The sequence below is a fragment of the Macaca nemestrina genome, chromosome 2 (genome assembly GCF_043159975.1).
Source record: "Macaca nemestrina isolate mMacNem1 chromosome 2, mMacNem.hap1, whole genome shotgun sequence".
In the NCBI taxonomy this organism is placed as follows: Eukaryota; Metazoa; Chordata; class Mammalia; order Primates; family Cercopithecidae; genus Macaca; species Macaca nemestrina.
In genome coordinates this window covers 102,919,232-103,063,410 of record NC_092126.1, presented here as the reverse complement: position 1 = coordinate 103,063,410, position 144,179 = coordinate 102,919,232, and the positions used below count along the sequence as shown (strand labels likewise).

Below are 144,179 nucleotides of genomic sequence, written 5' to 3'. Positions count from 1 at the left end.
GAGAACACCACAAAGATACTCCTCAAGAAGGGCAACCCCAAGACACAAAATTGTCAGATTCACCAAGGTTGAAATGAAGGAAAAAATGTTAAGGGCAGCCAGAGAGAAAAGCAGGGTTACCCACAAAGGGAAGCCCATCAGATTAGCTGCAGATTTCTCGGCAGAAACCCTACAAGCCAGCAGAGAGTGGAGAATTTCATATCCAGCCAAACTAAGCTTCATAAGTGAAGGAGAAATAAAATCCTTTACAGACAAGCAAATGCTGAGAGAGTTTGTCACCACCAGGCCTGCATGACCAGAGCTCCTGAAGGAAGCACTAAACATGGAAAGGAACAACCGGAACCAGCCACTGCAAAAACATGCCAAATTGTAAAGACCATTGAGGCTATGAAGAAACTGCATCAATTAACAGGCAAAATAACCAGCTAACATCATAATGATGGCATCAGATTCATACATAACAACATTAACCTTAAATGTAAATGGGCTAAATGCCCCAGTTAAAAGACACAGACTGGCAAATTGTGTAAAGAGTCAAGACCCATCAGGAGACCCATCTCACATGCAGAGACACACATAGACTCAAAATAAACGGATGGAGGAAGATCTACCAAGCAAATAGAAAGCAAAAAAAATAGCAAGGGTTGCAAACCTAGTCTCTGATAAAACAGATTTTAAACCAACAAAGATCAAAAGATACAAAGAGGGACATTACATAATGGTAAAAGGTTCAATTCAACAAGAAGAGCTAAGTATCCTAAATATATATGCACCCAATACAGGGGCACCCAGATTCATAAAACAAGACCTTAGAGACCTGCAAAGAGACTTAGACTCCCATACAATAATAATGGGAGACTTTAACACCCCACTGTCAATATTAGATCAACGAGACAGAAAATTAACAAGGATATCCAGGACTTGAACTCAGCTCTGCACCAAGCGGACCTAATAGACATCTACAGAACTCTCCACCCCAAATCAACAGAATATGCATTTTTCTCAGCACCACATCACACTTATTCTAAAATTGACCACATAATTGGAAGTAAAGCACTTCTCAGCAAATGTAAAAGAACAAAAATCACAACAAACTGTCTCTCAGACCACAGTGCAATCAAACTAGAACTGAGGATTAAGAAACTCACTCAAAACCGCACAACTACATGGAAACCGAACAACCAGCTCCTGAATGACTACTGGGTACATAATGAAATGAAGGCAGAAATAAAGATGTTCTTTGAAACCAATGAGAACAAAGACACAACATACCAGAATCTCTGGGACACATTTAAAGCAGTGTATAGAGGGAAATTTATAGCATTTAATGCCCACAAGAGAAAGCAGGAAAGATCTAAAATGGACACCCTAACATCACAATTAAAAGGACTAGAGAAGCAAGAGTAAACAAATTCAAAAGCTAGCAGGAGGCAAGAAATAACTAAGAGCAGAGCAGAACTGAAGGACATAGAGACACAAAAAAATCCTTCAAAAAATCAGTGAATCCAGGAGTTGGATTTTTTAAAAGAACAACCAAATTGATAGACTGCTACCAAGACTAATAAAGAAGAAAAGAGAGAAGAATCAAACAGATGCAATAAAAAAGATAAAGGGGATATCACCACTGATCCTACAGAAATACAAACTACCATCAGAGAATACTATAAACACCTCTACACAAATAAACTCAAAAAACATAGAATACATAGATAAATTCCTGGACACATACACCCTCCCAAGACTTAACCAGGAAGAAGTTGAATTGCTGAAGAGATCAATAACAGGCTCTGAAATTGAGGCAATAATTATTAGCCTACCAACCAAAAAAAGTCCAGACCAGATGGATTCACAGCCAAATTCTACCAGAGGCACAAAGAGGAGCTGGTACCGTTCCTTCTGAAACTATTCCAGTCAACAGAAAAAGAGGGAATCCTCCCTAACTCATTTTATGAGGCCAGCATCATCCTGATACCATAACCTGGCAGAGACACAACAAAAAAAGAGAATTTTAGACCAATATCCCTGATGAACATCAATGCAAAAATCCTCAATAAAATACTGGCAAACTGAATCCAGCAGCACATCAAAAAGCTTATCCACCACAATCAAGTTAGCTTCATCCCTGGGATGCAAGGCTGGTTCAGTATACACAAATCAATAAACGTAATCCATCACATAAACAGAACCAAAGACAAAAACTACATGATTATCTCAATAGATGCAGAAAAGGCCTTTGACAAAATTCAACAGCCCTTCATGCTAGAAACTCTCAAAAAACTAGGTATTGATGGAACGTATCTCAAAATAATAAGAGCTATTTATGACAAACCCACAACCAATATCATATTGAATGGGCAGAAACTGGAAGCATTCCCTTTGAAAACTGGCACAGAACAAGGATGCCCTCTCTCACCACTCCTATTCAACATAGTGTTGGAAGTTCTGGCCAGGGCAATCAGGCAAGAGAAAGAAATAAAGGGTATTCAATTAGGAAAAGAGGAAGTCAAATGATCTCTGTTTGCAGATGACATGACTGTATATTTAGAAAACCCCATCATCTCTGCTCAAAATCTCCTTAAGCTGATAAGAAACTTCAGCAAAGTCTCAGGATACAAAATCAATGTGCAAAAATCACAAGCATTCCTATACACCAACAACAGACAAACAGAGAGCCAAATCATGAGTGAACTCCATTCGTAATTGCTACAAAGAGGATAAAATACCTAGGAATCCAACTTACAAGGGATGTGAAGGACCTCTTCAAGGAGAACTACAAACCACTGCTCCACGAAATAAAAGAGGACACAAATGAAAGAACATTCCATGCTCACGGATAGGAAGAATTAATATTGTGAAAATGGCCATACTGTTCCGGGTAATTTATAGATTCAATGCCGACTTTCTTCACAGAATTGGAAAAAACTACTTTAAATTTCATATGGAACCAAAAAAGAGCCTGCATAGCCAAGACAATCCTAAGCAAAAAGAACAAAGCTGGAGGCATCATACTACCTGACTTCAAACTATGCTACAAGGCTACAGTAACCAAAACAGCATGGTACTGGTACCAAAACAGATATATAGACCAATGGAACAGAACAGAGGTCTGCGAAATAACACCACACATCTACAACCATCTGATTTTTGACAAACCTGACAAAATCAAGAAATGAGGAAAGGATTCCCTATTTAATAAATGGTACTGGGAAAACTGACTAGCCATATGTAGAAAGCTGAAAGTGGATCCCTTCCTTACACCTTACACAAAAATTAATTCAAGATGGATTAAAGACTTAAATGTTAGACCTAATACCATAAAAACCCTAGAAGAAAACCTAGGCAATACCATTCATGACATAGGCCTGGGCAAAGACTTCATGACTAAAACACCAGAAGCAATATCAACAAAAGCCGGAATAGACAAATGGGATCTAATTAAACTAAAGACGACCTGCACTGCAAAAGAAACTACCATCAGAATGAACAGGCAACCTACAGAATGGGAGAAAATTTTTGCAATCTACCCATCTGGCAAATGTCTAATATCCAGAATCCACAAAGAACTTAAACAAATTTACAAGAAAAAAACAACCTCATCAAAAAGTGGGCAAGGTATATGAACAGACACTTCTCAAAACAAGATATTTATGCAGCCAACAGACACATGAGAAAATGCTCGTCATCACTGGTCATCAGAGAAATGCAAATCAAAACCACAATGAGATACCATCTCACACGAGTTAGAATGGCAATCACTAAAAAGTCAGGAAACAACAGATGCTGGAGAGGATGTGGTGAAATAAGGGTGCTTTTTCACTGTTGGTGGGAGTGTAAATTAGTTCAACCATTGTGGAAGACAGTGTGGCGATTCCTCAAGGATCTAGAACTAGAAATACCATTTGACCCAGCGATCCCATTACTGGTTATATATCCAAAGGATTATAAATCATGTTACTATAAAGATACATGCACACGTGTGTTTATTGCGGCACTATTCACAATAGCAAAGACTTGGAACCAACTGAAATGTTCGCTAATGATAGACTGGATTAAGAAAATGTGGCACATATATACAACGGAATACTATGCAGCCATAAAAAAGGATGAGTTCATGTCCTTTGCAGGGACATGGATGAAGGTGGAAACCATCATTCTCAGCAAACTATCACAAGGACAGAAAACCTAGCACTGCATGTTCTCAGTCATAGGTGGGAATTGAACAATGAGAACACTTGGACACAGGGTGGGGTACAGCACACACTGGAGCATGTTGTGGGGTGGGGGCCTGGGGGAGGGATAGCATTAGGAGAAATACCTAATGTAAATGATGAGTTGATGAGTGCAGCAAACCAACATGTCATATGTATACCTATGTAACAAACCTGCACGTTGTGCATATGTACCCTAAAACTTAAAGTATAATTTAAAAAGAAAAGAAAAGAATAATGGCCTCCAGCTCCATCCAAGTTGCTGCAAAAGATATTATTTTGTTTCTTTTATGGCTGAGTAGTATTCCCTGTGGTATATATTCCAAATGTGTATATATACCACATTTTCTTTATCCACTCAGTGGGCATTTAGGTTGGTTCTGTATCTTTGTAATTGTAAATTGTGCTGCTATAAACAAGCACGTGTAAGTGTCTTTTTCATATAATGATTTCTTTTCCTTTGGGTAGATACCCAGTAGTAAGACTGCTAGATCAAATGGTAGATCTACTTTTAGATCTTTAAGGAATCTCCATACGGTTTTTCATAGTGATTGTGCTACTTTACATTCCCACCAACAGTGTATAAGCATTACCTTTTCCCCACATCCACGCCAATATCTCTTGTTTTTCTGACTTTTTAATAATGGCCTTTATTTTATTTTATTTTAGTTTAGTTTAGTTTTTGAGACGGAGTCTAGCTCTGTCGCCCAAGCTGGAGTGCAGTGGCCTGATCTCGGCTCACTGCAAGCTCCGCCTCCCAGGTTCACACCATTCTCCTGCCTCAGCCTGCCGAGTAGCTGGGACTACAGGTGCCCACCTCCACGTTTGGCTACTTTTTTGTATTTTTATTAGAGACGGGGTTTCACCGTGTTAGCCAGGATGGTCTCGATCTCCCAACCTCATGATCCGCCCACCTCAGCCTCCCAAAGTGCTGGGATTAATGGCCATTCTTGCAGAAGTAAGGTGGTATCTGATTGTGGTTTTAATTTGCATTTCTCTAATGATTAGTGATGTTGAACTTTTGTTCTTGTTTGTTAGCCATGTGTATATCTTCTTTTGGGAAATGTCTATTCATGTCTTTTGCCCACTTTCTGAAGGAATTATTTGTTTTTTTCTTGCTGATTTGAGTTCCTTGTAGATACTGAATACTTGTCCTTTGTTGGATGATATGTAGTTTGCAAATATTTTCTCCCATTCTGTGGTTTGTCTTTTTATGTTGATTATTATTTGTTTTTCTGTGCAAAAGCTTTTTAGTTTAATTGGGTCCCATTTATTTATTTTTGTTTTTGTTGCATTTGCTTTTGGGGTCTTAGTCATGAATTCTTTGCCTAGGCTAATGTCTAGAAGCATTTTCCCAACATTGTCTTCTAGGATTTTTATGGTTTCAGGTTTTCTGTTTAATTCTTTGGTCCATCTTGAATTGATTTTTGTATAAAGTGAGAGATAGGAGTCCAGTTTCATTCTTCTATGTGTGGCTTCCCAGTTTTCCCAGCACCATTTATTACACATTCTTCTATTATATTCTCCTCTTTCTTTCTGAAATTCCAAGTACTTATATATTGAAACTTTTCACTGTGTTCCATATGTACCTTATTCTCTTTTCAGTGTTTTGCATCTTTTTTCTCTTTGCTTCAGTCTAAATCTTTCCTACTGTTTTGTTTTCCAGTCACTCTTTATTCTCCTGCATCTAGTCTGATTAAAGTAATAATGATTTATGTTTTTCTCATAATGCTGTGGTTTAGCTAGGTAGATTTTTTTTTCTACTGGGGCAGTTTTTCTGGGGCTAAGTGGTCTCCAATGGACTTACAAATCTAGGGTCTTAGTTAGGCCCAGGGGGATGGCTGGCATGGCTGAGCTCTTGCTATCTCTGTGTTCTCTCATCACTAAGAAGGCTGACTTAGAGTTTTTCTGTAACAGGCTCAGAGTTCACAGAAGCAAGAGAGAGCAAAGTAATCTGCAAGTGCTTTCAAGTGCTGTTTATATCACATTTGCTGATGTCCTGTTGGCCAGAACATGTGATCCATCCAACACCAAATTCAAGGGGTAAAGAAATAGACTCCACTTTTGATGGAAAGTGGTGCAAAGAATGTATGTCTGCCTTTGGCAATCTATCAACAAAATGAAGCGTTAGTTGAAGAAAAACCTCTAGGGATAAGAGGCTGTTTTATCTAAAGGAAGACTCCTGGAAGCTGCCATAAGACACTTTGCATCTCATTAGCCAGAACTTCATCACATGAGCACACCTAGTTGCAACATAGGCTGAGAAAAATAGAAAACAAATGCTCAGCTAAAAGATCTAATACCTTTATAAGTAGAGAAGTGTGAATTTTGAAGTACAGCCAACAGTCTTTTCCACATCTATGTACTTGTCTTCTCTTCCTTATCCCTTATCTCTGGCCAATATGGAGGCAATTCAAAAAAAAAAAAAAAAAAAAAGAGAGAGAGAGAGAAATGAAATAAAGTTCAACTTACCCTACATTCCCTGTTAAATCAAAAGATTAATGGATGTTGGGGCAAACATAGTCTAAAATGAGTTGGGTATTTATAAATAAATTTAGTTTGTCTATCATATCTTATTAGTATTCTAAATTATAAGTGAATTGAATTTATGGGGCTGCACTCTACAATGCTTCCTTACATTCTGAATGATGTGACATGGGAGATATTTTGTGTGACGGTTATTACTCTTGGTCAAATTTTTTTCTAAGATTTGATGAAGACTCTGAAATAGACACTTGGGAGCTTGATGCTGCCACAAATATCAAAGCAGGTAACCTTGTCCTGTATACTACAGACCAAGACAGAGACCATTTATTTAAATTGGCTACAGATTTCCAGCTTGTGCTTGCTTCATTAGTAGAAGCAGCCCAAATTCACGCAAGCCTAACTCTCATCTATTCTGGTTTCTTAACAGCCTGTGACTCAAGCAAGAGATTGCATTTCTATTTCCAATTAAGGCCTGATTAGCTCCTAGACAAGAAACCTAGGTGAAAATCTGAATAGAGAAGCAAGAGGATTAAACCTGGTAGAGCAGAACTGAAAGCATCTACCAAACCCAGCCCATTTTTTTAAAATCTCAATTTGCCCTGTGTCTGCGGCTCTGTCTCATAATAGCAATAGAAAGAAACAGCAAATATAAATTATCCAGATTTCCAAGGAGACTCTGCATACCTTCTCCTGCCATGACCTAGAGGTGCTACATGCTCAGAGACAATATAGGGGAAAGGACTTAGATTTAGAATTAGACCGTTTAGATTTTGGAATTCGACTCTTTAGAATCTGGGCTCTTTCACCTGCTGGGTGAGGTACCTTTAACCCATTATCTGCCCTCACTGAGCCCTGTTTCTTTACCGATAGAGAGATAACAATGATGACTGGTTGACAACACTGGCCTCACTCTAGCATGGTATCAGTTGTGTGAACTGTGTTTCTGTGGGCTCTCTGGCCTCTTCCACTCATCTTCCCTGACTACCTGGACACTTCCAGGATTTGAGTTTGCCAGCCCTGACTTGGTTGAAGCACGAAGCCATGTACAATTCTGTGGAGAAACTGAGATCCTGGTGAGTAAGGAAGATGGCTGCAGCCATCTTTCTCTCAAGTTCCATCTTAAGTATCTCCATCACCTGTGTGCTCTGTATGTCCACCAGTGCAGAAACTGTTGGTGAGAAGAGGATCAGTAATAAAAGTATTCCTGAAGGATTATTCTAAGGGTGGTTACCAGACTAGTGGCAGCAGCTCCACCTTGTTTGTTAAAAATGCAGATTCTCGGGCCTATTTGAAACACTGGTAGAGCCAGCAATCTGTGTTTCAGCCAGCCCTTTGTGTTATTCTAATGCATGCTGACATTTGAGAACCATTGGTATAGGTAAAGATGGAGAGAACACAGACCCAAACTGATGGTCTCTTGACTGGGAAAGAGGGATGATGACTCTGTTATGCATGCCAAGGACCATAGGCAGCTTCTTACAAAGCTCACAGGTTTCTCTGGAGGAGGCCCATTAAGAACTGTAAGGCAGGGCTTCCTCCTGTAAGTCCAGTTCCTTTGACCTGGCATTCAAGGCTTTCCGCAGCTAACATCTTCTCCCTTTATAAACTTATCTGCGAGACTGCTGTGCGCCAACTCCTTTCCTTCTTTGTTGTGTGGACACTCCCCGACTTGCTCATGTCTCCACTGACCTCTTATTGTGTGCTGCCACCTCGCACAGAAATGTCACACCTGTGACAATCCTTCCAAAGTATCAAGATCTGGATCAGCTTTTCCAAAATGTGTTCCTCTTCAGGTCAATAGGTGTTACTGAAAATCAGTTCTTTGGTCAAGTCAGTGTAGGAAATTGTGGGAAATTACATGGGTTACCTGCTACAGGATTCATGAGTATTTTTAATTAATCACTAGCCATTGTAAATTCCCAAGGGAATGAATATAAAATACAGAACTTTCCAAATAGATTTAAACACAGAACTTATTTTCATGAAGTATTCTCAGTAATCTCTTCTGCAGGTCACACTTTCAAAAAGGCGGCCCTAAGCACACATTATATTTTCATGTACTTCCTTGCACAGTTATTTAGGTTTTATTCATGAATCCAGTCCCCCAATCTAGGTTGATTATACAGCTGTTCTCACTGAGCTAACACGCTTTCTGTATTTCAGGTGCTCAGTAAGAGTTTGCTGCTGTTCTTGCTGCTTTCCATTTGAATAACATTTCAGAAGTCATCATTTAATCTTCACACCTCTCTTTAATTACTGTATGATAATCTTTAAGGTGCTTTAAGATCTAAATAGGACAGTAGAACCTCTCGAATGTTAAAAAGTGACGTTTGCAAGATGAGCTGGACCCGAATCTAGGTGCCCCAATTCCCAGTCCAGGTCCATCTGAGTCTTACCTGGCTTTAGGAGGAGAAACAATGTGGCTGGGCACAGTGGCTCAGGCCTGTAATCTCAGCACTTGGGAGTCCAACGCGGGTGAATCACGAGGTCAGGAGTTCGAGAGCAGCCTGGCTCACATGGTGAAACCTCATCTCTATTAAAAACACAAAAAATCAGCTGGGCATAGTGGTGGGCACCTGTAATCCCAGCTACTCAGGGGCGCTGAGACAGGGGAATCGCTTGAACCCGGGAGGTGGAGGTTGCAGTGAGCCGAGATCGCGCCACTGCACTCCAGCCCTGGCGACAGAGTGAGATTCCATTTCAAAAAAAAAAGAAAAAAAAAAGGAGAAACAAGTCTTGGCATTTTCCCATATGCCCAAGTAACCACTGTTAATAGAGCAGAAGCACGAGGAGGTAGGTGACAGCAGGAGCAGCACCAGCACGAGTAGGAATGGCTTAATTAGAAACTGATTTGGTGGCTTTTTCTCTCGTTGTTTCTGCTGTTCACTATCCAACATTGAAAACAGTTGAATTTCAGTAAGCACAACACAGTAATTCTGGCTTGTCCAGAAGCCTAGAAGAAGAGTTTCTTTAAAAAGTACAATCGGAAAAGCTGTTTGGCCCATCAGTGAAAAAGTAAAGAGACAGAACAGTGATAGGATGACTGTGTGAAGCCATTCCTGATACCCAACTGGTCCATAGACTTGGTTGACCTCCCAAACCACAAAACATTTGTCACCAAGTCACGAACCACTTGATAAATAACATGACATCTCAGCATCTGAAAAGAAGGGTACTATGGGCACTAGGGGCTTGAGGTCTAGTCAGGGTACTGACACTGCCATTAGGTTCATCTGCCTTGATTTCACTAAGGCAAAATGGTGATGATGTTTAAAGCATTATTTGGATTACTGAAATAAACCTATTATTAATACAATGATATATTAGATACTTTGCAAATCACCACCATTTACTTCACAACACCTAGATCATAAAGAAAACTTACTTTTTGAATTGTTGTGCTTGCAGGAAGTTGAAAAAGTCTTCAAAGAACTCTTTCTTAAAAAAAGTGGGGGCGATGGGGGATGGCAAGATGGTGAACTAGAAGCAGCTCATATGCACCATTTCAAGGAAAGGAAAGAAAAGGGCTAATGAACACTGATCTTGCAGGCTGATCATCTGAGAAACCACATTGAGATCCATCAAGGCAGCAGGGGACACAGAGAGCAGAGAGAAGTGAAACTGGGCACCAGCCCATCTGGGCTCAGCATGGAGCCAGGAGAACCTCTCCAATGTGGTAAAGGGTGAGTAAGTGAAAGCCACCAGGGGGATTCACAGTTTCCACCTGTGCAAACTGGGAATGAGAGAATCCCCCTGACTAGAGCTTCTGGCCCAGCAGCCCCATCTCTGTGTGAACTCAGCCACAGGGTGCAGCTTCCTGTTATCTCAGGAAATACCTAGATGGCAGGGCATGTGATATTCCACCCACACCTGCCACTGGTATCCAGGCAGGCAACACCTGCTAGAACTTCTGGCCCAGTTGCCTGCTTCTGCATGAACCCAGCTGATGGGCACAGCCTCCTGTTGTCCCAGGAAGCACCCAGATGGCATGGCAGGCAACCCCACCAACTCCCACTGCTTATAGCCAGGCAGGCAATGACTATTAGAGCTTCTGGCCCAGTATTCCTGCTTCTGTGGGAATTCTGTTGGAGGGTGCAGCTTCCTGTTGTCTTGAGAAACACCCAGATGGCAAGGGACGTGACCCCGTCTACCCCCACCACTGATAGCCAGGCAGGCAACACCTGCTAGAGCTTCTGGCCCAGTGGCCCCACTTCTGTGTGAACTCAGCTAGAGGGTGCAGCTTCCTGTTGTCCCGGAAAATACCCAGATCATGCAACCCTGCACACCCTTGCCACTGGTAGTCTGGTGAGCAACACTTTCTAGAGCTTCCACACTAGTGATCCTGCTTCTGAGGGAACTCAGCCAGTGAGCACAGTCTGCTGTTATCCCAGGAAGCATATGGATGGCAGGGTGGGCATCCCCACCCACCCCTGCTGCTGGTAGCCAGGAAAGCCATGCCTACTAGAACTTCTGGCTCAGCAGTCCTATTTCTGCCTGAATTTGCCAACAGGCACAGCCTCCTATCACCCTGGAAGTACCCAGATGGTAAGGCACGCAACTCTACCCCACCCCAACCACCTCTAGCCAGATAGGCCACACCCACTTGAGCTTCCAACACAGCATTCTGCCGAGCTCTGTGAAGAGACACAACCTGTCTTTTCCTAGGAAGCAAACAGACAGCAGATTGGGGCTGACTTGGGAAAGATACAGCTTTTTTGCCAACTGTAGCCTGTGTCTGAGGAAGCCCTATGGGCCAGAACACCCAACTAAAGAGATATGAGCATGAAGACAGTAATTGAAGGAGAGTCCAAGACCCATGAGTGGACTAGAATCAAAGCCAGTTAACCAAACCCACATTATACCATAATCAAATCCCCAGAAGCATCAAAGAAAAAAAAACAACAACAACAAACCAAAGGACAGCAACTTCAAAAACTGGAGAAACATCAGCCTGCACAAATGAGAGAAAACCAGCACAAGAACTCTGGCAACTCAAAAAGCCAGAGTGCCTTCTTTCCTCCAAACGACCACACTAGTTCCCAAACAAGGCTGAAATAAAAGAAATAGAATTCAATTCAGAGTATGGATAAGAATGACAATGATTGAGATTCAGGAGAACATCAAAACACAATCCAAGGATGCTAAGAATCACAATAAAACAATGCAGGAGCTGATAGATTAAATAGCCATTATAAGAAAGGACCAACCTGATCTAACAGAGCAGAAAAATACCTTACAATAATTGCATGATGCAAGTGCAAGTATTAATAGCAGAATAGACCAAGCCGAGGAAAGAATATCAGAGCTCAATGACTGGCTCTCTGAAAAAAATTCAGTCAGACAAAAATAAAGAAAAAAGAATAAAAACAAATGAACAAAATCTCTGAGAAATATGGGGTTATGTAAAGAGACTGAATCTGCAACTCATTGGTGTCCCTGAAAGAGATGAGGAGAAAGCAAGCAACTTGGAAATTATATTTCAGGATATCATCCATGAAAACTTTCCTAACCTCACTAGAGAGGCCAACGTTCAAATTCAGGAAACACAGAGAACCTCTGTGAGATATTACATAAGAAGACCATCCCCAAGAAACATAATCATCAGATTCTCCAAGGTCAAAATGAAAGAAAAAATGTTAAAGGCAGCTAAAGAGATGGGCCAAGTCACCTACAAAGGGAACCCCATCAGGCTAACGGTGGACCTTTCAGCAGAAACTCTACAAACCAGAAGCTACTGGGGCCTATATTCAGCATTCTTGCTGAAAAAAATTTCCATCCAAGAATTTCATATTCAGCCAAACTAAGCTTCATAAGTGAAGGAGAAATAAGATCCTTTTCAGACAAGCAAATGCTAACGGAATTTGTTACCATCCGAACTGCCTTACAAGAGGTCCTGAAAGGAGCGCTAAATATGGAAAGGAAAGAACATTACCAGCCACTACAAAAACATACCTAAGTATACAGACCAGTGACACTATAAAGCAACCACACAAACAAGTCTGCATAATCAACTAACAACAGGATGATAAAATCAAATATGCATATATTAGTACTAACCTTGAATGTAAATGACCTAAATGCCCCAATTAAAGGTACAGAGTGGCAAACTGGATAAAAAAGCAAGACCCAATGGTATGCTGTCTTAAAAAGACCCATCTCACATGCAGACATCCATAGTCTCAAAATAAAGGGACAGAGAAAAATCCACCAAGCAAACAAACAAAACAAACAAACAAACAAACAAAAACAGACAAAAGCAGAGGTTGCAATTATAGTTTCTGATGAAACAGACTTTAAACCAACAAAGATCAAAAAAGACAAAGAAGGGAATTACGTAATGGTACAGGGTTCAATTCAACAAGATCTAACTATCCTAAATAAATATGCACCCAACATGGGAGCACCCAGATTCATAAAGCAAGTTCTTGGAGACTACCAAAACAGACCCCCACACAATGATAGTGGGAGACTTTAACATCCCACTGGGAATATTAGACAAATCATTGAGGCAGAAAATTAACAAAGATATTCAGGACTTGAACTCAGCACTAGATCTAATAGATATCTATAGAACTCTCCACCCCCAAACAACAGAATATACATTCTTCTCATTGCCACATGGCACATACTCCAAAATCGACCTCAAAATCAACAGAAAATGATACTCGGCAAATTCAAAAAAATCATAGCAATCACACTCTCAGGCCAAAGCACAATATAAATAGAAATCAATACTAAGAAAATCACTCAAAACCATAAAGTTACATGGAAATAAAACAACTTGCTCCTGAATGACTTTGGGTGTACAATGAAATTAAGGCAGAAATTGAGAAATTCTTTGAAACTAATGAGAACAAAGATACAACATATCAGAATCCCTGGGACACAGTTAAGGCAGTGTTAAGAAGAAAGTTTATAGCACTAAATGTCCACATCAAAAAGTTAGAAATATCTCAAATTAATAACATAGCATCACAACTAAAAGAACTACAAAAGCAAGAGCAAACCAACTACCAGAAGACAATAAACAACATAAATTAGAGCTAAAGTGAAGGAAATTGAGACATGAAAAAACCACACATAATACCAACAAATCCAGCAGTTTGTTTTTTGAAAAAAATAATAAGATAGATGGACCACTGGCTAGAAAATACAGAAAAAAAGAGAGAAGAGCCAAAGAAACACAATTAGAAATGACAAAGGGGATGTTACCACTCACCTCACATAAATACAAAAAAAACCATCAGAGACTACGATGAATACCTCTACATACATAAACTAAAAAGTTCAGAAGAAATAGAAAAATTTCTGGACACATACACACTGTCAAGACTGAACCAGGAAGAAATTGAATTCCTGAACAGATCAAAAAGAGTTCTGAAATCAAATCAGTAATATAAAGCCTACCAACTAAAAAAAATCCCAGGAACAGATGGATTCACAGTCACATTCTACCAGATGTATAAAGAAGAGCTGGTGCCATTCCTACTAACCCTATTCCAAAAAATTGAGGATGAAGTGTTCCTCCTCAACTCATTCTATGAGGCTAGCATTATCTTGATGCCAAAACCTAAAAAAGACACAACCAAAAAAGGAAAGCTTCAGGTCAATATCCTTGATTAATATAAATATAAAGATACTCAACAAAATACTACCAAATGGAATCCAGTAGCACATCAAAAGTCTAATCCACCACGATCACATAGGCTTTATCCCCAGGATGCAAGGTTGGTTCAACATATACAAATCAATAAATGTGATTAATGACATAAACAGCACTAACCCACATAATTATCTCAACAGATGCAAAAAAAAAGGCTTTCAATAAAATTAAACATACTTCCATGCTAAAATACTCTCAATAAACTAGGCATCAAAGGAATATGGCTAGCCATGTGCAGAGGTGGAAACTGGACCCCTACCTTATACCACATAACAAAAGTCAACTCAAGATGGATTAAAGATTTAATGTAAAACCCCAAACTATAAAAATCCTGGAAGAAAATCTAGGGAATGCCATTCTGAACAAAGATTTCATGACAAAGACACCAAAAGTAATTGCAATAAAGACAAAAGTTGACAAAGGTGATCTAATTAAACTAAAGAGCTTCCACACAGCAAAAACAAAACTATCAGCAGAGTAAATAGACAACCTACAAAATGGGAGAAAAATTTGCAAATTATGCATCCACCAAAGGTCTACTATCCAGACTCTTTAAGGAGCTTAAACAAATTTACAAGCAAAACCCAAACAACCTCATTAAAAAGTGGGCAAAGATGTGAGCAGACACTTTTCAAAAGAAGACATGCATGTGGCCGATAAGCATATGAAGAAATACTCAACATCACTGATCATTAGACAAATGCAAATCAAAACCACAGTGAGATACCGTCTCATTCAATTCAGAATGACTATTAAAAAATCAAAACATAACAGATGCTGGTAAGGCTGCAGAGAAAAGAGAACACTTATATAGTGCTTGTGGGAATGTAAATTAGTTCAGCCATTGTGGAAAGCTCTGTGGTGATTCCTCAAAGAACTTAAAACAGAATTACCATTCGACCCAGCAATCCAATTATTGGATATATACCCAAAGGAATCTAAATCATTCTAGCAAAAAGACACATGCATGTGTATGTTTATTGCAGCATTATTCACAATAGCAAAGACATGGGACCAGCCTAAACGTCCATTAATGATAGATTGGATAAAGAAAATGTGGTATATATACACCATGGAATACTATGCAGTCATAAAAAAAAATACTATGCAGATCTCAATATGTCAAAGGACATAATGAGATCATGTCCTTTGCAGCAACGTGGTTGGAGCTGGAGGCCATTATCCTAAGCAAACTAACACAGAAACAGAAAACCAAATACCACATGTTCTCACTTATGAGTAGGAGGTATAACAAGAAAACATAGATACATAGAGGTGAACAATAGACATTGGGACCTTCTTGAGGGTGGAGGGTAGGAGGAGGGAGAGGATCAGAAAAAAATACCTATCGGGTGCTATGCTTATTACCTGAGTGACAACATTATCTGTACACCAAACCCCCATGACATACAGTTTACCTATTTAACAAACCTGCACATGTACTCCTGAACCCAAAATAAAAGTTTTAAAAAGAGAGAAATAAAGAAAAACAACCCATAGACCAGAACCAGAGCTGGAAGCAATGAATGGCAAATAAGTAGAAGAAAAAAGGTTTCCCCAAGGATAAATGCTAATAGCAGCGCTATGATTTGTAATTGTGATATTAAACCTCAGGCCACAGTAAGAAAGGGGTACTGAACAAAACCATCTGCATCATACTGGGTCAGCAGCGCCCCTCTGGCTTCTGGTAAAGGCAGCTGCATACCACTTTAACAGGTTTCAATTGCTTGGAAATAGTCTTCTTGTGCCCAACTCCTCTTTCTTTCCAGGAGTTTTGTGTCTGTTCTCACAGCCTTATTTTTTAGATAAATTTTATATTGTAGTATCAGATAGCTCCAACATAATTTTACAGATTCTTTTAGGAAAAATTGACGTCTTTAAAATGCTGAGTGCTCCCTATATATGGGCAGGATGGGTTGGGAAGCACTGTCTTCAGGTACAACAGTTTCTCATCCCTCATATGGATCACCACTGTGCACTGTCAAAGATGGCTAGGGTGAGCAGGGTGACCTGTAGGAAAGTAGTTTCAATATGTTATTGAAACTAAACAGAACTCCATTTAAAAGCCACTTATTGCGGTCATCCCATAGGCCAGGTACTACATCATACACTGTTGTGGAGAGTACAGTTATGAGAACCCATTAGGATGGCCACTACCAAAAACAGAATATAACAAGTGATAGTTAGGATGTAGGGAAACTGGAAACCTTGTGTACTGTTGTTGAGGATGTAAAATGGTACAGCTGCTATGGAAAACAACATGATGTTTCCTCAAAAAAATAAAAAATGTAGTTACCATATGATCCAGCAATTCCACTTCTGGGTATACACCCAAAAGAATTGAAAGTGGGGTCCCTAAGAGATATCTGTATATCCATATTCATAGTAACATTATTTATAACAGCCAAAAGGTGGAAGCAACCCAGGTGTCCATTGACATGTGAATAGATAAACAAAATGTGGTGTGTGTGTATCTGTATCTACATAAAAAATATTATTCAACCCTAAAAAGGAATCAAATGTTGACATGTGCTATAATATGAATGAACCTTACATGTGAACGTCATGCTAAGTGAAATAAGCCATTCACAAAAAGACAAATACTACATAAGTCCACTTAAATTTGGTACCTAGAATAGTCAAACTCATAAAGACAGAAAGTAGCAGGGTGGTCGCCAGAGACTGGGGGAGGGAAAGGAGTGGAAAGCTATTGATGAGTGATGCAGAGTTTCAGTTTTACAAGGTGAAAAACTTCTGAAGATTGGTCGCACAACAATGTAAATGTACTTAGCACTACTGAGGTGTACACTTAAAAATTAAGATGGTAAGTTTTATATGACATGTATTTTATCACAATGAAAAATAGAAATAATAAGATTTAATAATAAACGATGAGTGAGAAAACATTTGTATGCTCAGGAACATAGTAGGGGAAGGCAGGAAGCACAGGACACAGGCCAGCAGGTCAGAGAAGTCTATGAAGAACAGCTTTGTAACCCAGACCTCCGCTAATGGATGACTAATTTCCTGGGCTCACGGAGGCAGGGTGGTTTAGAGACAACAGGCTAACAGAATTATTTTCAGAAGAGGCTTCTTCAAAGCACACTCTAAAGACAATAACAACCATTATTTTGTTATTTGATATGTTTATTGGGTTTCTGAAACATAAAAATTACTCCTGATTAGTGAATTTTATCCCTTTCTCCATCCCTGTTTGCTCTCACAAGTCTCAAGCACCCTGATTTATTGCCTGGTGTCTGACCAATGCTGCATCCCAGGCTTGGCTCTGGCAGCCATTCACAGCACTCAGGGGGCACAACGCACATTTTTCCTGCTGCAGAGCTCTCTCGTATTTCAGAAAGTTACATGATTAATTACAATGGGCCAAAGCACATTTTGAAAGGTAAATCTGTTAGCCTGCAGGAAATGCAGAGTTGGCACTTAGTTAATTGAAAGCATCGGTGATGGCATTAAGCATCCAAAAAAATCCATAAAAAGTGTATCTAGATTGCAAAAATTTTCTCCCATTCTGTAGGTTGCCTGTTCACTCTGATGGTAGTGTCTTTTGCTGTGCAGAAGCTCTTTAGTTTAATGAGATCCCATTTGTCAATATTGGCTTTTGCTGCTGTTGCTTTTGGTGTTTTAGACATGAAGTCTTTGCCCATGCCTATGTCCTGAATGGTACTACCTAGGTTTTCCTCTAGGATTTTTATGGTATTAGGTCTAACATTTAAGTCTCTAATCCATCTTGAATTAATTTTCGTATAAGGAGTAAGGAAAGGATCCAGTTTCAGCTTTCTACTTATGGCTAGCCAATTTTCCCAGCACCATTTATTAAATAGGGAATCCTTTCCCCATTTCTTGTTTCTCTCAGGTTTGTCAAAGATCAAATGGCTGTAGATGTGTGGTATTATTTCTGAGGACTCTGTTCTGTTCCATTGGTCTATATCTCTGTTTTGGTACCAGTACCATGCTGTTTTGGTTTCTGTAGCCTTGTAGTATAGTTTGAAGTCAGGTAGCGTGATGCCTCCAGCTTTGTTCTTTTGACTTAGGATTGTCTTGGAGATGCGGGCTCTTTTTTGGTTCCATATGAACTTTAAAGCAGTTTTTTCCAATTCTGTGAAGAAACTCATTGGTAGCTTGATGGGGATGGCATTGAATCTATAAATTACCTTGGGCAGTATGGCCATTTTCACGATATTGATTCTTCCTATCCATGAGCATGGTATGTTCTTCCATTTGTTTGTGTCCTCTTTTATTTCGTGGAGCAGTGGTTTGTAGTTCTCCTTGAAGAGGTCCTTTACATCCCTTGTAAGTTGGATTCCTAGGTATTTTATTCTCTTTGAAGCAATCTGACAAAGGGCTAATATCCAGAACCTACAAAGAACTCAAACAAATTTACAAGAAAAAAACAAACAACCCCATCAAAAAGTGGGCAAAGGATATGAACAGACATTTCTCAAAAGAAGACATTCATACAGCCAACAGACACATGAAAAAATGCTCATCATCACTGGCCATCAGAGAAATGCAAATCAAAACCACAATGAGATACCATCTCACACCAGTTAGAATGGCAATCATTAAAAAGTCAGGAAACAACAGGTGCTGGAGAGGATGTGGAGAAATAGGAACACTTTTACACTGTTGGTGGGATTGTAAACTAGTTCAACCATTATGGAAAACAGTATGGCGATTCCTCAAGGATCTAGAACTAGATGTACCATATGACCCAGCCATCGCATTACTGGGTATATACCCAAAGGATTATAAATTATGCTGCTATAAAGACACATGCACACGTATGTTTATTGCAGCACTATTCACAATAGCAAAGACTTGGAATCAACCCAAATGTCCATCAGTGACAGATTGGATGAAGAAAATGTGGCACATATACACCATGGAATACTATGCAGCCATAAAAAAGGATGAGTTTGAGTCCTTTGTAGGGACTTGGATGCAGCTGGAATCCATCATTCTTAGCAAACTATCACAAGAACAGAAAACCAAACACCGCATGTTCTCACTCATAGGTGGGAACTGAACGATGAGATCACTCGGACTCAGGAAGGGGAACATCACACACCGGGGCCTATCATGGGGAGGGGGGAGGGGGGAGGGATTGCATTGGGAGTTATACCTGATGTAAATGACGAGTTGATGGGTGCAGCACAGCAACATGGCACAAGTATACATATGTAACAAACCTGCACGTTATGCACATGTACCCTACAACTTAAAGTATAATAATAATAAATAAATTTAAAAAAAAAAAGTCAGTCCATATGGAAAAAAAAAAAAAAAGTGTATCTAAATGTTATCTAAATACTGGACAAAGAGGTTGAAATACTTTCAGTAGAATTCCTGCAAAATCATGACCTATGATGCCAGGCTCTGCATCCCAGAACCAATATTAGTTCATAAATGTGAAATGGTCAATCTTCTTAGTAAAGCTTTCCATTTGGGAAAATACAGTCATTTATGATGCAAATATATTACTTATGTTAACATCTAATGGGTTGATTATTGTTAAAGTTAATTAATACATAATATTTTTAATATCTTGCAGTTAATTTCTAATGTAGTAAAATATCAATAGATATAGCCCATATAAACAGGCTCTTTTGGGATCTTCAATAACTTATAAGAGTATTAACAGGGTCCTAAGGTCAAAAATAATTTTTTTTCCAACCTCCTGGGCTCAGCCCATCTTCCAGCCTCAGCCTCCCAAGTAGCTGGGAATACAGGTGCACACTACCACACCTGGCTAATTTTTCATTTTTTTTTGTAGAAACAAAGTACTGCCTTGCTAAGGCCAAAAATTTGAGGAAACACTCATGTAGAAGTTCCCCAAACAAGAAGAACGATGCAAACAATGACCGTAGCAGCTCAGTGTGCTGGTGGTGATTCCCCAGTTTGCACTGATTCCACAGAAGACAAACAACCCGAGCTAGGCATGAGAATTACCACCTGACAAATGAGGACCATTAGGAAGATGCTAGCCCCTGTATGCATTGCAATTTGTGTCATCAATATGGTCAATCAGCCTTTGTTACTTTGCTCCCATCTGTCCTACCAGGTTGCCTCTGGGAATTAAAACTGCAGGCTGCTAGTTCTCTCTGCCCACATCTTCTGCCTCTGTAGAGTCCCCTGGAGTCCTGATCAAATTTTTCTCTTAGATGAGTACCTGTGTGACCTTGGCTGTTGTACTCACTCTCCAATGGAGACAGTCCTCCTAGCCAGGCCAGCATGCCTGCCAGGGTGTGTTAGTCACTCAATGGAAAGTCACTATTATTGTTGTCATTGTTAATACTTAGATAATAATGGCCCCTCAGGTTTAATTTTCCTATCTTCAAAATAAGTAAAATATTCCCTCAATTCTCTATTTCCAAGGTACAAATTAGCTAATGTGTCTGCCAAAAATGTGCAACTATCAGGCATCTCTACTCTATGTTCATAGCCCACCCATTGAAGGTGGTCAACACAGAGCACAGAAATGAAGGCACAGGTGGCTCTCAAGAGTCAGGCTGTTTGGTTTGACTCCTGATGCCATGATTTACCAGTGAGTTAATCTGAGTGCCATTATAAAACTTCCCTTTGCATCTCTGTCTGACAAATGGGAATGGTATAAGTTCCTAAAGTTCAGGTTTGGGTGGGAATCAAATAAGATAAGGCATAGAGTACTTTGTGCCCATGCCTTGAATATAGTAAGCATTCAGAAGCTCTTTTTTGTAATGTGAGTGTAGAAACATTTTTAAAAAATTATTATGAAGCTTAACTAGATCTGTTTCTGAAACTCATAGCTCAATGAAGGGAGAATAACCTGGTTTGGGCTAAACACACCTCTTCTGCGACATCCTACGCACATCTTGTTCTTCTCCCATATCCTCTGTCTTACCTCCTCCATGTCTATGCATGTTGTACTTCCCACCTGAAATGCCATCCCTCATCCCAGTCCAACCCACACAAATAAAACCCAGTTTCAGTCATGCCTTACCATGAATGAAAAATGAAGAACTCAATTCTAAAACTAACGTCCAGGCCATACCAGCTAAACATTGAGTCGTATTTGTAACTCCCAACAATTGTACTTGAACTCAATCCTCTCTCATGTTGTTAGTGTCTTGAATGGGGCTTATTAAGCCTCTCTCCCTAACGAAATGGCAAATTCTTTAAAGGGAAACATTGCCTAGGGTGTCTTCTATATCCCAGCTGCTGGCCTCCTTGTTTTCTCAGCTCTGTCTTTGCCAGCTCTCCCAGCTGAGCCTACAGAAGCACTCCAGCCCCAACCCCTGGAGGCCCCCAAGACCAGCCCATCTCGTGAGCCCATCCTGCCTACACTAAAACTATTTCTGAAATTTGCAGTTCCTCCATTGGGAAGGCCTGCTGTAAAGTCCTGCTGGCCTTTAACAAGGACATGGCCAAGCCAATCCTGTGCACCTAAAAACATAGCTCAGTGGAGAGGCCTTGAATCAGATGGAAGTAGTCTGTGCCCCAGATCCACCAATAACTAACACTGTGACTGGCAAGCTACTTAACCTCTCCAGGCCTGTTTCTTCACATCTAAGAAGAGATAATAGTACCTACCTTATATATTATGTATTTCAGATTAATGACTATATAATACTTAAGCCTGGCACATTTTCAGTGTCCAATTAATGGGTGCTCTCTTTCTTTCCATCATTTCCTCTCTCTCTTCCTCAGAATTGGATACCATATTCCAGGAAATATTTTATATGTTGTGTATACATTAATCAACAAGAAAGATATGAACTCTGTCCACATTGCTCACAGTATAATGAGACAGACAACAAATAATTGCACAACCAAATAATTAAAAACAAATAGTGGCAAATATTTTAAAGGCAAAGCACAAGGTGTTATGAAAGTAACAAGGAACTTAATACCCCCAAGGAAATTAACTTTCAATGAGACCTGATGTTGGCCAGGTTGTATGGGGTCAGGATAAAGAGGGCCTCCCAGGAGAGGGGACAGCATGTGCCAAAGCTCCCAGTGGTGAGGAGAAGCTTGGGGTACACAACAAACTGAAAAAATAAAATAAATAAAATAAACTGCTATTGGAGCTCTGGGATAGAGGGTGGAGAGCAGCTAATCCAAGGGCAGGGCTTGCTCATGCAGGTCAGAATTGAGGAGCAATTGGAGAATCATGGAAAAGCCTCGGTAGGGGAATGGTTTTTTTAAAAAGATAACTCACGTTCCTGTGCATGAGGACTGTATTATGTGGGAACCATGCATTGAGGAGACAGACAGGAAGCTGTTGCAATGGTATAAGTGACAGTGAAGAGGGAGAGAAGTGGATAGATTACAGCAGTCTTTAGGAAGTGGAAATGATGCACCTCAATTACTGAGTGAATGATGTGGAAGGTGAGGAGAGGAAGGGCCCAGGACAATTTCAGATTTTTTTTTTTTTTTTTTTTTTTTTTTTTTTTTTTTTTTTTTGAGACAGAGTCTCATTCTGTCTCCCAGGCTGGAGTGCAGTGGTGCGATCTTGGCTCACTGCAAGCTCGGCCTCCCGAGTTCACGCCATTCTCCTGCCTCAGCCTCCCAAGTAGCTGGAACTACAGGCATCCGCCACCTTATTTTGTTTTTGTATTTTTAGTAGAGACGGGATTTCAGCGTGTTAGCCAGGATGATCTTGATCTCCTGACTGGTGATCTGCCCGCCTTGGCCTCCCAAAGTGCTGGGATTACAGGCATGAGCCACCGCGAGATTCTGAATGAGAATAGATATGGCTGTCCTTTCCTGACTTCAGCTCTGGACTTGGTGATACAGGAGGACAGGTCCCAGATGACCTTGGCCAACTTGACTCCCTGTCTCCTGTTTGTAGTTCTCAGAATAACTGCAGAGTACAACATCCTGAGATGGGGAGGAAGTGTTAGAATAATCCAGGTTGTGACCTTATTTCTCCCAGAGAGGGGTAAAACACTGCACTGCAACACTTCTGCTCAATGAGCCCAGCTGTGCCCAGGGTACACAATCCAGAATGGGGTGGTTTCAGGGTTCCTCAGCTGCGCTGCATCTGGGGCATGCACAGACAAGACTCCCTCTTCCCTGGGCAGCTTTCCTGAGCCTTGGAGGACCAACTTGCTATGAATTCTGGGCTTTATTTATCTTTGCTGCCAATCTGTGAGTAATAAAGTTGTTTTGTCTGATTTGTGAGTGTTTGTCTCACTGGACCCAAGTGGTAGAAAATCTTTGCAAGTGGAGAGATACATGCTTAGTTTTACCTTGTAGAACTTAAGACTTTTCCAGGTGGCCCCTACCAGCACTTCTCCTCCACTTTGCTCCACACAACTCCAGGTTTCCAGCTACCTAGGAAGCAGAGCCATTTATAAAATATTTGGAAGCGTGAACTCCTTTCTTACGGGCAACTGGGTCAACTCACAAACAAGTGGGGGCCACTTCTGTCTGACTCAGCTGACTCCTAGCCCTACACCTCTCTCCAAGCAAAGGGGATTGTGAGATTTGCCCATTGAAGACCCTTGCCTAGGAAACAGTAGCACCCAGAACGACCTCCTCTAGGAAGACCACATGTCACTAATCCACTTTTCAGAATGATGAGTTTGCAGAGGGCTTTGCTTTTGTATGATGTATACCACTCAGTTTTATGAAGCTGTCTCCACTTGGGTTTCCCTAAAAACAGCCTGAAACAAGGCGTTGAGTGCAGATAATTCAGATAGGTGGTTCCAGGAAGCAGAAATGATAAAATTTGGTGAGGGAGAGAGGGAAAGAGGAAAACCCAGTATCAGATTGTGTTACTGAGGCCACAGCTACATGGGGGTCAAATTCTATCAAGACCTGCTAAGAGGCTCCCCAGATGCATCATCTGAACATCATAGGTAAGAGCATTTGTGCACTTCTGGGTACCTGTGGGTTGTTATTCTAGTTGCCTGGGAGAAGAACCCAGGACAGAAAGACTAAACCTGGAAGTGGGAAGCTGTCAGTGGAAGATGAACTTGAGCTTGCACAGAACTGCCCTTCATAGCAGCAGCTGAAATCAGAGGCTGCAAGGGACCAAGGGGATGTAGCACACAACACAAGAGGTAACCAGATCACCCAGCTGATAAATGAAAGAGCCAAAATTCCAAATCAAAGCAGTTGGATTTCAAAACCTTCTTCCCTCTCACCTCAGCCTTGAGTGCAGGATTCTCCCTGAATCCTTTGTTTCTGAACCACTGGTGACCTCACCTGCCCCCTAAATCCAGTCCCATCTACTCAGTTCTTTATAGATTCTCTATCATAGGAAACACCTCACAGAGAAGAGCATATGTACTTTGATTTGCTCCCCGGGGACAGAGAAATTCCTGTCCCTGTTCAACATTCCATCATTCAGCACATGTCCACTAAGGGCCTACTGTGAGGTAGTGTGGCAGGCCCTATGTGTAATAGTGAACCACACACACTTTCACAGCACACACTCACACACTCACATACACACACAAACTTGCACACAAGCACACAAAGTCTGTTCATTTTCCTTCCTCTTGATTTGTGCAAGCCCAAATCAACCTGGGTTTACCCTTAGAGACAGAGAAAGAACTCGATTTTCCCATCATCTTTCAAAACAGAGAAACCAAGCCATACTAAATTTGAGCCTATTTATAATAATTTAAAAGTAGTCCAAGATGCAGTTTACTTTGAGGGCATGTCCGTGGTTCATTCCTGTCCAACATTCCCCCACAGCATCCAGCAAACACCTTTACAAAAGATAGTTTGCTGAGTGATATAATAGTGTAAATGAGATTAAAGGGAAACTGTCTAACCTACTCTACAGAATAACTCCCCTTTAGCATTCTTAAACTAAGCATTTTATAGAAAAAAATTATGCTAATTATGTCAGCCTTATCTATTTCTTAATGCATTTTCAAAACTTTTACCCAATTATTTTAGGATATAGGATTATTCAGGCTTTTTCTAATTTGGCTTCTATTGCAGAACTGGTGCAATTTGTATGTTTGCACATGCCATTCATCTTCAGAAAAGGATATTCAGTCATTATCCTCCATTACCTCCACATCAGCTGTTACTCTGCTGTGTGAAACCTTCCTGGGATCCCATCATCGCCAAGAAAACAAAGCAATTCCACATAAAGAGCAGATGGCGAGAGAGTTGGCCAAGACATGGAAAAAAACTCATCAGATAAACGTTTTTTCTTTACTACTCTTTTCCTCATCCACAACTGTCTCCTTAATGAGTAAAAGTGGAATACGGGTACTAGTAGATACGTCTCCAACAAAAACTGTTGTCAGGTCTCTGAGAGCATGGCTTTCCATGTATGGCTCTGCTCATGAGAACAGTATTCATTCTCTCATTGCAAGGGGGGAAGAACATTGTCCTAACAGTGTTGCACCATGGAGAGTTAGTGATTTCCTGGAAGTGGAGACTACTCTTTTATTAATGTTTGTTAAAGTAGTAACAACAGCTTATGTTCACTGAGCACTTACCATGACAATTGGAATTCTAAACACCTTTCATATACCAGCCATTGAATCTCGCCAAAAATGTGTAAAGAATTTAACTATGATTATTCTCATTTTCAAGAGGAGGAAATTGAGACTAAAGGAAGTTTGGAAATTGGCCCAAAATAAATGAAAAAGCCCTGTCTGCCACTCTCCAACCATTAAGCATCATGCAACTCTGCTTCTCTGGCAGATCTCTTAGTCTATCTCTTCTTCTAGTACCGGGATGCTAACTTACCAATCAATCAAAAGTTTCTGTGTTCAGGTTCTGATTAAACTAACTCACTAGGTTCTTATAAATATAAGTTATGGTCATGTTAACTAGGCCCTAGTATGCATTACTATTTGACTCTAAAGTTATCTACCTTCTCAGACAGGTCATTTTAGCTTCATCTAAAATAGTTTTGGGAAGACTGACCAGTTTGCTCAATGTCACTGTCTTAGTCCATTGTGTTGCCATAAAGGAATACCTGATTGCTCACACCTGTTATCCCAGCACTTTTGGAGGCAAAGGCATGAGGATCACTTGAGGCTAGGAGTTTGAAACCAGCATGGTCAACATAGGGAGACCACGTCTCTACAAAAGAAAAACTAAAAAATCAGCCAGGCATGGTGGCACATGCTTATGGGGAGGCTGAGGCAGGAGGATCACTTGAGCCTGGGAGGTTGAGACTGCAATGACAGAATGAGACCCTGTGTCAAAAAAAAAAAAAAAAAAAAAAAAAAAAAAAAAAAGGAATACTTGAGGCTGGCTGAGTATTTATCAAAAAAAGAGGTTCATTTGGCCTACAGTTCTGCAGGCTGTCTAAGAAGCATGGTTCCATGGTTCCAGCATTTGTTCCTGGGGAAGGCTTCAGGCTACTTCTACTTATGGCAAAAGGCAAAGAGGAGCCAGCATGTGCAGTGATCACATGGTGAGAAATGAGGCAAAAAAGAGAGAGACATGCCATGTCAGACTCTAAAAAACAGCTCTCACCAGGCATGGTGGTTCACGCCTATAATCCCAGCCCTTTGGGAGGCCGAGACAGGATTGCTTGAACCCAGGAGTTCGAAACCAGCCTGGGCAACGTGGCAAAACCCTGTGTCTACAAAAAAATAAAATTCAAAAATTAGGTGGGTGTAGTGGCACACATCTGTGGTCCCAGCTACTCGGGAGGCTGAGGAGGGAGGATCGCTTGAGCCCAGGAGGTCAAGGCTGCAGTGAGCTGAGATAGTGCCACCGCACTTCAGACAGAGTGAGACTTTGTCTTAAAACAAAACAAAACAAACAAACAAAGAGCTCTTGCAGGTGTTTTTAAGCCCTTCGTGAGGGATCTACCCCCATGATCCAAATGTCTTCCATTAGGCCCCACCTCCAAAACTTGGGATCCAATTTCAACATGAGGTTTGGAGAGGTCAAATATCCAAACCATAGCAGTCACATAGCTAGAAGTTGCAGTGAATACTTTACAGAGTTAGGCCTTCGCTGTCCATCCCTGGTGGACTTGGAAGCTGAATGAAAGGGCCACCTACATACTCTCCTCAGCCCTTTGACACCAGCAGCCACAGTCATGTCAGAAAAGGACACAGTAGGAGCAGATTGGCTGGTACAGAGCTCCTGGCTTTTCTCCTTACCAGGCCCCAAATAGGATGCTGGGGTTCTGAATCCGAGCCAGCCCTCTGTCTGGTACCCTTTTATTCTGGGTTTTTTTTTTTAAACATCATCCTTCAGGTAGTGAGCAGCAGTCCACCTACTTCCTGGAGGAACGCGGGTGGTCAGGAAACCTGAAAGTGGGAGAGAGGGGAGAACTGACCCCAGATGCAACACAGAACTGCCCTTTGCTAGTCTCTCTGCCTCCCCACCCTCCCAGGGTCCAAGCAAGGTCGTATCTGTGTCCTCCTCACGAAAGAAAAGCCATCAAGCACCGGTGAACACAGGCGATGTTTTCAGAGTCATCAGGGAAAATGCATTGTGTGCTGGCATTGCCCCATCAGCCTTCACATTTTTTCCTACTCTCATTTTTCTTTGTTCTGAGTCTCTTTTGTTTTTCTTCTTTTTTTAATTTTTGATTTTCTTTTTGTTCTTCTTTGTTGGCCCATATTTCTCTAGCTGCTTTCAAATCTCTTTTGTGTACAAGATGAGATGTCGAATAAATGAGAATGAGGAAGGTTCTCCTTCACTTCCAGCACACTCTAAACCTGGGCTTCTTTGTCTCCTCAGAGACACATCTCGGAGAACCAGAAAGGGCTTGGCCCTAGAATTAACTGCCTTTGAAGGAAATAGCTAGTGGTGAATCCAGCTATTTGCATCCTTTCAAGAACTCAGCCATAGAGTATTTAGGAAATTTGTTTCCAGTAGCCCAGCTAGGAAGAATTGCCCAGAACAGGGGAGCCCAGGATCCCCATGAACCCAGAAACTTATGGCCATGGGTGCTGGAGGCATATTTCTGGTTGACTGTTTTTGGATTTCTAGTCATGTTGTCTCAGCTGGTGAAGACCTGAAAGTTGAATATGAATTTGGTGCTTCTCTCAGCACAAATATCTGCAGGAAACACGTGGCAGTCTGTTAGGTCTGTTAGGCCAAAGAGAGCCTGCTTGGTTTCTTCTGGCTCTGCCAGCAGCAAAATGTACTGTCGACACAAAGCAGTCTTTGGGGAGAGAATGCCTCGGGTACCCTAAATAAATTCCATAATGGGCAGGGCTGTCAGCCAAGACATATTTGCATAGTGTCGATAATAGTGTGTGCACTTTTGTTTCCCAATGCAGCAGCAGCATTCTTTGTAAGCAGGGATCCTGCCCACTGGGCAAGAAGCCACAATCCACCCCACATTTTATGGAGAGGGAGTTTGAAGTGTGGACTCATCCAGGGAACTAACAAAAGTCACATCACTGGTCTATGATAAAGGTCACTTTTTTCTGTAAGACTAGTGTCCTATTTACCCTATGAGGACACTGGTCTTCAGGCAATATAAGTGCTGCATTCTGTTTGTGACATGACTCATTCTGAAAATGTGCTCATTTAAAGAAACCCTATGATGAATCCCTTAAGAAAAATATTCTGGACCAGGCACAGTGGCTCACATCTGTAATCCCAGCACTTTGGGAGGCTGAGGTTGGTGGATCAGTTGAGGTCAGGAGTTCGAGGCCAGCCTGGACAACATGGCAAAACCCTGTCTCTACTAAAAATACAAAAAAGAAAAAAAGAAAAAAAGCCAGGCATGGTGGCACGTGCCTGTAGTTCTAGCTACTCGGGAGGCCGAGGCAGGAGAATTGCTTGAACCTGGGAGCAGAGGTTTCAGTGAGCTAAGATAGTGCCACTGCACTCCACCTTGGGTGACAGAGTGAAACTCCATCAAAAAAAAAAAGAAAGAAAGAAAAAGAAAGAAAGAAGAAAGAAGAAAGAAAGAAAGAAAGAAAGAAAGAAAGAAAGAAAGAAAGAAAGAAAGAAAGAAAGAAAGAAAGAAAGAAAGAAAGAAAGATTCTGTAAAGTACATCTCTTCATCCACACGTCAATGCACATCTACCCATGGAAGTACCTTTCCCACCCCTGTGCCCATCCTATTCTTACTTTTTCACTATTTATCACTTATGGGATCATAGAATTCCAAACAGAGGCTCTAACAGGCTTGGTAGGTTGTCATTAGTTACCATAGATGCATGTTTGGTTCATAGGGAATGCACTCTAAGCTTGATAGGTTTACACGGAACTTTAGCAAACAAAAAGCGGCAATATTAAAACTAGGGATAAAATTGAACCCATGTCTCGTCTTCTTTTCTTTTTTCATGACTCTACAGCCAGACATGACCTGGCTACTACAGTTAGGCTCCTAAGGAAGTTGAAATTTTCCTTAAGATTTACAGATTAACAAAATATTAAGCCAAGCCCATGCAGCACCTTCCAGGAGTTATAATAACGATTAAAAAGCTCCTGCCATGGGCTGGCCAGTTGTTACTTCTCTACTCACATCATTTGAGGTGGAAAGAGTGACCCCATTCATGGTTCCTACTGAAGGGCTAGCGTGAGATTGGTCACAGTTGACTAAAGATGGACATCTGAGGAGGGGTGGGATGGGACAGAAAGCAAATCCATGGGCTGGGCTGAGCCAGTTTCTCTGTCAAGAATGTGAATTATGAAACCAAGTCCCTGTGCTTAGATCCTGTGTCATATAGAGTTGGGACCCTGCTATCACTATGGTGAGCCAGAGCCAAAGTCATCCAAGTAGCTATTGAGTGATTACTATGTAGAGGAATCAGAAGATGCAGAAATAAGAGAAGTCTTATGGCCCAAGAGTTGGAGACCTCATGTTCTGACTTAACAGACCCTGTCCATGAGCCTGACTGTACTTTATTTTCAGCCCTTGGATGCCTGTGCAATTGCTTGTTGGGGCCTTGCAAACAACCTGCCTTTTCTTAATCCTGCACAAGAGGGATCCTACTTCTTCATGCTGTATGTATCCCAGACAAGACAGCTCTTTATCCCCATTGTGAAGGCGCAATGACAGTGGGATGGGTTGTCAGTCAGTGCTGGCGCTTCCGCTGATAGCATGAGCCTGCCTGAGCCACTGCTGTTCCCTGAACCAATGCTGTGTCTTCAGGATGCAGGCACACACTGGCCTGTTTGTGGGAGGCACAGCTGCTACAGAACGTGTTCAAAAAGGAGAAAAAGAACTGTTAGAAATGAAGCAACTTAATGTATCTCATTGATTCTAGAACATACCTTTTAAATTTTTTTCATAGTTTGTTTGTTTGTTTGTTTTTGAGACGGAGTCTCGCTCTATCACCCAGGCTGGAGTGCGGCGGCACAATCTCGGCTCACTGCAACCTCTGCTTCCTGGGTTCAAGTAATTCTCTTGCCTCAGCCTCCTGAGTAGCTGGGAATATAGGCAGGAGCCACCACGCCCAGCTACATAGTTTACCTTTTGTAAAATCAGAAGAACAATCACTGTCAGTGAGGTAGAGCCACTGTAGTAGTCATGAGCAAACTCGGTTATGGCCGTTCATAATACTTTCACTTCAACTGAGTTAATATGCATTGTTAGAGCGATGAGAATTTGTTATTGAAAACATCTTCAGAAAGATTTCATTATGATTTAGCAATCAAACAAAAAGTCATTGTGTGTGCAGAAAGCATGGAAATAGAGCAGCAGAGTATATACTTTATGTTAATAAAGCAAATATTCGTTGTTGAAGGAATGATTGCAATCTCACACATCTTTCAAAGCAATAACCAAGTACTTTAGAAACCCACAGGTAGAAGAAATTGTGGTACCTTTTGTTACTGAGAGAAATGCGTGAGAATGGCTTATCATCCGCCAACACAACGCAATTAAAGACAGGAGAAAATTGCCAAATCTTTCAGAACAGATGAAAGACATTTTGAAGAATCAAAAAGCTGGTATTCCCAATTCATGCCATCTCTGCCAAGGTCCATGCCTTGGCACTCCTCTTCTCTTCCTTTCTTTTTCATTCTCTTCCTTCCTCCACAACTCCCTTCCTTTTACCTACCTGTAGCAGCAACATGTACATAATGGAAAGAAAAGAGCATTTACATAAGATGAGAAAATAACTCAGGATAAGTTCAGTACATTTGCATGTGTGTGAGGGCACACATTCATGTGTACATATGTGTGCAGAGCCAGTTTTCTTCTTTCATTCCCAAATTTGAGATTTTACAAAGGCTTGCAGCATAGGGTCTTCAAAAGTAGCAATATAAAACCGTGAGTTCCTCTCATTGTACCAAAAAAAAAAAAAAATCAAAAAAATATATATACATGTGTCCTTGATAAAACTTCCCAATCTAAAATACCTCCATTTTCATCTATCATCAAGAATCCATTTTCATCCTCCATTTTCTTCTATCATCAAGAATGTATATTTATGTATGTTAAGATTTGGAATCCCAATATTGCATTTTTGCAGGTAAAGTACAATTTAGGCCAGCATCGTATATTAATATTAAATAAACCCCTTAAACTCCTGAATTGAAATGCCAACTTTGTCACAGATTCATTCAGGGATTTACATACAGACTCTTCACTCTGTCTCTCAGTTTCGTGTTTACTATTCTGACAATATGCACTTTAAATTTCAATAAGTTTTATATAATATATTTTAATGGCTGATAAAGCAAATATGCAATCATCGTTTTACTTTTTAAAATCATTTTAGCTATTCTTCCATATGAATTGTAAATAAATTTGAACCAGGTAACCAAAAATGTTGGGATTGTGATTGGAATTGTGTTAAGTGTGTATGTATATGTATGCATACGAAAGAGTAATATTTTTATGATACAATGTTTTCCCAACCAGGTATATAGCATATCTCAGTTTAGAGTTTATCTTAGTTCCAATAATACTTTGTGGCTTCCTCCATGTGCTTTTTATAGCTATTTAAGCTATTTTATATTTTTGTTTTTATTCAAATTGGATTTTTAAAATTTCTATTCTAACTATGGTTTATATAGAGAAAGCCACTAGCATGTGTATATTCACAGTTAATCCAGTCGCATCTTTTTATTTTTAATTAATTTATCATATTATCAAATAGAGTCTTTGGAGTTTTCTGGATATGCAGTTTATCACCAGCAAATATCTTTTTTCTCTTATTTTCCATAACTTGTGCACTTTCAATTTCCTGTGTATTGAATTCGCTAAAATCTTCAAAGCAATTTTGAATCCCAGAGCACCTTTTCTAGTTTCTGATTGTAATAGAATTGGCTTTAAATTTTTACAATTTATTATGATTGCTTTTGGGTTTTCATGACTATATAATACTCTGATGGTTTACTTTTACTTATAAATATTTTTACTGAGGTTAACACACAGGAAAATGCTCAGATCATAAATGTACAATCCTATGAATTTTGCCACATGTATATGCCCATGTAACAAATAGCCCCAAGGTTTTGGTTACTTACTGCTACATAAATATTGCTCCAAAGCTGATTAATTTAAAATATGAACAATTCATTATTCCTCAAGGTTCTGTGAGCTGACTGGTATACTATGAGTTGAGTTCTTTGATGTCAGTTGGTGGCTGGAATGGCTGGACAACCCTAAAAGGCTGGCAACTGAGACTGGATACCAGCTGAGACTACTGATGTAGGGCCTCAGTTTTCTTGATGTGGGCCTCTCCAGGCAGCTGCATGGGAGCTGGATGCCAAAGAGGAGTGCTCTGAGGGACAAAGATGGGAATGGCAGTCTGAGAAGGCACAGGTCTGAAAGTTTATACATCATCACTTCTTCATTTGGTTGGTCAAAAAAGGTCACAGCACTACGCCACATACAATGGGAGGAGAAAGCTTGTGGTAGTGGGAGACTGGAAAAGTGACACTGGAAAAGCGCATACAGGATGGCAGGGATTATTACAACCATCTCTGGAAACATTTACCACCCTGATCTACATATAGAACTTATCTGTCGCCCTAGAAAGTTCCCACGTGCTTCCCTCCAGTCACTCACCACCTCCCATGGGCAGGTAATGTTCTAGCACCACAAGTTAGCTTTGTCTGTTTTTTTGTTCGTTTGGTTGTTTTTTTGTGTTTTGTTTTTTGGTTTTTTGTTTTGTTTTGTTTTTGAGAAAGAGTCTCGCTCTGTCACCCAGGCTGGTGTGCAGTGGCACGATCTTGGCTCACTGCAACCTCCGCCTCCTGTGTTCAAGCGATTCTCCTGTCTCAGCCTCGGAGTAGCTGGGATTACAGGCGCCTGCCTCCATGACCGGCTAATGTTTGTATTTTTAGTAGAGACAGTGTTTCGCCATGTTGCCCAGGCTGGTCTTGAATTCCTGGCCTCAAGTGATCCACCTTGCCTCAACCTCCCAAAGTGCTGGGGTTACAGGCGTGAGCCAACGCGCTTGGCCTAATTTTTGAATTTTTAATAGAGGCAGGATTTCACTCTGTTGGCCAGGCTCATCTTGAACTCCTGATCTTGTAAGCCATTCTTTTATTCCTTTACTTTCTTAATAAACTTGCTTTCACTTTGAACTGTGGACTGACCCTGAATTCTGTCTTGCATGAGATCCAAGAACCCCCTCTTGGGGCCTGGATTGGGACCACTTTCATGTAACAAAAAGACAAGTTATCTATCAAGGAACAAGGATAAGAATTAAGCCATGTATCATCAGAAACCATGACACCCAGAAGACAATGAGGTGACCTCCCTGAAGTGCTGAGAGAAAAAAGTTTCCAATGCAGAATTCTTCTATACTCTCCAAAAATATCCTTCAAAAGTGAAAAAGAAATAGACTTTCTCAGACCATCAAAAATGAAAGAAAAGTACTATCAGGGGACTTACTCTGTAAGAAATGTTTAAGGAAGTTCTTCAGACAGAGGAAATTTGTGATGTAGTCAGAAACTAGAAGCCACACAAAAAAATGAAGAGCATTGGAGATAGAATAAATGAAAAGAAAATACAATATTTATTTTTAATTTATTTCTCTTATTTTTAAAAAATCTGTTTAAAGCAGAAATTATAACAATATAGTATATCTTTATAGCCTTTGTAAAAGTAAAATGTGTGACAAAATGGCACAAGGAATGAGTGGGAGGATTGGAAATATGCAAAGTGTTATATATTATATGAAGTTAGATTCATATTTTTAATGCTTATTCTAAACCCTAGATTAATCACTAAAAACACTTAAAAAGAGGTATAATAATAAGTCCATGAAGGAGATAAAATGGCGTCATAATGTCAGGCTTCTGAGCCTAAGTTAAGCCATCATATCCCCTGTGACCTGAATGTATACATCCAGATGGCCTGAAGCAACTGAAGATCCACAAAAGAAGTGAAAATAGCCTTAACTGATGACATTCCACCATTGTAATTTGTTCCTGCCCCATCCTAACTGATACATATATTCTCCCCCACCCTTAAAAAGGCAATTTGTTATATTCTCCCCACCCTTGAGAATGTACTTTGTATGCCTATCCCAAACCTATAAGAACTAATGATAATCCCACCACCCTTTGCTGACTCCTTTTTCAGACTCAGCCCGCCTGCACCCAGATGAAATAAACAGCCTTGTTGCTCACACAAAGCCTGTTTGGTAGTCTCTTCCACTGATTCGTGTGACACATAAAATACTTAAACTCAGGAAAAATGCAAAAAATTTGAAAATAAAAAACAAATAAAACTGTAAAGAAAAATAATCTCAGGGCCCTGAAACTCATTATGCCAAAGGACAAAGTTACACCAGAGGAAACTGGAAACAGAGTCATGCAACATTGCCAGCTTTTCCCCAAATTAATAGCTATTGCTTCACAACCTTGTGTCAGAGCGTTGTACACTACCCAGGCCCCACAGAAAGGCAAGAGGCCTCAGGAATCTCTGGATGACTGCCCTCATCAGTTGTTCTTTGGTGGCCTTTAAACCTGTCAAGATGTATATTCTCCCATAAAACAATGATGTGTCTATTGGACTTCACACTAATAATCATTATTTTCTCAGGTACAGAACAAAGACAATATGACAGCAATCATTCTTCTGCCTACCCCCACTCTTCCTACATGCCTTTTCTCCCTGAAGGAAATGTATAAATCCTGAGCCCCCTGAAAACCCCTTCAGAGAGAATACAAGCCACAGAGGATGTCTGTGACTCGTATTTATCTTGGGCACGCCCGCCAGCTCTAGCTCAATAAACCTCAATTGATAGAGACTCTTGCCTTAGTCATTCATTTTGGTTAACATAACAAATAGAAAAGAGCCAGCAAGATGGTACATTTCAATTCAAATATATTAGTAATCAGTTTAAATGTAAGTGGTGTAAATATGCCAGTTAAACATCAGATTATCAGATTGGATTAAAAAGCTAGACTCTACTATAAATACATGCTGTCTACAAGAAAACCCACTTAAATATGAAGACATAGCTAGGTTACTGCCCCCACATGTGCCTGGCAACGGGGCCGCCCCCACATATCCCCACATGTGTAGGACATCATGGCGCCCTGTATTTGCACATTAAAAGGCTAGTGTGGGAGGGCCAGTTTTTCATGGCTATGTGAATGACATACCAGGTCAAACTAATCCCCTGAGCACTATGCAAACCAGACACCACCTCCTCCAGCCTCCTCCTATAACTGGCTGATATCCATGGCACTCTGGGTTTCTTCTCTCAGCTTTGAAGCTCCCGTCCCTCTGTCTCTGTATAGGGGAGTTTCTTCCTTCTTTCTTGCCTATTAAACTCTCTGCTCCTTAAAACCAAAAAAAAAAAAAAAAAAAAGGGTATAGCTAGCTAGGTTGAAAGCAAAGGGTGGAGAAAGATACCATTATATACTCACCAAAATAAAGCTAGAATAGCTTAATTTCTGGCAAAATAGATTTTAGAATAAGAAAGACAATCGTTCATCATATAAAACAAAAAATAATTTGAAGCCTAATTTTAAAATAATTACAGTATCACAGAAGAAAAGAAAATGAGAAAAAGAAAAAAAGGAAATCTTATTGTTTAAACTGAACTTTAATTTCATATATGCTTTTACTTAGATGTTCTGACTGTATATATACATTTATTAAATGAAGAATTCCTGATATTTTGCTTAAATAGAAATATTGCTTAAAGCCACATATTTTTCTGATTCCCACAGATAGCTTTTTATTTTGCAGAAGGGTTTTGTCTTTTTAGACCACTTGGTAGAGGGGGGATACCAGCATTTCATTAAAAATGCTATATAGGCTATAGGCATTTAACATGTTCTTTTCTCATTGTTGCATGATGAAGTCCAGGTGGAAATCCAAGTAGGAGTGAGTTAAATTACTTTTTTTGGCTACTGGGGATACTTTTCATGCTTGGTCTGAATGTAGATGAGAGAAGGGAATCTGTGAGTTTGTTTTCTTTTCTTACAGTGTTTCCTTGCTTGGGAGACACTGGAATTGGGTGCAAGAGCATTTATACACATCTGCTTAGTCAGTTTTAAGTCACTTTAAGTTAGAAGGTGATATTGCTTTACGAACTTATGTAGGGTAAATTGGCTAAAAATCTTTGATTTCAAAGCTAGATTGATGATATATTTATTGCTGATGTATAGTCATAATCAAAGGGCTCATAAATGACAAAACACACATTTGCAACCAAGAACTATTATAATGCACTAGTGACCATTTTAAATAATCTGATTTAATTTACGTTATGCTGAGAGTTTTGAAGTTCTTAATAAAGAGCTGAGAATAAAGGCTTTCCAAGGGCAGTAACTATAGGTAGAAGTGATTGTAATATGCTCACTAATCCATTTGTACTGAAATTGTTATTGGCTATATATTATGAATTATTAAACATCCTAAAAGAAAATAATGCATGTGGCCAAACTGTTACCTTGGAGCACCTTAAAATAGTTGCATGGGTGTTTATAACATTAATGTTAATATGATTAATGCATGACTATGTGCAAATATTTACTGCAAATGGCATAGCATTTAAGGTGTCTCTAGCTCCTCTGGGGGTTAAAAAAAACCTATCTAGCACTCTAGCACTGGAGAGCCTTGGATTCTTTGGGCGAGACACTAAAGCTGGGTATGTGTCTTTTATGTCTTTTTGTGCCTCAGTTTCCTCGACTGTAAAAAAAAAAAAAAGAAGAAGAAGAAGTATCAATTGATTTCCTAAAGTGGTCTGGGAGGGTCAAATTAAATGAGCTGATAGATAACATATTTTGGAGAAGATTAAAGAGTAATATTACATATGTGAATGAAGAACATGAGATCACCTCATAACTTAGAAGAACAAATGCTTTAATTTCATTTATTCTTCTGCCTGCCTAAGCAATATGGTAGATGTGATGTTGAGATTTTAAATACTAATTGTCTCTTTCCCAAACCAGCAAATATTTAATAAATGTCAAAACATGATAGTAATGTTCATGACAAATTATCCTCAAATAAAGGAACTTCTCTTCTTATCTCTGGGCTTATGTATAGACTAGAAACTGATCCAAAGTATCCGATTTCAAAAAGATGAGATGTGATGATATTGATGGGTCAAAGAATAAAAGTGACCAAAAATAAAAGAAGATAAAGGTGCTGTAAAAGGAGAAAATTAACACCCGCTGACAACTTTGTGTATGTTATATCTTGAATCCTGATATCATCACCCGCATTTTTACTGTTAAGCAAAGTAAAGTTCAAAGAGACATAAAATCAATTGAGCTAAACTCTTTTGATTGGATTCCATGCTTGTTTTTACCAGCTTCAGGGTCATCCATTTTCCAACGTATCACAACCTGTGAGAGAACATAAACAGAAGGCCAACAGCACAAACACTCTAGAAAAATATTCAGTTTTCCCTACTAAGAACACTGCCCCTAAAATATTTACTTCTAATATTTTCAGTCTTCATTTCCCGTGGCATATGCTGAGTCTTGAAATTATTAAGGGTCCTGTTAAACTTGACCTATTTCTGAAATTCATGAAGTCAATTTTACAGTCAACAGACTCTTTAGAAAGATGCCAACATGAATGCTGACATTTCAGAGAGCCCTTGTCATGAAGTTACTTTATATCACGAAGTTATTGCCATTGAGTCTCAAATAATCAGAGCTGTATGTCCAAAACTTCATGTGCAAAGTAAGAGAGAAGCCAGGACAGTAACAATGCCTTTCATTTGCTCATGATATTCATAGTTTTAAGTTTAGACATTGTAGCTACAAACCTCAAAATATGTTGAAGAACTAGGAATTATATTTATGATTAAATCTAGTGAGAAACACTCAATAGAGATTTCCCCAAACTATAAATAATCCCCCAAATTAAGCACACCAACATGGCACATGTATACATATGTAACAAACCTGCACATCGTGCACATGTACCCTAGAACTTAAAGTATAATAATAAAAAAAAAGAAACTCACAACCACCCTAAAACCAGAATTTGTAGTCAATAGCCAGAATCTAGTAAAAATTTTCACTAAACAATAAGGTAGATGGATATAGATAAATGACAATAGGTGGTCCATGCCTCTTCCCATCACCCAGTCCTGCTTTTCTTGAAAGAAATAAAAAAAAAAAAAAATCCCTCTCCCACTGTATATCTTCTGTAGCAATCAGACGTCTGAGTAGCTGTCTGCTGGTTGGGCACATATCCTGTAGTGGCCAAGGTGTTAGACCCTGTCCCTGTGCCTTTATCCCATATAAGACTTATATACCCATTTGGAGCCTAGAACTTTTAGAGAATATCAGGGCAGGAAGTCATAGAGAGAAAATGGTGAAGCTTATGACTTTCTGAGAAGTTTGGGATACATGGTGGGAGAACATGAGAAAGAGAGAAATATTTTTTCTTGGCGGTCAAGTTGTAAATTCAATTTGTAATGAAATGGAGAAAACATACCTCAAGAAGTCAGAATGGGTTTCTATTTAGCAGAACCTCATCTAAACAGATTAAACATACTGGTATCTAAAGAAGAAACTCCCTTAGAAAAGGGCCTGTATCAGCCATGCAGAAACCAGAGAGATCACCTGAATACTGGAATGTTGAGAAGCTAAACACTATCTAGTGAAGATAAGGTCATGCCCAACAGAAGTAGTGCATTTAGGTTGTGGTGCAAAGACGTCTCTAATAAGAAGATGGAGACAGACATGGTGAATCCTTGATAATGGACTCTGAGTATTCCAATGCCATTCTAAGACCATCCCAACTGTAAGAGAAAAGCATCCAGCTATGATGTCATCGTGGTATTCATAGTGACAGGAGACAGACAAATTTCTAGGCAGACAGGGATGGGTCCCCAGTGAAACCCCACCTTCAAGCCAAGGACAGTTTAAAGCCTGAAAACCAAGCTGCCAGTTTCAAACAGAGTCCACAACTGAGTGAGAACTTCTATCCCGGTTTTACCCACTCTCGCAATTGGTTCCTTCTTAATTATGCCTTTTAGCCAACTGAATGGTGCTTTTTCCGAGACTACCCATGGACCAATCAACACACACTCCCCCATTCTAAACCCATTAAAAACCCCAGACTCAGCCTCACAGATAGCAACCTACTTTTGGGTCCCCTCTTGATGCCGTGAGCTGTCTTTCTGTCACTCAATAAAATTCTACTCTGCTTTACTCACTCTCCAGTGTCCACATACGTTATTCCTCTTGGTCGTGGGACAAGAACCTGGAACTCACCGAACTGTGGGAGTGAAAGAGCTTAGTACTCCTGTCTGCTGAGCTGTGGGCAGCAGAGTAAAAGAGCTGTAACACTCTCTCCCACTCACCGAACAACAGGAGAGAAGAAGCTTCTGGGCGCCACTCTCATTCGCTGAACTACAGGAGTGAAAAAGCCACAAGAGTATCAAACATTTATTTAATCCCCCTGGTTCTGATTCCACCCTTATCAATCAGCCATTGGATTATTTGGCTTCCTGCACGACTGACTACAGGGAGTATTTGTGGACCCCTTGGGCTTTAGAATGTTCTCTCTGTGGCAGAGATTTCATTGCAAATGAGAGTTGGGATTCTGATTACGATTTGACTTTCAACTAACTCTGAAAACAGGGAAAGAGTGTCTTACTAATTTGAACTTTAAACGTTTTGCTTCTTGAGACAGTTCTTGTAAATGATGGATTTGACCTATTTACATTATACTTTAGTATCATTCATGAGCTTTATTAATGTAAAATTTGCCTGAGAAATGAATGCATTCTCAGGGTGCTCAAAAACTAAACACGCACGAAAAAGCTAAGGACAGGGCAACAGGAAGAACACCACTGGGTAAGGCCTCTTTGGGCAGGACCTGTGCTCCATCCCTTAATACAACCTGACACCACCAGAGGCCTGGGAGCATATTCACAAATAGAAGTGCCTCTCTACAGGTGGATGCAGAAAGAGAAAGAGCCTGGGGAGCAGCAGGTGCTCAGATTGTCATTTCCCTTACCTTTCACCAGTTCAGATTGTCAGAGTCAGGCACTGGGATAGAAGAAGCTCCTAACTCACAGAGTGGTGATGTAGGGAAACCTCCCAGTGGAGAAGTCTGCTTCTATTCATGCCTCAAAGCTATAGCACAGGTGTGCAGCTGCACATAGATAACAAATATTACATTTTGAGACTACAGAGTGTCAGCTCAGAGTGAGTTATTGTTAGATAGAAGATCAGAAAAAAAATCTCATAATTGGTAAAAAGGGCACACGTGCTTCAACAGAGATGCAGAAGAGAAAGAATAAATATGTCATTGGAGAATCCAGGACCCCTGCTGAGAGCCTCCAACAATTCTTGCTACTGCAGGATGGAAGCCAAGCTCCTTTGCTCTAAGGACCTCGGGATCTCCAAATGCAGTTTCACTCTTTTCACTCATACATCTCAACCTGGAGAACCTAATGTAGGAGTTCAGTGCCCTGGTGGGGGCTTCCTCTGTGCTAATCCCCCCTGTCCCTCAGGTGACAAGCTAATTCACCACAACCAAGTGATTTCCCATTTCTGCCTATGCCCTCTGCATAAGTCCCATCTCCACAGTCCTCTGCATTCCTTCACTGATAAAATACAGGTAAGACGAAAATAAAGCAAACTAAGACCCCTACCCCAATGCAACCAGACTGAGGTCAGGGAAAGGAAAGAAGAAATGATGGCCCTCAGAAAGCTCACAGACTTCATAAATCTTTACATCAGTGTGGATCTGAAGTATAGGTGGTTATATGGACAAAATTCATGACATTCCTAGCACAAGTTGCCACCAGCATAGATAGTGAGTGTGCACATTATTTATGTGAAACTTGGGTACATTTGTTTCCATTGCTGCTGTAACAAATTACTACAAATTTAGCAGCTTAAAAAATACATATATTTATTATCTCACAGTTCTATAGGTCAAAAGAAAGAACTACGGCTGAGCACAGTGACTCATGCCTGTAATCCCAACACTTTCGGAGACCGAGGCAGGCAGATTGCTTGAGCCCAGGAGTTCGATACCAGCCTGGCCAAAGGGAAAGCCCATCTCTACAAAAAGTGCAAAAATTGGCTGGGCATGGTGGCATGTGCCTGTACTCCCAGCTACTTGGGAAGCTGAGGTGGGAGTATTGTTTGAGCCTGGGAAGTAGAGGCTGCAGTGAGCCGTGATCACACCACTGCACTCCAGCATGGATAACAGAGTGTGACCCTGTCTCAACAAGGAAGGAAGGAAGGAAGGAAGGAAGGAAGGAAGGAAGGAAGGAAGGAAGGAAGGAAGGAAGGAAGGAAGGGAGGGAGGGAGGGAGGGAGGGAGGGAGGGAGGGAGGGAGGGAGGGAGGGAGGGAGGGAGGGAGGGAGGGAGGGAAGGAAGGAAAGAAAGAAAGAAAGAAAGAAAGAAAGAAAGAAAGAAAGAAAGAAAGAAAGAAAGAAAGAAAGAAAGAAAGAAAGAAAGAAGGAAAGAAAGAAAGAGAAAGAAAGAAAGGAAGGAAGGACGGAAGGACGGAAGGAGGGAAGGAAGGGAAGGGAAGGAAGGAAGGCAAGGAAGGAAAGGAAGGAAGAGAGAGGAAGGAAGGAAAGAAGGAAGGAAGGAAGAGAAAGAAAGAAAGAAAGAGAAAGAAAGAAAGAAAGAAAGAAAGAAAGAAAGAAAGAAAGAAAGAAAGAAAGAAAGAAAGAAAGAAAGAAAGAAAGAAAGAAAGAAAGGCAGGCAAGGAAGGAAAGGAAGGAAAGGAAGGAAGAGAGAGGAAGGAAGGAAAGAAGGAAGGAAGGAAGGAAGGAAGGAAGGAAGGAGAAAGGTCCTTGCACTTGGCCCCTACATCTCAGAGGCAACAAAGGTGTGTCAAATCCTTCTTATGCTTCCAGTCTCTCTGATTGCTTCTTCTTCTGTATCTTCCTGCCTCCTTCCAGAGAGTTATCTGCTTTTAAGGGTTCACATGGGCCCGGCGTGGTGGCTCACGCCTGTAATTCCAGCACTTTGGGAGGCCGAGGTGGGTGAATCACGAGGTTGGGAGATCAAGACCATCCTGGCCAAGATGATGAAACCCCGTCTCTGCTAAAAAAAAAATAAAAATAAAAAAATTAGCTGGGCATGGTGGCACGTGCCTGTAATCTCAGCTACTCAGGAGGCTGAGGCAGGAGAATGGCTTGAACCTGGGAGTCGGAGGTGCCAAGATCACCCCTGCACTCCAGCCTGGGCGACAGAACAAGACTCCATCTCAAAAAAAAAAAAAAAAAAAAAAAAAAAAGAGTTCACATTATTAGATTAGGCCCACCCAGGTAACCCAGGATAATCTCTCTGTCTTGAGATCTACAACCTTAATTACACCAACAAAGCCCCTTTTGCTATATTCATAAGCTCTAAGGGTGAGGATGGGAACACTTTGAAGGGGGCATTATGTTGCCTACCCCACTTGGCTTATGTCTGAGTTGGATTCCACAGAAGCAGACCTTGAGATGAAAGTTTGAGTGATAGTAGTTTATTAGGAAGTAATTTCCTCCAGGGAAAACCTGGAGAAGTGAAGGGGAAGTGCAATCAGGAAAGAAAAAAAGTCAAGCAATGTATGATGCCCAGGGTCTCTGGAGGCAGGTTAGGCACATGTTGGGGACAACAAAAGTAGAGTACTTCTACTGTACATCCATCTATCACCAGTCAAGGGCTGACCCTGGGAAGGACATAAATACCCAGGCCTATCTTGGTCTTCATGGGCACAGGCCAAGCAGGCCTCTCAGCCTCAGGGCAGTCACTGACAAAGGTACATTTGCTGACTCCTGGGAGGGAAAGCATGTGGGGGACCAGTATGCACAAAAATGGTAAAGGAATCAAAAGATACAGAGTGCACTAAGAAAGTCAGCAACAAATTTTATGCAGAGGATTTCCACCAGGGAGCAGGACTCAATGCCCTGGAAATCAACTCTGCAGAATTATTTCTGAGGAAGCTAACAAGCTAAGAACCAAGTAGCCATAAGGCTCCAGAATCATACAGAAATAGAAACCCTTAGCCACCAGCCACAGAAACGGGGTTAAAATCCATAGAAGCAACAGAGAAGACCAGATTGCCTAGGGCTGCTGGGGTCCCTATTCCTGAGTTTTGAAGAACCTTTAGCAAAAGATTCCTTGCCATGAATCCCAGCTCTTGATTTTATATATGCAATTCTTTTATTGTGGAATGTTCTTACTCTCTGTTTATCCAAATCTACATATAAGTCTAAGCCCAGTTGAAATGCCTTGTCATAACTCTCATTATATTAATGCTGCTGCAACATCTTTCTTGTTGTCCTGTTCCTGCTTGTCACACTTGATCTACATATTTCAAGACAGTCTTCACCCAGTTCCCATCTTCATTCTTTTAGACAGATAAGGCCCTGTACCCTGAACCACTTAACCACCTTACTTCTGCTTCAAGCCTGGTAAATTGATAATGTAACCCTAAGTTCCCACATTTAGCCTCATACTCCCTTCAAATTAAGCAATCCAACCCTCCTGTGGGAAACCCCTATAGGCAATGCCCTGAATCCCAGTCAAAGCTTCAGCCCTCAGGTCCCTCCCTTTCGTTTGTTTCCAGTCTGCTGGTTGAGCTCATGTGTTCTGGATGTCCCCTTCCGCTTCCTGTTGACCTGAAAGGTGTACTGTTCTCATCTCTCAGGGTCTGTGAGTAATAAATATAATTGTTTTGCCATTCCAGTTTGAATGTTTCTTACTATGCCACACCTGACTACAGCAAAACTAACTTAAATATCTAACCTAACAGGTCACAACATCCCTCTTCCCTCATAAAGAAGACCCTGGTTCCCTTCGCTCTAGATGGCCCAGGACCTTGTCAAAATCTCTTTTGTGAAATGTGTGACTTCATATTTTGTACTATGCTATTTATGTGCACAGCTCATCTGCTTGGCTACACTATGCAGCTAGGAAGCAGGGATTGTGCTGCATCAGCTCCACGCCCAGTGCCTGGCACAGGGCCTCACACACTGTGGGGCTCAGTGTGCACCCACTGAGAGCCACGTGAGTGAAATCTTCCTGCTCCCCATCAGCAGTGCTACACATGGTGCCTAGGGAAGATGTGGGGCCCCTCCAGAGCTCAGGCCACCTGCAGTGTTATTTGGGATGTGCTCCCATTCTTTTCTTCCACTATCTGTGCCCATCCACGGCCTATTTCCTGGCATCAAAGCTGACTGCAACAATTCTTCTTGCATCCTGTGATTACTCACAATTCTGAATTTTCTGCCCTTACCAAATAGATTTCATCAACAGCATTTCTGCATTTCCAGCAGTTTTGGTTTCCAGAAAGCAAACTAAGAACAGAGAGCGAGAGAGAGAGAGAGCACATCATTCCTGACATCTCCGGCAGTAATCTGGAAGAGACAGCCATAACAACTGATGGCAGTGAGGCGAGGAAGAACCTCAAGCCCGAGTTCCAGGCCTTCCTTCGCTTGCCCCTCTCCCAGGCTCCACAGGCTATGAGCATGAGGTGTCAGGCCTCTAGTCAGCAGAGGCTCAGAAGTTTCCATTCAGCTCCACTGACCTATAGTATCCCCTTGCCAGAGCTACTCTCTCAGAAGCAAGCTTTCCACTGAATGAGAGAATCAAGCCTGCTCCACTGAGTCTGAGGCCAAATTTAGCCAAACTGGTCTAGCCTTTGGAGACTGCATGCTTTGACCTGAGCCCTGCCTCTTCTCCTTACCACCTTGCTAACTCTGGGAAAATGACTTAGACTCTGTAACTGCAAAAAAGAGACTCAGTTACCGAAGGGAATTCTCAAGGTCATTTATCTCATAGGAGATTGTGAAACTTAACTGACATGACTCATCTACAAATATGTTGAAAGCTTCTGGGTGCTACATATGTTAAGAAAACTATTCAAGTCTTCAATTCAAAAATAAATAGCTCTAAAGTCTTTTCCTGGGTCCTTCCATCAGGAAGTGGGTGGGCATTTTCAAACAGATGAGGTTCCTTTGAGCACGGCTGAGCCAGATGTGAACTCATCTATGCACAGCCATTGATTGATTCATTCAATATACACTTATTGAGTGCTAGCAACATGCCAGATACTTTTCTGGGTGCTGGCGGCAAGTCTGAAGACTCCAAAGATTTAATTTCTGTAATATAGGCAAGAGATGATGATGTCCTGAGATAATGGCAGTAGGGATAAAGTACACAGATTTAATTGATCTTTGAGAAACAGAAGTAATACATCAGATTTTTTGGATGAGGGGGAGGAATGTTGGCAAAAGAGGGGATGGAGTCAAGGATAACTCCCGTTCTCTGGGTTAAGCAACTGGATAGATGATGATGTCAAACACAGAGATAGGGACTGTGGAAGAAGCAGGTTGGGTACGGGAGGAAGTGAGTTCAAGTTAAGTCACAATGAGCTTTAAGTCCCTGCGGGACATCAGATGAGAGGTATTTGTCAGATGATTGGATCTGGAGCTGGGGGAGTAAGCTGGGTTTTGCAGATAGACCTGGGAAAACCAGTATATAGATGAGAATGGATGGGACAATCCACTGAACATCTGCTACACATAGAGATACAAAGATGGACGGTCTCTTTCCTCAAGAAGTTCATGCTCTAAAGCAGGAGACAGGCACAAGAGTTGACTCTAAATTATAATAGTAATAGGTACTGTATAGTGGACAAAGTCAGTACAAAGGATTACGGAAACCCAGAAAAGGAAGATATTAATTCTTCCTAGGAAGTTTGGAGAAAGCTTTCAATAGCGTTGACATTTGCTCTAAGCCCAAAGGCTTTACCAGGAGATAAAGGGGGTGAGTGATTTAGAGGTTATGGAAAGAGCCAGAAGAGAGGATCTGAGAAAACAAGACCCAAGAAGTGCTGAGTTGTGACATTTGAGCAGGCGCTGGGTGCAGTGGGGAAAAGGGAAAACCCAACCTGCTTCTTCCAGAGATTGCAGATGGAGAGGAAAGAAATGAGTCTGGGATGGCATATCAATGTCCACTTATGCAGACTAAAGGGATTGGTTGTAATTTGGTGGCCAGTGAAGATTTGCTTGTGTTTGTTTGTTTGTTTGTTTGTTTTGTAGTGAATAAATATAATCAAGTCTGCATTTTCAAAGGATAACTCAGGCAACATTGTGAAAACTGGATTGGAGGAGAAACTGGTTACAGCATTTGTGTAGAGTGTGAGCACATTTTCTGTTGTTTTCTACACTTGCTGTAGAGAACCAGGGCTGAAAGACAATTAGGGCTTATGACCTAATTCTATGATTAACCCTTGCTGAGTCTTTGTGCAAAACATTTTACATTTTGGGAACTATAGCTATAAAATTGGCTTTACAATAGATCTACTTTATTCAATGTATTCTATGAGGATGCAGTAAGAAAATACATGGAATACATTGAAAAGTATTCAGTGGGCTTTATGGAGAGTTATTTTGCATGCATGGTAGGACAGGATATCTGGTGGAATCAAGTCAGGAGTCTGAGACCATATTAGCATCAGAGCTCTTCAAAACTTGGCCATGGAAGGTCATAAAAATTAGTAGGAGGACAGCTTGTTTGTGTTGTTAACGTACCTATCTGAAGACTTTGAAAGATCTAAATCAATTCTGCTACAAGGGAGACTATAGATCTCTCAATACCCTTCCAAGAAAGAGTAAAAAAACCATGATCCATCTGGTTTTTAGCATCTTAAAGAGCGTCACCCATAATGACAGACAGATGGAAGGTGGTGGAGTGTTGAGGTTAGAGGAGACCCAGGGGAATTGACATGGAAAAGAGGAGAAGGGAGAGTGATGGATCCCTGAGTATCTATCCTGGGTAGACTTTACAGGGACTGAAAGGTGATGCAATGAAAAGGATGGTGTTTTCTTCCATCTTCTAGAGTAGTGCTGCCCAACCGAAATATAATGTAAGCCACATGTGCATTTCTAAACTTTCTAGTAGCCACATTTTTAACTTCAGAAATGGTGAAAATTAATGGTACTGACAGATTTTATATAATATATCCAAAATATATCATCTTGACATGCAGCCAATATTTTAAACTTGTTAATTAGATATTTTACAAGTTTTTTCATACTAATTCTTTGAAATCCAGTGTATGTTTTGCACTAACAGCACTTCTCAATTTGGACTAGGCACATTTTGAATGCCCAGTAGCCACATACGGCTCATGGTCACTGAGTCAGACAATGCAGCTCTAAACTGAGTGTGGTGTTATCATCTCATGATTAGTGAACTCTACTTTCGATAATGGATGGGTCCGTACTTCTAGGCATTGCAGACACAACTGAAGGTTACACATATTTCCTTCCAAGCATAATTGTTTCTGAGAATTTTCATTAATGTAACCGGAAAGTGCTACATCTCATTTCTTAAATAAAATATACCACACGCAAGTTTTTGGTGGAAATTACGCTTCACCTTTCCACCACAAAGAGGCCACTGTGTGAATGTTGCAGGAAACAGAAATCCATCTGGGAGGATGATCAGGGAGGGTATATGTTAACATAAAGCAAATACTTCAGAACTTGTTTCCATTTCAGGGATATAAAGTCAGAGATAATTGGACAGTATAGAAAATGGGGCACTGAGAAAAGGAAAGGACCTAAAAAGGGCCACGCTTCAACCCTAGGCAATTAATCACCTCACGTTTGTTTTACAACTTCCCAAATTTACCAATTGTGGTATTAGAAAAAAGATGGAACAATTTGTCAATCAAATTTGGCCTGAGTGGCTCACGCCTGTAATCCTAGTATTTTGGGAGGTCGAGGCTGGCAGACTGCCTGAGCTCAGAAGTTCGAGACCAGCCTGGGCAACATGGTGAAACCCCATCTCTACTAAAACACAAAAAATTAGCCGGGCATGGCAGTGTGCATCTGTAGTCCCCGGTCCTCGGGAGGCTAAGGCAGGAGAATTGCTTGAACCTGGGAGGTGGAGGTTGCAGTGAGCTGAGATCACGCCACTGCACTCCAGCCTGGGCAACAGAGTGAAACTCCATCGCAAAAAAAAAAAAAAAAAAAAAGGTTAGTTTGATACCTTTTCTGTCTTTCAGACCATTAGAAGCTATTAAATAACTCTTTATGCTTGGGATCTTAGTTAATTTTGTGAACGTCTAATATCTAATTTCAGTGGTCCTTCCCCACGAGTTCCTATGGTGAAAATGTTGCCCAGTTTTCCACCTATTTATGGATTCACAGGCTCCTTTGCTCTGTGGAAGGAGAAACTCCATCTTCCACTCTTTCAGCTCAGAGCTGAATGTGTGGAAGATGTGAATTTCCGTTTTAACTTTGCACTAGCCAGTAACTCTTTGCTCACTGACCATGCTCCCTTCAACCAAATAGTTTGGCCACTATAGCCTTGATAGTGAGGAGGGCAGCCACATCAGGAATGGAGAAGAAAAAAATAAATGGAAAAGGGCCTAGCACTCAGGATGTTAGGAGAAGAACAGGTATTCAACAGCATTTTACAAACTAGAGAGGAAGAAAAGCTGCCTGGGCATACGGCCTTGGCCCATCCTTAGGGAGAACAAATAACCTCACACATCTCCTCCGAGGGCTGGGCCAGCGAGGCTTTCCCTCCTTGCCTGTAGCCAATTGATGCTCAGAATGTCATCGCCAGTCCAGCCTGGGTAGCAAAGAACTAACCTTGACTGGCCCACAGTACAGCTACCCTCCCTGCTTCCCAGAGCACACAACCAAGGCTGTTTAAACTTCTCAGGTCTGGGTGTGAGAGTAACTATTTTTGAATGACAGCTTACCTGGAGACTGTGTAGCCCATCCATTTGTCAGACTCCCAGTAGCAAGTAAAATGCCTGCCAGGTAAAGTACATGGGAATCGCAGGCTGGGGTGGCCCGTGATGGACTGGGCATATGCCATGAAAAGAGGCTGCCACTCCCCAGCCCTAATGATCTTCCCTTGGCAGCTTGTGGACTCATGCTACCACTTTCTTCCAATTGTTCAAGAGAACTAGAAAATTCTGTCTTTTATGTGAAGTCATCCCATTTTTACAGACTGGCATGCATTTACTTTTAAAATAGTGCTACGCAGATTAAACAAAATGAATCTGTAGGCCAAATATGAGTGTGTGAGTGGCCTCTGCTTAGGCCTGGAATTAGGCCCAGTCTGCAGAAGGTAGCAGGCCATGGCCACTTCGCTTGGGCCATGGTAGTGTTGTTGCTTCTGAACTGCCCTTTGGCATGGCAAATTGGCTTACACTGTACCAGACTTGTGTGTGTGTGTATGTGTGTGTGTGCACGCACCTTTTGTCAACTGTAAAGTGAGACATCTTGCCCATGAAAGCATTACTCATTGTCCTCACAAACCTCAAAGCATGAACAAAGTATTACTATTGCAGTTTCACAGAGAAAGTTATGTAACTTACTCAGTGACCAAGTCAAGATTTACACTCAGGTCTGGCTCACTCTCAAACCATTTTTCAGTTAGGTCTCCTAGCACTGTTCACGTTTCCACAGAGCAGAACACAGCAAGAAAGTAACTGAACCAAATCAGGAAATATTAGCAGTTGCCAGTTCTGTAGAAAACCAGAAAAATATGCTTGAGACAGTTAAAAGAATAACCAGAAATAATAAAGATAAAGTAGGATCTAGCCTAGGAGTGTCATCTTGGTATTATAGATGCAAAACATTTCACAGCTCATATTCAATTCTTTAATAATCTTACTTTATCTTTTTCCTTTCCATACTGTACATTTTGAGCTTCTAAAATGTGGGATTTTTTCCTTCTTCTTGGTACAAATTAATGGAATTCTAGTGTTTGGCCTTGATATTAACAGGCTTTTCTAACAAATGGTGAAATAAATCTCAATAAGGAGAAAACGTTCACTTTATCCAAAAGCCGCTGAAATGTGATAGTGCCCTGCTTCATAAAATTGTTCTTGCAGGTGTTATTTTTGACAAAGTAGTTATGTAAGAAATTTGAACTTCAATACTTATTGCTATCGTCTATAATGAGTTGTTGACTTCATATTTTGTTGCCTTGATAAAAATATTTAAGTTGACATTCTATGGGAAGGGGGTTGGCTACAAAGGTGCCATACAGGGTAAATTTTAGGATATATAGTGCTGTGGTGGTCTAGAGACCTTGAGTATAAATTGGCTCATGAAAAGGTAGTGGGTTTTATCACTGAATAGATAGAAAGAAATAACATTCCATATTGACTCAAGTGGAAGCAGAAACTATGTCACTAGACAATTCAGCCCCGTGCTGGAAGAGGGTGGCAATGGAGAGGTTTTTAATAAGCAAAGTAAGAAAGATTAAACAGTGCCAACAGTAAAATATATAAATTTTGCAAAACAAAGCAACAAAAACAGGAATGTCTGAAATTCCCTTTTTCTGAGAGAATTTATAATAACTGGGTTTTACCTATTAAATATAAGAAACTTAATATCACAACTAATTCTGGGGCAAAATATTTCCACAGGTCAAATTTAAGTTCATAGAGTGAAATGCAGTATCTGGGAAAACACAAGTACAAAGAAATTGGAGAGAAAGGAAGAGAGTCTCGTTTTCAGTCTTTGGGATACCAGGCAATTTTGCATCCCTTAAAATACGCTATATACTAATACAATCATACTATATGTATTCTTTTGTCTCTTATTCCTTTCACTTATTTATTATGCTAGTGAGACTCAACCATGACATATCAATCCACAATTGGTTTATTATCAGGTCTACTGTGGATTAACATTCAGGTCATTTCCATTGAGGCTGTTAAGAGCAATAATATCATAAGCATTCCTATTCTTATCTGTTGGTGCACATGCACATACTTTTTTCTAGGATATGTACTAAGGAGTGACAATGCTGCGTTATAGAGGTTGCATCTCTTCAAATGTACTAGATAATGCCAAACTGTTTTCCAAAGTGGTGGTACAAATTCATGCCCTTTCAGCAATAAGTGAAAGTTTGTCAGGCTGCCCACTGACATCAACACTCAAAATCTTTTGGATCTTTCAACTTGCACCAATCTGTTGGCTGTGTGATGTATATCTATATGTTTAATTGTATTTAATTATAGTTCCATTTGTAGTTTAATTCATTTAAGGTTAAGAGAGTTTTTCTGTTTCTCAGCAATTTACCTTTCCTCTCTTATGAAGTGTTTATCTGAGACTTTTGCCCAGTTATCAGTTAGGCTTTTGGATTTGTGGAAGTTCTTTATACATCTTTGACTTCAGCCCTTTCTTAGTTACACAGATCTCTCGCTTCATGGCTCAAACATTCACTCTCTTTGCAGTGACTGATGAACAGAAGTTGTTTAATGTAGTCAGATTTATTAATCATTACATTGTTGATTAACATTTTTGTATCTCGTATTTTTAAATATTTTCTTGGGCAGGGTCACCAAAATAGTCTCCATTATATCTTCTAAAATCTTCATAGTTTTTGCATTAATCTATCTGGAATTGATTTTTGTGTTCAGTATCAAAAGGTGTCAGATTTCTTTCCCTTTTTTTTTTTGAGATGGAATCCAGTATTGAGTGCAATGGCTCGATCTCATCTCACTGCAAACTCCACCTCCCTGGTTCAAGTGATTCTCCTGCCTCAGCCTCCCAGGTAGCTGGGATTACAGGCACCCACCACCATGCCAGGCTAATTTTTGTAATTTTTTTTTTTTTTAAGTAGTGACAGGGTTTCATCATGTTGGCCAGGCTGGTCTCAAACTCCTGACCTCAAGGGATCCACCCACATTGGCCTCCCAAAGTACTGGATTTACAGGCATAAGCCACGGCAGCCTCTTTTTATTTTCTTAGATGAATAGCTGTATACTATGTATTGACCCAAATGCTATTTTTTGAAAATTCTTTCTTCTTCTAGTGATCTTCAATGCCTGTTTTCTCATAAGTAAAATGTTAATATAAGAAAGGATCTGTCTAGACTTTCTAGTCCCTTCCATTAGGTATTTGGATTAATCTGTTTTCACACTGCTGATAAAGACATACCCGAGACTGGGTAATTTGTAAAAGAAAAGAGGTTTAATGGACTCAGTTCCACATGGCTAGGGAGGCCTCAGTATCATGGTGGAAGGCAAAAGTCACGTCTCACATAGTGGCAGACAGGAAAGAATGAGAGTCAAGCAAAAGGTGTTTCCCCTTATAAAACCATCAGGTCTCATGAGACATATACACCACCATAACAGTATGGAGGAAACCACCCCCAGGACTCCATTACCTCCCACTGGGTTCCTCCCACAACAGGTGGGAATTATGGGAGCTACAATACAAGATGAGACTTGGGTGAGAACACAGCCAAACCACAAGAGTATTGTTTGTACTTGTTTTCATACCACACTGTCTTGACTACCAAAGCCTTATATCAATCTTGATATCTGGTAAAGCGAGTCCTATACCTCATTCTTCTTCTTCACAACTATCTCAGCTTAGCCCTTTGCAATTTTACATAAATTTTAAAGTCAATATGTCGAGTTCTGCAAAATAAGTTTGTTCGAGTTTATAAATCTATTTGAAGCAAAAACATATATACTTATATTTATATTATATATTCTGTATCCAGCAAATTATAAAATTTGCTTATTCTAACATATCTGTAGCTTCTTCAGACTTGTCTATGTAAATAACTGCAAAAATGTCAACTTTGTTTCTTTATTTTCATACCTGGCTAAGACCTCCAGAACAAAATTGAAGGTCCGTGGTGATGGTGGGCATCTTTGCCTTGTTCTGGACTTCAAAGGAGAAGCTTTTAACCTTTCACTATTGATAATGCCATTTGCTGTAGGTTATTTGTAGACACTGTTTATCAGATTAAGGAAGTTGTTTGTCATCTAGGTTTGCTAATTTTTTAATCACAAATTAATGCTGAATTTTATCAGATGCTTCTGTATTAACTGGAACAATCATATGATTATTCTTCCTTAACCAGATAGTGTGGTGGTTACATATTACATGAATTCTTATGCTAAATCAATGTTATTTTGCTGAATTAGCTCTACTTAATCATTATGTAGTATTCTTTTCATGCATTAGTGGATTTAGTTTGCTAGTAATATAAATCTACGTTCATGATTGATAACTGGTCTGAAATTTTCCTTGCCCATGCTGTCCTGTTTTTTGGTATTAAAGTTAAGCTATCACCTTTGAATGAGCTGAGAAGCAGCCCTTCTCTTTATATTATCTCAAATAGGTCATATAGTTTAGGATTATATGTGCCTTGACTGTTTGACAGAAGTTAACCAAAAAAGGTTTTGGGACACCTAGTCTTCTTTGTGGTTATAGGACTATTTAGTTATTTGCTATCATATTTCTGAATAATATATTTACACTGCCATTTCTTGAAATATCAGTTTTACAGCATTACGCCTTAACTTCCTTTTGAGGTAGTTGAGGATTTAGCTCTTACATTCTTCAGTCTTACCCCTTGTACCCTCTCTTCTGTCTTCCCAATATCACTATTTTTGTTGACATTTTAATAAATAAAATTTTCTCAAACATACTATTATTTCTGCAGTGAAGCATATAAATGTGCACATTCAGTGGAAAAATTAAAGGTTATAAATAGCCTCATGTCAGTTCAAGTCAGCTTGTCACCAAATGAGTGAAGTCAGACCACTTTATGCAAATAAATGATCTTTCCAAAAAAGAATTTTTCTGTTTTCCAACCGTCATGGATTTTGGAATTGCAAGTATCTTCAAGTGTTCCATTTCTTGGGGGTTCCAGATCTGGAACATGTTTTGTCAGTAACTACCCAACAGGCACTATATTATACCACCCTTTGTGTTGCTAATCTGTTCCCTCTTGTCTATCTACATTTCCAAAAATTTGGTGAACTCTCTTTTCAAAGAGTATTTCCATTGCAATTCTCTTTGTTCTTACTACTCAACACCATTTTAAAAATTTTGCTATTATTTTAGCAGTGTTTGTGGAGGGTTCAAACTTCCATTTTTAATATAAAATTCTGGAATTTAGTCTTATTAACATTGTAACATTTTATTTTATTTTATTTTACTATTTTATTTTATTTTATTTTATTTTTGTAGAGACAGGATCTCACTATGTTACCCAGGCTGGACTCCAACTCTAGCTTCAAGCAACCCTCCCACCTATGTCAGAGGTGTTTGAACCAGAGCGACTCCATCTTGAATAGGGACTGGGTAAAATAAGACTGAGGCCTACTGGGCTGCATTCCCAGGAAGTTAGTCATTCTTAGTCATGGCATGAAATATGAGGTGAGCACAAGATACAGGTCACAAAGACCCTGCTAATAAAATAGGATGCGGTGAAGAAGCCAGCCAAAACCTACCAAAACCTATGAGGATGAAAGTGACCTCTGGTCATCCTCACTACTCATTATACTCCAATTATAATGCATTGACCAGTGCCATGACAGTTTACAAATGCCATGGCAATGCCTGGAAGTCACTCTATAAAGTCTAAAAAGGGAAGAAACCCTCAGTTCTGGGAAATCCCAGCCCCTTTCCCGGAAAACGTATGAATAGTCTGCCCCTTGTTTAGCATATATTCAAGAAACAACTCTAAGTACACTCCGTTGAGCAGCCCATGCTGCTGTTCTGCCTTTTGAGTAGCCATTCTTTCATTCCTTTACTTTCTTAATAAACTTGCTTTCACGTTACTCTGTGGACTCTCCCCAAATTCTTTCTTGTGTGAGGTCCGAGAACCCTCTGAGGGTCTGGATTGGGACCCGCTTCCAGTAACACCTAGGCCTCCCAAGAACTGAAATTGCAGATGTGAACCACCATGCCTGGCCTACACTGTAAACCTTGATGCTTTACTTTCTGAATGTGTAAGAACACTCAGAACCAATGCCATGCTAGTCTGAAAGAATCCTCAAAGAGGACTGGGCATGGTGGCTCACGCATGTAATCCCAGCACTTTGGGATGCTGAGGTGGGTGGATCCCCTGAGGTCACCAATCAAATGTAGGTTTGGTTTTTTCACTAGTCCCATATTGCTTGGAGGCTTTGTTCATTCCTTTTCACTTTTTTTTTCCTCTAATCTTGTCTTCATGCTTTATTTAATTAAGTTGATCTTCAATCCCTGATATCCTTTCTTTCACTTGATTGATTCGGCTATTGATACTTGTGTATGCTTCATGAAGTTCTCATGCTGTGTTTTTCAGCTTCATCAGGTCATTTATTTTCTTCTCTAAACTGGTTATTCTAGTTAGCAATTCCTGTAATCTTTTATCAAGGATCTTAGCTTCCTTGCATTGGGTTAGAACATGCTCCTTTAGCTTGGAGGAGTTTGTTATTACCCAGCTTCTGAAGTCTACTTCTGTCCACTTGTCAAACTCATTCTTCGTCCAGTTTTGTTCCCTTGCTGGCAAGGAGTTGTGATCCTTTGGAGGAGAAGAGGCATTCTGGTGTTTGGGATTTTCAGCCTTTTTGTGCTGGTTTTTCCACATCTTCGTGGATTTATCTTCCTTTGGTCTTTGATGTTGGCCACCTTCAGCTGGAGTTTTTGTGTGGTCTTTTTTTCTGTTGATATTGATGCTATTGCTTTCTGTTTGTTCGTTTTCCTTCTAACAGTCAGGCACCTCTTCTGCAGGTCTGCTGGAGTTTGCTGGGGGTCCACTTCAGACCCTGTTTGCCTGGATATCACCAGCAGAGGTTGCAGAACAGCAAAAATTGCTGCCTGCTCCTTCCTCTGGAAGCTTCATCCCAGAGGAGCACCTACCAGATGCCAGACAGAGCTCTCCTATATGAGGTTTCTGTCAATCCCGGCTGGGAGGTCTCTCCCAGTCAGTAGGGACAGGCATCAGGGTCAGTCTCTCCCAGTCAGGAGGGACAGGCCTCCACTTAAGGAGGCAGTCTGTCCCTTAGCAAAGCTCGAGCACTGTGCTGGGAGATCTGCTGCTTTCTTCAGAGCCAGCAGGCAGGAATGTTTAAATCTGCTGAAGCTGCACCTACACCCACCCCTTCCCCCAAGTACTCAGTCCCAGGGAGATGGGAGTTTTATCTATAAGCCCCTGACTGCAGCTGCTGCCTTTCTTTCAGAGATGCCCTGCCCAGAGGAGAAGAATCTAAAGAAGCAGTCTGGCTACAGCAGCTTTGCAGAGCTGTGGTGGGCTCCACCCAGTCCAAACATCCCAGCAGTTTTGTTTACACTGTGAGGGGAAAACTGCCTACTCAAGCCTCAGTAATAGTGAATGCCCCTCCCCCCATCAAATTTGAGCATCCCAGGTTGACTTCAGACTGCTGTGCTGGCAGCAAGTATTTCAAACCAGTGAATCTTAGCTTGCTGGGCTCCATAGGGGTGGTATCTGCTGAGCTAGACCACTTGGCTCCCTGGCTTCAGTCCCCTTTCCAGGGAAGTGAATGATTCTGTCTTGCTGGTGTTCCAAGTGCTGCTGGGGTATGATAAAAAAAAAAAAACTCCTGCAGCTAGCTCAGTGTCTGCCCAAATGGCCACCCAGCTTTGTGCTTGAAACCCAGGGCCCTTGTGGTGTAGGCACCTGAGGGAATTTCCTGGTCTGTGGGTAGAAAGACCATGTGAAAAGCGTAGTATCTGGGCTGGAGTGCACTGTTCCTCACAGCACAGTTCCTCAGGGTTTCCCTTGGCTAGAAGAGAGAGTTCCCCAACCCCTTGCACTTCCCGGGTGAGACAATGCCCCACCCTGCTTCTGCTGGCCCTCCATGGGCTGCATCCAGTGTCTAACCAGTCCCAGTGAGATGAACTGGGTACCTCAGTCGGAAATGCAGAAATCACCCACCTTCTGCTTTGGTCTCACTGGGAGCTGCAGACCAGAGCTGCTCCTATTTGGCCATCTTGCCTGGGGACCAAAATGAATATTTTTTAAACATTTATTCAGTGTGTACACAGAGGAAACGCTGAGTGTGAGGGAAGGACAGAGAAAATGGCTAGAATTGGTGTCCTCAGGCTGTCTTCCTAGGGTCTGGAGACATGCAGCCCCTACCACAAATTTGCAGTCCTTATTTAGTTAAACAAAACTCTGTAGGTAACCCAATCCATCATTTTTATTGGTCTTCTGTGAGAGCATAGTGCAGATTTCACTCCCTTCTCAAACTGCAATTAGCATATTTCTTTCTTTGTAATTACTTGTCACACTCCAGTGATTCTGGTTGCAGGTGCACAGGGCAACTGTCCAGTTAGCCCATCTCCACCCTGACTCAGGATGGGACACGGCCCTGAGGGAACTGGCAAGCAAAGTCTAATCAACTACACATGGATTGTTATCTGAAGAGTCAGGTCCACCCTCTTTAAGTGAGTCTAGAAGGAATTGGGCCTAAGATATTCAACTAAAGGAATAAGACAGGAGTGAGAAACTTCTTCTACAACACAGGCACAGAGCTTTTTTCCTTGGGCTCACATGTCACGAGACCAAAGAGGAGACACCAGTTTGAAGGCTGATTAGTTGTGAACCAGGATAGGAGATTGCAGGATCGGGGAAGGCATTTAAGTCTTAGGGGATGGCATAAGTAAAACCCCAGGGGCATGGACTGCCTAGCTTGTATAGTTTCATGTGGTCAGAGGGTTAACTGTCAGGTGGGGTGACAGGAGGGGCCCGTCAAGGCCAAATCATGACTTCATGCTTTCTTGAACGGTGGAAAGATTTTAAGCAGAGGAACAATAGCATTAGACCCACAGCCTGACTCCCAGAGTGCTGGTGATGGGAGACAATTTGGGGAGCTCCTGCTGACAAGTAATTAGATACTATGGTTTCTGTTATTTTTCAGCCTCTTCATCCTTGGGTAGAAACAACAGAAGATAATACCCAAACACTGACTGCTGCTGTGGAAAAAATTTACCCACATCCTGCCTGTAGTTCCCAGCAGAGGTACTGCATCCTGCAGTGTTGGAATGGCCTAAGGAGGCTGCTGAGTTGCATCTCACTGGCTTACGTGTTCATCTAAACCTTTTTCCTATGGATTCATACATATGCCTGGTTTTTGTCTAATATCAGATCTGAGGTAGAGTGAATGCGTGCCCTTCCCCATTACAAACACTTGGATTGATGTTTTCTCTTGGGTTAGAGAATAGAATTTCCTTCTGAGGATAAAGTGGACAGTGTGCATTAGATCTATCCCATGAAATTCCTGCTGGTTATGGTGGATGGGAACCAACCTCACTAGGGTGAAAGTTAAAATTCATCACTGATTGAATCAGAACAATTGTTCATGCTGTTCAAGAGCAGAGAATAGTCTGGTATCTGAAGAGTTTAGTTAAGCCCCAAGGAGCAACTTTTCACTCCTGTTCTCCTAAGTTTTCCTATTGAGTTTTTCCCCTGTGAAAAGTATTATCATGTTTGCAACATTGAAAATTTTGACTGACATTTCCTACCTTTGCAGGTTTTCAACACAAACTGTTCAGTTTGATGACAATATAACCAAATCCCAGGGACACGAATAAAACACTGCTTTTAAATTTTTATGAGATTCTCTGAGTCCTTTATTTCATTCTAGTTAACCTGAGAATTTAGATAAATAACAGTCAAGTCATGTTTATTGGGAATGAACTCATCTATAAATAATCATTGCCCTTGAAAATAAAACACATTTGAATAGTGTGCTCTAATATTTTAGCAGAAAGATGGAAATTCCTAGTTCTTGGATGAAAGCTCTTCGGTGATTCTTTTGCACAAGTTAGAAGCCTAACAAACAAGCAAATGTAAAACTAGGAGGTGAAATCCTAACCAAGTCTCAAGGAGTAGCCAAAACCAGCTGTGCTTGTATCAGGAAATCACTTACACCAGTATGCTTCTGGAATAATCGTGTTGATTGATTTACTCTTTTTTGGAGGAGCCAGGGAGAAAATTGCACCTAATTTTCTGAGCAAAATCTTGTAGAGTAGCAAAGGGCAAGAACACAGTTACTGAGGGATTATACTCTATCTGGATAGCCTGAGCCAGAACAGTCTGCCATGCAGGTATACTCAACTCACCCTGCCCAATCAGAAGATCTCTTTACCATGGAGAGAGTAAATGGTGCTGTAGTAAATCAGAGATCTAGAGAGGGCCCTGGGATAGGTTATTTTCTACAGAGAATTGGGTGTGTTAAGGTGTTCCTGCACACAAATTTTCAGAGTTTTTTTTTAATTTTATGGAAAGAATTATTATGAAGCCTTCATGGACTAGAGGATTATTTCCCAATCATTTCCCAGTAAGCTCTGGGGATGTGGCAGGTGGATTCATGTGTAAGGAAGCAGAGTTCAACTGAATTCCATTTCAACAAGTGTTTGTTGTTCATACAGAATGTGCACAGCTGTGTGTTTGATTCTGTAGAGATTAGGAAATGAGCATAGTCCTTACTTTCCCCCTTGGGGCTCAGTCTGAATGGGAAGAGAAGGACACAGAAGAATATTTGACTTTTTTGACCAAGGGGTCTGTACCTATCTGTTCAGAGGCTCTGGAAGCCCAGGGCAGAGCAATTATTTAAGATACAGAGGGAGGAGTCTGTCTTGGCTTTCTCCTTATACTGCATCACCCCAATCTCCCACAAGCCATGAGAGAAACCTAAAGACAGAAAATGTTTATAGGACCATGCTTAAATTTAAAACTCCTTACCCTATGCCCCATCTGCCAAGCAGCAAAAGATCATGGGAATCAAAAGTGAAGAGGAAATATTTGGGAGCCCATTAATACTTCCTTAAAAATGCACAATTTTATGATGGTGGAAAGGTCCCCTCAGGTGCACATGTTTTATGTAACATAATCAAAATATAAATTGTAGATAATTCTTGAGAAACACATAGTTGGATTCAAATTTTTCTTCAGTCACTTTCTAGCTACAATATACTGGACAACATACTGAAACTCACCAACTTCAGTTTTCTTACCTGTAAAATGGGGAAGATAAAAATGCTAATCTCACAAAGCTAGTTGATGAATTAAATAAGACCTTGTATCTGTAGCCTAAGTGTCCCCAATTCTTCCAGCCACAAATTTCCATAGCAAAGGAGGCCGATAACTACCAATCCCTCCAAATTCCTCCTTTGTTGTCTTGCCTCCTCTGTTCACCCTACTTGGGCCTAAACAAGAAACAGCTGAAAACGGAGGTGCCTCAGAGCATCATTAGCCCAAACAGATGTATGACAGGTCTTTATTACATTACAAAAGATTTTGGAATTATGGTGGGTAAGGAGTCAGGGAGAGAAAGTTTATTTACCTTTGGCTTCCTCTTATCCTAAGAGCCTGTTCTCCTGACTCCCCATCACCGTATCTGCCCCCAACCTTTTTGTCCTCTCTCCTCCCTGCTTTGTTCTTAGTGTGGGGTAGCCTCTCCCCCTTCATTTCCCAGAGTACCAACCTCAAACTATTAGGTTGTTAACTGGGGAAAATGAAAGATTATTTCAGCAGAGCAGGGAATAAGAAACATCAATAATAGAATGTTTGACATTTTCCCCTTCCTCACTGTATTAGTCCATTCTCATGCTGCTATGAAGAAATACCCAAGACAGGGTAATTTATAAAGGAAAGTAAGAACTCATTATCACAAGAACAGCATGGGGGGGGACACGCCTATGACCTAATAACCTCCCACAAGGTTCCCTCCCTCAACACATGGAGATTACAATTTGGGATACAATTCAAGATGACATTTGGGTGAGGGCACAGACCCAGACCATATCACTTACTCACCCCTACCACAAAGAACCATCTGGGCGATGCCCTTTTCTCTGGAATGCTGCTCACCAGTAATCTTCTCTCCAAGATTTCCTCCATCTCAATGCTTCTTCTTGTTCTAGGACCTCCCAAACTCCCCCCATCTTCAGCAGTCAGAGGGCAATTCTGAAATTTCTGTTATTTATATCCCAGTGCAATTAAATTTTCTTCTATTCTAATTAACTAAGAAGTCCTTACTTTTCATAATCCTGAAATCCATCAAGGTGTTTTCCTAAACTTAGGAATTCTAGCACTTATACTCATTTTATTTATTATTCCTTTATAGTCATTCTGGGGATTTGGGGGGAAATGGAAATAAGCCTGTTTGTTCAATATGTTTTATTTAACCAAAAGCCCACAGCTTCATTTTCCTAGAACACTTCTATTACCAGAAATCTGAAATAACATTTGATCACTTCTTGGAAATCCTAAAGGCTTTTAAGATCCTAGCATATTTGATGTTGTTTATTATGGGGACTGCTTCCTGATGACAGGAAGAATGTGCTTTATTTCTATGTATAGACATCTCCAAATCACATTACAAAATAGAATGGATTTCACCTGCCCAGTGGACTCTGGCACTTGTCAGCTCAGCCATAGAGGCTACTGCTTACTGCCCTTGCCATGTGACTTGAGCGTGAGCTTCACTTTTGAGACTGTGGTTCCTACATCTTGTAATTCTCTGGAATTACAGAATTAATCTTCTGGACCCATCCTCCCTAGGGTAAACTTTGTGCCTGCTTACTAGTCAGAGAAGAACTGGCGTGGAGTCTATAATTGTGGTTCAAGTTCCTACCTTGGCACTCACTGATTTTAAGACGTGAAGTTATTCCGCCTCTGTAGGCCTCAATTTTCTTACTTGCAACATAGAGACTTACTGATGTCACAAGGATTTTGTGGGGAGTAAATGAGGTCAAACATGTACCTTTCACACAGAAAGTGTTCAACGAACGGTGATTTGGATAGTCTCCATGCAAGTCCATTAACATCACAACTGCCTTGTACCCTTTTATAGAAACCAATCCAATCCATTGTACTTGTTAATTGAGATGGTAAGCTTTTAAACTGATGGGCTTTTCTCTCTTTTCTTTTTTTTTCCCCCAAGATGGAGTCTTGCTCTGTCACCCAGGCTGGAGTGCAGTGGCGTGATTCTCGGCTTACTGCAAACTCCGCCTCCCGGGTTCAAGCAATTCTCCTGCCTCAGCCTCCCGAGTAGCTGGAACTACAGGCACATGCCACCATGCCCGGCTAATTTTTTTGTATTTTTAGTAGAGACAGTGTTTCACCATGTTTCCCAGTCTGGTCTCAAACTCCTAACCTCATAATCCCCTCACCTCGGCCTCTCAAAGTGCTGGGATTACAGGCATGAGCCACCGTGCACGGCATTCTCTCCTTTCTTTTTTCCTTTTTTTTAGAGACTGGGGCTTGCTCTGTCACCAAGGCTGGAGTGCAGTGGCATGACCATAGCTCATTGCAGCCTCAAATTCCTGGGCTCAAGTGATTCTCCCACCTCTGCCTCTCAAAGTGCTGGGATTATAGGCAAAAGCCAGTATGCCCACACTTTTCTTTCTATTTTTAAAAGATAATGATGAAACTCTAAAATGTGTCTCTCCATGTAGTGATTTACCTGAGTAGGTTTGGGCAGTACTTCTCAGGCCTTGATGCTTATGATAGTCACCCAAGGATCTTGCTAAAATGGACATTCTAATTTAGTATGCATGGGATGGGGCAGAGCATGTTGCTATAGACCTGTGGGTCATGGATTTTGACCACTGCTAGCATCTCCCAGTCACAGAGTTTCAGGCTGTGCTCAAACTGTCTTTCATGTGTTCCATCAGTCACAATGGATCCAGGTGAGAGAGTGAGGAATGCAGATAGAGAGTTTGGGAGACAGACATAGAGAATAGGAGAGGAAGGATAGTGTGGAGAGAAAAGTGCCAACCAACCTGAGTATCAGATAGATTTGGAGTCTGTATTAGTCTGTATCTACAATGCTGATAACGACATATGCAAGACTGGATTACTTATAATGAAAAAGAGGTTTAATGGACTCACAGTTCCACGTGGCTAGGGAGGCCTCACAATCATGGCAGAAAGTAAAAAGCCACAGACAAGAGAGAATGAGAGCCAAACTAAAGAGGAAACCCCTTATAAAACCATCAGATCTCATGAGACTCATTTGCTGCCATGAGAACAGTATGGGGGAAATCACCCCCATGATTCAATTATCTCCCACCGGGTCCCTCCCAAGACATGTGGGAATTATGGGAGCTACAATTCAAGATGAGATTTGGGTGGGGACACAGTCAAAGCATATAAGGGTCGAAGTCTCACCCTGCCACTTGCTAGTTGTATGACCTTTAGTAAATCTCTTTGAGGCTCAGTTTCCTCAACTCTAAAATGGGAATGGGAAAATTTACTGAAACTTGTGTCTTTTCTCTTCATAATTTATACACCTTTGTTTTAAAAGAAACACATATAAAAAGCATTATTCACCTTTCCTCCTGAAACTTAAGAAATAACCAATAATAATCCCTACCTCACTGTATTGCTGTGAAACTTAAATAAAACCACACTCCCATAACTCTGTCATTATATTCCAAAGACTTTTAATATCAAATGAATATTCTCAGAGCCCTGAAGATGAAACAAAGCTTTCTTTACTATTCCCCTCTGGTCACCTTCAACCCATACAGAATTTATCTCAAATGGGCAGCCAATGCCCTCTTCTCCCTTGGTTTCCTCCTACTTCTTTTACTATTCAAGTGCTTCCTCCACAGGGACCCAGTTCCATCTTGCTAACATCCCTTGGTGAGGGCTGATAAGACCTAATCCCAACTTCTTCCTGAGAGGGGTAGAGTACAGATTCTATGAGACAAAAACATTGTCTTGATAGGATTGACTGCCTCCCTTAGCAAAAGTTTAATATAAAAATTCTCAAGAGGTTAAGAATGGGAAATAATAAAGGCAATGGAAGGGAGAAAGGGCCCCTTTCTTAAAATGTAAATGTCACTGCACATAGGAACTCCCAGTAAACTGTGGCCCACTACACTTGTCCTCTGGTTTTCAGTCTCAAACCATTACCACACTTGAGAGTGGGGGAGGGGTGCAAAGTTTTTTCTCTAATTCAAAGGTTTTGCTTAACATCTTCCTGCATATCCTTTTCTTAATACATCTGTGTGTATCAAGACTTTGTTGAGTTAAGGCTAAGCTAGCAAAAGAAGCACAAAGCTATGTCTGCCCACAAAACACCTTCCACTGTTGTCTATGGAATCATGTACTTTGGCAAAAAATAGCAGACTGCCAAGTTAGCATAACACAACCCATTCCCAGTGATGTGTAAATGGATTAACCATTTTGCAGAACTTTCTTGCTGACCAGCATTTCTTCTTTTTCTTCCATTTAGCAGGTTCTAGAGTTTTATCATTAGGGGAGCTAGTCAAGTGTCTCACTTCAAGGCTTTTTGTAGCCCGCTGAGAGTCCAGTTGACTTCAGGAAGTGCCGGCTCTGTGGTCTCAGCACTCTTTCTGCTCAGTGGGCTACAAAAAGCCTTGAAGTGAAATGCCTGACTAGCCCCTTCCCTGGATATGATGTATTTTCAGAATGATTATCCGGAGGCAAAACTAGAGAAATATTTCAATTCAAATCAACAAGTATGATGTAATGGATAACGCTGTTTTGCTAAAATTGAAAGCTTGATGTTGATTTAATAATACAAAGATGTATTTGCTGGGGTTTTGCTTTGTTTTAGTTTTTTACTTGTTGACCTATCTTATTTCTATTTTTAAGCATGCTGAGTCATTGCTATTTTTCCATTTGACAATGATCCATTATTATGATGAACCAATCAATAAAATTGTACAGTCAGAAATAATGAGAATGTACTGAAAAATCTTCACAGCTACTGTTATTAAACTGTTTGGAGTTGATAGCACACAAACAGCATCTGCACAAGCGTTTTACTTTCCATTGGTATATTTCTGCCTGTTATGATGCAGGTCTTTCGAGTTCAGCTTGTCTATCATTTAGGTGAGGGCTCAATCTACTACCTCTTTTCTCTTTCCAAACCACCACAGCGTGACTTATTTGGCACACTATATTATCATGCAGCTTTCATTTGCACATGCAAATCATTGGTTATGCATTATTGTTCTGTTCTCTTCTCAAGCCCAGGAAATGAAAGTACCAAGTACATTCCTCCACTGCAGTAATTTTCATTATGTCAAATCAGAACCTCAGTTTGCAAAATGACTTGTTTCTAAAACCTTATTCTGTAACAATGCTTTCAGTTGAATATTATCCCTGCAGAAGAGAAAATTTGTCTTTATGAATACAATGGTAATGATAAGTCAACTGTTGTCATTTTGACAACACCAACCTAATGCCAGCCAGAAAGACTTAGCAACATATTAAAAGTTCAATGCTGTCACTTGAAGACAGGGATCACTTGGTGCCAATATAATTGTCAACACAAATGCCACCACAGCCCTGAAACCTCATGGCAGGTGCTGGTTTTGAGTGTATTATCCACATGACTGAGAATATGGTTTAAATAATCCTTTTAGGACCAACAGCTTTTGAGAATGTAACATTCTCAAGATGGTTGCCTTTGAAAAAAGAAAATTAAAAAAAATTTAAATTCTCCTAGAATTCTCCAGTCCCTAGGAAATGTCTGCAGACTCCAATGTGATAAATTCTAATCTCTGTTACCTTCATTGTTTGGGAGAGGAAATAGACTAGGAGAGAGAGCAAGCAACTGACTCAAGGGCATGCAGCCACTTTCGTGGCGTGGCTGAAACGCACACCCCTGCCTTTCCCCTTCCACCAGCTTTGTCTCTGTATTCAGCTCTTGTATTCCACGAAGCACATTTGGTTTCTTCTGAGTTCAGATATACAAAATGGTGTTGTTAAAGGCTACTTCATATTTTTTAGTTTAAAGAAAATAATTTATGTGTCTCTATTAAAACATGGAAACTTGGTGTTCCAAGTAAACATTGTCAATTCACAGAGGTTAATTTTGTTTTTAAACTGCAACCAGAGCTCCCTCTAATGGCTGTTTATTTTGACAGCAAATTCTTAGGGAAATAAAATAACCATTGTTCATTTGAAACTAGCAAGGGCTATTTTTTTAAATTATTTTTACTGCTTAATGGGTCTTTATTCATCTTTACAAGTGGACCATTTGTATCTCACTCAGTCTGTAAGATTCTAGAAAATCATAGCATTCCCACCTCTGAAAAATCACAGCAGTAAAAGTGAAAATAAAACTTAATTGATGTGATGGTTAATTTTACATATGAACTTGACTGAGTCATGGGGTGCCCAGAAATTTGGTGAAACATTTTCTGGGTGTTTTCATGAGGGAGTTTCTGGATGAGATTAGCATTTGAGTCTATATACTGAGCAGAGCAGATTGTCCTAATGTGGATGGGCCTCATTTCATCAGTTGAAGGCCAGACTAGAACAAAAGAGTTGATGATCCTGAAAACAAGAGAGAATTACCCCAGCCTGACTGCCTTGAACTAAGACATCAGCTACCTTTTAACTGGAACTGAAACATCATCTTTTTTGGGGTCTCAAGACTATTGGCTTTTGGACCAGAACTGACACCATCAACTCTTCCGGTTCTCAGGCCTTCAGATTCCGACTAGAACTACACCATTGACTTTCCTGGGTCTCCAGTTTGCCAAATGCAGATCTTGAAACTTCACATTCAAAATCATATGAACCATCTCCTTATAATCTCTCTCTCTCTCTCTCTCCACACACACACGCATATGCTCACATCCAGTTGGCTCTGTTTCTCTGGAGACCCCTAACTAATACACTTGCTTTCAAGTCGTTTAAAGAAAACATGGATTTTTTTAAATGTTTGGATCCTGCTATTACAGTCAGTAAGAGTGTAGGGTAGTTCGTGCAGCTTCAGTCTACCTACCATTATGCACGGTTTCAACTAATTAGTTGTCAAGTCACTCTGACAGTGAAGAACAAAAGAAGTTTAGATATTTGATCACTGACCTTAAAAAGTGTTATGTCCAATGATATAAAATAGTAAATGTATTCAATAAAAGTAATATCTACTCTACTGGTATTGCATTTTACATTTCACATTTACCATCACCTTTGATTTTATCCTCACAGCAATTCTGAAAGACAGAGCAAATATCCTAAACTCAACACACAGATTCATAATCTAATCCCCACAGATTGTAACTGGCTTCTAACATTTTGACTTTTTCATTACAACCACGATATCACTCTGAATCATTCTGTGCCACAATCCAGCAAGACGGTACCTCTAACCAGTTATTTCTCTAACCACAAAAGCTATTGATGATCGTCAATCCAAAAGGTGTTACCCAATGGCTATTTTCTAGCTGACTTGGCACAATAGACTAGAGTAGAATGTAAATAATTTGAGGCTGAAAGTTGGGATTTTTGTTTCAAACAAATGACTTTCTCCTTTTGGATGGACATTGAATGTACCCCACCACTGTACAAATAGGGGATTGGATCTCAACAGTCTGCATGAAACACTTGTTATATTTCCCCAACTAAAATGAAATTTTCCCATTCCAAAGCTGGTGGAATGGGAAAGGCGGGAGGTATGCATTTCAGTCATGCCACAAAGTAGCTTCATGCCCTCAAGTCATATCACTAAATGTCATTTCATATCAGTAAGATATGTCAAGAGGCACATCTTAGTAATCTTTGCCCTCCAAAGCTCTTCCACAGAGCAGGTGCTCTGTAAACATTGTTACATAAGTTAATGAATGCATAAATAATTATCTGGTTATCATTTGTTGTGTACCTACTAGATGTCTGGACCTGTACTAAACATTCATTACTTCTAATTCTTCAAACCATCCTTTTGAGCAGAGAATATTTTTCATTATACAGAAGAGGAAACTGAGGGTCACATCAGTTAAGTAATGTGTTCAACGTCTCACAGCTGAAAGTGATGGTGCTAAGACCAATCCTTCAACCTTTCAGTTCTAAAGCCCACACTGTCTCAGCACCACCCTGAAAGTTGCCCACTATTGATTTAAAAAAATGCAAAGTTCACAGCCCATAGGAAGTAGATTAGGAGCCTCATGCTACATAATCTGCAGAAATAACCAAATAAGCTGAAGGGTTAGGACTAGAGGTATCCTATCATCTCAGTACCCTGAATAGCTGTTCCCTTCACTTCATCTACCTAAGGATGGTGTAAGAGCTGCACATACAGCTGGAATACCAAGAAGAAGATTACATATCCTCCCAGGATACGGAGATATCACACACGTTCCAAGCAGCAGGAGCAGGATAGGGCTGTTTTCTTTCCCATTTGTGTGCCCTAGGTCTTCACTTGTTCTGAACGCTCCCAGCAATGATGCCTATGGCTTTGGGTAGTTGCTCTTAGAATCCTGCTTTATAATATAAAAAAGAAAGCCTTTGTAAGATAATATTCAGTTTTTATGATTTTGTTTGCAACCTGTAAGTAAATCTAGCTTTATTTTGGGATATATATATATATATATATATGTATGTGTGTGTGTGTGTGTGTGTGTGTGTGTGTGTGTGTGTGTGTATCCTCAATGTTCATTTACTAAGGAATCTTTCAGTTTCTAATCCTTCCCTTCCAAATCACATTTGGCTACTAAGGTTATGGTAATCAGCAAATGTCAGTATATTTCACTGTTTTTGAAATCACATTCATATCTTGAGAAAAAAAATTGGCCAAAAGAAGACCTATCTCCCCTGGAGAAGAGAATTTGCAATGTAGCTTTTTAAGGTTATCTTAGATGACTAAGAGAAACTGTTAACCAACACATATAGTAAGTTGGCCATTGACCAAACACTTATCACCAGTATTTTTAGAACAATATTTTGTATATTTTCTAATCAACTCTTACAAAATGAGTACACTCTAAGATAGCACATCCTAACATATGTTCCATGGAGTATTAAGATGTGTTACGTATAAAAAGGATTTTGTGGTCAAATCAGTATGAGAGATTCTGTGCAAACGCGGTTGTTTAGAAAGGTAGACTCCTCAGAGCTTCTAACATGCTAATGGGCACTGTCACTCTCCATAAATGGAATACAGTACATAGGTTTTGCCCAAAATAGTTCAATCATAGAAAAAATTTGTTTATAATTGAGGGAGTGAAGAGCTAGAGTTTGTAAGATACCTTTAGGAAAGGTGCTTCCAGGTTTCTTGATTTATAATGAATTTTTTTTCAGCCCACAACATCACTGGTGTTCTGTTGGTGCTCTGGTAAAGCACCAGAATAAATTTGATAAATATTATTGACTGAACACATTCACCTCATAATCCCGCAAGTTGCAAAATTGACACTGAATTTCGGTTGGCAAGTGGCAATGTGAATTATCTTGGTATTTTTTTAAGTTTGGTATAAGCTTGCAACATGCTTTTGGCTGAGGGTCCACTCATTATTCAAGCTTTCTGCGGGTCATTCAGGAACATGGCACTGGGGACCATCTTAGAGCCAGCCTGCCACACTGACCCTCTAGAACACAAACAACAGATGATGTAAAATATCAATGTATTTGTAATTTTACATTTACAAATTTACAAATTCAAATGTAAAATTACAAATACATTGATATTTTACATTGAGAGGGGATTGCAGGACGAGAGCGAGGAAGTAAATGTTTACTAATCTACAAACTTTTGTAACTCAGGTGGTTTTCTGTTCTTTGCTTTTAATAAAATGAAAGGAGGATTTCATAGAACTGACTACTACTAGATCCTTAAAAATAATTTTGGTTGATAGATCATAATATAACTTTTAGTTTGTAATTCAAGTTTTCAAAGAATCAGATAACAATGATCTTTTGAAAACTCTTTTTTAAAAATATATTTATATGAATGAAGCTTATCAGTGCTTTTCTATATAAAAACAAAAGATAAAGCCAGGCTCAGTGACTCTCATCTGTAATCCCTGTGGTCTGGGAGGCCAAGGAGGGAGGATCACATAAGGCCAAGAATTTGAGGCCAGCCTGGGCAACACAGCAAGACTCTGTCTCTTAAAAAAAATCTAAAAAATTAAAAAATTAGCCAGACATAGTGACATGCGCCTGTAGTCCTAGCTACTCAGGAGGCTGAAGGGGAGGATTCCTTGAGTCCAGGAGTTAGGGGTTGCAGTGAGCCTATGTGACAAAATAAAATGCTATCTCAAAAAAAAAAAAAGAAAAGAAATTAAACTCATTCTTAATCCTGTCTTGTTCTTAGTGTAACTAGCATTTATTGACAAAAATGTGTAGTAATAGGAAAAAGCCATTTTCATCTTTTTAAAAAATATATGAATGAGGCTTATCAGTCCTGATTTTTAAAATTTTAGAACTTATGTTTAATAATTAGGTTTTAAATATAGTATATTTATGTTGTTTTATCAAGTGAAAGTACTAATAATTATAATGATGACTCAGCCACAAGAAATTTTGAAATTTTATTTTGTATAATATGTGTTCTGCACAGAAGTGTTGTAGAATGCTGAATAAAAGACTGTAAAGCAGTAAGTTTATTGCATTAGAAAAAAAATGTGAAAGGAGTGAAATGAAAACATTAGTCCAAAGGAAAAGGGAACTGATATAAAATTTCTAACTGTTAAAGAATAGCTTATCTATGTATTTTTCATGAATTATAAAGTTGTTATGGTATTTAGATTTCATTTAACGCAATAGAAGAGTGATATAAATGTTTTACTTTAAAATGTCAGTATTTACAATATGTTGTATCATAGTCTTTGCAACTATTTAAGCTTATTTAAAATGTCAGAGTAAATATACTTTAGGTTTATGAGCAAAAAGGATGAAGAAATTGCTCCATGAGGAAGGAAATGGCATGAACTGAGTTGTAGAGATGACCAACAGCATGATGTATTTGGATAATCACAGGTAGTTTTAGTATCACTAGGATATAAGGGAACATTGGGTAGCACTGACAGTAGAGTTTGGAGAAATAAGGTGTACAGCCATGAAGGGCCTTGTGTGCTAAATCTAAAAGATTTGAACTTTATCAAAATGGGTTGGGGACTAAATGAAGGATTTCAATCTGAGGAGAGGTGTGATTGCATCTGCAATTTGGAAAAAGCACTTGGATAACCTTTTATAGCAAGAATTGAGGAGGAAGTACAGCAGCTAGGAATACCAATTAAAAGTCCACTGCAGAAATTCAGGTTTATGAGTTATGAGGCTCATATGAGGCTCTAGTGCAGAGACAGGTGAGGGAGAAGATGAAACTGATGAGGAAGTGGAACTCAAGAGACTTTAGCAATTGAATAGGTGTATGAATTGAGAGGAGACTGCAGATTTCTGGCTTGCAAATGCAAGAGGAACAAGGTTGAAGAAAAAGGGATGACATCTGTTTAGAAAGGAGGTTGACTGGCGATATCTGTGGAATGGCTGGATTTACGATTCTCTGAAGCCCAGGAAATGGGCTTCTCTGACCAGGAGATATAAATGTGAGAGCTGGAGTCTGATTGTTCATCTGTATTATTTTGTATGATTATACATAGGAGAAACTTGCATGTACTTTTTATTTTTTTGCAAGATTGCTCAGGTTTTAGCATTAATGTTATAATCTCCAGATATAATATTTGAGAGACTTCTTTATCTTTTAAACCCTAGAACAGTTTACAGAGCATTGAAATTTACTGCTCCTTAAAAGTTTGGTAGAATTATACAGTCAAACTATCATGCCTAACTGAGTTCTTAAAGAAGTAGCTCTTTGGTGACTTCATTTATTCTATTAAAACAATGTGTTTATGTTCTTAATTCTTCTGGAGTCAGCTTTGGTAAATTATATTTTTCTAAAAATATTTTCATTTTACTCAGATTTTCAAAGATTTTCTTCAGATTTGAGAAAAGTGGTCTGTTATGATTTTAATTTTTTTGCTTTTGTCATTATTTTTCTCATATCAGTTTTTATTTCATTAATCTGTGTTTCTTCTTTTTTATTATATCAACTAGTAGTTTTCTTTTACATAAGTACAAAAGAAAGAAAGAAACAGAGAAAGAAAGAACAAAAGAAAGAAAGGAGAGAGAGAGGGAGAAAGGAAGGAGGGAAGGAAGGAAGGAAGGAAGGAAGGAAGGAAGGAAGGAAGGAAGAAGGAAGGAAGGAAGGAAGGAAGGAAGGAAGGAAGGAAGGAAGGAAGGAAGGAAGGAAGGAAGGAAGTTGCTGAGTGAGCACCAATCACTAAACAGACTTTTCTGACTAGTAGGTTGGATGCTGAGACAGTGGATCTTGACTAAGGGAGCCAACATGTGCCCTCCTCTCACAGCTGTAGCAAACTTTCTCCTTCCTCAGCAGAAACAGCCTCTCTCAGAGGCTGCTCCAGAGAACAGTGTGGTACTTTGCAAGATGGAATCAAAGATCTGGGTTTGAAAAAAGTAAGATATAAACTTTCAGATTTATTAAGCTTTCTCTTTTCTACTTCATTATTTTCATGTTCATTTTCATATTCCTTTTTCTTTTCTTCTACATTTCTTTGGATTATTTTGCTGTTTTTTTTTAACATTTTCAGTGGGGTGCTTATTTCATGTACTTTCACTGTTTATTTTTTCATTGATAGGAGAACCAGTATGGTTTGAATGATTTCTCCTCTCCAGATCTCATATTAAAATGTGATCCGTGGAAGGATCTCGTATTAAAAAGTGATCCCTGAAGGCCACAGGGGTGAACCCCTCATAAATGGCTTGGTGTCTTCCTGCGGTAATGAGTGATTTCTCACTCTATGAGTTAGCACTAGATCTGGCTTGAAAGAGCCTGGCATCTCTCTCTTGCTCCCTCTCTCACCATATGACACCTGGCTCCCCTTTGCCTTCTGCCATGATTGGAAGATTCTTGAGGTCTTCCCAGAAGTAGATGCCAGCCCTATGCTTCCTGTACAGCCTGCACAACCATGAGCCAAATAAACCTCTTTTCTTTATAAATTATCCAGTCTCAGGTATTCCTTTACAGCAACACAAACAGACTAACACAAGAACTTAAGGCTTTTAACTTTCATCTCAGCACAGCTTAGCTATATTCCTTATGATTTGTAGTGTTTTCATTTTCTATGTTTCATCAGAATATTATAATTTTGGTTTGTATTTCCTCTGTAACAAAAAAGGAAATTTGCTTGAGAGAGAAGTGATGGTGGTAGTGATGCTTCTAATACCCAAGGGAAAAGATCCTTTTGAGTTTCATTGTTATTATTAATTTCTTCTTTGTATCCATCTTTTTTTTTCATTGCAGAATTTATTAAGGTTTTATTTGAGAGCTAATATATAGTCATTTTCTCAAATCTACCTTTGTCACTTATATTCACGGGAATAATAGATTCATACACGTCCATCACATCTATCTTACTACTTTTGTTATTAAGACTTCTACATCTTTGCTTTTTTGCCTACGACTACTATATTTCGATCTTTCTTTTCTTTCATATCCTGTAATTTCTGTTTAATGAATGTTGGTTATTTGTGCCCAGATATTCATTACCTGTGTATCAATTGCATACTAGCATTATATAAAGAGCATTAGTCTCATTTCATAGTTTTTGGCATTAACTAATATTCTCGTTTGATATTAAGGTTGTGAACTTCCTTGTCTTTCGTGTGTGTGTGAAGGGAGTGATATTTCAGATACACTTTGCCCATTCTTTTATTTTCAGTCTTTCTGAATCACTCTGCTCTAGATGTTTCTCTTGTGTACAGTTTGCTTTGTGATCCAATTTGAAAATCTTTTTCATTTAATAGGTTAATTGAACCCATTTACACTTAGTAATATAACAAATGTAATTGGCCTCGTTCTGTTTTCATTAAATGTGTAAATTCTCTCCTTTTTAAGTTTTGTAGCTGTTTACTTTTTGCATATTTTCTTCTTTAGAAGCCTTGTGGGAAGGGTAAGGTTAAAGTGGGTCTATCATCCCTCCCTCTTTGGGGTTGCCTGAGGTAGTTTTGAACCTGGCCAGAACTCTTAGAAATATTGACTGGTCAAATTTACCAATTAAAAGATAAATGAGGGTGTTGCAGGATTGCTTTGTACTGAGATATTGCTTTCTATTTTTTGTTTGTTTTTGACAGCTCACATTTTGTCTCCTGCCTTGGGTCCTTTCATTTCTACTTGGTAACCTTCCTTCATAGAGGCAACTGATTTCTTAAGGGTTTCTTTTATTTTAATTCATGGCAAAGTATTGGGATACAAAGATTTCCTGGTATTCTTCATCTGATAGGTTTTGTTGACTTTTTAAATTACACCTTTCCACTGATGCTTGGTCAGCTACCTTTCATTTTTCTCAGCATTGAATTAGTTGGGTTTTCCCAACTGTCTGTGTGCAGGTGATGGATGTCTTTGTTATTTTTTTTTTTGTATGTTTATTTTGGTGTTTTCTGAGGTTTGTCATTGCTTGCTGCTCACCGTGCATTTTCATTGCCATCTCTCTCCCACCCCCTCATAGTTTCAACTCAATCTCCATTGTCTTACCAGATCCTTCAGCTCCTGAAGGCACCTTAAGACCTGCTGGCCCTGCAGGGGGACACCAGAGTGTTTCTTTTTCTACAGAAAGTATATTTCTGAAATCCACTGCCAACAGTTCATCTTTCTATTCACTTCCCCCAAGCAGCTCCTGAGCTTATTTTAATTGTTTCTGGCAGCCCTAATTTTTGGAAACTTAGATCTTATCTGTCTCCAGTTTTGCTAAAATGGTGTTTAATTTTAGCGTTTAACAACTCATTTGTTGCTTTTTTATGACATACAAAAGAAGGAGAAGGTTACTGATTCACACAAACATGTTTGCATTGGAATTCTAGGTACATTTCTTTTCTAGAAGTCCTTGAGTAGAAACCCAATTATGAGACTCTCATAAAAGAGCTGGACTTATCTTTGGGAATGGAGCAAAAATTATACATATCTGACCATTTCCCTTCACCTGAAAATGAGTAGGCATTGTTCTAAATATAAACCAGGAGTTGTTCTTTAAACTAGGCTAAATGACTGTCTGGAGGAAAAGTGTCCAGCAAACCTACACTTCTACCCAGACTGTCACCTGAGCCAAGGCACACATTTTTATTATCTTTGAGCTATTACATAATTTGAGTGTATTTGTTACTTCAGTCTAGCATAGCCAAAATAATGCATGCCATTGACACAAAGAACAATAAACCTATATTTTATATAGTTGGATTTCTGCAAGTCTTTTAACAGGTAGGAAATAGTATAGATAGACATTGACCCAGCAAATAGCAATTTGGGCCCTGTCTGGCTTTAGAAATGAGTTAGCCCTGGCTTTCAACATTGGAGTAGGTCTCAGCGGGAACAAGGAGTCCATTTATTTTGCAAAGGATTAAGCCCTGAACATTTGGGTGGTATTGCCGATGGGATCAGGAAACTTCCAGGTCAGGAAGTGTCTGGCTGAATGATAACATCAGCTCAAAAAATACAAAACTGTAGCTGGAAATTGAGAAACCCACATTGCCTGTGAGTCATTGAGTTGAAACAAGGAAGAAGAGCTGTGGCCAACGTCTGGAGTCAGACAAGGTGGCAAAATCAAGAACCCCAGGGGATGGCAGGTCAATACACAAGTCAAGAAAGCTAGTGACTCAGGCTGCTGGTTCAAATCCCTGCCACATTTCGTACTAATTTTGAAATCTCAAGCCACTTATTAAAGGCTTGGGCTGATTTGTTTCTTCTATAAAATTTGAATAATAAAGCTATATATCTCAAACTGTTGTAAAAATTAAACATCTAAAGGGCTTCAGTGTCTGGCACATAGTCAACATTCAGTAAATGGTGACTGCATTTTATTAAGCTGAAGGAGAAGGATGATGTAGTAAACCTGGGGGGAATCATGATCCAGCACAAGCCGAAACCTGACCAGAAAAGGTTGAGAACCAGAGTTTTGCTCAATACAGAGATTCCATCTGAAGCTGTGGCCTATGACATTTGGTCTTGTTCTGCCTGGATTTGAAGGGTCTAAGTGTGGAGTAGCTGCATTATGCCACTTTCCCTACAAGTCTTTGTAACTCACCAAGTGGCCAGCACTGGCCAGACAGCATGTGGAAGCATACTGGCCACTCATATGGGGGAGAGGGTGACAACAGCAGGAACAACTCATCCATTAGGGAGGGCACCTTAAGACCTGCCAGCTCTGCAGGGGGACACCAGGCAGTTTCAATTCATTGAGATTTGCTAGGAAATTAGGGATGAGAAGTAGAGTTTGCATAGGTGTCAGAATCTCAAGTGCTCTGAACATCAGCTGTGTCACTTTTAGGTCGGTCTCTAAACCTTATTTTTTTGTCATCTGTAAGCTACTATTGCATTATGGCTAAATAAGATAACACGGTATCTTATAAAATACCTAACAGGGCATAGCAAAGTAAATCTTTAACACATGTCAATGGAAGTGGGAAAATGGTATTTAAGGATCTGTGGTGACGGGTCAGTGACTGGATGAAAACGATTCAGTTTTTTCTAAAACAACAGTTGGAAGCATTGTTGGTTGTGCCTGAACACTTAACAATGTCCATTGCATGGTGAGTTTGTTCTGGTGCAGTCAAGTACTTTAGGAGCCTGTGAACAAGTATACACTCCATTCAGTTGGGCCACTCTTGGAGCCGTTGTGCTTTAGGGACTGCTCCCCTGACTTCTTGTCTCCCATTCCCTCAGCATTATCCCCTTGTCCCCAGAGACACCTTATGTCCCCGGGAATCTTACGCATGCCATAAGGTTCAGATAGTGATAGCAAGAGCCAGGAAGAAGCAGAGCATCATCAAAAAGCTACGTGGTAGAAATCCTTGACATCTAAGTAAGGAAGCAAAGCCAGGGAGACAGAAGAGTGAGTAGCAGGAATGAGTGAATTGTATATGGAACATGATTTTGACTGTGAACTCACCTGCCTATGACTATAGAAATTGACTTCAAGTCCCCAGTCTGTGAAGAGAGGAATTTGTACTCCCGAAAATACCCCTAAGTTGTTTTCAGGCATTCACAATGAGGCCAACAAACCAGCCCACCCCAGTAATTAACACTGAAGTCCCCCTTTTCTTCTCCTCAAGCTGACATTCACTGTTGCAAAGGCAAGACAAGTCTCTTGTCTCATTCAGGCCCCTGTCACTCCTGCTTACTGAAGATCTAAAGATAGAAACTTCTGAATATTTTACATATATCCAAGATTTTTTACATATGTCCAGGCAATAGGTTTTCAATGGTGTCCACAGCAGAATGTCCCACAAGTTACCTGCAGTTATTTAAAGAGCCTGTAAAAGATGGATGCTCTTATGTTGATAGCCTCCCTCTTCACCCTTTCTCCAAGGGTCTCACCTTTTCTTCATACATGTTAGGAGCAAGGAGAGCAGTTTGTTTGGAGAAGGAGGCTGTCTTGATTGCTGCAAACCCATTTTAGCTCGTAAGCCCCAGAGTGTGTTGTCCCAGTGACATGGGAGAGAAGAGGAAGTGACTAAGCGAGGTCACACTGACCATGGCAGGGTTCTGATCTCTCACACGCCCATTCAGGATTTATGCATGTATACAACACCAAAGCCCTGCTTCCTGCATTCTTCACTTGATCCCACCCAGTTCCCACCTCCATCACGCTGTCCTCTGGACCATCCCACAGTGCTGCTCACTTCTTGCTAACACCAGGCTCCCCTGCCACCTCCTTTGGGGAAAGTGATTTGACCTCCTAGTTGCACATGTTCAGTGCTTTGCTATCCTGTGTTGATGATAGACCTGTTGTTAGTTGATTTCCTTCACATTTTGTGTAAACCATAGTATGTATGTAAAATACGGACTTTGCCAATAAACATGTTATTACAGGCACCAATTGGTGTTAAATTGGCCATTTTTTTCACTTATTTTATTATATATTTACTTCTTATAGACATCAACTGGTTGTTTTAGTGCAAGTATGTTTTTCCCTAGGTATTCATGGTCAAACTTACCCCTCGGTGTTTTACTTTGTTTCTTCACATATTTTCTATAGTTTATTTTTAAACCTCTTTAGGAGAAGAAGCTCAGTTACAATCTACATTTTTGTGGAGTATTGCCCCTTTGCTTTATATTTCTCCTGTTACTTTTTTAACTGGCTTTGATACTTATCCTTCACCAACATAATGTTTTTCTCTTTGATATTGACCACTTGATGTTTTGTGTTTATCACTGTCCACTTACCTAACATTTTCTGACATCTGTAAGATTTTCTTCCCTTAGAGTGAGTCACAGTGAGCCATAGAGAGCCCTACTGTGGGTAGAGAAGCTTATTCTGCTTTGCCACCTGAGGCACACAGACACGTGATAATAAAAATAGCATAGAATGAGGCTGCAGAGCCCTGCACAGAGGAAAGCCCTGTTGGATAAGTGGCCATAACCAACATGACATAACTTGCAATAGTGCCTACACACTACTAGTTGATAAAACTCAGCATGGTTTTCATGGGAAGAGGCAGGCCTACTCTGTGCAGCTGCTGCTGAAAAACTAAGGAAAAAGTTCAGTTTACAAACAACCCTTAAGGTCATCCCTAGCATCACTAGAAACCCTGATTCTCTCCAAAAGGCTTGCATTATTTTCTAGCAAATGAACCACATTTCACGGAGATCTTTGACACTGTGATAATGTCCTGCGACACTCCCTTCTGACTGTTTTGTCTCCTTATAGAAAAAAACAACACCCTGCATTTTCAAACTGTTGGTTATAAACTCTTAAATGTTGACCTCACATAATTGGGGTTCATCAATACACAGCTTTTCAGTAAACAATGTCAGAAATTCAGGTGCGTTTTTCAGGCAATTTTATTTCATCTTCTTTTTTGCATCCTATGGACTTATGACTCTCTGATGCCCTGATGAAACCTTGCTTTCTCTCAACATCTAGAATTCACAGACTAATTCTGATTTTTTTTTCCCTAGCTCAAAGTATGGAATCAACTATTCTTCCAACGGGCAGTGGTTTCTCTTTTCAGATAATTGTTTTAGAAGCCACAGGCACTAGGTCTACAAATAAGCTTGTTCCACATTCCAACTAGAATTTGTCAGGATGACAGCAAAAATATCCGAGAGCATAAATCACTGTAGGGACAGAACAGATAAAGTCTCCTTTTAAAAAATGTCCGTGGGTTCTTATTGACATTTCTAATTTACCTCTATTTTAATATGTTCTTTTGCCTTACTCTAATAAAAAGTTTATAAATCCATTTTTCAACTTTTGAGAAACTAATTTTTCTTGTTTTCATTAATGTTAACAATCACAGAAAGACGTATATTGTCATACCAAATCACAAGTCTAAGTTTCAATGCCACCACCCCAAAATTCAGGCAGCTCATATCTTCTCTTCTTTCTTGACCATCCTGAAACCGGCTCTACAGTGTGCAGATCCCATCAATTCTTTGGTCAGCATCACGTTAGCACCAATGTCTGAAAGGAAGGAAGCCCCAGCCTCCATCTAGGTGAACACCAAAGAAACTAAGAGCTCAGAACTCTCAGTATGATACATAGATACCCTGTTTGCTTAATAAAAGATAATAACAGGCCAGGTGTGGTGGCTCATGCCTGTAATCCCAGCACTTTGGGAGGCCCAGGTGGGTGGATCACCTCAGGTCAGGAGTTCAAGACTAGCCTGACCAACATGGTGAAACCCCATCTCCACTAAAAATACAAAAAATTGTCTGGGCACAGTGGTGGGCGCCTGTAATCCCGGCTACTCGGGAGGCTGAGGCAGGAGAGTCACTTGATCCCGGAAGGTGAAGGTTACAGTGAGCCAAGGTTGCAGTGAGCTGAGATCGCACGCCATTGCACTCCAGCCTGGGCAACAAGAGTGAAACTTCGTCTCAAAAAAAAAAAAAAAAAAAAAAGGAAAAGAAAAAAAAGAAAAAGATAATAAAAGGTGAATCTAGACAAATACTACTTTTCAATGTTTCAAAAATATTATCTGTCAGTTTTCTCCATTTGAGCTCCCCAATTTGAATTTAGTTTGTATTCCCTTTATATTTTTTCTGTTACTAGTGCCTTTGTATATTTATGGAGCACAAATTTTAGTAGTAAACTGTAGCTTCACAGAGGGCCATGGATATATACAGTGGTGCACTGGCGCCAGCCTGTGCCAGTTGACGAGAGTCAATTGTGTGCTTCTCTTCCCAATTCTGCATCAAATTTATCCATTAAAAGATAAATGGTAAACTCCAGAGAATCATGTTCATAGCTTGAAATCTGCACTGTGGCCCGGGCGTGGTGGCTCATGCCTGTAATCTCCAGCACTTTGGGAGGCTGAGGTGGGTGGATCACCTGAGGTCCAGAGTTCGAGACCAGCCTGGCCAACATGGTGAAACCCTATCTCTACTAAAAATACACAATTAGCCAGGCATGGTGGTGGGCGCCTGCAATCCCAGCTACTTGGGAGGCTGAGGCAGGAGAATTGCTTGAACCTGGGAGGTGGAGATTACAGTAAGCTAAGGTCGCACCATTGCACTCCAGTCTGGGTAACAAGAGTGAAACTCCATCTCAAAAAAAAAAAAAAAAAAAGAAAAGAAAAAGAAAAAAGAAAAAGAAAAAGAAAAGAAAAGAAATCTGCATTGTGGAAATATTTACACCATGGAAATTAGCATTCTCTATAAATTAGGCCTTTTTACCCAGAGACCCAGTTGTTGGGTATTTACGAGGATAACTCTTTTTTCCCAAAATTTTTCCCAAAACCAGTCAAAACATCAGAACATAAAAATCAGTTAACATCCAGAATTATCAGTCATATGCCATATATTATGGTTGAGAATTCCCACTCAAGAAGTTTACACAGAGTAGCTTTTGGAGCTTTATGTAACTTTTGCAATATTTACTGGTAGAGCTCCTCAGAACCAATCCTTAAAAGACAAAAAATATAACTGGATTATAGCACCTTTTAGTTATAATATCCAAGGCACATTACATTTAGCTATCCACCCATTTCAAGTAATTGTCAGATAGTTTTGATTCATCCCCAGAAGGTTTTATTTCCACAACAGACAAACAGAGAATTCAGTATTTCCTTGTTATTAACATTTCTGAGCTAATATCTAACTTTTCGCATGAATTAATATGCACTATACTCTCACCTCCACAATCATTCCACAGCAAATGTGTGTCTTCTGGATGATGTGGAAGAGAGAGCCCAGCAAGCGCTATGGGCCTGGCTTTGCCAAAATCTAAAACAAGCCAAAGGGATATTAAATTTCTTATTTGGTGTGGGTTGGGCTGGGCCAGTAATTTGTTCTCACTTACAGTGGTCTGTCATATGTTTCACCACCACCACCACCCTGCACCTCACCATGTTATTCTCAGGAATGTAATGGCCTCAGATACCCCATCATTGGAAACGCTTCATAGTAGAGGTTACCATTTTGTTGTTTATTTAGCACCTGAATTTAGGCAAGAGAAACATTCTACCTGAAGATTCCATGCAGTCAAATTTCCCTGCCTTTTTATTGGAATTTCCACAGAGACCCATGGTCTCCCCAAGTGAGAAAGCCAGGGCACTCAGCCCTCACTCTCTAGCTGCCTTGGGACAGTACTTGCCTGATTCCTCTTTCTGGGGGCATGGCACTCTGAGCTGTATCTCATCTGGATCTATCACTCTTCCTCCCTATTCTGTGGCATTCTCTCTCATCCTAGCCCCATACCCTGAACAAGACGTCGTCTGACATTGCCCCCCTATTTTTACTTGCCTCTTAAACTTGGCTAGGAATGGTTGTGCCCACTCAAGGACACAGAACCATGGCCTTGTTGGATCTTTGGGCATCTGACTGTGCTTGGCCACACCAGCTCCTAGCACAAGACTGTTCCTGATGCTCTTTCTTTCCTCTAATCTGACTTTCCCTCTACCCTAGTACTGTCCATTTTACATCCCTCCACATTCTGCAACATTCTATTTTCTTCTTCATTTTGCTACCTATTACTAAAGGAAGGTTTGGGTAGAAGGATGTATTTCAACTCTTCCCATTTTTCCCCATGTCAGAAATCATCAGAAGCCACAAGAACAAGCCCAGATCCAAAATTGAACCCAAACAAGTATTTTTGTTTTCTAAGACATATAACCTTGAAAATACCCCCAGGCTTTTCAACTATCTTTCACCCATCTCTTCAAACAAATATGTCCACCTAATATTGTTAACTATTTGTATATGGCTTTTAATTTCTGTTACGTCTTCAAATCAGGAACTATTTTAAAATTTTTTTTCCAAAAGGATAGTTTTATTTTTGGAATACCCTTTTACTTTTTTGTCATTTTTATTTTATTGCATTATAAGGAAAGTGTGAGACCTTATGGCTTCTGCTTATTGGGCAATATGCAATATAATATTGTGTGTTGTTAAAATTTATGCATAGTACATTATATTACATTTGCCATCTGCTATTTGCTTTTTATGTTCCTCATTTTGTCTTCTAAATTTATCTATCTAAGGTGCATATATCTGATTTGTTTTAACTTCTACTTAAGATTTTTATTTATGAATATACCACAGGTGATTCAGTCATTCTATTGGTGGACATTTTGGTAATTTCTTTTTATCTCTCTCCTCTTTTCAATGCCAAACAATGATTCATTGAACAGATTTACGTGTATCTATTTCTTCCATGAATTCAAGTTTTCTCTAGGATGGGTGCCTAAAATCATAATTGCTTGATCACAAGTTATACAATTTTCTGCTTTGCTAGTATCCCCAGATTGCAAGCCAAAGGTGTCATAATAGTTTATAAATTCTCATCAGTAGCTTACGAGAATTTTCCCCACATCTTCGCCAATACTTGATTTTTTTTTTTATTTTTGCCACTTTGATGGTTGTGCAACATCTTTTTTTTTTTTTTTTTTTCCGCATGTCCCTGGAGAAAGACATGTATCTTCAGATTGAAGAAACTTGAGTCCTGAACAGAATAAATAAAAATAAATCCGTACTTAGTGACTTTATAGTGAAACTTCAGAACACCAAAGACAAAGAGGAAAACCTTAAAAGCAACAACGAGAAAACACAATTTACTTACCATGGAAGGATAAGCAGACTGACAGCAGATCTCTCCGTGGCAATTACAGAGGTCAGAAGACAATGGGATGACATCTTCAAAGTGCTAATGGACAGGAAAACCTGTCAAACTACAATTCTATATGCAGCTGTTCAACCCACAGTTATTCTCCCAGTGGTTGTATCTATGCATCCCCGATTGGCCTCCCTCCTTTCTTCACAAATAGATACTGCTCCTTGACCAAGAGGGTGAGACGTGTCTGAAGGGTGGCAATCCCAGCCCCTCCCCCACTTTATGATATTCCCTCAGAAAACATATTTTCATCTAGGTATGCTAAACCTTTAGATTATAATTTTTTCTTAGCCATCAGGACTCGGCAGGGATAAATTAAAACTTTTATTTCCCTTGGTTTGTACAATTGCACTGTGGGGAAGGCAAGTCAGTCATTAATTAAGAAACTGAGGCACAGATGGGTTAAATGACTTTCCCAAGCTCATACAGCTAGTGAGAAATAAAACCATGTATCAGCCCAGTTTTTGGTACATAACTCCATGTCCTTTCCAAGATTGCAGTGTTCTTGCCCATTTTCCTGACACTTCCTTTGAGCCAGTGTTCTCAAAATGCCAACAACTGGAAGGTGTATTAATTTACTAAATTTGCTCTTATGGGAAGGTATTGAAATTTAGCAAAATCGTCAAGATTTAGGCCATAGGTTAAGAAGAAATATCAAGAAACTGAGTGTATGTTTACAAATCAGATGATTTCTTTTAAAAATCAAGATATATATCAGATTAAACTGAGAGGCGAATATACTCCAGTGAAATCTTACTTTATAAATATTAACTGTAGATAAGCCTATATAGAAATACCCATGGAAATACTGCTCAGGGCAGAGGAAAAATGATTTGTAACGTCCAAGGATTTTTGATTAGTTGATTATTGTTTTGTGAAAGCCAATTTTTTGTTAGCTTAAGTAGGACCAAGCACCTTGATCATGAGAGTTACTCTGTGGAATGGTGGCAAGGGTTCTTGTGGAAGATCTGACGTTGTGTCATCTACTTCTAGATATTCTGAATAATGAAGGCAAAGGACTGCAGTGCATCCAAAATTCACTGGTCACAGAGGAAGGACTCTGCCCATTTCTTTTGCTCTAAATGGATGGCATTAGTTTGCTCTTGGTCCTAGGCTAGCACAGGGTCTCTGGCTGCAGCCCTTCAAGTGCTTTATTCCCCACTAGGAAGAAAGTCATATTTTTGTCTAAATCACAGATATAATTATTGAATAACTGGTTGAGCTGGAGGGCAAAACCAACCTGAAAGTTTTAGGAAAGAGGTCAGCAACTTACTGCAAATCTTACAGTATAGGGACCCTTTTGTGTAAAAGTTGATACTATGTGCATCTTAAGAAAGAGAATGAGATATTTACTTTGATAATAATTATGTTTCTCACTATTATAATTATCTTTTCAAAATGAATTACAAAAATGGGACATTTCTAGACAAAGTCTGTGTATTGTAGCAGAGTAGAAAGTAAACTAAGTCCATACTCTGCCAAATCAATAGCATGGTGGCTTAAAAAAGTAGATCAGAGGGGGATTGAAGGCCATGCTTTCAAAACTGTTTCCATACATTCCAGAAAACAATGGTTGTCCATATCAAATAATTGGGGGGATAAATGAGGGACAACATCAAGGTATAAAGCCATGGTTCTTGCTCTTATGAGTTTTACATTCTAGTGGTGGAGACAAGTAATAATCAAGTACATATATGAGTATAAGAGCAAATGCAAATAGTGAATAGTGCTATGAACATGTGAATAAGCAACTTTTTTTGTTTTGCTGTATGAGCGCTACCTACATGCAAGCTTTATACTAACTGCTTAATGTGTTTTTTTTTTTAAAAAAGTTGTCTTCACTTGTAAAATGAAGCTTAGAGACCTTCAGCCCCTTGTCCAAGGTCACACAAGTAATAACCTTCAAACAGGAATTCCACTACAGGGATATTTGTTTCCAGGTTCCTCTCTCTGAACTACCTTACATACATATAGAGAAGCAATATCTGCTGTGGTCAACTCCAATTTCTGGTGAGAATGTGAGAGCTAACCTGGTTCCATACCTTTAGTCCAGACCCACTCTCCTCCCATACCCACTCACCACCACAAGACCATCAACCAATTAAAATGAGCACTTGTCAACACAGGTTATGTGCAATGTACCTGTGATTCTTGGCATCAAGCCCCATGTGGGTGGCAAAGATGGTAGCATAAGAGGAGAAGATGGTATTATACACTTAGGTGTGCTCACCTGTCCTCTGAGGTAGCTGCATAGTTTTGGCATCAAAAGTTATGGTTTGGACCCTCTGTTTTTTAGTTGGAATTTTCATTTTTGAGTCTTTACATACTCAGTAAAACCATAAATGACTTCGTCTTTAATACTGTTTCATTATTTACTCAGTCAGCAAATATTGACTTTGTTGGCCAGCAATACTTGTGATGAATGGACTTGCCCATGAACTTAGGAGCAGACACTTTCATTTTTATCTTTTAAATATATTACAAATATAAAAGTGTTTAATGCTGCAGGGTTCCATGAAAGGTGGACTCCGAAAGAAAAAGCATTAAGAGTGAAGAGCAAAAGTTGGTTAGTCCCTTAAAAAATTTTAAACAGGGGGCTCAGATTTTAAGACAAAATAAATCTTATACTCACATATACACACAAGCCTGATTTTTCCCCAGTATAAATAATGTCCTGGCACAACCAAGCTGGCTGTTGCATTCCCTGTATGAGACAGTCACTATATAACATTGTTCTAAATTAGTTATATCCTAATGGTGGCTTAAATGTTTAAAACATACAGCTGCCTGGCCAGGCATTGTGGCTCACACCTGTAATCCCAGCACTTTGGGAGGCTGAGGTGGGAGGATTAACTTGAGGCCAGGAGTTCAAGGTGAGGCTGGCTAACATGGTGAATCCCTGTCTCTACTAAAAATACAAAAAATTAGCTGGGTGTGATGGCGCATGCCCATAATCCCAGCTACTTGGGAGCTGAGGTACGAGAATTGCTTGAGCCTGGGAGGCAGAGGTTGCAGTGAGCCGAGATTGTGCCACTGCACTCCAGCCTGAGCAACAGAGCAAGACTCTGTCTAAATAATAATAATAATAATATAGAGCTGCCTTAAGAAGCAGCTTTATAAAGCCATGTTGGGTAAGATATGTACCCTAAAGTTTTTTCATTTTCACAGATACTTGAGTTTTACAAGTCAGAAGGGAGAAGAAATTAGAGTGAATTGCCAGTCAAACCTCTTGGATGGGCAAGGACCAGCCTGAGGTTTACTGTATCAGGAGCCATGACTTCCTGTCAGTGTGATTTTCAGCAAGGAGACATAGGGAATTGAAGGGAGGAAAACTACCTCTCCTGAAACACAACAAGCAGCAGAAAGAAGAAAGCTACAAAAAGTAAAAAGGGAAGACCAATCTCTTTTCCTTTCTTCCTCTCTCCTCTCTTTCTCTTCTCTCTCTCTCTCTCTCTCACACACACACACACACACACATACACACACACTTTCATGAACACATTTGGTACTTTGGTACCAGATGCTCCCTCCTCCTTCTCTGGACTGCAGAAATTCTCTTAGTAGGACCCCAAGAGCTCACCAAAAAGAAACTTAGACCAGAAGAGGAAAAGTGTCACATGAGAAGCTGTGTTCAAACATTGACTGAGGACTTTTGAAGACTTAAAACAAGTAATGAAGACTTAAAACAAGACTTAAAAGCAAGTAATAGTAAGTTAAAATTGTAGGTGAACACAAGTTAAGGAAAGCAGATTCAGCAGTGATAGGACTAATCCAGCGTAATCTAATGTAACTGTGTCACCAGGCCATGTGGGAATTAGAGAGACTTGGAGACAGAATGCACCTGGCTGTGGGTCAGCACCATTATCAGGGCTCATTGCTGGTGGCTTGATGGTGGGAAACTGCATAAATCAGAGCAGGACTGGTTTGGGAAAAATCAGAGTCAGCAGCCAGGGGCAAGAACTGGAAAGAGAAAGCAGTGAAGTATAAAGTCCAGAGCAATAAAAATATAGAAAGGTTGTTAAGTAGCTCCGCTACAAATCTATCAACCAAGATCTTCTATAAATTTAAGCTGAAAAAAAAAAAACAGATATTGTGATCAGAGATGTAGGCATTGAGGTGAAGAAAGAAATGGAAGATAGGAGTTAGAAGAAAAGAGGTGACAGTACAGATTGTTTGGAGGGGCATGGGGAGGCTTCAGTAAATAGAAGGCTGTGGTCTCTTTCTGCCCCTAACTGCTCCTGCCCCACCCCCTACCTACTGAGGCAATGAGCAAATCAGATAAGATCTCAAGTCTCCGAAAGAAGCTGTGGTTTAGGAAAATAATGCAGTTGCAGTTATGAATAAATATACTAGACAGCTGAAAGCAGTTGATCTTTGAGCCAGAGGAGAAAACGCACAAAAAAGGAAATGAACTAGATGATCTGAAAATTAAGAGTTAACTGGCAGATTACCATGGTAAGAAGATGAAAAGTTAGGGTCATCAGACAATGCAAAAATCCACATTAACAAGAATTGGAAAAAAAAAAAAAGATACCATTTATATTCTAAGCCAAATAATGAAGTGTCAGCAAGGCATCAGCTGGAAGAAAAAAAATTTAAACTTGGAAAATGATTTTTTAACTGCTGCCAGCCAAAGCTCTAGTTGAAAATACATGCAAAATCTTGCAGCTGGCAGTAGAGATCCTTAATGATCTCCCTGAGCAGAAAACTAAGGCTTTGCTAAAGGATCTGACTCAGAAAGCTCATAAGCCCTAAGAGAAAGAACAGAAGCTGTCAGCTACAGGAGAAAGGATGTTCACAAAGAATTCAAGAAATGCAGAGTGAATTATAATAAAAACAGATTATATAAAAATCTGTTGAATCTCCATGAGAACAAAAACAGGCAGGATACCAGGCTTTTTCTTCTTCCTGCATCGAGATTTCTTTCTGGAAAGAATAGAGTTGCTGCCTTCTTAAGACAAAAATTACAGGTAGCAAACCCAAAGGTTGATGTGCTTAGGAGATTAGAGAAATAAAATCAAATCCAGGAAGATCCATGAAATAACTTCCATCAATAAGAGGTCCTAGAAGCCAGCCTAGGGCTTCTAGCCTGGGGCATCCCATAGCATGCCCTTGTGAGCGCTGAGGTGCTCTAATCCCCACTATGCCATCCACCTGTTCTTGTTAGGAAAAAGGTCTGCCTAGCAGTGAATTGTTTGTGAATGGACTTCTACCTTGGAAGAGAAGGATATATAAGGTGTAAAGAAAAACTTTACCCTCTGATCTGCATGTAAACATGATTCAATTAATAAATACTCAGAATGTCTATTGAGTCCCACTTCCTCTGAATGACAGACTATCCAACTCTCCTTGATGGTGGATGCAATAGGATTATCTCCATTGCATCATTAATCAAGTAGAACTGCCTGGAGGTAGCATGGGCCACCACCTGGGCCAGGGAATTATTTTCATTGTATTTCAGATACAGAGACACTCTAATATTGACCCTGGTATGGTTTCATTAATAGAGAATGACCCAAGAGCTCTTTCTTTCTGCATGAAGGGTAGATTTGGTTAACGTTAATGTAAATAACTTCCCGCCTTTATCAGAAATACACACCATTAACTCACTGCAGAAAGGACTTCCACCACCATCAGTTACCGTCTCAAACAGGGACCCAGACGTTCTTCCTCACCCTGTCTTCCTAGTGATTTTAAACCTCCTAACTAAAAGACCAACATCCCTGCTGAAGGAACTTTAGAAACTTACACCCTCTTGCTCCAAAAGAAAACTTTCTTTCTAGACCCCAGTAACTTGGCATTATTTACCTTTCCCTCTACAAAATCCTTGCATCTTTTAGGTTCTAGAGAGGGGCCCACCAGTCTCTCCCGACACCACTACTGGGTCCCACAGATCCCCAGCCTCAGGTAGTGAATTGACTCTTAAGAGAGTGCATATGCTTCACAACCCAATATGAATGCTGGAAATTAGACTTAATACTTTTTTAGAACTTAGTTTTATTAAGAGATCTTTTTGAGCCAAATGATCAAAATCTGATAGATAACTGATTTGCTATGACATCAGGCCACTACTTAAGCTGTAGCTTCCTGTTTTCTCTACTCTCCTCAAACCTATTTTACATTTACCAATGTCGTTTACATGTCAATGTAGCTTATGCAACAGAAATGGATTTTAGTGCCATGTAAAATATGATACTTTTACATAAATTTGTTTAAAACTGAAAATATAGGAATAATTATCAGGACTGTTTCCTAATATGTGTTCTTTTGCTTATCTGCACTTTGGTTAACCCAGTCAGTTGATCAAAGTCAAAGCACTGAACTTGATGATAGGTAAATTGTTGCCTAAGAGGAAATGAGTAGTCACTGAAATACCAGTCAATTAAACCCAAACCTGTCAAAGAGTACACTCTTTAATTCAGTAAACCATTTAGAAAAATCACTAACATGAGGATTCTATCAATATTTGTTGCATTCGTGAAAATGTAGTCAGACTCTTTTGTTCCAGTAAAATCCTTCATCTATATCAAGTTAGGAGTCAGCATAGACACTAAACACTACTTTTGTTGATGTGAAGGTGTGACCTGGAGTCCTACTGGCTCCACCTTCCTCTTATCTCATATAGTGGGATCTCCAAGTACACTAGGGTACTCTAAACCAATCTCTGTTTAGAAAATTCTAGGTTGCCGCATCATGGTAGTAAGGTAAAGGTCATGGTTTCAGTGGCCATGGGGGTCATGAAAATCTCTCTCATTTCCCATTTACAAACACAAAGCATCCTGTGATGTAAGGTGAATGCGTAGTTGATGTTCAATAAGAAGTTATTTTATCACTCGCCTTACCCAACTGTTCCTGCAAGTGTATACCTCCACTACAATAGAAAGAGTGAGTACGCAAATTCTCTCCAAGTAACAACTGCACACCCTACTCTTGGGTCAACAGTATCATCTTTTTCCACTAAGGACACTTCATCTTACTCAGGTAGAGATACTAAATACCTGGTAATGGTGTTATTAACTGGACAGAGACGTATGTGATGGAGGCAGGCAGGAAGCCCTCCCAGGGCCCTTCCAGCCCTGAGTTTCCACATTCTCTGGTGTAAGAACAGCAGCCTAGATGGACAGGGAACAAATTACTGTCTCAGAGTACAAGTCCATCTCCCTGTAATCTGGTGGAATTTTTGCAGCTTCCCTTCGTCAAAGTTTCCCCGTGAATCTTTATTCGCTGGGAAGATTAGACTCTGCATTTTTTTTTCTCCAACTCTTATTTCTTCCACCTGAAACCATATGAGCCTCAAGTTTAGATCTGGAATTTAGATCTAAATATGAAGTTGTAGGCAAAAATGTAGTGGCAAGATGTTATCTTGAATTTTAAATAAATAAATAAAAATATAAATTCATCTAGAGAAAGAATTATATAGATCATTTCAAAGATGTGAGTTGAAATGATTTCTTTATAACTCTCTCTCCCATCTTCATGCCTCTGACCCCAACACCATCACCCACATTGTGAACAGGCCATCTTTGCAGAGGAAATCAAAACCACAGGCAGAAACCGCCTCAAGGTCCTGCTACTAAGTCTGCAGATCCACCATAATCTACACTCTCCTTTTCTCCTTCCCTCTTTTCCAGTGCTCCATGCCTGATCCTCTCACCTGAGTCTGATTTGGCCCCCTCAACTCCTCAGCTGCTGGCTCCATCAGTGATCCACTCCTCCTCCTTCACACACCCACTCTGCCGCCACCCTCCCAGCAGCACTTTCACATGCTCAGGTGCCTCCTCAGTAAGTGCAACACTCCAGCCCCTGCCCTATTCCTCTGCCTTCCTTCATGGTCAAGCCTAGTGGAGAGGGTTGCATCTACAATTGCAAATTCCTGTTCCTCGCCTCCCATTTACTTCACACAGAGAGTGCCTTACACTGTCACCAACAGTTCCTTGTTGCTAAATACAATAGACACCTTTGAGTTCTTAAAAATATCTGAACTTTTGAAAAAATATTCCTATAAAAAACAACAAACAAACATTCATTCTGTCAACAAGTGTTTATTGAGTTCTTACTAGTGCCAGGAACAAGTGGGGAGGGGGGAACTGGAGCAAGTAAACAGATGTTGGCAATCATGGAGTTTACATTAGGAGGGGAAAAGAGCCAAGCATTAAACAAGTAAATAAATGAACAGAATAGTTCCAGAGGGTGATAAGTGCTATGAAGACAACAAAACTTAGAGTAATCAAATAGAGTAACTATGGAAACAGCACCGAGTTTTCAAGGGAAGCACCTCTGAGATGATATTTGAGCAGAAGGCACCTGGCCAAGATCTTGGACCAGAGTATCACATGTGGAGTGAACAGCAAGAACAGAGTTCCAAGGTAGGCACAAGCACTGAGAATATATCACAACATACCGTTTATATGTACAAAAAGAAAGAACAGAAAGAAGGCAAGGAAGTGTAGTCTTGTTGGGTAGGGAAAGAGCTTCTGAATCAAAAGCAGAGTGAACCAAGCCTGGAAGAACAATGAGCCTTGTGGGCTACGGCATGGCCTCTTCTCCCTTCCACTGGCCTCCTAGGTAGAAAAGCACTGGAGAGATTGGGGAGGAGAGTGCAGAAGGATTCACTGCCTGCATCTTTTCACTCTCCAATCCCGACTTTGGGAGCCAATAAACAATGTAGCTAAGTTTGGGCCCAAAACAAGCCAGGAAGACTCCCAGAGTAATCCCAGCTGGAATTTAAATAGAGATGGATTCACTCCAACCCCTCTTCTCCCACCACCCCAACTCTGGGTTGAATAGGGAAAGCAGTTCAAAAGGGCTCCTGCAAGGCCACTGCTGAGAATACAGTGCAGCCCTAAGTCAAGGCCAGGCCACTGAAGGCGGCGTGTTGGCATACAATCATCTTATGATCAGCTTCAGTGGTCAGGTTCCTCAGGGACTTGGAGAAGTCCCCAGAATTTGTGTGTGAGAGAGAAAGTGAGAGCCCAAAGACATTCTCTGAAAGCTAAGTTTCCCAACACACACACACACACACACACACACACACACACACACACCAGTCCACAGGAGCACAAGGTGATCTAAGGATCCTCCACTTGACCCAGGGGAAAACTCCCTCCCCGCAGCATGTGTTTGTGTGTAGGGGATGTGGTAGATCTGGGTGGAGTGAGGATCGGGGTTAGTTCCTAGGACCCTGACCAAGAGTGCATACTAAAGATCAAAGTCCTCTGCAAGAGTTTTGGGCTACAGATAGTGGGAGAAAAACAGAGAGAAGAGATGGGAAGTCAATACCCAACCCTGTCCCATTATAATTGGGTTCAAACCCCCTCACATCAGGAAATGGCCTCCTGCACAGGGAGAGAAATCTTGGACTGCTTAACCTCCTATAACTCACCCCTTTCCACACTTAACTCTCTTCTCCCCCAGGGCAAAGTTCCTCTCCTATTTTTCCTGATCTCACTCCACCATCAAATGAAAATGTGGAGAGGCCAGCCAGGGAAAGCACTAGGGGGACCAGGCCTCAGATTTTCCCAGGAATTAGCGGGTTAGATGTGGAAATAGGAACTCTGAGCATCCCTTCTGGTGGTGAAGTGCCATAAGGCCATGAGCCTGTGTCCCGAGGTAGGGTAGGGTCGGGGGAAACAGCCATGTATTTAGGATCACTTGGGAGAGGGGCTGGAGGTAGGGCATTGTGGTTGAAGCCAGATAACATTCCCAAGGTCACACAATTTGAAAACAGTCAATTCTAGAGTTGGGATCATTCAGATGGGCTGAGCAAGACTCAAAGGCAGTGCCTTAGAGGACTTGCTCTCACCCCAGCTGGGCCAGGAGGAGATGTTCAAAAAGCCTCATGTAAGGTTGGAGACAGGGCCCTGAGGAGTGGGAGAGGGCTGCTTTTCATGCTTTTTCTCTCTGCTTCAACACAATTCGCTGGCTACAACTGACACATGGATTTAGACAACTCCTACACTCTCTAGGGATTTCTTTGCATCTCTGGATCATATGGCAGTCTAATATCTTACTCAGAAAATAACTTGGATCTTCCCCAGAGCCAATTATGACTCTGACTGTGGGCTGGCACAGGGAACTAATTAAGGAAACCAAATGGCACAGAGAAAGAGAGAAACCCAGATAGAGATTAATTACAAAGGAGAAAGTCAAAAAGTAAAAGTTGAGCTCAGCAACAGGATGCCAGGGATAGAAGGGAATATTTGGAGGACAACATGTGGGTTGACATTTGAGTGACCCTGACCCTGAGCCATGAAAGACCCTGGAGACCTGTGCATATCCTGGAGAAGAAAGGACTGCAGGTGAAACAAAAAGAACTGTGCATTGAGCTCTGGAGCCTGCGGGTGCTGCTGGAACCCCCTGACTGGAGTACAACACACAGAGATAGCCCTGCTCACCTCCAGGCAGGCTGCCCTGAGGCCCCCAGGCCATGGGGACCATGAGCATCAGCAGTTGCTGCATCAGCAGGTGTTTGTCCCTGCATAATATTTGAAGCCAGATAACTTCATCCAAGGGTAAATGAGTTGTGAAGCAATGAGTCCAGGAGCCAAGGCCGTTCATTCACTTTAAACTCTTCCTTGATCACTTCTTTTTTGGGGTTGGCCTGATCTTCCTTTTCAATCTGGTTTACAAAGAGAAAAAGAAAAACACATGACACAGGTAGGTGATGTATACTCTTTCTCTCTCTCTCTGTGCTCAGTTAATATAATTGTGGATTTTGAGACTACCTTTGAGGGATTCTGCAAAATCCCTCTCTTTAATTTCTTAATTCTGGTAGTCTCTGGTCAAAAATTATATGATAATATTTTTTTCTTGGCCTGAGTCTAGGAAAGATATTCTTTAAAAGTTCTATTTTAAGTATGACAATTGTTACTTTTCTGGTTAATCATTGTAGATAATTTTGAAACATAGAAAAACACAAAGGAAATTAAAGTACACCCACTCCTGGAAAAAAAATTTTACTACTTATAGACATGAAGATGTGAATGTACATACATATACACATAGAGTATATGCACTTACAAAATTGTGAACATACTGACATGTTTCCACTTTGATGGGGGAACAAATCTTGTTCAAGAAGGAGATAAACAACATCCAGTAAAGACATTAGACATTATAAATGTGTGGCCCAGACAAGCATTGCCTGCAAGCTTACCCAACTGAAATGTTGTGTGATATCAGCTTTAATTTATTTAGACAGCAGAACTCTATGTGACTGCCTTTGAAATGAAGCTATGTCGAATAGTTTCAGCGCATCATCAAAGTTCTTAGTTTAAAAAACAAATACACAAAAACCAAAATGCATGCATTAGGAAGTTCACTTAATTTTATTCTAGGGACAAAACTTATGAGGATCACAGCTTTTGTGTAATTTGGAAAGTTTTTAATATTAGAAATAAAATTTATATTCGGATATTAGCAATAGCATTTTGAAAATCCCAAATGATATATCAAGCTAGCAAAGCTGATACCTTTCAAACTGGATTGAGGATACCAGAAAAAAATAAACGCAGAAATATGTTATTAAAACTTGTAGAGTGAATTGTAGCCTGGAAGGTTGGAACACATCCCTTGAAATTTGAGGAAGGAATCTCTACACTTTCTGGATTGCCTGTATGACCTCCAGACATGTGGTCGCATGAGTGTTTTCGAACTCCCCACAGATACTGCTGAATATAAAACCCAGGTGCTGAGACCAGCACGGAAGCCCACAGATCCCAGGCATCACCCTCAGCAAGTATCTCTGCAATCAGCCACTGTGGCATCCTAGGTAATATGAGCATCTAATTATCTAATTGGCACTTTATTAGCAATAACAGCCACATTGATGGTAATGGGGATGACCAGTTTATACAGCAACAGCCCCTGAACTCCAAATCAACCAGGAAAGGCAACTGAGTTGGAGATAATATGCTAGTAGTTAGGGTTAAATGACACAATGTATCCATTAAATAATTGTTCCAATAATATCCACTTACCTAATACTAAATATGATGAACTAATGAAGTAGATAATATCCTCATTTTACAGATGGGGAAAATGTGACTTAGAATAAGTAATTCAGACACAGGAAATCCACAGGCATCAGAGCTCAGACTCAAACTTTTTCAATTTTTTTTTTCCATTTTAATTTCCAGTTGTTGGAATGATGCCAGAGCCCTTCTCACTGTGCCAGACTGACTACAAGTGTATTCATAGGGCTCATTCAGTCAATAACATCAGCCAGGCCCTGAGTGAGGCCCTGGGGGAATGAGTGTAAGATTCTTTGATCCTGACTTATGCACACTCCATCCAGCAAGGAAGATGGACGAGTAAGTGAACTGATCAGCAAAGATGTCCAAATTATAGCGGTGGAAGTATCAAGGGAGCTTCCAGAAAGGGAGACCATCTGCTCAGCAAGAAGTGTGAAGGCTCTTAAGTCACAGGGCTATGCCAGTACCCCTTACCACTGACAATAATGATGACTCTTTAGACTCTGCTTCCACAAAATACCCCCACATTATTCACCCTGACAAACCCAAAACAGGAAAGTAACAGGTTACTAGTACACAAAAGTCATGTCCTATATAAAATGCTCTAGTCATCATGTTGTAGCACAGCTTTGAAAGGTTGAAATTATAAAGACTGCCCACATAGCTGAATAGAGGAAACAGATAATTCACAGCCATGTAGGGTTTGAGAAGAAAGTGTCATCAGTCTTTGGCCCACACATGGACAACTACCACATGACTGTTCTTCAAGATGTTAACTCCCTCCAAGACTGAGATTGTCCCCAAATGTGAACTGAAATTGAATCCACCTTGTAAATCCAATCCCTAGAGCTTTGGTAACCATCTCTCATAACCATTAAGATGATATCAGGCAATTTTGAACAATTACCACCATAGTAATTCTAATAGTATTTAGGACCTCTGTGATTCTTTACATCCAAAGAATGCTCATGCCAATTCTCTGTTTTGATAATACAGTACATCAGTCAAGAGGCCATGAGGAAAGTTGAGCCATATTTTGAAATGAGGATATAAAGAAAGCACAGGAATAAACTAACAACCCAGCTCAAGCACCTTGTGTTATTAGGCTTGGGCCTTCAGACTGTAATCCCTTGTAATAAGCCAGAGAGCCAATTTGGCAAGAATTTAATCTTGTTTAAAAAAAAAAGGCATACAAATTGAAAAGAAAAATATCAAACCGTCTCTATTCAAAGACAGCATAATTTGCAATATAGAAAACCCTAGAGTCTACCACAAAAAATCTAGAATAGGTAAGTTTAGCAAAATCACAGGATACATGATCAATATACAAAATTCAGTTACATTTTTATATACTAGCAATGAACAATTAGAAATCAAAATTGAAAAAGAATGCTATTTGTGATATCACCAAAAAGCATAAAATCTCAGGTATAAACCAAACAAAATATGCGCAAGATACGTACATATTGTACTAGAAACTACAAAACAAAAAAAGACCTAAATAAATAGAGAGCTATACCATGTTCATGAATTCTCAGACTCAGTATTGTTACAGTTCTCCCCAATTTGATCTATAAGCTCAACACAATTCCTTTCAAAATTCTACCATAATATATTGTAGAACCTGACACACTGAAAATTTATATGAAAAAGTAAAAAAACTAGAATAATTTTTTACCAGAACAATTGTTTTAAATGAAGAATAATGTTGGAGAATTCACACTAACTGATTTCAATACTTACTACTAAGCTACAGTAATCAAGTATGATTTTGGTGAAAGATGTATAAATTAATAGAAAAAAGTAGAAAGTCTAGAAATAAACCTATAAATATATGATCAACCGATTTTTGGCCAAATTGCAAAGGTAATTCAGTGGAGAAACTTTTCAACAAATGATACTGAACTGAAATAATTACAAAAAAAAATTGAGCCATATGCAAACCATATACAAAAAAAATTGAACCTCAATTCATACTTCATACCATTACAAAAAAAATTAACTTAAAATGGATAATACTGTAAAAGTAAAACCTAGAATTTAAAATTTCTACAAAAAATATAGGAGAAGATCTTTGTGACCTTGGATTAGAAAAAGATTTCTTAAATATAACACAAAAAGTGTGACCCTGCTGGGGACCCCTGGGGAACAGTGTAGACATGTACATCAGTATCTCATCTGTATCTCATCAGAGAGGCGAAGAAACTGGGGTATCAAAAATTAAAAATTATTATTTTATAATTTATAAAAATTATAAACATTTATAAAATTTATAAAATTTATAAAAATTACTATTAAGACCAGCATGATAGTAAAATTCGATAAATCTGACTTTGTCAAAACTTTGGCTCTTCACAAAACACTATTAAGAAAATAAAAAGGCAAGTCACAGACTTGGAGAAAATGCTTGCAAAAAATATTGTTTATAAATGTCTTGTATCTAAAATATTTTTAAACCCCTCATCTTGTATCTAGAATATTTTTAAACCCCTCAAAACACAATAATAAAACAATCCAATTTTTATATGTAGAAGATTTAAGCAGAGATTTCACCAAATAAGTGTCTTTGGTGGATTATCTTTGTACTCATTAAAAGATGCTCAACTTCACTAGCCATTAGGAAAATGCAAAATTGAAACTACAATGAATACCATTACATACCAATCAGAATGAATAAAATTTTTAAAGCTGATAGTACCAAGTGTTAACAATAAGCCCTGGTTACTGGCAGGAATGCAAAATGTTACAACTTCTTTGGAAAATAATTTAGCTGTTTCTTATAAGTTTAAACAAATATCTACCATATTACCCAGCATTACCAGTCCCAGTTATTTACCCAATAGAAAGGAAAACTTACGTTCACATAATGTTCACAGCTTTATTCATAATCACCAAAACTGGAAACAAACGTCTTTCAACTGGTGAATAGCAAACCGTGGTATGTGAATCCATATATATGTGTGTGTATATATATATACACACTATATGGATGCATATGTATACTATATACATATATACTGTATGTGGATGCATATATATATATAGTTGTGTTCATCCAAGGTTGGGTTTTTCCCAGGGGTGTAAGACAGATATTCAGAAGGCAAGGGATTCTAGGATATTTGTGAAAGAGATTAAAATGCTGGGGCCGGGCACGGTGGCTCACGCCTGTAATCCCAGCACTTTGAAAGGCCGAAGTGGGCAGATCATGAGATCAGGAGCTCAAGACCAGCCTGACCAACATGGTGAAATCCCTCTCTACTAAAAATACAAAAATTAGCCAGGTGTGGTGGCGCACGCCTGTAATCCCAGCTACTCAGGAGGCTGAGGCAGGAGAATCACTTGAACCCAGAAGGCGGAGGTTGCAGTGAGCCGATATCACGTCATTGTACTCCAGCCTTGGAGACAGAGCGAGATTCTGTCTCAAAAAAAAAAAAAAAGTTGGGCCATAGTTGCATATGGATGCATATATGTATATATATATACACACACACACACACACACATATATACTCTATATATACTACTCCACTATAAAAAGAAAGAACTATTGACTCACGCAACAACATGGTTCAAAAGCACTATGTTAAGTAAAAGAAGCCACACTCAAAAGGCTATAATAATATATAATTCCACTTACATAGAATCCTACAAAAGACAAAACTATAGGAACAGAAGATAGGTCAGTGGTTACTACAGGTTGGGGAGTTGACTGCAAAGGTGAAATATAAGGAAATTTTGAAGGATAATGAAAATATTCTATATCTTACTTGTGGCAGTAGTCATAGGACTCTGTGCATAGAAATGTATGCCAAAAGAGTTTAATTTTACCACATGTAAATTATACATCAGTAAGCCTGATACATGTGGAGTATTGTGTGAGCATATAAACTACACGTGCATACATGACACTTTTGAAGTATATGCTTCCTTTTTTGTCTGAATGCATGCAATTGAACTGTAACTGCCCAAAAGGAAACTGCTTAGTGATAGGATAAACACAATTCTGCTTATGCCCAGCTACTATTGTCCTGCTGAGTGCTTTTCTCCAGTGATGCTTAGCTGCCCAAAATCAAGCATGGTGAAGCCAGTTAGTTGGGTTCATCAAAGGCTGGGGTTTTCCCAGGGGTGTAAGACAAATATTCAGAAGGCAGGGGATTCTAGGGTATTTGTGAAATATATTAAAATGTTGGGATATCATTTCTAATTTGGAAAGTGAAGAGTCTGATAGATGGAGATAAAAATGGAGGAGTCAGAGCACTGGAGGCACATGGTAAAGTTTAAGAACAGTTGTTGTGAGGGCATTTGGCAAACAAGTTGGAAGAGAAGCAGAGTGTGGATGTGGAGTTGTGTGATTCCACTGATGATTTCAGAGGTGGCAATCTGTTTCCTTCATTGGAGAAAGAGCTCCTTAAGAACAAATGATTTATATACAGCTCTGTTGAGCTGAGCTCAGCCAGCCCTAACTACTGCCTAGAAGCCTGGTCTCTAACATTCCAGGTGTACCCTAACCTTCTCAAACTTCTAGCTCACTCATTCTCCGGCATGACCCACCTCTGTCTTAATGCCTATTAATGGGTCTCTCTCTACTTTGCACAATCTAACAGCTTTTCTTGTTCCCATCAAAGGCCAATCCCTCCATACGTGCTGTGGAGGAGCCTTATTTTATCAACTATCTCCATTCCCACTACTTTGTTTCTAGCTTGATCTCAATCCTGCACTCCTTCCCATCAGAAAGTCAAATTGGCAGGCATTTATATGCAAGGGAAAATTGGAAGTTACAATGTGCTTAGGTTTCCAACTTGGGGGGTTAGTTGGACAGCTGTGTTATTTGCTGAGATAGCAAACAAAAAGAAGAACAAGCTTTGTAGGAAAGAAATCAAGCGTAGACAGATTAGATTTTCCAACATCAAATTGATCTGCTGAGTGAATAGGCTCATATATTAATGTCAAGGATGAATTAAGGTTTAGAAGTTATCAGCATGAGAGTCATAATTAAAACCACAAGAGAAGGCAAAATCATATAAGCAGAGAGCTCAGTTTGGAACCCTAGGGCACCTCAAGGTTAAGCAATTGGCAGAAGAGTAAGCACTCACGAGAAGATGGGGAAGGAAAGTTCCTGCAGAGAAAAGGAGGAAGAGAGTCACAGAAACCAAGAGAACAGAGAGTTTAAAGACTGAATGAGAGAACAGCCCAACAAATCCAACAGAAAGCACCATTGATATACAGACTGGGTTCAGCATTCATTAGGAAAAGCAGCATGAAGGCCACAGGTAACCATTAGAGCAAACACTACTGGTGCCTTGGCCATAACCCCTTGCCCTTACCACTCTTGTGCTCAGCCCCACTTCCAGGTGCCAGCACTTGCCTTTCTTTTCCTGAGGGTTTGTATCTTGCTGCTGCAGCCCACTTTGCCATCTCCTTAACAAGCTAGATGTGTCAAAGAATGAATGCCCCCACCCTTGAAGCAGCATTGGCTAACTAACGACTGACAAGAACTGGTGTATAAATATCCCAGTTCCTCCAGCCCTCTGGTGAGATAACTGACACACATGTCTACACTGTTCCCCAGGGGTCCTCGGCAGGACTAAGTTCCAGGAACCCGTGGTGAGAATTGGTTAGATAATGTTTTTTCTTTAAATTGTCTCTTTCCCTCCCTTGTCTTGCTTCCCACATTTCTCCAGTGTCCCCTTCACCTCCCAAATAAACTTCTTGCCCTTGCATTGTTACTTCTGGAGGAATCTGCACAAGAGGAATTCCAGGGGCCGGGGGTGCTAAGGGAAGAAATTAGAACACAATGAATTGAAGAGCAAATGGGATTTGAGGAAGTAAAGATGATGAGTTTACACTATTCTTTTTAAAATTTGTCTAAGGTAGAGAGAAAAGAGGATAGGGCCAGACATGAACACGTAGTCAATATGAGAGAGCAAAACATGTCAAAATGCTAATGAGAAAGAGACAAGATACAAAGGCTGAAGTGGTTAGGAGGGTTGCTAAGTTGTACAGCAAGACCCCAAAGGAGATAAGAGGTTGGAAGATCACAGGGAGGGGTGGGGGACTGGCCTCATCAGCGAATAAATGCTTCATCCTCTGAGGTTGAGGGGAAGGATTTAAAGACAGACGTATATTCCGATGAATGTGCAGGGGCTGGTGGAGCCAAGACAGTCTGGGGAGTAGCTGGGGTTCATCCATTTTTGGTGGCACCAACCCACCAGGCTATAAAGCTTTTCCCAAACTGTGCTCAGCAGCTCTATGCACACATGACCATCCTCAGCAGCTGGAAAACCAATGCAGGCAGGTGGTGAGTTTAATCTAGAATCAGGGATTTATAAAATGAGTGTTGAAGGAGAATGAGAGACAATTGGGTTAAGGCTATCAGAGAAAGCATAGTTAACCATGTGGTCTGGACCAGGTAAGGACCTGTGACCAGACAGAGGCTGTCACACTCCAAAACAACACACAGCTCCCAGGACTGGAAGCCTCTCTGGCTAATCTAGGCCTCTGCAAAAGCATCTGCTCTGCATAAGCATTGTACTGTAGGGACCACCAGGATGTATAAAGGCCTGCTCCCAGATAGGAAAGACGGTGTGCCACAGGTAGGGTAAAATTCAAGAGTTAAGTCACCCAAACTAATAAAAGCAGTAATGCAACCTGAGACACAGGCAGAACAAGAGCCTGAACAGAAAGCAAAGAGCTCAGACCTTTTCTCTAGCTCTGCTGTTTCCTGGAAAATCACAGTCTGCCAGGCTGCTTGTGTGCAGGGCTCAATTTAATAATATAAAACATGTTGTGCAGAAAAAAATGAGTCAAAGGCACACACAGCACTTCTGAATATATGTGACTGATTGACTCCAAATTAACCACCCACAGCCACGGTGGTTTTCAAAGAACCACAGATCCCCAGCTCCCAAAAGCAGAATACTAAAACCAAAAGAGGCCCAGGACGTACCTGTTAAACCCAAAGGCAAGGACAACCTTGTGAATTCCTAAAATCTCAGAATTGAGAGGACAGAATAAACTAAGAGGGAGACGCCACTGTTACCTCCTATCAAATATTAAGAATGCCACCATGTTTAATCAGGATGCTGCAACCATACAATCAGTTTCTAATATTACATCATTCTCTGGTTTTTGAGAAGACCTATCCAAAGGAGTTATTAAGAACCCAATTAGGCCTTTGCCAAAATTATTTAACCTCTACAAGCAATACTTCAGAAATAGCACTGTTTCAGAAAGCAAGTTGGCTTCAGAAAATCTTTTTTATCCTTTCTTCATGTGCAAGTTAGTAGCTCTGCTTAAGAGCAAATATTTCCTATCAACCTGCCTCCCACTCCTTCGATTCAAAATAGTCAATCAGTATCAATAAAAGGAATAGACAATATGACGAAGAAGTGGCTCCAATATATTACCTGAAGACCTTTGGGAATCTAAGAAGGAAAAATGAATATCTCAAGTAGGACTCCGATAGTGCATAAGTGAAGTCATGGGACATTATGAATGAAGCCTTTCAGATCCTCTGTTCCCAGGTAAGGGACAATGGCTAAGAAGGTAATAACAGCCTGTGGAGGCACCTTCTCTGATACCCACTGAGATTAGTTAACTGAGGGAGTCAAAGCACGCCAGCACTAGGATACCTCCTGAATTTAGGTGAATACACTGAGCAAGGTTAGGTCCAGACAAATCTGTGAGTATGGTGAAGTTTGCTTTCATTGTCTTCTAACTCCTTTCCGTGTCCTGATTGAACTCCAGCCACCCAAAGCCACCACCATAGGTGACATGCCTTTTATACAACTAATTTCCTCTGTTTTATACATTTTCTAACTACTTCCATATATCAATACTTACCTCTCCTAGGACCCTTCTACTCATGCTCCTTAAGAGGGTCTCAGTTAATGACTAGGTAACCTGTCACACAACTTGCTGTTAAAGTTTTAGTGAGTAGTTACTTCCTTCACAAATTAAACTTGCCTAATCTTGTGCCTTTTTAATGCTTTCACTTTTGGTACCATAAATTTGTCACTTTCCACATTTCTTTACCTCACATCACAAATAATCTGGATTATTCATTTATGGGTTGTTTAGGTCAGCATTGATCATTGTGTAGTCTGTGTACTGTCTACATAACTGTACCTTGAGGGGAGGGGGTGGTGAATTCTTACTAAAAAGGCAGATGCCCAGGCCTTAGTGGTGACCCAAAAACCATATTATCTAGGGGCATCTTTAACATTCTCACCCATTGACTTTTCTTCCTCCTAAATCAGTAAACATTATGTGATACCTACACACAGTAGATGCTACAGAAGTGCTGGGTATCAGAATACAATTAACACCAACTTATAAACAGGTTCACTTCCAAATAATAAAAGCTCTAAAAAGTTGGCATGCTGATATACCTTCAGAACAGTAAATAAATAAATAAATAAATAAAAATAAATTTTAAAATTGGTCAGGCATGTGTGTGTTGGGGCAAGAATTTAGGGGAAATCTCTGTACCTTCCCCTTAATTTTGCTGTGAACCTAAAACTGCTAAAAAAAAAAAAAAAAAAAGAAAAAAGAAAAAAGAAAAAAAAAGAAAAGGAAAAAAAAGAAACAAAACAAAAAGAAAAGAAAGAAAGAAAAAAAAAAAAAAACCTAGCCTACTAAGATAGGGTAGGTGAACATGTTCATCCCTGGCCCTCTTTTTGTCTCTATATGACTCACCTTGCTTTTGCCGTCTACTCATCCTATCCAAATGTCCCTTGTAAAGCCCCAAACTCCTGTGGCAGAGCTAGTAACTCCCTGCTTATGGTTTTCATGGTCCCACGTACATGCATATTACGAAAACATTATGGCACTGATCCCTACACGATGACACCTATTCTCTTATATGGTCCTGGTGAATCTCAAATAACACAGCTTCCTCGCTGCCATATTCCCTTCCCCTAGCACATCAAATGGAACTTTACAGGTATACAATAGGATTTGTTGAGTAAGTGAATGAGTGAATGAATGAATGGTATTGCCACTGAGATTGACATGAGATGAAGTGTGTTGGGAGGATGGATGGGTCCAATGGATTACCCTCTCCTTTTACATATAAGGATTAGAGTCACCATTCCTTATCTCCCTGAGGCACAGGCATTCAGGAACTCATTTATTCAATCTGTTACCATGGTCTATAATCTCAATTGATAGATTAACAACTTCCAGTCCTATTAAACAAAGGAAGCAATGGCCACAGCCACCCAAAGTATGCACCAATAGCATCTAGGAGGAAACCAGAAGCCACACTAGGTATTTCAACCAGAGGGGATTTAATGGAGGGAGCTGATTACACAGGTTGGGTAATAAGGCTGAAAAGGGCTGTGGAAACAGCCCGGTGTTAGTAAACACAGGAAGCAGCTACTAACCTTAGGGCTGGGGAACAAAAGGGAAGAGATGGTGTTACCAGAACCTAGAAGCTTTGACGGGGGACCCCCCACGACTGGCGCCTGGCCCTCTGAGGGGGCTGCTGCGCTGCTGTTGCTTGGACTTCTGAGGGGGACGCTGCTTGGCTGGCGGTGGTCGGACCTCTGGGCGGGGGCGTGGCTGACGCTCAGACCTCGGAGGGGACCGTGGCTGACGCTCAGACCTCGGAGGGGACCGTGGCTGACGCTCAGACCTCGGAGGGGACCGTGGCTTGGCTGGCGCTCTGACCACCGCGGGGGGCGCAGCTGGCTGTTTCTTGGGCTTCTGAGGGGACGTGGCACGGCGGCTGGTTCTGAGAGGGCCAAAAGAAGCTGGAGGCGGGAGCCAGGGCTCTCCTCGGCTGCTTAAGCGACGCTGGCAGGAGCTGGAAACAGGTAGGAAGGCCCTGCTCCCCCACCCACCTTCCAGTCTCCCTGGAGTGCCTTCCGGTGTCGGAGCCTAACCCGGAGCCGACTGGGGGGAAGAGTGGGGTGCGGAGCGGGAGGGGCGTGCCCGGAGCCGAGACCACGCGCTGTGCCCAGCCGTGCCGCGGGGCTGGGCGACCGCTCACCTGGTCTTTTGGCAGGCGCAGCAGATCCAGTCCTCCTCTTTCTTCTGGTAGAAGCAGCCGCTCTTACAGATGCTGTATTTCCGATCCACTATCTCCTTCTTGGAATTGAGGAAGGTGAACGGCGGGCAGCAGTGTATGCTGAAGTGCTCGGAGTACCTCTGGTTTTTGGAGAGTCTGGGACCCTCCTTGGTCGTTTTCTGACTCATCTCACTGGAAATCGCCGATGCAAGGAGACGGAAAGAGACATAAAAGCACATCAGGCAAGGGAGCCCTCTACTCAGGAAGCCCCCTGCTACTCCCATAGTCCAAGGTAACATTCAGGGTGGTCCTACAGAGCAAAACCCTGGAAGGGCAACTTTCCCCCAACTCCGTGGAAAGGAACTCTACTAAGAGTTCATTAATTTTCATTTGTGTATTTTTTAAAATCCTGTTTTCAAGGAGAGAAACATGGGCTCTTGTTTTTCTTATGTTTTAGAGACCCGTGTAACGTGTAACATAGGAAAACATTTAAAACCAAACATATTCTTGACTAAATAATATTCTAGAGTTGGGAAAAGACTTTTCTCTAAAAAGCAAAAAAAAAAAAAAAGGTTTATTGTTATTTATTAAAACAATCATCATTCATGCAATAAAATAGTACACAACAAGGAAGAAGAACAAACTGCTGACCTGCTGACATACATCAACACATTTTGATCTCACAGACTTAATGTTGAACAAAAGAAGTCAGACATAAGAAAACAAGCTGTATGACTGATTTTATATGAGGTTGAAGAACCGGCAAAACTAATCGATGGTGCTAGAAATCGAGCATAGTTATATTTGGAGAAGGTGGGTTCTGACTCAGAAGGGGCAACAGGGGAACTTGCTGGGGACTGAAAACATTCCTTTTAGGAATGTGACAAATGCAGAAATAGTCCTACCTAACACTACAAAGCACCGAAGTCCACAGGGGACTTACGTGACTATCAGACAACAAGAATCAACATAGTTAATGGGCATAAACTGGATACTGAGAATGTCTCTGCTCTCAACAAACTCAGAGTCAGGTTGGAGACGCAGATGTGCAGTATGTAATTACAAAACAGTGTTATGGTGACCAATACAATTGTGTACAAAGGTAAAGGAAATCATGGGGAAAGGATGGATTCCTTGAAGACAGAACCTATTATCTGGGTTTTTAAGGATAAGTACAGAAAAATAACTAAATAATATTGAGGGGATAGTTTAATTTTTTCGTCTGTTGGTGTGGTTGTCTTCTGCTATAAATAGAAATGACAGCTGAGAAGCAGGTAGAATGCAGTTACAAATACATTGTTTTTGCATCTCTGTGATCATCCAAATTGTGTGTCACATCTGTTATGGATGTTAAAAATATTCTTTCCCAATATCTCACTTGATTTTATCACGCAAAAATAATTAGTTTTATGTAATTAAGTATCTTAGATCTTATCAAAGGTTTTATATTTTTCCCAGAAAGTTTTCCCCACTCCATCAGCTTTTAACATACTCATATGCCCCATTTTAAATGAAAATCCTCTCTGGATCCTGCTCCCATGTCTTTTTGCTTCCCTATTACCCTCCTCTTTTGTATAGGCAAAGTTCTTGAACAGTTATTAATACTTTTCCCCTCCATCTTTGCATCTCCCCCTCACTCACTCATCAGTGTAACCACTGTGGCTCCTGGTCCTTTCCTCCCAAGGAAAAATGACTCTACATAGCTCCCCAGAGACCTCCATGGTGCTAAACCAGTTGTCTTCATATTTGGTCTCCATCTAAACTCTTTCCTTTCCTGTGATACCACATTATCTTAGATCTCCTCCTCTATCTCTAGTCTCTCCTTGTCTATTTCTCTTATAGGCTCATCTGCTTTTGCCAAACCTTTCATTTTTTTAACCCTAAACTTTTTTTTTTTTTTTTTTTTTTTTTTTTTTGAGACGGAGTCTCACGCTGTTGCCCAGGCTGGAGTGCAGTGGCGCGATCTCGGCTCACTGCAAGCTCCGCCTCCCGGGTTCCCGCCATTCTCCTGCCTCAGCCTCCTGAGTAGCTGGGACTACAGGCGCCCGCCACCGCGCCCGGCTAATTTTTTGTATTTTTAGTAGAGACGGGGTTTCACTGTGGTCTCGATCTCCTGACCTTGTGATCCGCCCGCCTCGGCCTCCCAAAGTGCTGGGATTACAGGCTTGAGCCACCGCGCCCGGCCTTAACCCTAAACTTTTAACGTTGGAGTTATTTAAGGTGTAATAAATACTAAATGATAAATGAAGTTAACTTCGCCCATTTAATTTAATATTTATTATACACTTTGGTTTTGTCTGGCACAGTGCTCAGTTCACATACTGGACACAAAGCTAAATCATGCTTAGTCCAGTCCTCAAGAAACTTATCCACCAGTGGGAGATACAGGCAAGTTTAAGTGATTAGAATGCACATAATGTGCTAATGGCCAGAAAAACCTAATTTACTGAGACCAAATAAGTACAAGTCACTGAGATGAGGAAGTGGGTAGATCAGATAAACATACTGTTCACAATGAGCTCACATCGTAGGTAGAGGAATGTCCAAAGACATCAGTAAGTGTGATACAAGGTCAGCATGCTCTGGAACATGAGAATGTGCTGGCGCAATGGCATGAAAAGTCCACAGAAGAGAAGGCAATATGTTGGGCTGGAGAACAAGGTGAAACTTCATGGGCAGAGGCATTTCATCTGGCCAAAATGAGGGCTTGGGAATGACTGATACCTAAGCAGATACACAGTGAATTGCATTACCCCCGAGAGCCCTCATCCTATCTACACTGCAGAATTGGAAGACGTAATAGAGCCAGGACTTCCAATAATAGAGCCAGGCAGTGAGGCAGGTGAAATGTCTAACCTGTGTGACCGGGAACACAGTCATGCCATCAGCTAATCAGAGGTCTAAGTAGATGAGAAGGAGGGAGATTATCTCGTTGGTCTGAGATACCATGAGTTTAAAGAGCCAAGGGCATCCACAAAGAAACGGGCATTCCAAACTCAGGACCTAAAGCTCTCATCTTGAGAGCCCTTCACCTCATGGAAGGGGGCAAAACTTGGGCATGGATGAGATACCTGTGAACTCAGCGAGGAATCAGTCAAGGGAAGGCTTCCAGGAGGAGGAGTGGACCTGCCTTCAAGCTGTGGGAAGAAGGAGTAATGGATATTCAGAAAGGTAGGATGAGTAGCAGTCTCCTAGGAGAGAAATTGCTGAATTTTCAAAAGGAGATGATCAGATATATTCAAAGGAGCCCTTTATCCAGACAGGTATGTATAGACTAATGAGAAGCTCCAGCTGACTTATAGGGTCAGATTCATTGCAAAGACCCTAAACGTCTGCCAAGCCTTTCCCCAAGTCCTACATAGGTCGCTAAGTTCATCTAGAGTTTCTCCTTCCATGAGAAATAATGAAATGAAACACTTTAGGACTAACCTTCAGGAGTAATTTCTTCAGGTTCCCAGCACATACAGACTGTTACTCAACTCTTCACAGGCAACTCAGACATTCCCAATTCCTCCGGCCTTCTAGGGTCACCTTTTCCAAATGGCTCAGGCACCCATCACAAATAACAGAAAATCTAGCTCTTACCCCAACTGTTTAAGAAATATGGGATAAGGAGATTTGAAGTCCACTGTGACTCTGAATTCCTTCCCTAAATGAATTCTCAAATCCCACTCAGTGCTCCAGCTGATGTAACGCCTGGGTCACTGTATGCCCATTTGCACTCCCGCCCCGTCATTTCTTCCCCCGAGCACTTCAAGGGAAAATTGTTTCTTACTCCGTGACAACTTCCCTCACTCCCTGTCTCCCCTGACCATGTCCAGCAGGGGACAGCATCACCTCCAGTTATCCATCAATGCATGGTCCTGAAGGAAAAAGTAATTCCCTTCCCTGGAAGAACCTCACCATTCCCAGCACAACCACCTGAAAATGCATCCAACTTTCAAAATAATATTTTCTCCCTCCTTTAGTAAAATGTTTATATTTTGTAAAAGACTGGTGGGCGGATCACGAGGTCAGCAGATTGAGACCATCCTGGCCAACATGGTGAAACCCGGTCTCTACTAAAAATACAAAAATTAGCTAAGTGTGGTGGCACGTGCCTGTAATCCCAGCTACTTGGGCGGCTGAGACAGGAGAATCGCTTGAACCTGGGAGGCAGAAATTGCAGTGAGCCGAGGTCACGCCACTGCACTCCAGCCTGGGCGATAGAGCAAGACTCCATCTCCAAAACAACAACAACAACAACAACAACAATGAAAACTGGCCTCCTGTTTTCCCCGGTGGCAGAAATACAGCACTTAGTTGGGGTACCTGGTTAAGTGGTTCTATATACTGCCTCCTCAACTGTCGGCCCCACGCCACCCTCCAATTTAAAAACGTTAAGCCCCACATGCTAAATGAGAGTCATCGTTTCCTAACACACCAGGATTGCTAGTAAATTCCTTGGAAATACAGGCTGTTAAATTAAGTTTAGCCTAAAGCCACATCCTTACATATTTTAAGTTCCGCCTAACGGTTTATTTGTACATAGTAAACTGTAACCTAACTGGATGTGTACATTGTAACTGCGTCTTATACCAATCACAGAGTTTTGGTCAATCACAGACAGCCAACTGTGTTCAAATAAGGCAAATTCCAGCTGTAACCAGTCCAGCTGTTTCTGTACCTCACTTTCGGTTTCTATTTGTCACTTTCCTTTTTCTGTCCATCGATGTTTTCTGACTGTGTGGCGGCCCTGGAGTCCCTCTGAACCTAATCTGGTTCTGGGGACAGTCTGATCTGTGAATTGTTCTTTGCTGAATTAAACTCTGTTAAATTGAATTTGTTTTATTAAAGTTTTTCCTTTAATAAAGCAAATAACTAACAGTGAAGAAGTAACAATTTACTGAGCACCATTGTGTATGGTTGTTTTGCATACTTTATCTCGTTTTATAATGTGGCGTTATTAACGAACTAAAGATGGAAAGTCTAAGGAACACAACTAAATCCATAAGCCAGTAAGAGGCAGCAAGGGATTTGAATCCACATCTGTGTGACTCCAACATCCCGAGGACTTTAGCCAGGTCCAACACTGCTTTGTGCTTCCTATAGACTCAACCCTCCTCCCAAGGAATAGGATTCCAGGTGCTGGGCCCAGACTAGACTTCGGGGGACTAGAGATGGACCCAGGGGTAGGATAAGGCTCAAAGATCCATGGGTCTATGTCCTAGGGTAAGAAAGACTGAAAATTGGGGAAACAAATCACTCCAGAAGAGAAAGATAGAGAATGGAGTTTGGAGGCTTCACAATAGAAACCAGGACTTCTCGGCCAGAGCCAGAAGGGTCCCTGTCCAGGACTAGCAGTAAGCTTAGGATGGGCCCTGAGGGAAGTGTGACCCACAGGCACTTCTGCAGCTCCTCCCCTCCAGTCCATTAGTGGATTAAAAAATCTATATTCACTGCTGAAAATTAGAAAACTCAGATGGATGAAAATAATATGCCCAGTGCGGTGGTTCATGTCTGTAATCCCAGTGCTTTGGGAGGCCAAGGCAGACAGATTACTTGAGGTCAGGAGTTCAAGACCTGCCTGGTCAACATGGTGAAACCCTGTCTCTACTAAAAATATAAAAATTAGCCAGGGCAGGTGCGGTGGCTGACGCCTATAATCCCAACACTTCAGGAGACTAAGGCGGGCGAATCATCCGAGGTCGGGAGTTCGAGACCAGCATGACCAACATGGAGAAACCCCGTCTCTACTAAAAATACAAAATGAGCTGGGCATGGTGGTGCATGCTTGTAATCCCAGCTACTTAAGAGGCTGAGGCAGCAGAATTGCTTGAACCCAGGAGGCGGAGGTTGTGGTGAGCCAAGATTGTACCATTGCACTCCAGCCCGAGCAACAAGAGTGAAATTCCATCTCAAAAAAAGAAAAAAAAAATGTAACCGGGCATGGTGGCAGGTGCCTGTAATCCCAGCTACTCAGGAGGCTGAACTCAGGAGGCAGAGTTTGCAGTGAGCCGATATCATGCCATTGCACTCCAGCCTCGGCAACACAGTGAGACTTTGTCTCAAAAAGAAGAAAAAGAAAATAATACAAATTCATAAATTCTTACCCCATGGTTAGTCACTTGTAAAATATGTTAACTTTTTTTCTTTGAGAATATTTACATGTAAATATACAGTTAATAAAAAGTAGGACCACACCTTACATATTGTTCAAATTTATATTATTGAAAAAATTATTCACTTTTCAAGTTTATGTTATCTGTAGTGTTCTCTTACAGTTTTTTTAATTTGTAATAAATCTGTAATTATAATCTTCTCTATAGTTTATATTCTATATATCTTCTCTCTTTTTTTTGAGTACTTTTGTCAGAAGTTATCTACTTCATTTTATTTTCAAAAGTAAGGAAGTGGTTTTCATTTTTGTTCTTTTTTCCCCCAATTTACTCATTTCTGTATGCACTTCTTTTTTTCTTTTTTCTTTTCTTTTTTTTTTTTTTTTTTTTTTTTTGAGACAAGGTCTCACTCTGTGGCCCATTCTAGAGTGCAGTGGTGCAATCACAGCTCACTGCAGCCTCAACCACCTGGGCTCAAGTAATTCTCCTGCCCCAGCCTCTTGAGTAGCTGGGACTACAGGTGCCTGGCACTACACCCAGCTAATATTTTTCTTTTTGCTGTAGAGACGGGATCTCCCTGAGCTCAAGTGATCCTCCCACCTCAGACTCCCAAAGTGCTGGGATTACAGGCGTGAACCACTGCACCTGGCCTATAATTTCTTTTCTTCCATTTTCTTTATATTCGTGTTATTGTATTTTTTCCTTATTGAGTCAAATGCTTCATATATGTACATTTATGGCTATAACCTTTTCCATTGTACAACTTTAGCTGCATACCACAAATATTAAAATTATTTTTAATCTTCATTTTAATTATGGATGAGTTCTTCAATTCATCGGTTATTACAAAATCTATTGTAAAATTTCCAAATGTATGGACCTATTTTTGTTACATTGGCTCCTAATTCTAAGGCAGTTAGAGAAAGCAGTCGCTATGACAATGACTCCAACAGTTGTTCATATTTGCTTCATGATCTTGTTCTACGTGTGCTTGCAAAGACTGTGCATTTCTGGAAACAATCTGGGATTGTCTAGTGAGGATAAAAATGTGCACAAACTGTAGTCTAGCAGTTTACTCCTGGGTGCAGCAGCCATCTTGGACCACAGCTCAACCTCACAGGTGAAGCCACTTCCTGTGAGGTGGTGGAGCAAAAATACCAGAGGAGCCTGAATCCTGGAGGACTGTGGAGTTTGCTGTTTCTGGCCTGGACTCTTGAACTCTGAAGACCTTTTACATGAGAAACAAACAAACTTCCACCTTGTGTAAACCACTATTATTTCTGTTACACGTTAACCAAATACATTCCTAATTGGTTACACTCAGTTTCCTGTAATAATAAACTTAACTCAGAGGGGCTTTGAAAATATGAAATGAAATAAAGTAAATAAAAAATTGAACCTAGCACTGTAACTAATGTAAATAACTTACTTAATAAATTATATTTTCCTTTCGCTAATGAGGATTCACTTAAATGACCTATCTAATCCTGCTGAATTTTTTAGACACACTCTATTTATCTCACTGTGTATCTCTGATGATACTTAAGCATTAATCACATATTTATTTACTTTAGTGGTTAAAAACAAATTATAAACACTGCATGACGTTTTCACAAAAGATACCGCCTAATTGCAAGCAAAGGTAATTATGAACTCTGGCAGGATGAAGAAAAAAAACAAACTTGAAACTGTAAAATATAATCTTCTCCAGGTTTCTATATAACTTAAAACTAAAGAGGAGAGAAAAGTGAAGCAAGTATTCAAAGAAGGAGAAGAAAGTGAAGGGGAAGGACCCAAAGAAAGGAGAACAAAAATCTCTGCACCATTTATTGAGCACCTAGTATGTTCCATATGCTTTATATCTAACATTGTTTTGGGGAAAACAACCCTCCAAGTAGTTCCTGCTATCCTCATTTTACAGATGAGAAAATTGAGGAAGAATTTAAGTGAAATCCCCAACATAATACAATAATAATTTTAAAATAGCAAACTCATAATGGTTAATATGACTAGTAGACTGCCTAATATCCACCCTCCCCTTACTCAGTAATGAACCTTGATTTTGTTTGGCAGTACTATATGCCTTGTTTAATCTATACAATTCCCCCATATGACTACATTCTAGTCAATGAAAAGTAGGCAAAAAGTCTATGGGAAGATGACCTTTCTGCAATAATAAGGCTTTTTATTCAAGAAAGAACCCTCCTCTGGTAAGTGCATCCAGCCCAACCCAATCATTCCTAGACCCCAAGAGACAGGATTATTTCAAGCCTTTGGAACTTGTCCCATCGGGTTCCTTCCCCTGTCTTTTACCACTTAACAGTTGCACAACAAATGCCTCCATTGCCTTGAGGTTCAGCTCAAAGTGAAGACACTCCCTGAGAGCCTTTCCAGATCCATCCCTTCCCCCAAAGAGTAATGATCATACCTCCTTCCTTTGTGTTCTGTGAATAATTCTAGGAAAGCATCTAGAAACTCTAGTGCTACCCTTACTGTTTCACTGTCTCCTTAAATTTTTTGTCCTTAATCCTGTTCAATGCCTGATTCAGAAGATGTTTGACTAAAAATGAGAGAATGAACAAAGGGTGTCTTTCACAACAGCTGCAGAGCCCTTAGCCACTTATTTCCTGTCCCCAGATGCTCTCTAGCAGTCCCATGTTCCACTGGGGACTCTGCTCTGGTTCAGGCAAAAATGTCTATTCAACAGAGGAAGGGACCTTTCTAACTAACCTTGAAAGTTATAAAACTGGGCTCTTTATGGGAAAAAGAAAGATTTTGTGAACACACTATATCTTTTTCTAATTCATGCAAATTAATTAGCTAACTTTAATCATTACATACACATTTCATTACACGTCCTAACGGTGGCATTAAGCTCTATGTAACCACCAGTGTCATAGTATCTATAAACACAGCTTTGCCATTCCTTAAAAAGGCTGCAGGAAGAAATTAAAACAGTATAAAGTGGATTTTTTGCCCTTCTTCCCATCCTTCCTCCTTTCTTTTTATCATCTTTTCTGAAAAAAGCAATTGGGATGTGGCATAATCATGTCATGAAAGCCGCAGGTGACCCTTAGTTCTGGGCAGTCCTCTGGAAAGGAAAGAAAATGCAAGTGGTAAGCTGAAATGCTGCAGCCCACATGCCCCTTCATATCTGCATGGCATCATAGGAAGTCAGACATGTAAATGGGTACAGAGTTTGCAGAATGAAAGGTAGATGCAGGTCAATATTTCGAAAGCAGAATAGTCTTCAATTATTTCACTAAGCTCCCTCACAACCATGAGCAAGGGTCTGTTCTTCTCTTGGTATAAAGAACTCAACATGGGAAGAACAGGAGACATAAAGAACTCAACATGGGAAGAACAGGAGACATAAAGAACTCAACATGGGAAGAACAGGAGACAAGCTTTGACCTTGACTATGCACCCAGGACCTGAACCCTATGCGAGAATAACACACTGGCTTTAGATATCAAAACCTCCAAGGGAAAATAATGATCAGTCTCCAGATCTATTATATGAATTAAGGAATGGGATGTTTAATATATACTTAAGAAAGAAATTTCAGGTTAATAAAGAAAGCAAGAAATTTCAAATTTATTCAAATCGAGATCGATTTTACCAAAAAAAGAACAACTTTTTTTTATTTATCTGTAATTGTGGGATTGATGTGATATTACAAGCCCAACCCATGATGAATGTTGGCTGAGAAAGAAAGTGGAAGGGAGAGAGCAACCAAAACTCTAAGTTTATAGTGCCTTGGTCACTTCTAGCTGAAACCATCCCTTCCTACTTCGTAGTCAAAGTTCAGTTCCCTAACATGACTATTTCTCACCTCCCTCTCTTCCTTCTCAAGGTAGATAAGAGTATGAGAAAGCTGAGTATCTTCATGGCAATGAGGGAAGGGGTGACTGGTCTGGGTGGTGTCCTCTGCTGGGCCTTGCCATGGGGTGCCTCATCTGGTCTCACCCACCTTTTAACATGAATGACACACATTGCATACTCACCACTTGACCCAACCAAAGACACTGGTCATCAGGCTCCTGACTCAGTAGCCTCCTATTCTGGTCCAGCTGTCCTCTCAGCTCCTTCACATCTATTCTAGGAAATGTTTGTTTCCCATACATTATGAGTGGGGAACAGAGAGCGTTATTCTGAGTCACTGGCTTAGACAGCCTCCCAACAAAAGCTGTGCCGTCACTCATAGTCACGTTGGATGAGGCTGAGGGCAGCCTTTTCTAGAGGCTTGCAGTGCCCCCACTACACTATTCCTGTTGCAGTGTGTCACTGCCCCTCATACACACACAAAACAAATTTAAACAAATCTGGATGATTCTACCACACCATACCACATCCCCCACCACGGTTTTGAGGTTTCATCTAAAAAAAAGAAAACAAACGTCTGCCTCCTTAGCTTTCTCTCTCTCGCTTGCTTTCTCTCTCGTTTCCCACTCTTCTGTGGGCTAGAAAAACTCTTCTCTCTGCTTTCTCCTTCTCTCTGGCAAAGACTCAACCTCTAGCCTACTCTCTTTTCACCTTCAGGCACCAAATCTGAGGCTCAGCTTTCTTTGCAGAAAGGACATGCATTTTACACCACCGAGGAAACTCAGTGGTCTGAGTTGTCTGGTATGATTCGTGGTATGTGAGCTGCCAGACAATTCGAAAGTAATGATTACAAAAACCAAAAATGTATTGTTTTGCTATTTCCTAAATCATACCCATTGAGAAGCATAAGTTGTAAATAATAGCTTATAATAGTACTACTGATGGAGAGCTCACTGTGAATCAGGCACTCTTCCAAGTTCATGACATTTATTCATAGATTTAACCCTGGCAATAATCCTACGAGATAGATTACATTTATCCTTATTTTACAGATGAAGAAACTGAGGCCCAGAGAAGATAAGTAAATGAGATAAGCACAACTTATGATTGACCAGTGAGATTAATTGTCTGTTATAATCCGTACCACTCTGTTCACACAGGGGAGATGGGGCCTCAGTGACATCATCAATTTGTCATTCACAGTCCAGAGGATGACATCACTGCGATATACCTAACACTAGAGAAAGGGTGAGGATAGTCATAATAAATTACCTATCCCAAGCCTCTTTCTTTGTTCCCACTTTAAAGAACAGAATGGAAAAGTGTTTCCTTCAATGACCTAAGAGTGTGCTCCACAGGACAAAGAATTCCCCCCATAAATTCACAAAGTAGAAAACACTTGAGCAAATAAGGTCATGTTCTTCCTAAGCCTTCCTTTTCCTTTTTCTCAGTTCCTTCCAGTACATGGCTGTAATTTCTCAAAACCCACACCATCACCCCATGTGCCTTCATATGATTAGAAAACACTGTAAGGAAGAAGCCAGGCACAGTGGTTCACACCTGTAATCCCAGCACTTTGGAAGGCTGAGGCGGGCAGATCACCCGAGGTCAGGTGTTCAAGAACAGCCTGGCCAATGTGGTGAAACCCCATATTTACTAAAAGTACAAAAATTAGCCAAACATGGTGGTGCATGCCTGTAATCCCAGCTACTTGGGAGGTCGAGGCATGAGAATCGCTTGAGCCCAGGAGGTGAAGGTTGCAGTGAGCCAAGATCACGTCACTGCACTTCAGCCTGGGTGACAGAGTGAGACTCTGTCTCAAAAAAAAAATGAAAAAATTGTAAGGAAGAGATGGAAGTAACTGGGAATTACAATTTTCATAACTGGTTTTAAGAACAAGATGAACTGTCTAACATTTAAAATATTGAATTTTTTCAAAGCATGAAGAATTAACTTTGAGTCTTAAAATATTTATCAATCTTCAATGAGTTTCTGTTAAACCTTGCCTCCATTTCACAATTTAATATTTACTCTTTGAATATCAACGCCCTTGAGAGCAATAAAATCTTTTAACCTTTCATTCTGTGAAGAGAAACAAAATAAAATATATTTTCAGTAAGAATAATAATATGCACGAAAAATTGTAAGTGGAATTTTACTAACTGATGAGGACAGGGGGGATAGTAGGAAAATCCCAAACTTTATTTCTGCGTATTCCCCAGAAACAGGAGTGGTAACAAAATTACCAAAACAGAAAAAGTGAAGCATTCACTATTCTTTATCTTTCCTAAAGTCAGCCTAGCTTATTAAAGAACAGAAGATGAGAGGGGAGATCTTGCACATTTGCAAAGTATGCAAATACAATGTAAGCAGTAAGGATTTGATTGTTATTTAATTATTAATATTCTTATAATTAGCTAATTACAGAAATATTTTGTAGTCATTTGAAGACCAACTGAATATTAGACATCCATTTTTAAAGGTGCGTATGAAGAGGTTGTATTGACAAAAGAAAATACTTCTATAATATCAACTGAAAGCAGCAGGAAGCTAGGTCATTAACTATATGGCAGAAACTCGGAGTGGCCAGCCATCCCAGCTGAAGCCAGTTAACCGTCAATGTGGTAGTCAGCTCGAAGGAACTTACAGCTCCCTCTGTTATCCTCAGTCACCTCCAGAGGTAGCACTCTCACCAGGGGCTGGGACAGGAGCCAGGGAGGGAAGCATACACCCAGATCCTGCCTTGAATAGGTGAGATATATTAGTACCCTGGAGAGCAATTCTTGGTGCTAATTTTAAGGCTGACAAGGACCCCCTGAACAGTAGGTAGGAGCTACTGAGACAATTTATTTATGATCACAATAGACCCCACTGACAGGAAAGGCAGATGATATCAGTCTATATGTGCAAAGAATATATACATAAGATAACTGAAGGTAAAGGCAGCCAAATACAATACTAACAGTCATCCATTTGAAGATTTATTGAGTACCTTTAAGTGCACATAGTGAACAAGACCAAGAAGGTCCCTATGCTCACAGAGCTTAGGGTACAGAGAAGAAGACATTAACAGATCATCTCTTATCCCATTAGTAGTATATCCAATGTATGACTGAAATGTGATTAGGGCTCTAAAAGGAAGGAATTGGGTGCTAGGAGACAATATAGAAATGAGACAAATTTAGATTAGAGGGCTAAGGAAGTATTTCTGAAGAAATGAAATTTAATTTGAGATCCAAAAGATAAGTGGGAGCCATCCATACATGAGGGAGAAAACAGTTACAGAGACAGACCTTGAGACTTGATGTCCCCAAGAAACCAGAAAACAGAGTGGCTGAAACAGAGTGAGGGAGGGGAACATTGAAGCTAGGGGCAAGGCATGATCAAGACCAGACAGGCCCTTGAAAGTGAGCTAAGGAATGGGAAGGATAGGAAGGTGTTGAAAGGTCTTGACTGAAGGAGATATATCTTCATATTTAGGTTCCATGAAGATCACTCAAGCTCCTTGCAATATAGATTAGAAGTAAGCAGGAGAGGAAACAGGAAAACCAGTGAGACATGACAGAGACTTTGACAAGGGCAGTGGCAGTGGAGGTTGATTTTAGAGGCAAAATTAATAGAACATAAGGACAAACTGGATGTGTGACTTGTTGTAAAGAATAAGGCAAGGATGATTGTCACACTTATGACTTAAGCAAATGCCCAATGAAGCAATTTACTGAGGTGGGGGAGACTGCGGGGGAAAAGATAAGGGTATAGTTTTAAACATTTATGTATTCAACAAATATTAATTGAGTACCTACTGTGTTCCACACGGGTTAAGCCTGAGATGCTTCTAAAGGTCTAAGTGCTGATGGTGCCACCTAACAGACTAGTCTGGGATAGGTCAGAGTACAGCATAAGCAAGAAAAGAAATCTAACAGTGAACAGGACAAGCAGACAGACTGAATGTCAGCAAGGAAGCACAGACATCCAGGATGTCTCCAAGAGAAATTAGGTAGACAGTCAATCATTTTTCTAAGGTGGGGGAATGGTTTAGGGATGGGGAAGAAAGAATCAAGAGTTCAATCTTAGACATGTTCATTGTGAGATACTTCTGAAACCTCCAAGTGTCTGTAGAAGGGAATGATTGGTCATGCGGATTGAGAAATCTCAAGAGAGAAGGGCAGAAATGAATTGAACTGTGTTTGACATAAAAATGAGATTTACAGCCAAAGGAACATAGGAGAACACCCAGGGAGAGAGGGAGTATGGAAAAAAATAACTGAAAAATATTTTATTTACAATAGCAACAAGAATCCTGAAGTACCTAGAAATAAATCAAAGACTAAAATGTACGGATTGTTTTGACAAAAAATTTCAAAACTTCAGTGAAAGTATAAAAGAATGCATGAATAAATAGAAGGAAAAATTGTCCATAGATAGAAAAAGATCTTTATCATAAAGATGTAAACATTTCCGAAGTGAGTTCATAACTTCATGCATTTCTTACTAAAATCACCAAAGGTCTTTTGTGGTATGTGATGAGCTGATTTGATGGAAGGGCAAAGGAAAATCAAAGGACTAAGAAAATTCTGGGGCCGGGCGCTGTGGCTCATGCCTGTAATCCCAGTACTTCGGGAGGCCAAGGCAGGCAGATCATGAGGTCAGGAGATCAAGACCATCCTGGCCAACACGGTGAAACCCTGTCTCTACTAAAAATACAAAAAATTAGCTGGACGTGGTGGCAGGCACCTGTAGTCCCAGCTACTTGGGAGGCTAAGGCAGGAGAATGGCATGAACCCGGGAGGCCAGGCTTGCAGTGAGCAGAGATCACACCACTGCACTCCAGCCTGGGTGACAGAGCAAGACTGTCTCAAAAAAAAAAAAGAAAAAGAAAAAGAAAATTCTGAAAAGAATGACAGGACTTTTCATACCAGATATCCAAACACATTACTAAGCAATAGTAATTAAAATAGTGTGCCATTGCCCAGAAACAGACAAGTGGAACAGTTCTATTCAAAAATAGAACTCAGAAACACATCCATATTAACAAGAGAACTTGATATATGATAGGAATATTATTATAAATTGGTAGGGGGCAGATGGATTCTTCAACAAATAATGTTGATAAAATTAACTTGCAAGGAGAAGTGATTACATCAAAATTAAAAACTACTGGCTGGGCATGGTAGCTCATGCTTGTAATCCCAGTATTTTGGGAGGCTGAGGCAGAATCATTTGAGGCCAGGCTGGAGTTTGAGACAAGCCTGGGCAACATAGCAAGACTATCCCTACATTTTTTTTTTAATTAGCTTGGCATGATATCACATGCCTGTAGTCCCAGCTACTCAGAAGGCTGAGGTGAAAGGATCTCTTGAGCCTGGGAGATGGCGGTAGCAGTGAGCTATGATCACAACACGGCACTCTAGCCTGGGCAGCAAAGCCAGACCCTGTCTCTAAAAACAGAAGTTAAAAAACAAATAAAAGCTACTGTACATCAAAAGACACAATAAACATAGTCAAAAGTTAAGGAACACTGGGAGAACGCAACACACATAATATACAAATAATTCCTACCCAGAATATTTAAAGAACTCTTACAAATCATTAAGAAAAAGCAACCCAAAAGAAAATTGGGCAAATCATATGAAAAGGCAATTTACACAGGAGGAAGTCACGGATGACCCATAAGCATATAAAAATACATTCAAACTCATCAATTATCAAAAAGACAGAGATTATAACAATTGATACCATTCTACAAGAATCAAGAAGATGGGTAAAAGTTAAAGAGCCTGACATCAAGTGAAGAGAGTCCGTAGACAAACAGGAACCCACACACACAGTTGGGGAAGAGCCCCTTAGGAGGAAGTGGCTGGAAGTATAGTATGTACTTTCATACTATACCCTACACATACACTACACATATGTATAGTAGCATGGATCACAACAGAGGGAGTATTTTTATTTATTTTATTTTATTTAATAGAGTCAGGAAATGGATGGACTACCCTAAAAAAAGACAAGAAGAAATTAGAACAAATACCCTAGAAAAAAAATTACAATAGCAAACACGTGGAATGAGATACAAACCAGGCACTGTTCAAGGGCTTTACGTATTTAACTTATTTCATCCTCATAACCTCATAATAGCCCCGTTTTGCAAATGAGAGATTCAGAGAAGTCAGATAACTCAACCAAGATCACAGAGCTAGTAAATGGAGTCCCAGGACCCCAACAAAGGTAAACTAGAATGTGTGCCTAACCCTGACACTATGCTCCTTCTAACACAGCAAACTTGAACAGGAGGAAAGCAAATCATACAGACTATTTTATAGACTAAAAGGATTATTTTATACAGCTGAGGTTACAAGTTGAAAGACCAGCGCTGGTATAGAAGAAAATATTCCAACATATAAACGTATAAAGTTTTAGTAACCAGGATGTTTACATTAAAAACAAACTGTAAATTTAAAGGAAAAGTAGACAAATGGAGAAATAATAGAAAACGAGGTATCTTTTATAGCTAGTAATCATATTACAAATATTCTTAACTATGTAGTACTCAGAGAAAGGCAAAGGACAGTAAGGAAGCATCGTTTGTGTCCATCCTGATTGGTCCTCAAAAACAGGGGAAATGACGTCAGGTAGGGGGGTAGGGGGAAGCAGCCAATCAGAGGCACTGGCGAGGGAGGTGGGTCCATTCAACCACCACTGACTGGATTGGCACTTGGTGAGAGGAACGCCCACAGGCCGGTGAGCCCCGGGCTGTCAGAAAGAACCCACGACTTCCTGCAAGTGAGGAGTGCACACGGGTGCTTCCACAAGGGCTATTTTGGAATAATAACTGGGGGTCCAAAGATTCCACTTCTGGTCCAGGTTTTCACATATGCCTTTCAAAAACTTTCATAGCCTTCCAAAAACTGCTCAGCTCCAACTCCTTAGCTGTGATAAAAATTATCCATGTTTCCTGAAGAGTAATTTCATTCCCCATTCACCCTTAGAGACCTTTAGTAGTCTCTAAAACCTTGCTAATCCTCTCAGACCAGAGGCTGAGCCTTTTTCTCTGAGTGTAGATTCACACACTAAAAAACAATGGCTTCTGTGTTCGTCAGTCCACAGCAGCAAAAACACAAAAATGTAGGACCCAAAGGTTAGCTGTAACTACCACATGCTGTCTCTAAAGATGTCATTATCTGTCTGTCCTTGTTTATCCATTTGTCTCCGTGACAACGATTATGTTTACAAATTAGTACAATAAATGTTGAACAGTAGATTGTTGGTGACAAACCAGTGCCCGGTAATGGAAAATTTCATACACATATTTATTTGGAATCTGGGTGCTTTTCCACAGAAAGCAGCAAGATGTCAAAATCTAATACTGATGTGGGGACCTGCTAAGACTATGAAAAAATGAAAACATAAGAGAGTCCTAATTATTTTGAAGGCCCATGTGGGGACACAAAACAAAGCCATGTTAAATGCCCTTATTGTTTTGCTTTGTTTTAGGCAACAAGGACCAACTAATGTGGTCCAAGAACCACACTGCCCACCTGCAACTATCTCATAAAGTTGTGCAAAAGTCCCTTCTGATGAACAAACTCTACCTGCTTCCAGCTATTCTAAGGGAAAGGAAAGGGTGTGACCTAAGGTTGTTATCTTTAGCACACAGATAATTTATTTAGCAACATTTCAGGAGTAAAACTTTCACTTATTATAGTGGGGCCAGATAAACAATCAAGAAGTGCAGTAGTTTTCTGAATGTTACGTAAATAACATGATACCCTTCAGTTTCTTGTATCTAAAATTATACAATACATGGTTTTAGCTTATGAACACTCAAATTTAGCCTGAAATTGTATGTGGATGAATATTCCACAGGCTGAGGGGACAGGCGGGCCCAGCTGGTCTCTCCGTTTATCTGCTGGCCAGCCCTGACTCTAGACTCACTTTTCCCTTATCTATCCACCACGTTGCCACAGAGATGACGTGAAATTGATTATATCTGTCCCTACTCAAAAACTTTAAGGGTTCCCTCAGTTACAGAACCAAGTACTTGTTTCTCAATTAATATGGCACATAGACCCCTCATGGCTTGGTCTCTGTCCTTCACCTCCCACACCATTTCTTGCTGGTACAGGCCAGAAGCATTATCCTGTGATTAGAAGATGGACCTTTCCCTGGAATGCCTTTTCCCCATCATGCTTTTGTGGTAAATGCCTATTCATCCTTAACAACCCAGCTGAGGTCTTACCTCATCAGGATTTGATCCCCCAAAAAGATCTGTCCCTCTCTGGGCCATCTTTATAACTTGTACATACTTCTATTTGTGGATTACGTTATAACAATGTGGCTATATGTCTGTGACCTCAGCATGAGCTCTTTAAGGACAGAGTTTCTGTCTGAATCCTCAGCGTTCTGTTTCACCATCCGCTCAATGAATGAACGTTGAAACTGATTCGATTGAAAGTGTCTTAAAAATCCCCAGGTGCTTCTGTCCCCTGGGATGTTATATAGGACTTGGGCTGCTTTTGTCAGGTTCCCAGCAAGGGTAGTTTAAAAATTAAGGTTTTGGCATAAAATTGTCTCTCCATAGAAAGCATCCTAATTTCAAAGTGCACTCGGTTTTACAATTATTTGCCTTTCTTAATCCAGTGTTTGTAGTGTAAGAAATAAAGAAATAAGGATGGTTTGTTTCTCCTATGAAAATGAGAGGATTTTGAATGTATACATATGTAGGTAAAACAAATCCTCTTATAATTCTTTCCTGAATGATGGGGAAGACAACCAATCTCCCAAATTGTATTGCTTTATAGAAAAACCTAAATGATCTATGGTCACAGCAGGGGACTTAAGAAGAGAACTCAGATTATCTGATGGGTTAAATTATTGCTCCACCTACAACTAGTGAATGGTGATAGCTACTAAGCTGCCTTGGGTTTTCCAGGGGTTCCATTCTTTGAGAGACAAAGAAGAGGCCAAGCTGGAGACACAAGCTGAAATAAGCACTAGGTTGCTGACCACCCTATTCCCAAATTTTGTGTTCAAGACCATCATCTGAATCACGCAATAGCAATTACACTGGTAGACTTCCTTGGCTGAATGAAATGCCACTTATCTCTGTTCCATTTTGCAATCTCTATGCCTCCATCTTTATACTTACCATGTTATATTAAAATCATTCATTCCTTCAAAAAAGCAGTCACTGAGCACATATGATAAGCCAAACATAATGTTAGCCCCTGACAATATGACAATGAACAAAGACCCTGACCTCAGGAGTGCACATTCTAGCAAGGAGGACACACCTTAAACAAGTACCATCTTCAGAAGTAGTTGTTTAATTAGATTTGTGACTAGTGCCTTGAAGGAAAAATACAGTTGGCAATGAGTCTATATAGAAGAGGATCTTAACTAGGATAAGAGGTCAGGGAAGGCTTCTTGGAGGGTAGGAGCTGAAGAGTGAGTCAATGTTATTGCAGCAGAGGGAGGAGTAAGCCTAGAGTGTTTGGGACAGAAGGCTCTGAGTTGGGGTTGAGGAGGTACATTTGAGGACTTAGAACAAGACCAGTGTATGTAAGAAGAAGAGTGGAGCAGGATGGGCTGGAGAGGAAATCAGAGGCTGAGTTGTGAACTGACATGCTTTGTAGGTCAAAAAATACTAGTAAGGGAGGGAAATCTTTAATATACTGAAGGATATTAAAGTAGAAATATGTCATAATCAGAGGTGCATTTTTGTAAGCTTACTTCCATAGCTTTGAGGAAAATAGCTTTTGTGGGCAAAGCCCATTCCAGGAGGCCATGTGACTAATGATGGTGGTGACAAAATATTCCAAGAGTAGAATTAACAAGACTTGGTAATTCGTTGCACATAAGAAGCGGTAATGAGAAGGAGTCAACGGTATATCCAAGGTCTGTCGTTTGAGCAATTAGATAGGTGTTGGAAGTATCTACTGTAGAAAAAGAAGGTTTGGGGAAAAAACAGAAGCATGAGTTCACTTTTAATGCATTCAAGTAGAGGTGTTTGAAGGCTTCTAGATGAAGATGTCATGTGAATAGTTCAGAGGAGAAGTTGGCTAGAGATAGAATTTGAAAGTTGTTGGAGTATAGGTAGCAATTGAAGCCATGATAGTGGATGGGATTGCCTTGGTGGCTGAATGAGAGAGGTAGAAGAGAAACTAGGAGCATGTGACATCATGGGAATCAAAGGGAAAAAGTATTTCAATAGAAGAAATGGTCAACTTTGTAGAATGACTCTGAAAGGTGGCGTGATATGAGGACAACATGAGTACATTTAAGTGGTATGAAAATTATTGGTGACTTTAGCAAGAGTTGATTCCATGGAGTTGTTGAAACAGACAGAAGTTGAATTTGAGGATTTATGGAGGGAATAGTGACTAAAGATAGAAAGAGAAACTATGGGCAACCCAGCCCAGAAATTTGAGAACAGTGGGAGAGACTGGTAGTAGCCAGAGAAGCATGTGGTTTGCAAAGGGTCCTTTGTGGGGACAGAGGGAGATGTTTCGCTGGTTTGTTGAGTTGCTTGTAGTAATGAGATAAATTGGAGCATGCATAAGTGCTAATGGGAAGTAGAGAGGAAGAAATAGAAATAATATCAGAAAGAAAGGAAATAATTAATATTCTTGAGAAAAACCTGAGGAGCTAGAGTGCAGACCACATGCAAAATCGTTGGCCTTTGTTAGAAGTGAGAAGACTTTTGACCGTATGAAGTCTCCATCTAATAGTTTCCATTTTTCCAGTGAAATGGAAAAATGCTGAGAAAAACAGAGTTGGAGGCTTGAGAGGAATAGAATGGGTTTAAGAGAGATTTTGTAGAAATTAAACTGGCCAGTTTTGAGAGTCTAGTTGAGGTCACTGACCATTAATTTGCAGAAATACAAATCTGCTTCACTCTGTTATTCTTTAGTTTTTCTTAGCAGCCTGGGTGTAGACATAGAGGAGATGGATAGGTTCATCCCGGGTGGAATTCGCCAGACAATTTGCAAGAGAAAAATTGAAGTAATGGATCTTAGAATCTATCAGTAATGTGAAGAAAATAGAAGGTAGAAAAAGGTGATAGATGAAAGAATAGGTAAATGAATGGGAGGTGAAAGGGCAAGTCAACTAGAAGAACCTAGTGAAAGAAGACTTGTAATGGGATATGTATAACAAATGAAAAGAAAGGAAGATGGTGAATGAGATGCTAGATGTTTGCACTGTTTGGTTGATGGAGTAGTTTCAGGTATTGACAATGGTCACACAATGACAATAGATGGATGAGCAGAGTGGATAGGTGAATAGTTCATTCAAGTAAATAGTAAAGTCACCTAAGTGGAGAGGGAGTGGGCAGCCCAGTGAAAAACCATCAGCAAAAGAGGAGGTGCGACTTGGAGGCCCAGTGAAGTCTGGCAGGAATGCAGCACAAGCTTCAAAATGCAGAGATTTAACTAGAGGGTGAAGGCATGGTAGCCTAAAAGTGGCAATGGGGAGGACACTGACCACACTCTCAAACCTGGAGCTACCTGGAGTGTAAAGTGGCCGCCATTTGAAAGGCTAACACATAAAGCCTTGTTCTCAGAGAACAGGCTAGATTCAGTTAACACAAAAAGATGGAAGGACTCTCCTGCAGAGAGTTTAGGAATATAAAGGGAGGAAGTCTGTTTATCAGAGAATGGCTGTTCCACTGTGCATGATACGTGAGTTTGTCAAGTACAGACACACGGTGGCTTGGGCCATAGACCCTCTGGGGTAGATAAATTTTTTTATATATATTTCTGCTCCCAGAACCTAGAATAGGGTGAGCCACCTGGACGTACTAAAGAAGTATTTAACTCTTACTGAAAATTTGATTGCTCATTCTTTTGCTGATTCTGCATTCTACTGTGACATTCTGAATACTAGTCATCATTACACAAAAATTTAGATGCAGATCCAAAAGACTATAAGCAATTCATTTGTACCTGTATTTTCATCCGTACACATCTGCTGATTGGATCTCTGTTACGAGCTTGTCTTGGTATCATTTGCTTCTTTTTTTTTTTTTCCTGAAAGTGAAGCAGTAGAATATGCTCTGGTTAATACAGTGTTTTGGTTACTCAGGTTGCAGTTAATCCAAGCGTGTTATACATGGAGCTTCACTCTCACAATCCTAGGGAGCATTATGACGTTTGATCTACATGCCATCTGACAGCTGAGGGATAGAGGAAAGATATAGTCACAAAATCACATGTAAACTTTTAATAACCACCTTTACATTATACAGAAAAAAAATGCTATATGTCCAGTTAATTCACTGTCATTATATAGAAAATCTGTAGTTCTTTTTTCATTTCTCCTAGTAAATTTGAGCTTTACAAGCCTAATTTTTGCTTATAAACTTGATAAATGAAATTCCAGAGTCTGGGTCTAAACACACAAATCTTCACAACCAAATAAATCATCCCAAGAAAGGAGCTTAGGGAGTGTCCTCCTCCTTTTCTATGGCTCTCAAGGAAGAGAGGTGTTCTTTGTGCTGTAAATTACAGGAAAAAATCCAATTTGATAAAGCATTAAATTGAGAAGTTCCAGAGGATATTAATATTGTTTTCCTATGAAATATGGACGTTTACATGACTATTCATAACCTTTGGTCCCATTCCTTATTAATATATATCAGATCTTGGAAGGGCTATTTGAAAGAAAAAAAAAGGTCTTATAAGATTATAAAGATTCTAGACACAAAAATAGCCTCCAAAAGAACCCTGTAATTCTGATTGGTTCTCTTAGTTGATCATTTTTATTCTAGTAATAAGGATGTAATTGAAAACTTTGTGTAACGAACTATAGAAATCCTTGTAAGAGTTTGAAGTGAAATCAGATAAGGATCACTAGCATGTTTCTTTTCTCCCCTCTGCTTGACAGAATAATTGAAATCCTATGAGTCTACAAGCTTCTTATTTAGAAAAATGATCAGGGCCGTGCACGGTGGCTCACGCCTGTAATCTCAGCACTTTGGGAGGCCGAGGCAGGTGGATCATGAGGTCAGGAGTTTGAGACCAGTTGGCTAAGATGGTGAAACCCCGTCTCTACTAAAAATACAAAAATTAGTCAGGCGCAGTGGCAGGCGCCTGTAATCCCAGCTACTTGGGAGGCTGAGGCAGGAGAATCGCTTGAACCCGGGAGGCGGAGGTTGCAGTGAGCCGAGATTATACCATTGCACTTTAGCCTGGGTGACATAGCAAGACTCCATCTCGAAAGAGAGAGAGAGAGAGAGAGAGAGAGAGAGAGAGAGAGAAAGAAAGAAAGAAAGAAAGAAAGAAAGAAAGAAAGAAAGAAAGAAAGAAAGAAAGAAAGAAAGAAAGAAAGAAAGAAAGAAAGAAAGAAAGAAAGAAAGAAAGAAAGGAAGGAAGGAAGGAAGGAAGGAAGGAAGGAGGAAGGAAGGAAGGAAGGAAGGAAGGAAGGAAGGAAGGAAGGAAGGAAGGAAGGAAGGAAGGAAGGAAACAGAGAGAGAGAGAGGGAGGGAGGGAAAGAAAGAAAGAGAAAAATGATCAGTTGTGATATAGTAGCAAGTATTGAATTTAAACTCCTGCTGAAACAATAAAGCTGAAAAAAATACACAGAAGAATTATTCTCAGGCACTGGATGGCAATCATTGCAGGGCTATGATCCTTGAGAGAAAGGAAGCAAAACTCCACATTCATCCTGGTTTTTTCTGTGAATATTTTTCAATCTGCTGTACAGGAAAAAACATTCCAAGGAGAGATGGGAAGAAACAGGGGTAGGAGTTAGGGGGTGCTAAGGCCACGGGAATCTGGAAGGGTGGAGGGGAGAATAATAGACAATAGGGAACCAGTGGGAAAATATCCAGTCATGTGTTGCTTAATGACAGGGATAAATCCTGAGAACTGAATCATTAGACAATTTTGTCATTGCACAAACATCATAGATGGTTTAGCCTGCTACACACCTAGACTATATGGTATAGCCTATTGCTCCCAGGCTACACACCTGTACAGCATGTAACTATACTGAATACTGTAGGCAACTGTAATGCAACAGTAATTTAACGATTTGCATATTGAAACATATCTAAAATAGAAAATGTACAGTAAAATGCAGTATAAAAGATTTAAAATGGTACAGCTATATAGGGCACTTACCATGAATGGAGCTTGCAAGCCCAGAAGTTGCTCTGGTTGAATCAGTAAATGAGTGGTGAGTAAATGTGAAGGCCTAGGACATTACAGTATACACTATAGACTTTATAAATGCTATACCCTTAGGCTACACTAGAATTATTGTTTTAATTTTTTCTTCTTCAAAAATAAATGTTAGCTTACTGTAACTTTTTACTTTATAAACTTGAATTTTCTTAACTTTTTGACTCTTCTGTAATAACACTTAGCTTAAAACACATCATGTAGCTATCATGTAGCTATAGAAAATTATTTTCTCTTTATATTCTTATTCTATAAGCTTTTTTCTATTTTTAAAATTTTTAATTTATTTTTTACTTTTTAAACTTCTTTCTTAAAAACTAAGATGCAAACACACACATTAGCCTAGGCCTACACAGGGCCAAGACTGTCAATATCACTGTCTTCTACCTCCACCTGACATCCCACTGGAAGTTCTTCAGGGACAATAACACACATGGAGCTGTCATCTCCTATGACAACAATGTCTTCTTCTGGAACACCTCCTGAAGAACCTGCCTGAGGCTGTTTTACAGCTACCTTTTTTTAATACAAGTAGAAGGAGCACATTCTAAAATAACAATATAAAGTATATTATAATAAATACACAAACAAGTAACATAGTCATTTATCATCATTACCAAGTATTATGTACTGTACATAATTGTATGTGCTATACTTTTATACAATTGGCAACACAGTAGATTTGTTTACACCAGCATTACCACAAAGAGATGAGTAATGTGTTATGATGTTATGACAGCCATGGCATCACTAGATGATACGAATTTTTCAGCTGTATTATAATCTTATGGGACCACCACTGTCATTGACCAAAACACTTTATGCAGTGCATGACTGTATATAATTTCTCTCAGATCCTTGGCCAAATCCAAAGTTGCACAATTACAGGGTGAAACTGTGGGAAGCCCCTTAAAAATTCTTGCTAAGAGGCTGATAACCAAGCAGAAATACCTGAATTCACATATTAATGAGGAGACATTGTGAGACCTTGGTGAACATCCCAATCTTTTGAGACCCCAGAAAGCTCTCACCTTATAATAGGGACAACTCATAGAAGTAAACGCAAAAATAAAATAGGTCTGACCTAGCAAGGCCTAAAACCAAGACTTGACAGGATCAGAGTGGCTCTCTGGTAATTTAACATAATCCAGAACCTCTACAATCTATTATCCACAATGTCCAGCATACAATAAGAATTACCAGACATTTAAAGAAACAGGAAAAAGACACCAAATTTTTTTTTAACGGTCAATGGAAGCAGACCCAGAGATTATCATTATTGATATGTTAAAGAAAGTAGAGAAAAGATAAACATAATGTATGACAAAATGAGGCTTTTCCATAAAAAATAAGAATTTTTTTTTTAAATCAAACAAAATAAATCAGTCACCATGTAGGGAAGCAGAAGGAATCCAAGATGGAATGCAGGCTGTGACTAATGAAACTGACTACAATACATAAATCAAATGAAATGAATCACATAACCACACTGAAGGGAAGGGGGAAAAAAAGGATATGGCTGAAGTAACTTTGACAAATAGTTTAGATAATCCTACAATAGTAGAATTAAGCAAATAAATACATTATAGATAATGAGAATTCAGTTTCTTACTATCCAAAGAATGAGGTTATAAAAAAGGAAAGGAAGAAGGCTAGAATGAAACTTGTGCTGCTAGATTGGAGTCAGAAATACAGAAATAAATATAGGTGTGTGCATATGTAAGTTGGTATACACACACAGATTTCCTAGCTCTGTCTGCAGAGAAGCTTTAGAAGAAGTAACACCCCAATAGCAAGGAATATACCAGATATGGTTTGGCTCTGTATCCCCACCAAATCTCATGTTAAAATGCAATCCCCTGAGTTGGAAGTGGACCCTGGTGGGAGGCAATTGGATCATGGTTTCTCATGAATGGTTTAGCAGCGTCCCCCTTGGTACTGTCCTCATGATAGTGAGTTCTCATGATATATGGTTGCTTAAAAGTGTGCAGCACCTCCTCCCTCTCTCTCTTTCTCTCTCTCTCCTGCTCTCACCATCTGAGATGTCTCACTTACCCTTTGCCTTCTGTGATGATTGGAAGCTTCCTGAGGCCTCCCCAGAAACAGAAGCTGCTATGCTTCCTGTACAGCCTGCAGAACCATGAGCCAACTAAGCTTCTTTTTTTATACAAATTACCTAGTGTCAGATATTTCTTTATAGCAATGCAAGAATGAACTGATACAACAAGTAATACCCAAATCTTGTTTTTTAACTACCATCAGTATACTAGGCTAGACTGGTAAAGTGTCCAATAAAAGGAACCATAGCTTATTGAAGAGGTGATTGATTTGAGACTGAGAGAAAATACAAGTTTATCCTGGAACAAATTGTGATGTCAGAAAATGCTCAGAGAGGTTGGCAACATGTGAAAAAGGCACAGGAGCTAACCTAAAAGAGCTCCTACCAAAGTTATTTGAGCAAGAAGGTAAATAAGAATAGTATTGGATTATAAACCAAGGAATAAAATAAATATTGTTGGGCCTATACTGATATAAATAAATAACTGAATAAATAAATAAATGGACTAGAAGAGATAATCTTCCTTAAAGAATCATTCCAATTAATAAATGTAGAAGCAATGAGGGAAATAGAAAATCACTATTAGAATACCACAATAATAATTTCTGCAAGCATCATTGACTAATGGATGCTAAAATTAGTAGGTGAAAGTGTAAGCAGAAACACAGTATTTGTATCATCTCCAAATATCCCCCCAAGAAATATTAACTAATTGAAAAGAAAAGAACAATCACTTTAAAGTGGAGAAATCTGGGAAGTATCATCTCAGTCAAATGATCAAGGTTAACATCACCAGTAATAAGACATATCATCCTCATTTATTCTCTGATATGAGAAGCACATATCATCTCTGTGTAATTCTTTTCAATAATATATAACTTCAACCTAATCATGAAAAGACATCAGAAAAATTCAAATTGAAGGACGCTATACATAACTTATGAATGTTTTTTAAAAGTCTCAAGGTCATGAAAGACAAGGAAAAACTGAGGAATTGTCACAGGTTAGAGAAAATTAAAGAGACCTGATAACTAAATGCAATGCAGTATCCTGGATTAGTGCCTGACAGAAAAAGAACATTAGTGGGAAAACTTGTGAAATATGATTAGACTCTATAGTTAATTAATAATGTATCAATGTTAATGTATTAGTTTTATTAGTTGTGCTACACAGTTACATAAGATGTTAACATTAAAGAAAGCAATGTAAAGGGCATACTGCATGTATTCACAACGTGGGTAATATCCCCTCCAAGAGATGAAAACTGGATCTTGAGGGGGGCAAAAAAAACTTACTTGTTTTATTTAATTTTTTTTCAATCTCAGACCTATGTGAGAATTCTCTTTTTATGTGCAAAGCACAAATATGTACAATACATAAACAGACATATTCTCACTCTTTTTATGTGCAAAGCACAAATATGTACAATACATAAACAGACATACTGTACATCTGTAGTATTAAAATTTAATGGAAGGGGAGAAGCAATTAGGGAAAAATGGCTTTTTAGGGGGATGATGTGTATAATTCAGGCGTTCCATGTATAGTCATCTGCCATATAACAACATTTCAGTCAATCAGGGATTATTTAAACAATGGCGGCCCCATGAGATTATAATATTGTATTTTTATTGTATCTTTTCTATGTTTAGACATACAAATATTTACCATTGTGTTAAGTAGCCTGTACCATCTAGGTTTGTGTAAGTACACTCTATAATGTTCACACAATGACTAAATCGTCCAACATCTCATTTCTCAGAACGTATCCTCGTTGTTAACCAACACATCACTGTAATTTGAGTGTGTGTTTCATTTAAGTTAATGCCATCCATGTGTTGTTATTAAATAACTTACTTAAACCATCAAGTGCCAGAGATTGGAATTTGAGTAATTTGAGTCTGTGTTTCATTTAAGTTAATGCCATTTATATGTTTTTATGACAATAACTTACATAAACCATCAAGTGTCAGTGATTGGAGTAGGAATTCTCAAATCCCTTGTTTGGAACATTCAGAAAACCAGCCAAGTGAAGAAAAATAGAGCTAAAAATAGAGCTAAAAAACATATTTAGCTCCTGTCTCTCTGTATTTCAACCATATTCAATTGTCTCAATGCATTATGGCTCCTTCTACCTTGGACTGGTATTTCCAGAAATACCCTCCCCAGCTCACTTTACTTGTGTAACAGTTGCCCAAGAATACAAGATTTCAAGTCAAATATGCCTCCCTCAGGGAAAACCTTCTTAGCCACTTAGTCTAGATTAACTCTCAAGCACCCTTATTACACAACCTTATAGCTTCCTGTGCTGCTTCTCCTTTGTTTTTATGGTGTACAGTGTGCGATGTTTTGATACATATATTCTGTGGTAAATGATCTTATTTTCTGTATTCCATCCAGATGCTCTGGCATCTGGGGCATTGCTGACCCTGGAGATGCTGCCCCTCCCAGGGCTAGCTGATTCCTAGAGATAGCAATTGCCCCCCCTGTGAGATGCCATTTATATGCAAATCAACCAGTCCAGAACCCAAATTCACCAACTACCTCCTTTATTGACCTCTTACAAGTTGAACTAATATTCTTCTGCCCTTATCACTCCAGGACCAGATACCAGACAGCTCCTACACCTCAGAGCCCCATGAAATTATTCAAACTAGCCAATCTTAAGCATGCCTCTCCTGCTTACTCTGCCTAGACCATTTCTCCCAACAAAAACCATAATAAAGGCTCTCACCCATGCTTTTTCACCCTCACTCCTTCTGACTCCTGACCTAAGACCTTGGTGCTTCCCCATGTGGCCAGGTGGCCCTTCGTTTCCCCCCCTCCTGGGAGTGATGAGTAAAACACTGTCTTTTCAATGGCAACCATCTCCTGATCTGGTTGGCCTCACCATGCCTGAACAAAAACAAAATCAGAAGTACATTTTAAAACAGGAAGTTTCCTTAACCACCCAGAGCACAGTTGACACCAGGTATTTACCTAATGCTTTAAGGGTGACAGAAGCAACAGAAGCCAAAGTGGCCTGCACAGCTATTATAAGAAGTCACTCTTGCAGCACACGATGGGATCTAATCCTATGGGCCAAGTACAGCCCCACAAATTTCCACGTTGTGGGAAGCAGCTTAACCCCTATCCACAAGACTCTCTGCCCTCCCAACCCTTCCATGTTCTGGCCCCCAGCTAATTTTTTTTTTCCCTTTTGAGACAGAGTCCCAGTTTTCTTTTTGAGACAGTCACCCAGGCTGGAGTGTAGTGGCACGAACATGTCTTAATACAGCCTTTACCTCCCAGGCTCAAGTGATCCTCAAGCCTCAGCCTCCAAAGTAGATGGGACTATAGGCACGCACCACCATGCTTGGTTAATTTTTGTATTTTTTGTGGAGATGGGGTCTTCCCATGTTGCCCAGGTTGTTCTTAAACTCCTGAGTTCAAGTGATCTGCCTGTCTCAGCCTCCCAAAGTGCTGGGATTACAGCCATGAGCCACCACGCCTGGCCAGTGGTCCCCAATTCTTTTGGCTGGGTGAGAGAAGGGGGCCCTCATTTTTTACTCCAGGATGGTCCATCTTGGGAATATCTTTGAGTTGTCTTTTAAGTAGAAAACACTTTATCAAACTACAGAGTGACTTTCATGGCCCTGATGAAATAGTCATAATAGCTAATGCTACATTTTCCCAGTAGTTGAGTTCCTCAATATTAAATAGCACTATGTACAGAACTCCAAAATTTTAACCTAATTCGATATTTAGGAGAAAAAAGTTAATCTATGTCATCCAGAGAACAGTCCTATTAAAGCCACAATATGTTCACAGTACTACAAAGATCATACAATAGGTTAACCAACTGCCCTGCATTTAAATTTTTTATGACTTCGTTGTTTTCTCTGCAAAAAAAAAAAAAAGGATATTTTATATTTGTTAATCTAAGGAATTCATGTCAGTAATTTTCTCAAAGTAAAGTAAGTCTCCTGGGAAGTCAAAGCCTCTGTCTCCAGAATGATAAAACTGCCAGCCACTTCCAAACTGAAGTTCTCTTACTTACAAAGGAAATGAGAGTTCTGTCTCTACCAGGAATCCCTCTCAGGGGTAGGGACTTGAAGTTAACCTTGGTGATTCTGAGGAAACCACCACGAGGTTCTCTATAGTAGTTATAGAAAACCCACTGGACTTGAGGACACCAGAAGCCCTCATCCACATGAGTGCAAACATATTGTGTGGAGAAATGAGCTCCGCTCTGCGCTTGCAGAGATGGTGGATCTGGTAACTGAGTCAATGCCTCTACACACCTGTTGCTTCTTGGGAGCGCTGTGGTGTCTGTATCTCAGTACATGTTAGATTCCTTCTATGTGTAATTACTAGCTCTCTGGGTATTGCCACTGGGCCATTGTAGCAGGTAATGCAGAACTGAATGGAAACAAGTACAAGAGGGGCATGCCAGCGTGCCAGAGGAGCAGCTGGGAAAGGACTCATGCCTCATGCCAGAGGAGGAGCTGGAAAAGAACTTGGAAGGGTGATGTTCCAGACTTGGGGTTGATAGAGACTGTTTCACCGAGGTTCTAATTATTATATTATTATTCACTACCTCATCTTTCTGAACCTCAATGATCATACTAGTAGTAATATAAGCCCGAATTAATTTTTTAATAGGCAGAGCTAACTCCACCCCTACTACTAGGAAGATCTTTTTGTTAAGTTAACAAAGAGGACGCCAGCCAGCCTGGAGTGTCTACCCAGGGAAACTCTATTGAGCCGTATCTGCTTTCAGCAAATGGTTGCACTTAGAAAGGAATTATTACATTTATTAAACTAATACTCAGAGAGCAGTAGACATGAATCCAACACACACAAGTAATGTAAATTGAATACCTCACTTTAAGCCTATAAGTTCATGTACAGGTCACTATAATTGCCATTTATAATCCAAGGGCAATACTTATACACTTTTGATGATTCCTTGGGAATTATCTGTAAAAGCTCTAGATTTTTAATTTTTGGCTATTTGGTGTACAAAGATTTTAGGTACTAATTTAAAATCTTAGTAACTATTAGGTAACAAGACCTTGAATTTTTAAATTGTATACTCAGATTCAAGTATAAATTTGGATTTGTGTGATCTAAAATGCAAGTATATTCCTTTGAAAACTGCATAATTGTGAGAAAAGTGCAGACCAAACCCATATTGAGGGACATTTAGCAAAATAACTGGCTTATACTCTCTAAAACTGTCTAGGTCAAAGCTTCCTCAGGTATGGTTCCAAATTAAAGGAGGCTAAGGGGACAGGACAACAAAAGGTCATGCATGGTTCTCAATTGGCTCCTTGGACAATTGATGAAATCTAGATATCGCTAGACTTAAAAATAGTATTTTCTCAATATTAATTTTCTAATTTTAATTAATTCTAATTAAAATAAATTTTAATTAAAATTAATTATATATGTGTGTATATATACGTATATTATATATAATATATGTGTGTATATATACACACATATATTTTTGTATATACACACATATATATGGATACAGAGAGAGAAAGAGAATGATAAAGGAAATATGGTAAAACAGGAATATCTGGGTAATTTGGGTGCACCTGAAATTTTTTGTATTGTTTGCAACTTTTCTAAAAATCTGAAACAATTTTTGAAACTCACTCACCAACAAGTCTCCTGCTGTTCTAAATAGTCACGAAACAGCATATCCGCACACCTGGCAGCAGCCTGCTCTCTGCCTCCCTGATTTATTCACAAAGCATTAAAAAGTCCTTTCCCCATTTTCCTGCTAGTACTGTAGGCCAAGTTCATTACTGGCCTCCCTGACACATAATATTTTTTCCTTTCTCTGTCATCCATAGAACTGAGAACTCCCTGTTGTTTCGAAGATAATCTCTATCAGACAAAGCATTAGTGCCTTTCTGTTTAAGGTTGTTGGTCTACAGGGGGCAGAATTCCAAAAAGATTTGGGCTTTGTTGTTCCACTAACATCCCCCACACACATAAATCCAACTGTATGAGGAAAAAATTTGTTCCCAGATAAGAAGAAAAACTCATTTTTAAATCATGACAAATAATAAAAGAAGAAATAGAAAAAAAGAAAAGAAAAGAAAAGAAGCAGCCTGAACTACCATCCATCTGGCTCCAGGAACACAGGGCTTTGAATCTGAGGAAATCTAAATGAGGGCTCAGAGCCTCTCCCTGGGCTCATAAAATTTCCAAACATTAGCAGGAACATTCCAGGTGGCCCCCTGCCCACATCAGAATAAACGTGGTATCCTCTGTTCTTGTTTTCTCCATCCTTGTATGTCCTCCCCATTTTGACTATTCTTACAGAAAGTTTTCCCTGGGATATAATGAAATGGCCCATACAAAAATATACACTTGTCACTTAAAGATGAAAGTATAAAATGAAGTAAAATAAAAACCAATGGAATCCTCTTACCTTCAAATAGCAGTTGTTGTGTGAAACGGATTCCGCGTCTATACCAGGTCCCTAAGGGTTTGAGCCTACCTCAATGCATGCAGAATATATAGGGAGAGGTTATAGATCTGGGTTTTTCATTACACAAGGTGTTTTTGATGAGTCCTCAGCGAAGATCCACTTAAAAACAAAAGCTACAGAAAGACTACAAAAAGGCCACACAAAGTTTAAACAAAAGGCTAAAGAAAGAGCAAACAAAAGCCAAAGAAAGTTTAAACAAAGAGTGAAACAAAGACAAAACAAAGGGCAAACAAAGACAAAAACAAAGAGCAAAAGAAAATCTAAACAAAAGCTAAGCTAAACTACAACCATATCACACACACACACGCACACACCCCACATTCACTGTACAGCCCCCCAGCATTCATGTATTCCAGCCTCCCACCTCCCACATCCCACATAATCAACATCCCATGTGAAAACTCACCCCTCAAAGTTCATTCCACACAAACTCCAGTTAAGTTCCATGCCAGGTCCAACCACACCACACACCAGCTCACCCCACCAAACCACATACCCTTCCACCAACATGCTACACCACCACATGTTGCAATCACATTGACAAATTCCAGGAGTTTTTATACTCCATGTAGATTAAATAACCATCCCCACTTCCTTCCCTAAAACACTCATGTATACCCACAGATACACCCCAAAACTAACATTCACACACGCATGCCCTTGTACACTTGATTTAGCAAGAGTCTAATGCAGCCCAGTTACAACTAACATTGAATTTGGGAGTTTCCATGACAATTACCCTATGCATTCACATTTATAAAAACATGTATAAATCATCTCTTATGTTGAATAGTTTCTGCAAATGATGAATCCCATTAAATTAACAGTATATTGGCTTCAGTCTTAGACACCGGCATTTCCTTATAATGTTCCTAAAATGTGGAGCCACACCTTTCTGTGCTCTGTTAAATCCCAGCAGTCCTGTAATTCTGCTTCTGCTATTTATTTTATATATGTAGAACTACCCACTAATAATTTGAAAGATGAAAGCTTGCTTCTGAAACCAATCCAACCAACAGCAGCCTTGCCTTTTGGATTCCCAGAGCCCCCTGCATGACAGTGTAATATAAATGTCAACATTACCACCAAGTTTCTCTTTAGGCTCTTGTCTCAGTAAAGAATCAGCCAGGGAATCTTGAAGAGGTAATCCAGTGAGACTACAAACATTGACCATAAATCTCTCTGTACACTAACATTTTTGTTTTTGTTTTTGTTTTGAGATGGAATCTGGTTCTGTTCCCCAGGCTGGAGTGCAGTGGCACTATCTCAGCTCACTGCAACCTCCACCTCCCGGGTTCAAGCTATTCTCCTGCCTCAGCCTCCTGAGCAGCTGGGACTACAGATGCCCACAACCATGCCTGACTAATTTTTGTATTTTTAGTAGAGACAGGGTTTTGCCATGTTGCCCAGGCTGGTCTCAAACTCCTGACCTCAGGTAATTAGCCTGCCTTAGCCTCCCAAAGTGTTGTGATTACAGGCTTGAGCCACCGCGCCCGGCCTCTTCACACACTGACTTTATAGTTAGTGAAACATTCTTTCTCTGAGTAAATGAGTTACAGACGTATGCTGATTGATTCATTCCCACTGTGATGCCAGTATTTTGCTTGTGTTGTATTGACTGTGACTGGGGGCTGGGGAGTAGGGTAGGATGGTTTAGAGTTTGAAATCTGGAGGCCCTGACACTGGGATCATCACAGGACCCACCTCAAGGATTTGAGTGAGGACTAAATCAGTTGATATGTTTGCACTGGTGGAAAGAATGCCTGGCACACAGAGTCCTGCACCAATGCAACTCTTACGGCCCTGGCCCTAAAGAAGGTTACCAACAGAGGCGGGTGGCAGTTGTAAGGATTTGTTTTCCATTCACAAAATAACAAGACTAATTCAGGCTATTTAAAAAATACAAGATCCAGTAGATATATTACAAAACTCTATCTTTATTAAAGACCCTCTGCTTCTCAAATCTTTCCAACAAAAGTTCTTAATGACACATTTTGGGGAAGTCCCATCTTTGATCTTCTACTCCACCATATACAGGGTGATATATAATTTATGCAACCCAACTATGGAGATTTCACAAAATGCTCGTAATGCCATCTCTTTCTATTTCTACTTAAATGTTAGTGCTTGCCCTTAGTGCGGTGGCACTCTCACTCCCAGAACCACTGGGGAGGCCATGTCTGAGTCAGTGTCACTCTTCTTGAATGGCAGCCTGTGTTCCACATAGAGCAAGACCTTCCAGGACTCACAGTCACAATTAAGAAACTTGCTAACACTGCAGAGGATTTTCCCACAGAAACTTTGGCTACAGTTGACAATCCCCACATGTTATGAATTAAAATGTGTCCCATCCCCCATCTCTCAAATTCCTTTGTTGGAGTCCTAACCCCTAGTGTCTTAGAATTTGGAATGAGGCCGGGTACAGTGGCTTGCGCCTGTAAGCCCAGCACTTTGGCCAGGAATTTGAGACCAGCCTTGCCAACAGGGCAAAATTCTTTCTCTACTAAAAATACAAAGAAATTAGCCGGGTGTGGTGTCATGTGCCTAATATTACAGAGGATTTTAATTCCCAGCTACTCAGGAGGCTGCGAATTGAGAATCACTTGAACCTGGGAGGCAGAGGTTGCTGTGAGACAAGATTGCACCACTACACTCCAGCCTGGGTGACAGAGCAAGACTCTGTCTCCAAAAAAAAAAAAATTTGGATTCAGACCACAGAGGTGATCAAGTTATGAAGTCGTTAGGGTGGGCTCTGATGCAACATGACTAGTGTCCTTACATGAAGAAGTTTGAACAGAAAGACACATTCGGAGGGAGGACAGTGTGAAGTCATGGGGAGAAGATGGTCATCTACAAGCCAAGGAGGGAGGCCTGGAACAGATCCTTCATTCATAGTCCTCGGAAGAAACCAGCACTGCCCACACCTTGACCTCAAACTTCAAGTTTTGAGAACTGTGAGACAATTCATTTCTGTTGTGTACGTCACCCAGTTGGTGGTACTTTATTTCAGCAGCCCTAGCAAACTAATATGCCACAGTGACAATAAGTACTATTTTAATTGGTTTCTACATTTATCAAAATAGCACTTGTGCAAAGTTATAATAATATTAAAAGGCTTATGTTGGAAAACAATAGTCCCTTGTGCTGCCTCACCCCACTCAAAATCCCAGCCACCAGAGGCAACCATTTAAAACTTTTTTTTAGCTATCTTTTCTCTATTTATTTCCATATACTAAGTAATTCACACAAATAGCCATTTATATACCTATTTATGGTAGGTTATTGGCTTCCTTTTAAGGGTGTAGTTTTCTTACATTCTACTTTTTCCTCTCCCTTTTCCCTTACCTACTGAATGTAGTTAGTTAATATTTATATTATTATAAATATGTAAATATTCTCTCCTACAGAACCTTGTGATTAACTACGATTGTTTCCTTTCTTTGTACAAATTTCTTGTTCCTGGAATTAATAATCACCCCATTTTTAATTTTATTCATTTATTTTAATCTGCTTAGTTTTGAATTTTACACTTCATCATTTTTTCCAAATATTCCAACAGATCTGTCAACTATCTGCTAATAAATTCTAAGCATTCCAATATACTGAATGATCTTTCACATCTATTGTCTTCTGTAATCCTCTGTCATCTCCTTCAGATTTCAGGCTGGTTGCTCTCTAGACCCGACGCAGGCCTGGGTCTTCCCTTCATTGCTTTGCTGGAAAGAGATCACCTTGTCCAGGATCCCATGCCATCCTCACCTTTCCGAAGCATGCCTTACAATACCTTTCCTAGAAAGAGTATATATTAAGTGAATTTTTTCAAGTGTTTGTGTCCCTGAAAACTCCTTTACTCTGCCCTCATACTTGATTGCCTGTTTGTGTATAGAATTCTAAGTTGAAAAGTATTTTCCCTTAGAAAAATGATGTGGATGATACATTGTTTTTTGGTATCTTCCCCTCCAGTGTTGTTTTTGAGAAGTTCTAGACCTTTCAGATGCCCGTTGCTTTTTCTGTGATTTTCTTCTAAGCCTCTGGAAATGTTCAAGATCTCATTTTGACCCCAGTTGTCCTGAAATTTCATCATTCAATGTGAATGTTTTTTCGTCCCCACTTGGTGGAGCATTTTCATCTGGAAATTCATAAAATTCCACTCCAAAAATTCTTCCTTTTTGTTGTTGGTTTTGTTAATTTATTTTTCTCCATTCTCTTTCTTGTTTCTTGAATTTCTGTTATTTGGCTTTTGAACTATCTAAATTGATCTTCTAAATTGTTACTCATTCTTCTCTTTCCTAGTTTCCAATTCTTTGACTTCTTGTTTTATCTCTCATGAAGTTTTCTTATTTTATTTATTATAACCATCTTTTTGAATTTGATACTTCATTTTGACAATTACATTTTTAAATTTCAAGACTTCATTCTTATTTGCTGACTTTTCTTTTTTCAAAGCACATAGCATTTTCTGTAAACTAGGAAACTAGCAAAATAGTAACTACCACACTGGGCGATGTTGCTTGGTTTTGGTTTTCTTTGTGTCTTTGTTAGTTTTGCTCCTTGCATTGAATCGGTTTGCTTACTCCACGTTTCTTCATCCTGGTTATTTGTTTCCATCTCTCCCCTTCTAACCAAAAGTTGTCCTCTTTATCTGGTGATCTTTCACTGTCCATTACTGCTTAATAGTCAGCCATTCAAGAGAAGACTGGAGGCTCCAGGTACAAGGATGGGTTCGATGCTGGGGAATGCCGCAGGCACCCATGTTGGCCTTTACAACAAGGAACCTAGAAATATAAGTAGCTGGAGGATTCTTCCATAGAGTCATTCAGTTTCTTCAATGAAAAGCCATCTATTTTACAGCCTGACAGGGGCAGGGAAGATACAGAAGTTTGAACACCATGCTATTGATATTCTGCTCAAAGTAGACAAGGGACCTGAGGGACCCACATGAGTGTTCCTCACTGTTCCCGAATCAGGAAATTTCTCCATAATAAACTTCCAGTGACCACAGCAAGTTAGTGCAATGACTCTCAGAATCCATTCTGTGTGTGCGACTTGTCTATGCCTGATCCTTGCTTTCCACTATACCTGGATGCTCCAGGTGCAGAGACCCTCAGCGTTGCAACAGATAACTTTTGATGTGCTTTTTTCTCAGGCATCGCTCCTGCAAGCACTCAGACTGAAACTTCCTCTACTCTGTTCACATCCTCTGTCCACTTTATGTTTCCTAAAATTGTGTTATCATCATTCATCTTGTTGTCTCCTTTTCTTTGGGAGTTAAAGTAGTTTTTAAAATGCTCTACTGCCTTTGTGGAGGAAAATTTTTTTAATCCTTTACCTTTTACAAATATTTTACTACTATAATTTTAGTAATTTTTTGGAAAGGAGAGTAGATAAAATAACCATATGTAGTTAACCTGACACTTTTTACCAAAGGACAGTAATTGTAGCAAGATATAATTCATATATCATAAAACTCATCATTTTAAGCTGTGAAATTTACAAAATTTTTAGTATATTCACAAGGGTGTGGAGCCATTACCACCATCTAATTTTGTAACATGTTCATCACTCTGAAGAGAAATCCCAGGCTGGGTGTGGTGGCTCACGCCCGTAATCCCAGCACTACGGGAGGCTGAGGCCGGTGGATCACTTGAGGTCAGGAGTTCGAGACCAGCCTGGCCAACATGGTGAAACCCCGTCTCTATGAAAAATAGAAAAATTAGCTGGGCATCGTGGTACACGCCTGTAATCCCAGTTACTCAGGAGGTGAGGCATGAGAATTGCTTGAACCCAGGAGGTAGAGTTTGCAGTGAGCTGAGATCGAGCCACTGCACTACAGCCTGGACAACAGGTGAGACTCCACCTCAAAAAAAAAAAGAAAAGAAAAGAAACCCCAAATTCATTAGCAGTCACAATACTATTTTATACTAGCACAGAGAGAAATTCAACCGTAAAAAAGGTTAGAAGGAATAGGAAAGATTTTGTTAGGGAGATTACTGAAAATTAATACAAATGAGTAAATTATTTACAAAAGAACATTTTTCTTAGAAAGGAGATGCACATGTCACTGGTAAGATAAGAACATCTTCCATTTTTCACCTAAAAGCTTAAATATACATCAAGTCATATCCATAATTAGACAATTATTATTTACTTAACAAAATTATGTATCAAATATGTGTTGTAAAAGTTGATTTTTTCAAGTAGAAAGACAGAAGGTAGGCCAGAGAGTTTCTGATTCACGCCAATGCTATTTTTCCT

At 40.1% G+C, this 144,179-nt stretch overlaps 1 protein-coding gene across 4 annotated transcripts; it reads right to left on the bottom strand.

Moving 5' to 3' along the window:
- Positions 1-81,018: 81,018 nt before the first annotated feature.
- MOB (myelin associated oligodendrocyte basic protein) lies at positions 81,019-138,010 on the bottom strand. Of its 4 annotated transcripts, XM_024792400.2 has the most exons (8): positions 137,865-138,010; positions 127,135-127,218; positions 108,341-108,406; positions 105,252-105,461; positions 104,644-104,993; positions 93,681-93,904; positions 83,236-83,319; positions 81,019-83,118 (listed from the first exon to the last, which is right to left on the bottom strand). In XM_024792400.2, exons 4-5 carry the CDS (start codon positions 105,455-105,457, stop codon positions 104,678-104,680), a joined length of 522 nt encoding a protein of 173 aa, XP_024648168.1. In that variant the 5' UTR covers positions 105,458-105,461; positions 108,341-108,406; positions 127,135-127,218; positions 137,865-138,010; the 3' UTR covers positions 81,019-83,118; positions 83,236-83,319; positions 93,681-93,904; positions 104,644-104,677. The 4 variants fall into 4 exon arrangements, with proteins under 4 accessions (XP_024648168.1, XP_024648167.1, XP_024648169.1 ...); XM_024792399.2 differs by lacking the exon at positions 108,341-108,406; XM_024792401.2 differs by lacking the exon at positions 108,341-108,406 and having other exon boundaries at positions 104,682-104,993.
- Positions 138,011-144,179: the final 6,169 nt, after the last annotated feature.

Bases quoted from the DNA above. Each gene is read 5' to 3' on its own strand.
- MOB (XM_024792400.2), bottom strand. From the start codon at position 105,457: ATGAGTCAGAAAACGACCAAGGAGGGTCCCAGACTCTCCAAAAACCAG. The intron at 104,994-105,251 runs GTGAGCGGTCGC...TGGCCCTCTCAG, and splicing joins TGCGCCTGCCAAAAGACCAG to AACCAGCCGCCGTGCCACGT.